Source organism: Pleurodeles waltl, chromosome 3_2 (genome assembly GCF_031143425.1).
Source record: "Pleurodeles waltl isolate 20211129_DDA chromosome 3_2, aPleWal1.hap1.20221129, whole genome shotgun sequence".
Classification (NCBI taxonomy): domain Eukaryota; kingdom Metazoa; phylum Chordata; class Amphibia; order Caudata; family Salamandridae; genus Pleurodeles; species Pleurodeles waltl.
In genome coordinates, this window is record NC_090441.1 from 172,677,262 (window position 1) to 172,821,440 (window position 144,179).

Genomic DNA, 144,179 nt, shown 5'->3' on the forward strand with positions numbered 1-144,179 from the left:
CCATTGTCTTCACCGGTTTGAATGACCTTGTACATTACATTAATCTACACTGTTTCAATTCATTTATAACATTTAGTTTTCAAGACGATGAGAAGCAGTGGGAAACGAATCTACATGGTTACATTAATCTTCTAAATTCGAAGGAAAAGAACAAACAGGGTCATGACCCCTTGTGAGTCAGCACACTGAAAAATAGAAAAATGCATTTAATACGAGAGCCAAGCAGCTAAACTTCGGCTCATGCTAACTTAAAGCCTATGAGGTTTTCAATACAGATTTAATAACGCAAATGTTAGTATAAGCTTAATTAAACGTAACATAAACATTTTGATCATCATTATTAGTTTGCATATACATTGGTGGCCACTCTTCGTGGTCACAATTCAAGCGTACGTCTAAGCAAAATTGCTATTATTATAGTTTCTATGCGGTAGTATCACATCTTAATTCATAAACATTTTATGTTAATATAGATTATATAAGCTACGCTCTCCCAGGGCCATGACCCACATAAAGGAGGGAAAGCCCTCTTGAGATGGCGCCAAGTGCTAAATGTGCCCCAGCGCTATCAGTACTACAGAAGGGGCCGCAAAAGCTTCTGCAACCCCTTAAATAATACCAAAGTGCCACAGCAGGACACACAAAGAAGGTGCACATGCCTGTTGCACCCCGGGGTCAATTTGTAATAAGGCCCCATGTTTGATATGTGGTATGAGTAACCACTTAACCAAACCCCAAAATGCGAGTCTTAGTCCCAGTGAGTGAGACTTGATATCTGTGCCAAGGCATGTTATGAATTGTGGCGCCAATAACCGCAAACCAAGAAATTGTTTGAAAGAGTATCAACCAGCACAGATATATAGTAATAGCAATGTGTTGAGTAGGACATGCTTTGTGAAAGAGAATATAAATCTAAGGGGAAAAATAGCTTCAAAATACCACACGTCACTTTAAAAGATTTCCATACGGAAAACCCGGGCACTTTTATGGTATAAAATCAAATTAAATCAGGTGGTATAAGGCCTTTTGGGAAGTCTGTCCACAACACGTTACAACGACAGACAGTCGCAGCACTTATCTTTGGTTTCATTAGAAGTTTGAAAGCTGATGTCACCGGAAGATCAGTTTTCAAAAACGCGTCATGGTGACGTCATAAAACGCCCTTGCGCGCTGCTTGGTAAACGCTCCGCGGTGCAGATCTCCAGTAGTAAATAGTCTTTCCCCTGTTTAAAGATGGCCGGCGATCGGTACGTGCCTGGCTCTGGAGCTGCTCGACTGTTGGTCCCTTTTCTATTTCTGCGCCGTTGGTGTCGGTGCCGCGACAGGCGCGTCACGCACTGGCTGCGACGTTGGCGGTTCCCATGGAAACGGGAAGACGCCGCTTTTCACTTCCAGCAAGATGGAAGAGCTGGAGCAGCCGGCCGGAGTGTCGCCGACAGGCAAGTGTGCGGGGCTGCGTGGGTGAGAAATAACCCTGCAGCGGGGGAGGAGGGAAGTAATATCATACCTCTGTACCTGGTAAAACCACAGTGCATCTGGTCAAAGATGTGAGGGTAGCGTGACATATTGTGACAACCAATTGACAGAAGTGACTTAGTTGACAGAAACACGCACAAAGAGGCCGAAAGGGGAATTAAATTAAACTTTTACACACACATGCATAATAATGTGTTTTAAACGCATTAGTTTCATAGTTGACAAGTTTTCCGGGATGTGTTACGCCAGTCCATGTTTTTTCTTTGAATTCTGGGACTTGTAGTCCTCTTTTATAATGTAATTAAATAAGACTACAAGTCCCAGAATTCAAAGAAAACACCTGGACTGGAGAGTCACATTACGCAATAACCTGGAAAACGTTGTAGGGCTGTGCTTTAAGCTACAGGCTGCTAACAATTTTGGCACAGGAGCACGTGAAAACCTGCCTCCTCCTTTCAGTCGACTATCTCAGAAAACCGGGACGTGATAGCTTCCCTTAAATTTGCTAGGCCAAATGGTTAAAAATCAAGACTGACGCTGCAAATCTGGGAAACATGGTCAATTTATATATGTGAGGGTTTCCTTCCATAAGATGACGAGTGGGGTGGCCAAAACTCATGCTTTCAGTGGGTTGGCCTGCGGTTGGGTGTTTTTTCCTGTTGCCCAAGGTAAGCTTGTGATGGACGCCATAATGTCCCACGTTTTGCAGCTAGCAGGATTATCAAGATTAAATCTTACAGGAAACTTTGTGCTCTCCTGCGGGATATCACAAGCTGCCTCAAGGAGGGGAGGAATGGGGGCCACCTTTTTTCTTTCAGCTCTACATGAGCTGTTAAGAGGTGCCTGTCAGCAGCAAGTATTTGTTTACTGCATGGCTGGGAGAGAGGAGCTGCAGCACAGGCAAGGTCATGCACACCCCTGCTTCAGCAACACTTTAGCCTTCAGAGATGCTAAAAGGGAAAGTTGGCACCTACAATTAAACAGTCCTGAAAGTGTGAATAAAAACCATGGGGACCTGTCTTGGAAATATGCCCTTGGAGCTTATCTCTTCCATTCAACAGAGAGCTTATGTATGGTCACATTTGGGCATGAGGAGTATGATTTGACAAGATCAACATTTTGGTACATTACGAGCCCCAAGGTTGCAGCCTAGTATTACTTGCTGGAAATAGATATACTTTTACCACTTGTAGCAAATGGGGTTACTTGTTGAGGGGGATACAACTTTACTCAGCAACCACAATTCTTGTTAGGGTGAAACACAAGTAAACCTCAATTTAACCAGTGCTTATCCCTCTAGCAGGGTGGCACAAAAGTAGTCAGGCTTAACTTAGAGGCACTGTGTAAAGTATTTATACAGCAGACAAACCGTATTAAGGTGAAAACAAAACACAAGGAAAACCCCACAGCAATTTCGAAAAATAGAATAAAATGTAATACATTTATTGACACAAAAACAGCAAAAATCCAATTAGTAGACCAGAGATAAACAATTTTCTATGTTTTATGAAAATCAAGCTCTAAGAAGCAACAAGCACCAACCGCAGTTATCTGGCTGCAGTAGACCGGGTCCAAGTTACACATTCAGGCCGACCACGATGGAACACAGGACAGATTCAGGACTGAGTTCAGTCCGCTTTAAAGTACCACATAGGCCTGGGCACGAGGATGCATTGTCCCTGCGTCGAGCTCTGTGAGCCGGCATCAAGGAACCGTTGACGGAGAGCTGCTATACGAAGACCAGTCTTGAAATGCATCACGCAGTGGAGAGTCGGTGACCGTCGATGAAGAGCTGCATTGCAAGGTCCTGCGTCATCGTCGAGGAAGACGGTAGGGCTTACGGAGACTTGCAGTGCGTTGGCATAGGGGACGATGCATCAGGCTGGGCCGGTGTCGGGCTGCATAGGCGTTGAAGAAGTGGCTGGGGCTTGTGAGTGCTTGTGCTGAGATGCCTCTGCATCGAGGAAGAGTTGCATTGCACTGGGCCGGACTCGATGGCAGGCTGCAGGGAGATGCATAGACGTCGAAGAAGCCAGTTATTTCTCTTTAGCTTGAATACTTGTCTAGCCAACTTACCCTTTGTGATTTTCTGGAGTTCTTGGTCCACATAGGCGGGCTGAATTCAGCAGGGCAGCCCACAGCAGTACTCCTTCCTGGGGCAGCAAAGCAGTCCTTGCTCAGCAAGCAGGTCAGCAGGGCAGACTTCACAGCTGGGCAGTCCATCTTCCTGGCAGAGTCCACAGATCTGTACCTGGTGCCCACTTTGAACTGGGAAAAGCTTCTAGAGTCCTCCCTCAACAGAAGAGTCTGGAATTTCCTGCCCTGGCCACCACTTGTCTATGGGCACAACAGACTAGTGTGAAACCCTTTGTGAGTGTGCTGAGGCAGAGTCTTTGTGATGTGCAAGTATGGTAGATGACAGCTCTGCGTCCCCTCCCTTCCCCCAAGCCAGAGATGGCCCATCCAGCCAACTCCTATTTCCACTTTGTCTCACTGTCTGCAATTATGGGAGTAATACACAAAGGCCAACTACCAGCTGCACCTAATCGTGACCAAGGATACAGGCCGCAGGCACCAAATGTGTTAGGACAACAAAATGGCAACTATATTAAAGTGACATTTTCAGAATTGTGACTTAAAATCCAACTTTACCATTAAAGAGGGTTTTAAAGGCACTTGAGTGAGACAGGTTTCTCATCAATCACAGGAATACAGAAGTAAATACAACTGAGAAATAAATGCACAGTCTTATTAGTAGTTTAGTCTTGAATTCAGCATGAATACAGTGGCATTGTTTTTAATAAGGAACTGACATGCCCACTGATTGGAGCCAGAACACTGTTTGAATAGGAGAGCCCCTGGATACAGTGGTGGTCGTAGCAAAGGGAGCAGCAAGACATTTCAGAGTGAGAACATCCATATTGCAGCATAAAAGGAACTGGCGTCTGCAGGAGACAAAACAAAATAGCAGACAAAGTCCCTAGCTAAATCACAGTCAACCAGAGGGACCAAGAAGAAGGGAAAACAACAAAAGTGCTCAGGACCCAAAAGTGGTGATGAAACTGTCAGCGAGATTGCCACACAACATGAGCATTGCCAGGCACCAAATGCGCGCTTCAAAGGACCGCAAATATTTTCCTGCCCTTTTCAACCTAGAAGGCCCTTCCCTAAACCAAGGCGAGATCCCATTCTCCCAACCCTAGCCCACGCCCCAACCTCCAACCTTATGTAGGTGTGGTGGGTATAGAGCCATAGTCATACTCATAGTCAGTTTCGCACCCCAGAAGACATCTTCTGGTAGCACATGCAAATCATGCTGAAAAGTGTTAATGGAAAGTTGGCATCCTATAGTCAAGAGGATTAGTGATGGGTGGCACCTACAATTGTTTTTGGTTTTGTAGGTAAGGGTATGTTCTATTCTAGGATGTCTAGTTTCGTTTTTGATTCCTTCAAGTTTTGCTCCACTTTGTTATCAAGATTAGGTTACTAAAGCTGACATCATAATTTTTGCTTAGTTGTTGTTAAATCTATTTGGCCATAATGTACGAGAGAAATAGCTTCTCCCTAACATGACTAGGATAGATTAGCTTGAGTAGCATGTCTCCCTTCTTCAACAATTCTCTCTTGTCTCCTTGCTCCACCTTCACTATCCAGAAGGGGCTTCCTACGTCCTCAATGTGCCATTTTCCTTCTGCACAAATACAAGTATTGATTCAGTGGTACTGTTCTGTCATCCACTCAGTCTGCATCTGAAGTTAAACATATCAGCTCTTACTGTCACACAACATTCCTAGTGGAATCCGAGCCTTTACTGGAATATATAGTGAGACACTTTGAACTATCCAACAAGCTTACATATTATAGCACTTGAGGAAAGAGATATTATATCTAATGGATATTCAGTTGCATTAGTACAGATATCCCAGAAAGATGCTTCATCCACTCCTCTTTGGCCAGCTTACCTAATATTCTCTGCTGTTCCCTGTATATACATGCCAGTAAATATTTTTTTAAATGTGTTTAATGGTTTGGAATATCATGTTATGCCTTCATGGCAAGGAGGCCCTCTCCAATCAGTCCTCTCATGCCCGTGTCTGTCTACTTTAACATTGCAAGACAAGAAGAAAAAAGAAACCTACTTAACATTCTCTGAAAACCTGAATCCCTCTGTACCTGTTCAAACCTCTACAAGATATGGGCTGTCCTTCCTTGTCTTATGTCCTAACAGTGCTGACCGGGCCACCTCCCACTCGTACTACACTTCAGTGTCTTCTCTGTCTACCAGATCTCAAAGACAATGGAGTCACAGGGGGCGTACACACTACTAGTAAGGAAACTCCATAAGGGGTGCCTGATCCACGACATGGGGGAGTTTAACATTTGAATAGAGGATCTGGCCCTTATAGTGGTCTCTCATCTGTCTTCTTGGCCAAGGACAGCAGATTGTCTCTCATGTGTTGAATTCTACTCTACCTCTCTTTACCCTTTAAGGGGTGTGAGTGTGTCTTTCTTGGCAGCAGCCCATTCCTCAGGTTTTTAAGCCAAAACCTGAAGGATGGCGCTGATGATGCTTTCCAGTTCATGACGGTCTTTCCCTTTGCTAGGGCAGTGTGAGCGCGATTAATTTGTTTGGCTTTCTGTGTATCTTCGCCTGGGAGACTGAGAACCAGATCACAAGTGAGACTTCTTTCTGACACTGAGGTCACTGCTCCCACTTCTTCCAGTAGTCTCTAACCTCGGGGAATTCCCACAACATATGATATAAGTCTGCAGATGATAATTAGCATCCTGAGCTGAGATCAGTTGTTCAGCATTACTTTTTACAAATCCTTTTGATAGAGAGAATTAAACGGAGTGAGTTTAAACCTGGGTTTCTGGATATCGTATTTGTGTTTTCTAGTGTTTTAAACCATTCCATATCAGACAAATCCCCACCCAGTTCTGCGTCCCACAGTTCTTTCAGTGCAGCGATACCTGCGGAGTGATTGACCAGCAAAGTGGTTTAAATCAGGGACATGCCGTGTTTCAAAATGAGTTGCAATAGGGCTGACATAGGTTCAGTCACCACTTCTCCTGCAGTTAATGAGGCAACCATCACAAGGGTCTGTAGGTCATTAATTGGCTTGCAAACTTGTCATAACTGACATTTCCAGACCAACGGATGATTCTGGCCCCATAAAGATCACACACATTCCTGTTCTGTGCAGCAGGCCATGGGTGTCCACCGTGCATTTGGCCACCTTGTGGAACCCTGGTAGGCAGCACACTGAAGTAGAGTTCTGGCATTTCAGCAGTGCCTCGTAGTAGCTAGCAGTCTCTAGAAAGAGGATGTCTGCTTACTGTCTCCGAGCAGAATTTCATATCGATTACAAAGCTGTCCCTGTCTCCAGCTCTCTTTCCCTCTGGGTTTCTATCCTACTGAAGCAATCTCATAGGTTGCTGTAACAGGGCTGCCAGGCAGTGCACTTCAAAGTTGAGACCTCCTAGTCCACACATGTTGAGCGGGCGATGTGCCTTCTCTAATGCCTTATCTAATGCAATCTTCTTTCATGTTGTACCCCAGATCTGATCACAAATTATTGCACGTAGGTCAGTGAAAAACCTATCACAAATGGGAGAGCAGTTGAGAAGTTCGGCAACCTAGTTAACACTATCATTTTGGAAATGCCAGTCCTCCTCATAGGCGAGAGGAGACGCATACTCCAAAAAGGAGACCAAAGCACTTATTGCTGTCACTGATGTGCCAAAGTTACTGGCCAACAGCTGATCATTTTCTTGGTGGATGGTACCAAGAATAAGACAGGTACCCCCTTAGAGCTGCCACAGGGAGACTTATCTGGCCCTCTTCCCTTACCGCTCACAGTGGGCGTAAGTAGGATTTTTCCCAGTTCATCCTTACACCTTGGTTAGCACCAAATTCTCCTTGGACACCCCTGACACCCAACTAGGATGAATCCGTTCTGTGCAGGGTGTAACAACTCCAGAAGCAACAGCAGCAATCTGTTAGCTAGTGTTTTCACTATAATCTTATACTCCAATTTAACCTTTGACAATGGGTGATATCACCGGACATCCAGGGGATCCCGGCCCAGTTATGGTCCCATGATCATGGTTACCTCTCGACTAAAGCATGCATGCAGTTTTGTCTCGCAAATTCTTACTTGGACAAGAGACGGGCATGAGCTGTGTATGGTATGTGGAATACAATTCAATAGGAAATCCATCCAAGCCAAGTTTCTTACCTCTAGCTAATTGATGTATCGCCAGCCTGTCCTTAAACAATGTCAAGCTCTCCTCAAGGGAGCCACAAAGGTGAGATGAGATGGTGGGAACTGTAAAACACTGCAAGTACGCCTGCACTTAGGTCGACTCTCGTGGAGAAGGCGGAATAAAGATGTGAGTAATAATCTGGGAGCACATTCTACTTCTAAGTTTAAGACTGTGGTATTGTGTATAGTGCAGACTACATATACTGCAGATGAGCTGTCTAGAGATAACAGATGAGAACAGCAATAACTTTCCTACCTTACATCCTTCTGGATGTTATTTAGCTAAGTATTCCTCATAGTCAAGGCAACTGACTCTCTCCATTAAGGTTACATATTCTTTTCTGGCCCCTAGGAGGCATTGAAAGACCTGCTTATCACTTTTCAATTCAACCTCTAGGTTGTGTATTGTCTGTTCTGGAGCAAGAACATTCTATTTAAGGGCCTCCTTGACACTGTGCTATTCCTTAATACATATCCCAAGTACCGGGTTAAGGGCAACCCGTTAAAATCCCATGTCTTAGAGAGATCCCCCATTTTCTACAACGAAATGGTGTATGCCCTCTCAGACCATTTTCCTAAACGCTCGCGGCCATTCAGAAAAAGTGGCTACAAATCATTCACTAACTTTATGTGAATGGACAATAAATTTGAGAACCAACCTATGTACTAATAGGTTGTTTAACAAAATCCTAAATTTCAGTGGGTTGCAATCTGATCTACCTCATCAATATTCATAAGGTAGGTCACAAGTTGCAACTCAGTGGGATTGAATGCCATCACAGGGTGGTGGCCTGCTGGTATCAGCAGACCATGGCCCCCATTATTACTAGAGTAGAAGTGGCTCCAGGGGAAAGGGGAAATGAGAGGAGACTCGTCAGTCAATGGGTAGTATTTGGGTGCAAATTATATTCTGAAAGAATGACAAAAATAAAATTCAGTTACTAATTAGTTGGTCCCAATTGTTTGTAACACATTTCATATCTTAATGTCTACTAACCCTTATTATTATCTTATATCTCTTGACTGTGTGCTCTCTCATTTCTGAAGAGATTGTTTGCAAACTAAAGAGAAATAAGATTTGCTACAAGCACAATAAATGAATGTTTCAAATGTCTTAAGAGAAGGTACACAAAGTTAATACATTTCAGGATCTGTACCTCTGTCTCTACAGTTGCTCTCCCTAAATCCACATTTCGGCAGTAGTTTCTGATAAAAGTTCACTTTATGATTTATACAGTTCAGCAATAGCCACCTGCAGCAGTTCAGCTTATAATCAACACAAATAATCAACAGTCTGTAATCAGAAACTTGGATTACAATAGACATTAAAAAGTAACTGACATTCACCAGTCAATTTAGATGCTGGTTCATTCACTAAATCAGAAATTTCAATAACCATTTGCAACTGTACCTGTAAATCCATAAAAATAGCTCAAGAGGAAAAAAAAAAAAAAAAATCAAAGGAATTGTTCATGAATTCCAGCAAACGGACTGGAAAATATAGTATCTGTGCATCATACTGAAACACAATCAAGATTGCACAGCTTGCCTCGAAGTCGCCAACACAGATACCAACGACAGGATTCGCACAGAAGGCAGGGAAGATCCTGGTGTCCTCCCACAGAAAATTGGGAAGCGCCATAAGTGCCCTCCTGGAACTTTAAATAGAGTCCACGTAAAATCAATTAGACCACAAATCCTTTAGGATCGCATCGATTCCTATGCACAAGCTACTACCCAACTTTTCTGAAAGTTGTGACTTGAGCCCAAAACACTTTGTTCTTTGTAATAACTAGAATGAGGATTAGTACAGAAACACAAATGTCTCATTAACGAATTTACTGCAAGGGGGTGTACTTCAAAGCAAATTATAGTTAAAATAGTTCACAAGTTCCCAGTAATTCTTCAGTGCAGACCTTGTCTACAATGTGGCCTGTAACATCCTCTTGAACTTATCTGGGTGTGCATCAGTTGTGCCTTCTCTGCCATTTGATGGGGCCTTATGTGCACATAGAGTCCAGCTGGAGCACCTAGTTAGCTTTGGTTTCACCATAATCAGCCCCTCCTTTATCTCCTGAGCCCAGCTTTGTCCAACCGAACAATGGTTTATTTGTTAATGTAGTTCATGCTGTTTTTATTCCCCAGCACTCTGCCTCAAGTGGAGATGAAGATCCCACAGTCGTAGGCTGACCTAGCCTGGCCCCTAGCCTCCCATGTGGTGTCTCTCCGCAGGATCAATGACCTCCACAGGATTGTCCTCCTTTCAGCGGTGACCCTCACTTCCCAGGATACTGAGTCGCAGCAGCCCACCTGTGCGGCCTGAGCTCCTCGGGCTGCAAGGAAACTAGCATCAATCTCAGAGGGCCTTGTCTATGCCCTCAGCTGGGGTGGGTCATGTTCTTCACTAGTAGGGGCCCCTACTGCTCTCTCTCTTAGTTATGGTACCTTCCTCACCTCCAAAGCAGAGCCACAGAGCTTAGCGGTGCCCAGCTTCTTCGCATCAGTCCTCTGTTGGGGCCACTACTGCACTTTAAATGCCAGCCACCACCAGGATAGCTTTTGACTCGGGACCCCTCAAATCCCTTTTCCTCCTGAGAGAGGACTATACATCCATCAGACCGAGTCCTCCTGCTTTGTCTCCAAGCCAAGCACAGATTTATCTTTCTCCCATCTGTTGTTCCCTGAGGTCCACTGCGTTGCAGTTCATCTACTTTCTTTGGTCCTGGCAGCACCTTCCCTGCTCCACGTCTTCTACAGGTTTGTGGTGCAGGGCAAGAGTTCTCATACTGGAGTGTGTTTGTGCTGGGAGCTATTCCACTTTTATTGAGCTTTAATTGTTCGGCTCACTGCTCTGCTCTGACTGATTGACTCCATCTTGCTTCTCTTTCTCCAGCTCATAGTTGGGCCCTTTCTGTGCAATGACTGCTATTCCATTTGCAGCTGTGCCATCAGTTCTCAGTCATTGTAGCAGCTTTCAGTGACTCAAGTTATGGTGTATTTGCCGCTGGGTGCAGTGATCTCTGTAGGATGAGATCTTTTGCAGGATGACATCTGATGAGCTTGTCTGTCACGCTTCTGGCTCCATGTTCTACCTTACTCCAAAGCCTGCTAAATATTTAACTAGTATCACTCCTAGAGCCACCCAGTAGTGTTTTTCCATCCTTTGCTGGTATTTTACCCAGTAGATTTTTTCAGAGCATCCAGTTGAACCCACAGTATGTCAATAACATAAGTGATCACTTGCCAACAGAGTTCATACACCGGTGCACAGTCCAGATTATGTGTTTGAAGCAGGCCATAGGATGGATTCATCTGGGCGTTATCAATACCATTGGAGCAGATCTTTGTGCAGCCAGATATGCAAGTTATAAGCAGGTGTAGAGAATCACTTTCAGGCAAGAATTTCTGAATATTTCTTTTAATTTGTTGGGACAGAAGGGCCTTGCATACAAAATTATACTTTGCCTGTACTTCATTCCAAAGTTTTCAGGATAAGCCTGTGATTCTGTGGCACACCGGGGGTCTAGTCAAGATTTACATATTACTGCCAGCCTCTCCCCCTTGTTAAAGAGGATGCCAAAGGGAATTGCCTGGCCAGTTTTAAGCAAGTCTTCAAATACCCTAAGCTTTTAAATATCCTGCTGGATTTCTCAACGAAATCCCACCTGCCACTGAAATCCAGCGCACCAGTAATGATCAATTCACCCACAACAAAATAACAGTAGGTTTTGCTTGAACCCAGGATTATGGCTATAGCTTTCAGTCTGGGTTTAGGAAAAATATACCAAACTCAGAGCCATTCCTAAAACATTAAGGAGTTTCATTGGGAATACATATTTGTGTACCATTCTAGGAGGCAGATTTCAGTCATTTTCACTCCAGTAAGACCTAGGGCCTGTTTTAGACCTTGGCGGATGGAATACTCCGTCACAAACGTGACAGATATCCTGTCCGCTGTATTACTATCTCCATAGGATATAATGGGAATGTAACACAGCGGACTCTACATCCGTCACGTTTGTAACAGAGTATTCCCCTCTGCCAAGTTCTAAATCAGGCCCAGAATGCTTAGTCGCTGCAGATGTTGAGGTGGCACGACTGGGACACATTTTTCCCACCTCCTTGACGGGGATAAGTTTAGGAGAAACTAAGCAGTGATGGGAGATGCGCCATTCTATGGCTGCATGGAAGATCTACTTTCAGGTATGTAAGTTCCAAGGGTAGAACCCCAAAGCGAGCGTCTCTTCGAAAATAACATAATCACTGTGTACAGTGATGAACATTTAAGAAGTTTTTCTTTCAGTGACTGCCATGATTCACCTGGCAGTCCTGGACATGAAAAATGCTGGTGAACATTCAGAAGCTCTCCTGGCCAACCTTCAGGTCTGGGCGATGGTTTTCCACATAAGGGAGTCCGCAGCAGCTGTGCCACCAGAAAAACAAGATTTCCCAAACCTCTGAATGAGAAACGGAGAGGTGAGTAGAGCGTAGCTGTCCCATTACTGCTGCCCAAATCAATCCCTCTGTGTTGAGTTACACACTGGACTGTACAGAAAACATTAGAGGGGGGTGGGAGGAGGTACTTGCCAATGTCAGGAACCTTTCAAGTAGGTGGAAAATGGTATTCACTCTGTGCTTTTTCTTCAAGCTGGGGATCCCTAGACTCTTGCGCTTCAATCCACCAGGGGCTTTCTTTCAGTTGTTCCCCTGCAAGATATCAGATGCCTTTTAAATGTAGGGCAGGGTTTACCTTACAAGGAGATGTTTTGTCTGGAAGAGAGTTCTCTGTCATCTTAGTTTGAACAGGCTATGGCATGTGAGATTCCCTAGATTCCCAACTCAAATCTCACATCATTTAGTTTACTTCATTACCCAGTAAAAATAGGGAGTAGGACACACTAGGATAGCTAGGCATTGGTGCTGGAGCACTGACCTTCAAGTTACACCTGGAGAAGAGAGAAGATGAATGATGGCTCCTTCACCTGCCCTGGAAGAGCAGGTAGGGCTGCCCTGATCTTTGGCTGATGTTGCCAGGACTACTGGAAAGAGTTGCCTAGCTGGCAAGCACAGAGTCACATGTAGCCTGGTGTGTGAGTCCTGACCTCATGGGATTCTGCGATCTGCTGGGGGAAATCCCTGTTGCCTAATGTACTGTAGGGCTAGAAGGACTTCTGCACCTATGCTGCAGCAATGCCACCAATGATGCAGGTAAGTGGACTAGATCTGTTGAAACCTGTCCTCAGGAACTGCTAAGTACAATATTGCTGTCTAGGAAAAACTATTTCTGGAACTTCCATTGGAGTAGCGGTGGGATTCTGTGACACCTGTCCGAAGAAGGTCTGATCTAGTGAGAAGCGTGAAGCTTCATGTGCCCCTCGTAGGAAACATCACCTCTGCAGCAGCAAACCAGTGGTAGCTTTAAAAACATAAGCTGTGGCCCTGGAGGTCTGTTTGGTAACATGTCTCTATCATTGCTGGCTGAGCAGATGTGAGAGCAGCGAAAATCTTAAAAGAAAAACCTACAAGGAAAGGAGAAACCGCTGTAGAAGACCTTGTGCACAGCACTGGACATTGGAAGGGCTTTTTCCCAGTTGGGTCTGTTCAGCCTCAAGTTCACCGAGACTCTTTCTCTGTGTGCCTGACACTGTGGGATGCTTGCGTCATGCAGTTTTCAGCTTCGCCCCAGCAGACTGTTTTTTTCCGCAGTTAGTTCTGAGTTTTAAGGTTAAAATTTGGATGTACCCAAGCTCCCACTTCAGTCGTACAGTGTTCACTTGTGTACCAGCCTCACCTGAGCTCCGAGTCCCACTGAAATCATACAACTAGACCTCGGGTCTCATCATTACAGGCTTGTAGACAGCTCACTAAATTCTCTGAGTCAAGAAGGCCCCAACCCCCAGCTCCACACAACCAGACGATAGACCCCGGCCCATATTTTGATTCATTGGACCTCCAGCCCATAGTTACATCCATGCCAGCGGGAATCTCCCTTATAAAAGTGTATGTTGTTGCAGCCCACTCAAACCCCAAAACTGTGTTATTTCTGATGGATAGAACTATCTGTGGATTCCTCACCTAATGAATACTCCCATGGCGCCAGCATTCGATGGAAATCTTCTTCCCAGCTTCTGCGCGTCGACGAGGACGTCACATTTGCCCACGCGACGCGGTCTGACGTCATGCTGGCAATAAGAGGTCCTCGCCGACGTCAGTTCCCTTTTTTCCGTGCGTTCGAAACTGTTATCTTCGAGGGAGCTACTGTTGCTTTCGAAGTTACAGTGTTTTTTTCTTCTGCGTGATTTTTCTCTGAGGTTACTATGTCTCAGAGGAAGTCTGGTTTAAAGCCCTGTCGGGAGTGTGGGGGCAAGATGTCCGTTACTGACCCACACTCGGACTGTTTATGGTGCTTAAGCTCCGACCACGACGTCGCAACATGTGATTCATGTCAACACATGAATCCCAAGGCCCTAAAAGAGCGAGAGGCTAAACTCTTCATGGCGAAGTTGAAAAGGAAGAAGAAGCATCATAGGAAGTCCTCCTCGCCGAAGACTCATCGGCGTCATCGAGACTCCCGGCGCCGTAGGGATTCACGGCGCCATTCCAGCAAAGAGAGGTCTCGATCGAGGTCGCCTTCGGCTCGGCGTCGTAAGACTTGGGAGGACAGTCCCACAGTCACTCCACATCCATCGACGCCGTTGCCTTCTCTGGCTTTGCCGACTTCGCCTGGGCAGACATCTTCAGTGATTGAAGTGACGCAGCCTCAGGTGTTCTCTCCGGCGTCGCAGACGTCGAGGCTGGCGTCGGGGTCGCCTTCGATCCAGGCACCCCAGTATCCGGCTTTTCCTGCCCCTGGAGATGATAATACCGCATTTTTGAATGCGATGTATACCATCTTCCAGCAGATGGCTCCAGAAGGTGCTCCAACTGGTCCTTCGGGGCCGTTGGCTTTCACCTTGGGTGCTCCGGCGCCGCTCCGGCCAGCACCCTTCATGCCCTTTCTCCCCCTAGGGAATGTGGGCTCGGCGCCGGTGTCGGCTCCGGTGTCTGCTCCGGTGGCCCCAGAGGTTTTGGCCCCGGAGGTTTCCATCCCGTCGACTTCGGGGTTTCGACCAGTGACTCCGACAGGACCATCGGAGACTCCGAGACGCGCCTCTCTGCATCCGGCTCCTACCTCGGCGTCGAAGCTGCCTGTGGCACCGGACATGACGTCGGATGGATCCGGCGATCGGCGTCGTTCCTCGAATTCGGCGGATGCCATGTCGACGCCGCGTATTGAAGAGAGGCTACATTCTAGGAGGCGTGCTCTCCGTCTCTTGGAGGAGCAGGAATACCAACGGGTCTTGGAGGAAGGAGAGATTGAGGATTCTGGCAAGGGTCTTCATGGAGTGGATACAGCTAGTGGGCTGGATACTTCCCCTGAGTGGGACTTGTCATCTCCAGGGGAGTATACTGAGGAGGCAGCCACTTTTCACGCTGTGGTAAGAAAGGCAGCTAACTTTCTTGAATTGCCTTTGCCGGTAGCGGAGGCGAAACAGAATTTGTTGACTGAGGTCCTACATCCGGCCTCTACTGCAGCGGAGCCTCTTTTACCATTCAACGAGGCTTTGCTTGATCCGGTGTTGGAGGTGTGGAAGAAGCCGGTATCTTCTTCGGCTGTTCATAGGGCTGTGGCCAGGAGGTATCGGGCTGCACCATCTGACCCTGGCTTTCTGTCCAGACACCCTACGCCGGAGAGCTTGGTGGTCCAGGCCTCCTGTTCTTCTAGATCTGCGCCTGGATCTTTTCCGACGGTGCCGGGGGATAGAGACTCCAAGAAGTTGGACTCACAATCCAAGAAAATATTCTCGTCCTGCAGCATGGCGTTGAAGTCCACCAACGCGACATGTATCTTGGGGAGGTACATCTATGCTCTTATGGACGAGATAACATCTTCACATACGGAGCTTCCCCAAGGACTTTTGAATATCGTCTCGGATGCCCAGGCTGCTGCCACCCAGGTTATCCAATCTGGGTTGGATACGACTGACTGGGGCGATGGGCACGGCTGTGGTTGCGAGGAGACAGGCTTGGCTTCGCAACTCAGGGTTCTCTGCGGACGTGCAGTCGACCCTGTTGGACCTCCCGTTTGATGGGGACAAACTTTTTGGAGCCAAAGCGGATTTGGCCTTGGAAAGGTTTAAAGAAAGCAGGGCCACAGCCAAGTCATTAGGACTGAAAGCCGCTTCTTCTGCCTCCTCCAGGTTTTTTAGGAGGTTTCGTGGATTTGGACGTGGCTCTTCCTCCTCTTCCTTTCGGGGGAGATTCCAGCAACCTGCCTCTTCTCTCACCTTTAGATCATTTAGAGGGAGGGGTAGGGCCCGCACCAGGGGAGCCTCTCAGCAGCACTCTGCCTCTTCCTCGTCCTCTGGAGGGGTGCAGCAGGGGAAGCAGCCTTAGGCTTCCACCAATTCCCAGTCACTCCTCTCCTGTAGGGGGAAGGTTACTGCATTTTCTTCACAAGTGGGAGGTTATTACATCAGACACTTGGGTTATCAGCATTGTGGGAAAAGGCTACACCCTTTCCTTTCGGAAGTTACCACCCCCCATCCCTCCCCGCCCATCTTATTGTTCAAAAGAACACCTCCTGTTGTTAGAACAGGAGGTTCAAGTCCTCCTTTTAATGGGCGCGGTGGAGTTGGTTCCAGAGCAGGAAAGGGGTCGAGGTTGTTACTCGAGGTACTTCCTAATTCCCAAGAAGGATGGTCGGTTGAGACCAATCCTGGACCTGAGGATCTTGAATTGGTTCCTCAAGCAGGAAAAGTTCAAGATGCTGACCCTAGCTCAGGTGCTTTTGGCGTTGAACAATGGAGATTGGATGGTGTCTGTCGACTTGCAGGATGCTTATTTTCATATCCCGATACTCAAGTCGCACACGAAGTATCTCCGGTTTGTGGTGGGGTCGCAGCACTATCAGTTTGCGGTCCTCCCGTTCGGTCTTACTTCAGCACCCCGAGTCTTCACGAAGGTGATGTCGGTGGTTGCGGCAGAGCTCAGAAGGAAGGGGATAGCAGTATTCCCTTACCTAGACGACTGGTTGATCAAAGCCAAGTCCCCGGAGCTTGTGTTGCATCATCTGCAGTCAACAACCCAGTTGTTGTTCGACCTGGGCTTTTCGGTGAACGTTCCCAAATCTCACCTAGAGCCCTCTCAACGCCTCCTGTTCATAGGGGCAGTACTGGATACAACATTGGATCGAGCCTTTCCTCCGCCTCAGCGGATTCAAGATATTCAGGAGTTGGTTCCAATGTTTCGAAATGGAGCGGTCGTTCCAGTCCTCAAGGTCCTTCGTCTGCTCGGTTTGTTTGCCTCCTGCATACTGTTGGTCACGCATGCTCGCTGGCACATGAGGGCTCTTCAGTGGTGCCTCCGAAGGCAGTGGTCTCAACACAGAGGAGATCTCGAAGGTTCTGTCAAGATCTCCAGAGATGCTGCTGCGGACTTGAAGTGGTGGATTGCGGACGACAATCTTTCCCAAGGAAGGCCGTTCACGCAGTCACCACCAGTGACCACGGTCATAACAGATGCTTCCACTCTAGGGTGGGTAGCTCATCTGGGGGATCTGGAGATCAAAGGGCTTTGGTCTCCAGAGGAACAGATTTTTCATATCTATCTGTTGGAGTAGCGGGCTGTACGTCTGGCTCTCAAGGCCTTCCTCTCTTCCCTTCGCGGTCATTCGGTTCAGGTCCTGACTGACAATACTACCGCAATGTGGTATATAAACAAACAGGGAGGAGTGGGGTCGTACCTTCTCTGCAGAGAAGCTCTTCGACTATGGCCCTGGGCAAAGGACCATCAGATTTGCTTGGTAGCAAATCATCTTGCCGGAGTCTTGAATGTACGTGCGGACAATCTCAGTCGCCATTTCTCGGCCGACCACGAGTGGCGTCTCCATCCAGATCAAGTCCGTCTAATCTTCCAGATGTGGGGGGTTCCTCGGATAGATCTGTTTGCCACCCGGGAGAACACGCACTGTCCGTTATACTGCAGTCTCCAGTATCCGGTGCAGGGGGCTTTGGGGGACGCGTTTCAGAGAACCTGGTGCGACCAGTTGCTTTACGCGTTTCCCCCCATACCCTTGATTCCTCGAGTATTGAGGAAAATTTGCCAAGACCGGGCCCAAGTAATCTTAATAGCTCTGGATTGGCCAAGGAGGGTGTGGTATTCCGACCTTCTCCAACTCTCACTGTGCCCTCCGCTCCGTCTCCCTCTCAGGGCAGACCTCCTCTCGCAGTCGCAGGGGCAGGTTTTATACCCCAACCTCCAGAGCCTGCACCTTCATGCCTGGAGATTGAACGGGGCAACCTGAGTTCCTTCTCTCTCCCACCTGATGTAGTGGATGTTATCTTAGCGGCCAGGCGACACTCCACTAAAACTATCTACGCTAATAGGTGGTCCAAATTTGTGGTATGGTGTGGAGAGAGACCGATTGATCCCTTACGTGCTCATTTGTCAGATGTTTTATCTTTTGCTTTGTCTCTAGCGCAGAAAGGTTGTGCAGTGGCTACTATTAAAGGTTACTTGTCTGCCTTGTCAGCCTTTATTTGTCTTCCAGACCAACCATCGTTATTTAAATCCCTTATAGTTCTTAGATTCTTGAAGGGCCTTATGAATAAATACCCTCCAAAACCTTTCGTTATGCCTCAATGGGATTTGTCCTTGGTCCTGACTTTCCTCATGGGGTCCCCTTTTGAGCCTATGCATTCTTGCCCCTTAAGGTTCTTAGTTATTAAAACAGTTTTCCTGGTGGCCATAACATCTGTAAGGAGAGTGAGTGAGTTGCAGGCTTTATCGGTAAAACCCCCTTATACAACTTTTTATGGGGATAAGGTGGTGTTGAGGACAAGGCTGCTTTCCTTCCGAAGGTTGTTTCACCCTTCCATTTGGCCCAGACAATTACTCTGTCCACGTTCTATCCTCCGCCTCATCCTTCAAAAGAAGAGGAGAGACTTCATCGCTTGGACCCAAAGAGGGCGCTAAGCTTCTTCATTGACAGAACGAAGGATTTCAGGCTGGATGATCAGCTTTTCATCGGATACGTGGGCAAGAGGAGAGGAAAGGCAGTCCACAAGAGAACACTCTCCAGGTGGGTTGTTCTTTGCATTAAAATTTGTTACTCTTTAGCAAAGAAGGATCCTCCTGATAGTATTAGAGCTCATTCCACCAGGGCTAAGTCGGCCACTTCGGCCTTGGCTAGGGGTGTTCCTGTGGTCGACATCTGCAAGGCCGCAACTTGGTCGTCCCTTCACACTTTTGCGAAGCATTACTGCTTGGACTCTGAGGTCAGAAGGGACGGCCATTTTGCACGGTCAGTGCTACAGGATTTCTTGGTTTGACCATACAGGCACCCACCACCGGGTGTGGTACTGCTTTGGGACTCTATTCATTAGGTGAGAAATCCACAGGTAGTTGTATCCATCAGAAGAACAAGTTACTTACCTTCGGTAACGACTTTTCTGGTGGATACATTAGCTACCTGTGGATTCCTCACGGTCCCACCCGCCTCCCCGTTGCCTTTTTGGTCTCACCAAGTAATCCTTGAGTGTGCTCCTCTTGGTCTTGAGGACTGCAATAGATTATGTATATATGGATATTTGTATATATATATATTTATTTGTCTATATACATGTTTAGTGTATATATGTATTGATTTTTTGAAGAAGAAAAAAAAAAGAGGTTTTATTAAATCTATAGCCATTTTCTTGCAATGATGTGTAGTTTACAATGTTATGAGATGTTGCCTTTATCTTTCATTGCATTGGATTATTGTTCTCAGGCACGTAAAAAAGTGTTGGTACTGACGTCGGCACGTCGGCGAGGACCTCTTATTGCCAGCATGACGTCAGACGGCGTCGCATGGGCAAATGTGACGTCCTCGTCGATGTGCAGAAGCTGGGAAGAAGATTTCCGTTGAATGCTGGCGCCATGGGAGTATTCATTAGGTGAGGAATCCACAGGTAGCTAATGTATCCACCAGAAAAGTCGTTACCGAAGGTAAGTAACTCGTTCTTCTGAACAATAAATGGACACCATTATTGACTGTAAGGAAAATCTGCATCAAGAGGCCAATTCCAGTACTCTGAAGGCGGAGGCCTGTCTGTACGGGCTGCTGCCTTTGATTTTGTGGCTTCAGCTCCTCCACCTGTGCACAATCAGTGGTTTCTCCACCAAGATATGGTTTAAAGAATGGGCAAAGTGGGAAGCTGCCCAGGCCCCCCCACCTTCAAGGGCCCCCATGGGGAAACTGAACGTTCTCTCAATTTGATCTATTTCATTTTTCTAGCTAAACCGCTCTCCCTCTCTGCTACAGCTATCACCGACTCGGTCTTTCTACCCTTTGTCATCTTGAGGGTTTTTGGGGTCCACGCCAAGATATAGTTCAACTGTTTTGTGTGTCCCGGTTAAGGTTCAATATATACTTTAGTTTCATTTGTCATCATGCACCTTTTCATTAGCTGGACATGGTAATGAAATTAAAATGTGTTCTGGACAGGGCTCCCATAATCCTTACATTGACACTGTCTCCACCTCTAAATGGAGAACCGTTAGTTTGGCAGAGCGAGCGCTGGCAGAGGTCCTGCCCCACCAAACTATCAAGGACTCTTTTGCCATTTTTAATGGTTTTTTTCCTTCACCATTGACATGCATTGAATGAGTTTTACTATTTTCCCTTATAGAAAAGTTGTTTTTGCTTGAATAACTTTAAAACCTTTTATTCAATGATTTCTTCATTTTTTTGCATTGAATAATTTACTGTTGTTTTTGATACAACTAGGTCTGGACCTTTACCGCTTTATTTCATTAAGTTTATTCATGTTGTTGTGTTGAATCTATCTGAGGTAAACCTTGCCACTCAAGCTGCCAGAGAGAAAACTGACCAACCATTCTGAGCCCCCTGATGAAGGGGTGTGGGAACTCAGCTGCAGCTCAAACCAGGGCTGTAGCATCTCTGTCCCCTAAACTGCCACCCAGGTTAGCCTCGATCTGTTTGTGGTTTGATGCTTTACCAGTATTAGATATGTATATATGGGGTTTAACCTATATGGCATGAAGCTAGGGCGGAACACTAGATTTAAGGTAATGTACTTAATTTGGAAGGAATGTGGGATGAAGACATATTCCCATAATGGCTTGGCCCAGGTTCTGCTACAGGTGAGAGGTTCCTAGTTGATGGTGGATGTGGATGAACTAACTAGAAGGTTGTGTCGATTACACTTTCTCTTTTCTTTTGAAGATGGAGTGGAGACTGAGTTGCTTCCAGAGTCTGAGCATGAAGCGTTTCCAAGCTATCCTAGGAAGTCACTGGAGCTCAAGCTTCCCCTAGGTTAGCGCAGTCGATTTTAGACCCCACCCTCAAGGCACAGGCAGCTAGCACTGTGGAAGAAGCTGTTTATTGTTGATAGTATGTTTTTTCTTTTTTTCTTTGAGTCGTATTGAGTGTTGTTGATAGTATTTGTTTGCACTACTGTCGAAACCGGTGACGTAAACCAAACCTTTGAAGTTATCCAGCTACTAACTGTGATGTCCATTTGCTTGATGCTGTAACATGTATAAATGCTTTCTAGGCGTTTGACACTTGCACTTTCCTATATTTCTGTTTAAGATGCAGCGGAGACACAACCACCTCCAGGGGCTGAATCCGCCATCTCACCCCGATCTAGCGTGCAGGCTTTGGAGGTCAAATCTTCCCCAGGTTAGTGTTGTCACTTTTGATTCTGGATGCTCCTTCCAAGTGATGCATGCCGTCCTCTAGGTTGTTAAGATGTGGTAAGAGCACAAGCCACAAGACATTTTTGTGAATTTTATATCCCTTGCTAATTAAAGGAGAGTGCACGCCACAAAATTAAGGATGGATCAAGAGGCTACAAAGAAGTATCCCAGTGGTACTCTCCTAACGTAAGGCCATGACACCAAACTCCAGTAATCTTTTGTGTCCCCTGAAAGAGAGAACCCATGTCCAATCCTGAAAAATAGAAACACCCCTGATAGCTCTTAGTAGAGCTGTAAGGTCTACAGTAGTCTTCGTCTCCCATCCTTCTTGTTTTCATCAGCTCCCAGGTGATGGTGAACTCTCACCAACTCTAGCATAATGTGTTCAACAACCACTTTAACATACACTCTGTTACAATACCACCCAACATTGTTCTAAAGAGTTCCCTCATTCTGTACAGCTGCCTCTTCTTACCTCACTTTTTCAGATGAGCTACATTTTCCTCTTTCTTGCCTACATTATTTTTCCTTGTCTCCAGCACCCACTCTGGAATGTTTTTTGCAGGTCCTAGTTAGATGGTTTAGTTTTTCTGCCCACTGACACAGCCCATTCTCTTCAAATGCAAAATAACCCTATCCTCCAGCAGCCTTTTCTTCATCGTGCACTGCAGTGTCCTTGACCTTCAGTTCAGTATCTGTCCTCCTTTTGTGTCCTTCTGGTCTGCTTATGACTTACCCAATAAGGGCAACAAAGGTTCACCCAAATGTTGTCTTCTTTACGCATTCCATACTCTTTCATGCTTCCTCATCTCCTCAGTGTTTTCTCCTGGTGCTCTTAATTAAGGACATGGTCACAGTGTATTTAAGGCAGTTTCTCAACACCTATGATGGAGAGGATCATTGACCCAGCAGCAGTTTTGAAGAGTTGTGCTGTGACTCCCAGGCTCCCATTGCACCTGTGGTTATTGCTCTCAATGCAAGTGTCAATCCGTTCCTTGCTCCTTCTGCTTCCTAATAATATTGCTGGTTGGTTTGTGCAAACGTAGGGCCTGATTTAGATCTTGGTGGAGGGGTTAGTTACTCTGTCACAAAGGCGGCTGATATCCCACCCACTGTATTACAATCGTCGTAGGCTATAATGGGATCGTAATACGGCAGACGGGATATCCGTCACATTTGTGGCAGAGTATTCCCCTTCACGAAGATCTGAATCAGGCCCTTAATGATTCCAAAGGTAGTTTAGAACCACCAACGCGGCCTGAAACTGGTTGCATAATTGTTAACAATCTTTTGACTGTTCACAGTTGCATAGGTTTCCTATTTTGGGGATGTCTAAAATAGTTTTTCAATATTTCTATACAATTCCATTACTTTTTCCCCTGTTTTATTCCAGATGAAAATGTAATTCATTGTGAATATCTTACTGAAATTCCTGCTGCTTCTTACCAATTAGAATCCATACATTTTAAAAGTTATGTGCTTAGGTCATGCTTTTTTATGCTAGAAGAGACCCTTACTTAAGTAACTTGTAAAAAAGTTAAAAACACATTGGTTACAGGCACTAGAACACAAATGTGGCAGTCAGTAAGATAGCTTTTAATAACTCTTTGTTCCTAAATCAGATTAGTACTAATCCTTACTGTAACATTTTACTCCAGTTGAGAAAAGTAATCTTACAAATAACATCTTACTGGTTGATGCACAGCTTTTCTCATGTCTGGTCTTTTTCTACCATCACGTTTTTAAAGAAATATATTAATGAAGATTACAACTAATGGAGAGCTGGTATAATATTAACAAAACAACTTCACACGAGCAATAAACTTACAGCAGCAAAGACAAATCTGTCTTAAAATTCCTTTGAAACCAACCACAAAAGGAGAGAGAAACAAGCTGTTTTTACCCAGTGCAAGTGCAATATTCCAGATGTTAACAGAGCAAAACCCTGAGACCGGGATTCTATTCAATGCATCGGTAGGCATGGAATAAACAAGACACATATAAATGTTTATATAGTACAACTACACAACAAATAGCACCAGAAGCAGACAAAAAAGAGAGAGCAACATTGGAAAGACAATCTAGTCATATGGTTGATTAAATTGGTGCCATATCACATCAGAATTATCCATCAAATCTAAATTTGTGAGAGAATATGTTTGATTCTGCACTCCATTCCTAGGACATCTCGATGGAGACTGTCAAGGGATGTGCGGACTGACAGTGCAGTGCGAGGCTGGTCGTTGAATGAACTGGACAGACATGGTGAGACCACAAACACATTCCACACAGTCCACTGATAGTCATCGTTTGGTAATGGCATTGGTGCTGCACACCAGGTCCGTTCTGCAACCAGTGACCCCTGGCAACAAAGGGCCAGATGCATATTGGTTTGGCTTTGTGATTACCAAACAGCAAAGGGTCACAAATAGACCTACCTCATTAATATTCATGAGGTAGGTCTCACTTTGTGACCCATTGGGAAACGCTAAAATCACAGACATGGTGGCGTGCTGGGGTCAGCAGACCACCATGTCTGTGATTGCTTTTTCAATAAAGCAATTGTTTTTAAAAAATGCAGCCTGTTTTCCTTAAAGGACAATGGGATGCGTTTCAAACATAGAAATTAAAAGTCTTCTTTTCATTTTTTAAGAGTTGGGAGTGGTCCGAGGGGCCACTGCCTGCTCTTCAAGGAGTCAGTAAGATGTTAATGCTTTGAGACCGAATTTCGGTTGCAAAACACTTGCACATGCCCGTGTGATTTGGTATTAGGAAGGGATGCCCTTAACACGCCCTTCCTAATACTGAATCACAAACCCTATTTGCGATTTGGTAATAGGTTACTGATTCACAAATAGGGCCTTGTACATACAGAAATGCTTTTAAGCTGTTGAAAGTGGCCCGTTTCCGACTGCTAAAAAGCTTTGTAAATCTGGCTTCAAGTGTCTTATTGTTATATTCCTGTCGTTCATTTGTATGTTCTTCCTACGTAATGAGTGAGCACCAGATTTTGTCATAATTAATACTTATTTTGCTCTTTCTAAGATGATGTGGAGACAGCACCCCTTGCTGTAGGTGACCCCGCCGTGCCGCAAAGCTCTAGCAAAGAGGGAGTGGCGTTCTCATCACCCCATGGTTAGTGCAACCTCATTCAGCTATGGATCTGCATTTTACCTAGTGGTGTTAGTCTAAGTATTTACTTTATACAGGGTTTTTTGTTCTTGATGGAAATAAATGCATCAACTGCAGACTCAACATAGTATGCTGACCAGAAACCGAGATGGCAGCGCAGGGCGTTGGTGGGGAGGCCGGGAGAGATGTAGTCATAGGAGCCCAGCATGTGATAGGTAAGGGTAGGGAGGGAGGAGTGTTAACTGTGGATAAGGGGGTGCTGTCCCTCTGGTACAAAGAGTAACCACGGGAGGTTGGAGGTATCTGCGACACGGAGAAGTGTTGCGTGAAGCTAGAATTTGAATTGGGTTGTCTAATTCCTAATAACACTTCCCTCAATCATCAGCATCTCGTGGTAATTGGGCTCCTGGAGGTATTTACTGTCAGAGATATAAGGATGTCATTGGACAATGCTGTGTGTTCTAAGTCAGACTGGAGGACTCTAGGCAGGACTGGGGATAACAACAGAAAGTTGTCCAGGCTCCATAAGTACGATGTCTTCTGCACTGTGAGGTAGATTTGTTAGTGTTGAGGTGTTGTGTGCACCACAAAACCTTCATGCTTACACCACTATAGGCCTTTCCCTCCTCTCTCACAACAAGCCTCTTTGGCCTATTCTCTGGGCAGATCCTTTTCTAACACCATCCATCACTATGTGAAAATCACCTCTAAGATCACCTCTGCTTCTGTCAACTGCAGTATGTCTGAGGTAGTATTCCTGGGAAAAGGTTCTTGACCTGATTCCAGATGTATAATTAGGTAAAATGAGTCCGCACTTCATGAGTGTCAGGGACCTTCTCACTGTGTCTACCACCATCTCGCCTTGGGCGATCTGGGAAATGAGAATCTCATCCCCCACCTAACCTTAATTTGGCCAGAAGAGAAGAACTGCAAAGGGACACATTTAGATTTTAAGTGAGATCATTTTTCTATTTAAGGGCATCTTCTGGACCAAGTATATGCCCCACGCCACCAACACCAGCACCTGCTCTTTGAACCTCAAGAGGGCAGACTGTTTTCTGTCAGACAAGAAAGGGAGACATCCCTTCTAGCAAACCCTTTGTGGCTGTGGTGGCAGAACCCCTGAAGTTTTGCACCTGCTTGCCACTTCCCATCTGCTAATGGACAGATGTCTGATTTTGGCCAGACTATCCATCCTTGACAGCTGTGTTCTTTACCTTGTGTTTATTGTTCTGGTCAGATATCTGCTTTACCTCTGTCCTGCCCGTCGCCAGACTGTGTTGATGTGCATGGTGTAGAGCACCGATGGTTCCATCTTCCCCTCTGGAGAAAAGCTATTGTCGGGATTGGCCCAGGTCCAAGTCCGACAGTTAAAATGAGCCCTAATGCCAATGCAGGTTTGCTGATTCGCCAACACTAATCAGTGCCCTCTCATCTCAGTGCCATCCTCCCTGGGTGTGAAACCTAGTGCCAGTGCAGCTCTTTCTTTGCTTGAAAAATGGAGGGGACTTCCGTCCGCTCATGGATTTCAGATTGAGGTTTACTGCATGCAACCAGTGCTTTAAGTGGCATGAAAAATTGGGGGACCTAATGAGGGTTCTTGGTTAAATAAGCCTAAGTAGGAATCCTTTCCTAGAGGCGTGGCCTAAAACATTTGTATTACAAACCTATGCCTCATACAGCGTGCCACATGGCCAGTATTTGGGTGCCTCCAGGTGAGTTTTCTTCTATTGCACCCAGACATCTCACACAACAAGGAGCATACTTCTAAAACAAAGGCAACACTATTGGCTTTACCAGTGCTTGTTAGCAGTGTTAGATAAAGGAGCAACAACAATGCTAATATTTCCAATAGTTAGAATTGAAAATGTTTAAATAATGAGACTGAATTAAACTACTGGCATCTGTGGATGTGATATTGGTCTTTAGAGTGTCTCAATCACTCCTGTTCTCTCCTTCACACCACTTTTTTTTTGCAGTCTCCACTGCTTTAAATTGTGCCGGTGTTTGCCTTTGCTGGGTATTGGCACTTGGTTCTTGACCATCATACACACACTACACCTCACTTTTCACCTGCAAACACAGAATATCCCTTTCCTGTGGTGCTTTCATGTACAATGGTACAATAGGCACATATGTGACCGTTGCTCTGTGCTCTCTGCAGAGACGCTATAGATTGGATGATCATGTAGACTGAACACATTAATGGCCCACTGTGTGTGCTCTGAGAAACTCACACTGCCCTCATCCTCAACTCCAAGGCCTCTCATTCGTGGTCCGGTATGACCCCGAGCCTGGAGGGAACTCAGTTCACAACATACACTATACACGATACTCAGGTGATGTTGTATGAAAAACATACAGAAACACATTATCTGGAAACAGCAAATACTCTTAAGGGGTGCAAGATGGAGTAAAACAGGCAAACTATAAACAGGGACTGTGTAGGAGACTGGCTCTCTATATAGTGAACAAAAATGACGTACACTGTGCAGAGAGCCCAGGCAACCCCACCTTGGTGTCAAGAGGCAAAAATAGACAACCCAATGCTCTATTTTTGTGGTAGTGTGTGCGAACAGTCAGGCTTATCTAGGAGTCGTGCTAAACATTTGTTGTACTCACAGTATCAATAAATGAAGACACACACTCAAAAGAATAACTAGAGCCCAATTTACAAAGTTAACTTGGTTTTTTATATAATTTTTAAGACCAAGAAGTTTGTTACAAGATAAACAGTTTAAAAATGTCAGCATACCGTTGGGCGTCCTGCGTTAATTAATGGAGCTGTGGGTAACCAAAGATGGGCTGCTCCCAGGTGAGGAGAGATGGGTCAGGGGTCAATCTCCTGGAGTTGAGGTAAGTACATGGGGGGCCACAAGGCAGCACCAAACTTACTTACACTCTGGGGCGGCCGGGTGCAGAGTGCCAACACAGTGGTGGGCGCCCAATGTTATCCTATTGAAGAGATCGGTTTCAGAAACAGGCTGCAAGCTCTCGCCAGGAGGCTGGGTGAAGACAACCCACAGTTACCCAGGTAAGTAGGGATGCCAGGGGTTGTAGGGACACCAACGGTCCAGCTCCTTAAGGCCCAGGAGCTCCGGGTGCAGGGGTGTCTTTTTGGTATCGGAAACAGCTTACCGGGCATGTCGTGGTCAGGGTGAGTCTTCCGGTTGAGGTTGCAGGAATCGCTGTGGAGTCTGGCAGGGATCAGCCCACGGTGGACTCTTGCTCAGAAGCGCTGGGGAACCTTCACAGGACCAGTGGGCCACTTGGACTGTGGGCGTTGGTGCAGAGGTGGTTCCAGAGGCGGTTTCGTGGTTCCTCAGGCAGACTTCATCTTCTTTGAAGTTGGTTTCTTTTGGACAGGTCCGCTGTCCACGGGAGATCTTGGTCTTTATCGAAGGCAGGCAATCTTCCCAAGGCTTTGGAGGTCGCTTGGCTGCAGCACAAGTCATCTTTTAGTGCAGGTTCCTCGAGGGCTGCAGACAGGCTGGTAGGGCTAGGACCAAGTCAATTGGTGTCTGCAGTCTTTTCTGCTGGTGTGATTTTTGTGGTGTCTGGCTCTTCTTAGGTCATCAGGAATCTAAAGTTCTGGTCGGGGGATACCACCTAAATACTGTACTTATGGGAGGTTTTAGGGGGGTAGCTAGTAGTAGCCAATGGGCTACCTTACTTAGGGTGGCCACATCCACTATGTAACTACCTACTTTGGGAGAGGGTCACAACCCTGACCCTAATTGTCTATTTTTTCCTCCATCCAAGATGGAGGAAAATGAAATGGAGGGATCACCTCGCCTACTACACCTGAGAGGTGGTGGTGGCTGAGGGTTGCCACTCCTCCTATTCTTTCTAGTCTTCCTACCGGTTTTCCACTAAACTGGGAGCTGAACCAGGGGGTTGCCTTCTGCTGGTAGCAGCAAAGGCTGAGGTAGCATTTCAAAGGTGGTATAGACTTTGAGGCTTCCTGTCTGGGCAGGGGCCTACCAGGGGGAGGAGGCGAGCCACCTCCACCTAGGAAAGGCTTTGTCTTCTGGCCCCAGAGAGCATAGGCTCTCACCCCAGGGGTCCAAAATCATGTTTGGTGGTGGCAGGCTGACTAAGGCCAGTCAGCAACCATGCCAGGGCTGTTAGGTATGCAGGGGCACCTCTAAGGTACATTTTATAAAAAATCTAACACTGGCACTTGTGAGGATTTAATATGCTAAGTTGTTTGATATCAAACAACCCACGTTCAGAGAGGCCATCATGTAACTGGGGAACTCGTAGTGACCAGTGTCCAGCACATGCATTTAAAATGGCTTCCCTGTACACTTACTACGTTTGAGAATTGACAAAGATAGCAGGGGCATATCCGTTCATGCAGATATGTGCTCCCATGTGATATAATGCACCCTGCCTTAGGGCTGTAAGGCCTCCTAGAGGAGTGACTTACATATATTGCATAATTTTGGGGACACAGTGTCATTCAGCCTGCAGTGGCAGTGCATAAGGTGGGTGTGGGGCCTCTCAGCGTGGCACAATTGATGCTGCAGCTCTTGGGGGGAGGGGAGGGGGCCTCTTCAGTACCCATGCCCTAGGTACTATTTACTAGGGGCTTACAAGGGTGGCTGAAGTTGACAATCACAGTACAGTTTTGGGGAAAGAGATCTGGCCCTGGCAGCCTTTTTTAGCAGGGGCCAAAGCAGTATAGTTCAAAACCACATCATGTTCCAGGCAAAACGTGGGGGGCTAACCATGTCAAAAGAGGCACTGTCTCACAGATTGCATCACTGGCCTGGATTAATTTAAGGATTTTTATACAGTTATTGTTGAGAAATATATATCAACAATGAATAGATGAATCAATTATAACATGAATATAGGGCCCTGTTCAGGTGCAGGTTAGATAAAGGGTTCTAGAACTCGGCTCATTCTAAACCCCCACGTGGGGGTAATGATGTTACCAGCTCAGCTGCAGGGCCTTCTCTCACAATTCCAACAGATACTGGTGGAGCCTGGAGAAGAAACATTCTGCTCACTGATGACAAACCATGCAGGATGCACCAGCACCTCCATGGAACATTCTACTGAATGACAATACATCATGCACTGGCACCTGTTTTGCTTCACTAATGACCGAGTGTAGGAGGCTGGCCTGGCTTGTAGTGGGTACCAGAGGTACTTACACCTTGCGCCAGGTCCAGTTATCCCTTATTAGTGTAGAAGAGGTGTTTCTAGCAGCTTAGGCTGATATCGGGTAGCTATGGCAAAGCAGCTTAGGCTGAACTAGGAGACATGTAAAGCTCCTACTATACCACTGGTGTCATTTGCACAATATCATAAGAAAACACAATACACAGAAGTACTAAAAATAAAGGTACTTTATTTTAATGACAATATGCCAAAAGTATCTCAGTGAGTACCCTCAGTATGAGGATGAGGAATATACACAAGATATATGTACACCAACCAAAATTATGCAGGTAATAGCAAGAAAAGTAATGCAAGCAGTGTAAAGTTACGGTAGATTGCAATAGGAGCACATAGGTATAGGGGCAACACAAACCATATACTCCACAAGTGGAATGCGAACCACGAATGGACCCCAAACCTATGTGAGCTTGTAGAGGTTCGCTGGGACTGTAAGAAAACAGTGAGGGTTAGAAAAATAGCCCACCCCAAGACCCTTGAAAGGTAGGTGTAAAGTGCACCTACAACCCCCAGAGAGCACAGAAGTCGTGATAGGGGGATTCTGCAAGGAAAACAAACACCAGCAATGCAACAACAGTGGATTTCCGGACCTGAGTACCTGTAAGACAAGGGGACCAAGTCCAAGAGTTGCGACAGTGTAGAGAGTGGGCAGGAGCCCAGGAAATGCCAGCTGAGGGTGCAAGGAAGCTGCCACTGGGTGGAAGAAGCTTGTTGTTCTGCAAGAACGAAGAGGACTAGAAACTTCCCCTTTGGAGGATGGATGTCCCACGTCGTGAAGAAGCTTGCAGAGGTGTTCCCACACAGAAAGACCGCAAACAAACCTTGCTAGCTGCAAGGGTTGTGATTAGGGTTTTTGGATGCTGCTGTGGCCCAGGAGGGACCATGATGTCTCCACTTGGATGAGGAGACAGAGGGGGCACCCAGCAAGTCAGGGAGCCCTCACAGAAGCAGGCAACACCCGCAGAAGTACCTGGACAGGCACTTAGAAGAAAAGTGAACCGGAGTCCACCTGAAGTCACAAAAGGGAGTCCCACGACGCCGGAGGACAACTCAGAAGGTTGTGCACTGCAGGTTAGAGTGTCTGAGACCCAGGCTTGGCTGTGCACGAAGGAAATCCTGGAAGAGTGCACAGGAGCCGGAGCAGCTGCAAATCACGCGGTACCCAGCAATGCAGTCTAGCGTGGGGAGGCAAGGACTTATCTCCACCAAACTTGGACTGAAGAGTCACTGGACTGTGGGAGTCACTTGGACAAAGTTGCTGAGTTCCAGGGACCACGCTCGTCGTGCTGAGAGGGGACCCAGAGGACCGGTGATGCAGTCTTTTGTTGCCTGCGGTTGCAGGGGGAAGATTCAGTCGACCCACAGGAGATTTCTTCAGAGCTCCTGGTGCAGAAAGGAGGCAGGCTACCCCCAGAGCATGCACCACCTGGAAACAGTCAAGAAAGCCGGCAGGATGAAGCGATACAAGGTTGCTAGTAGTCGTCTTGCTACTTTGTTGCGGTTTTGCCGTTGTCCTGAGCAGTCAGCGGTCGATCCTTTGGCAGAAGGTGAAGAGGGAGATGCAGAGGAACTCTGGTGAGCTCTTGCATTCGTTATCTGGTGAGATCCCCAAAGCAGAGACCCTAAATAGCCAGAAAAGGAGCTTTGGCTACCTAGGAAGGAGGATTGGCTACCAAGAGAGGTAAGAGCCTATCAGAAGGAGCCTCTGACGTCACCTGCTGGCACTGGCCACTCAGAGCAGTCCAGTGTGCCACAGACACCTCTGTTTCCAAGATGGAAGAGGTCTGGGACACACTGGAGGATCTCTGGGCACCTCCCCTGGGAGGTGTAGGTCAGGAGAGTGGTCACTCCTCTTTCCTTTGTCCAGTTTCGCGCCAGAGCAGGGCTGGGGGATCCCTGAACCGGTGTAGACTGGCTTATGCAGAGATGGGCACCATCTGTGCCCATCAAAGCATTTCCAGAGGCTGGGGGAGGCTACTCCTCCCCAGCCTTCACACCTATTTCCAAAGGGAGAGGGTGTTACACCCTCTCTCAGAGGAAGTCCTTTGTTCTGCCTTCCTGGGCCAGGGCTGCCAGGAGGACAGAAACCTGTCTGAGGGGTTGGCAGCAGCTGCAGCTGCAGTGGAGACCCCGGAAAGGCAGTTTGGCAGTACCCGGGTTCTGTGCTAGAGACCCGGGGGATCATGGAATTGTCCCCCCAATGCCAGAATGGCATTGGGGTGACAATTCCATGATCTTAGACATGTTACATGGCCATGTTCGGAGCTACCATTGTGACGCTGTACATAGGTAGTGACCTATGTACAGTGCACGCGTGTAATGGTGTCCCCGCACTCACAAAGTCCGGGGAATTTGCCCTGAACGATGTGGGGGCACCTTGGCTAGTGCCAGGGTGCCCTCACACTAAGTAACTTTGCACCCAACCTTCACCAGGTGAAGGTTAGACATATAGGTGACTTATAAGTTACTTAAGTGCAGTGGTAAATGGCTGTGAAATAACGTGGACGTTATTTCACTCAGGCTGCACTGGCAGGATTGTGTAAGAATTGTCAGAGCTCCCTATGGGTGGCAAAAGAAATGCTGCAGCCCACAGGGATCTCCTGGAACCCCAATACCCTGGGTACCTCAGTACCATATACTAGGGAATTATATGGGTGTACCAGTATGCCAATGTGAATTGGTGAAATTGGTCACTAGCCTGTTAGTGACAAATTTGGAAAGCAGAGAGAGCATAACCACTGAGGTTCTGGTTAGCAGAGCCTCAGTGAGAGAGGTAGGCATCACACAGGGAACACATACAGGGCACATACTTATGAGCACTGGGGCCTTGCTTGGCAGGGTCCCAGTGACACATAGACTAAAACAACATATATGCAGTGAAATATGGGGGTAACATGCCAGGCAAGATGGTACTTTCCTACACCGAGCTGAAACACTCATGCACTGACAAAAATCTCTGGAATGCGCTTCTTAGTCCAAAGAAGACATTTATTGTTTCACTACGCACGGTTCCTAAAAGTAGATTTGTATGCTGAAAGCACACGTTCAAAAATGGTCACAGCAATGAAATGAAAGAATGTACAAATGATTCTCCACTGCAATATACACAGCAAATATATGTATCTATATTATAATGCAAAGCAAATAATGAATTAAAAAATATGCATCGCCATGAAAAAAAGGGCATCACTGCTTCATCTCCCTCCTATTCAGCATCAGATCGCCAGATCCCAGAATCGATCGAGGAGAGCGAGATCAATTATCCTCACGGGAAGGAATGGGACACTCCAGCGTCCTGGATGTGCCTGAGATCTGCAAACACTCTCTGTGCCCAGTCCATCTGGTCTTGGCCTCTTGTACTTTGAACAAACAAGAGAGAACATTTTAGAACCTCCCTCTCCCTGCAGAATTTAATTTTTTCAAAAAATGCTGATTGCTTTAGGCCTGCTTTTGAAAATAACAAATCGTGACTTGGCCACAATCCCAAGGTGCCAGTTCAAAACAAGACCGTCCCTGCTGTCTGAGTACATTCTTATCAGCCTAAGCCCTTGGTGGGAAAAAACACGAAGAATAAAAACATGTGCACATTGTACAACGTGGAAAACTACTTGCAGCTTTTAACATGGCAGTGGCTAATGCTAAAATAAAGTCAATAGGCAAAACTCACATATCACATTCCACCCTTTTGACCAATGACTCATACTCTATAGTCCTAAAATCAACTTCTTGTTTTTCTTTAAAAAAACAACAACATTACAAGCAAACTAGGTATGCATTGTACACATCAACATAATGAAATGACAAGAGCAATCACTATAAAGCAATGGAAGTGGGATTGATATTATAAACAGTTAAACCAGGAACACCTACAATGAAAAGACTGAAGCTTATATATTCTGATTGGGATAATAACTGATTGAATAGTGTCTCTAGGATAACGAGTTGGTATAGTGTTAGATGGAAACATCATGAGTCCTAGTGAGTTCCGATACGAGAATAGTCAGCCAACTGGCAACTTAAACATGCTTAATGCGACAGGCAGCAGTCATCAGGTGGTAACAAGCCATGTTGTTGGAATTGCAATCAAACAGGTTGATAGAACATCCATGGTACTCTGCATTATTCCCATGCAGAACATTGATCTGTGAAGCACAATTAGCACCAAATGGATCCATAGGTTTTGCCCTTCAAAAGCAGCAGGGGTGTTGCGCAACATAATTGATCAATCAGGTTCAGGTTGAGGGTGCTGTTCCATCCGACCGCACACACTCGAAGGGGGACCACACGGCATACTCAGGGTCAGAGGCAAGTTGTAGTATGATCTGTAAAAGAAACAAGTATGATCTTTTTTGCAAATAACATTTGTCAGCTGAAATGTGCTCCCCTTTTCCTTTCCTTGTTTTATGATCAGCAGGACATTGTTAGGGCCCTTGGCTATAATTTCTGCAGGTTCTGGAGGGCCATTTGGGGATTCTACCCACACCTTAGCATCAAGATTTTAGTCAGTTGAACCAAAACCTCCTTTTCCTTGTACTGTCAGAAGGGCTGTGGCAGTCCCCTTCCTCACCAATCCTCCGTACACTGGACTTATGACAAGTTGGGCAATTTTGTAAGCATGTAGGTCAAGATCTGCAGATTCTGGTGTGGCTCTATAAGGAGCTGAAGCTCTAGGTTTTATTTCCCAGTACACAATGGTGTTGGTGGCCACCTGTGGTTGTATCAGGGTTAACATTTGCATCAGGGCAGTTTCAGCATTATGTAATGGTCTGTTATTTAGAATCTGGAGGGCTTCTGTTAAATGCTCACTCCAGTTTTTCAAAGTCCAATCAGATAATTTTTCTGTCCAAAACTTCAGGGGCACTCCTGTTCTTCTCTGCTTTTGCCACCTGCTCCAATCTACATATTGTCACTCGATAGTTACATGCAACACAATGTCTCCCTCCTGCACTATCCACAAGTCTAAAGCCTGTTGAATTATTTCTTTTACCAAATTCAAAGCACACTGCTGCACTTCACCCCATTCAAACTCATGTTTTTTTCTTGTCACCTTGTACCAAAGGGTTAATATTTTACTCAGACGAGGGTCATGCTGTTTCCAAAAATCAAACAATCCCATTAATCGCTGTGTCTCTTGCTTAGTGCGAGAAGTAGCAAACTCCAAAATCTTTTGTTTTACCTGTAGCAACATCTCTCGATGTCCTGACCACATTTTACTCTGCAAAAGCTCCGTGAATATATTGTTAACATCCTTAGCTTCTTGCTGGGTGTAATCTTTTTAAGACTGCATTTCAACTCCTGTCAAAAACTGTGGGCTACTCTGTATTTTTTGTCTAAATATTGGTTGTGCACGGACTACGTTCTACTCATGCAGCTCACACTGGCCTCCACCTTTTTTAACCTCATTACTGGAATGTGAAAAATCAGATTTCCCTGTGACAGCTTGGTGGATATCAGCCTTATCTTGCAATAACTTATTCTGACAAGACGGTATAGTTATAGTATTTTTTGTTTTAAGTTGTTCCCTCAATTCCTGATTTTTATATTCTAAGTGTTTACATCTCTCATGCATTTTTCTGTAAGCAGACAAAAGTATCCAAACCCTCCTGTCAAGAACAAAAGGGACATCATTCTGTTCGAAAAGCACCTTCTTTAAACATATAAGTACAGTTATTAATTCTGTTTTATCCAAGCACCCATCCCAAAACTTAGAAAGTCCTGATAAACAAGAAAACACATTTGCCAAGACATCATAAGGCATTTTAATTTTACATGCATTTTCAGAAACGGTTTGCGGTGCTTCCTTTAACTCTGAATAAAAACATATTTTCACTTTTAAATCGTACACTTTCAATTTCCAACCTCCCTTTAGACTTCAGACTGCTCCAAAATGTTTTGCTTCACTAATGACCGAGCTGAAACACTCATGCACTGACAAAAATCTCTGGAATGCACTTCTTAGTCCAAAGAAGACATTTATTATTTCACTACGCAAGGTTCCTAAAGGGAGATTAGCATGCTGAAAGCACACGTTCAAAAATGGTCACAGCAATGAAATGGAAGAATGTAAAATGATTCTCCACTGCCATATTCACAGCAAATATCTGTATCTATATTATAATGCAAAGCAAATAATGAATTAAAAAATATGCATCACCATGAGAAAAGGGCATTACTGCTTCATCTCCCTCCTATTCAGCATCAGATCGCTAGATCCCAGAATCGATCGAGGAGAGAGAGATCAACTATCCTCACGGGAAGGATGGCACACTCCAGCTTCCTGGATGTGCCTGAGATCTGCAAACACTCTAGGTCCCCAGTCCATCTGGTCTCAGCCTCTTATACATTGAACAAACAAGAGAGGAACATTTTAGAACCTCCCTCTCCCTGCAGAAGTTTATTTATTCAAAAAATGCTGATTGCTTTAGGCCTGCTTTGAAAATAACACGTCGGGACTTGGCCACAATCCCAAGGTGCCAATTCAAAACAAGTCCGTTCCCTGCCCTCTGAGTACATTCTTATCAGCCTAAGCCCTTGGTGGGAAAAAACACAATGAATAAAAACATGCACATTGTACAACGTGGAAAACTACTTACAGCTTTTAACGTGGCCGTGGCTAATGCTAAAATAAAGTCAATAGGCAAAATTAATCTGGTGGTCACTAATGTGACGGTGTAGTGCTAGGCTAAGTGCAACGTGGAGTCAGTGGTCAAAACTCACATATCATTACAGCACCTTCATTGAATATTCTAGGAACTGAGAGCACACCATGCACCAGCACATCCATGGAACATTCTACTAACTAACAACACTGGGCACCAGCACCTTCTTAGAACATTCTACACACTGACAGCACACCATGCACTGGCACCTTCATGGAACATTCTGCTAACAGACAACACAACATGCACCAGCAAATCCATAGAACATTCTACTCACTGACAACACACCGGGCATCAGCACACCCATGTAACATTCTACTCACTGGTAACACACCATGCACAGCACCAGCACATCCATGGAACATTCTACTCACTGACAGCACATCATGCACCAGCACCCAATGGAACATGCTACACATTGGCAACACACCAGGTACCTGCACCTTCTTGGAACATTCTTGCATTCTATGCACTCCATGCACTGTCACCTTCATGGAACATTCTACTAACTGACAGCACACCATGCACCTCCACCTTCATGGAACAATCTACACACTGAAGGCACACCATGCTCCAGCACCTTCATGGAACATTCTTCTCACTGATAACATATCATGCACCAGCACCTTCATGGAACATTCTGCTCAATGACAACAATCCTGTCGCTCATTAATCATTTAGCTCACTAGGACATACTCTGTGTCAGTACACTCATGAATCACTTTGTTCACTGAAAAGAAACTGTGCATTGGCACACTCATGAAACATTCTACTCGCTGACAACACAATATGCACCACCACACTGATAAAGCATTCTGAGCACTGATGCTACACCATGTATCAGCACACTCATGAAACTTTTTGTTAATGGCAACACCCTGTGCATGAGCACACTCATGAAGCATTCTACTCAGTGATGACCCACCGTGCACAACCATACTCGGGGAACATACTACTAACTGACATCACACCATGCACCATCACACACAAGAAATATTCTGCTCACTGACAACACACCATGCACAAGCATACTCGGACAACATACTACTAACTGACAGCACACCGTGCACCAGCACACTGATGGAACATTCTTTTAAACACAACACCCTGTGCACGAGCACACTCAAGAAGCATTCTACTCGGTGACAATCCACCATGCACAAGCTCACTCATGGACCATTCTACTAACTTACAACACATCAAACACATCATGCACCATCATACAGATGAAATATTCTGCTCACTGACAGCACACCATGCGCCATCACACGCATGGAATATTCTGCTCACTGATAAATCTCTGTTTGCCAGCATACCATTGGAACATTCTTCTTATTAACAACACTGGAGCATTCAGCTAACAGCAGTCCATTCACCAACACACTCATGGAACATTCTCCTCACTGACAACACACCAGGCACCAGCACCTCTGTGGAACATTGTACACACTGACAGCACACCAGGCACCAGCACCTTCATGGAACATTCTATACACTGATAACACACCATGCATCAGCACATTCATGGAACATTCCACTCCCTGACAGCACTCTGTGCGCTAGCATACTCATGAAGCAGGCTACTTGCTTGTGAAGGATTCTGCTCGCTGACAACACACCATGCATCAGCACACTCATGGAGCATTCTGTTAACGGCAACACCCTGTGCATCAGCACACTCATGAAGTTTTCTGTTAACAGCAACACCTTGTGCATCAGCACACTCATGGAGCATTCTGTTAACGGCAACACCCTGTGCATCAGCACACTCATGAAGCTTTCTGTTAACGGCAACACCTTGTGCATCAGCACACTCATGGAGCATTCTGTTAACGGCAACACCCTGTGCAGCAGCACACTCATGGAGCATTCTGTTAACGGCAACACCTTGTGCATCAGCACACTCCAGGAGCATTCTGTTAACTGCAACACCCTGTGCATCAACACACTCATGGAGCATTCTGTTAACAGCAACACCCTGCGCATCAGCACACTCATGAAGCTTTCTGTTAAAGGCAACACCTTGTGCATCAGCACACTCCAGGAGCATTCTGTTAACTGCAACACCCTGTGCATCAGCACACTCATGAAGCTTTCTGTTAACAGCAACACCCTGTGCATCAGCACACTCATGGAGCATTCTGTTAACAGCAACACCCTGTGCATCAGCACACTCTTGAAGCATTCTACTCAGTGGTAACCCGCTGTGCACGAGCATACTCTTGGAACATACTACTAACTGACAGCATCCCATGCACCAGCACACTCATGGAGCCTTCTACTAACTGACAGCACACTGATGGAACATTCTGGTTCCTGACAGCACTCTGGGCGCCAGCATACTCATGATGCAGTTTACTTGCTTTTGAAGCATTCTTTTTTTTTTTTTAACATATTTTATTGAGTTTGAGGTTTGACCAAACAGCATGGCAAACACGGCCAATACAAATTAATATCATTACATGCAATTAAGCAGCATCAAAAGAATATACCTGCCCATGAGATCCCCTCCCCCCATCTCCCCAGCATCTACTGTCCTACATAAACATTTTCTGGAGGCCACATTGGCCATCACACCCCAGTCCCAACTACCCCCCCCCCTGGAAAAGCCCAGGCTTCATTCTGAAACATGTGGGGAAAGGGACAACATGGTGCCAGGTCTACACCCCTGTATGCCGCCCATCTCTTCCATGTTTTGGGGTGTTTTTGAAGACAACTTCTTGCCTCGTAAACTGCTATCTCTAAACCCATGCAGTGGTCCATACCCCTCTTACACACTGCCAGCAATGGGGGCGCATCCGCCTTCCACTCTTTGGCTATATGTCATTTGGAAAGGGTCAACCTCAGGTACAGGAGGGACAACTTATATCTATTCCCATCCAAGTCATCCGTGAGGTATAGGAGGGCGATCGTCGGGTCTCTCAAGACCTGCCATAATAAAACCTCACTCAGGCATACCAACAACCCCCGGCAGGATCTGTCCAGTGTGGGGCAGCTCCACATCATGTGGAAGGATGTGCATTCTTCTGTACCACACCGGAAACAGGTCGGGAAGGCAATCCCCTCATGCCCCAAAGCCGATGGCAAGTAAAATATACTTTTTTGTAGATATTTAAATTGGATCAACTGGTGCTTGGCCTCAACGGCTGCCTCCTTTGGTGAGCCCAGGACCTCTGTCCTTCTTCGTTTTCCAACCCCCTGACGTCCGCCTCTCACGCCGCAGAAAGGGCAACAAATGGGACTGGTTGATGGGAAATTAGTCTTTGATAAATATTTGTGACTTATGAAGCATTTTGCTCACTGAAAACACACCATGCACCAGCACATTCACAGAGCATTCTACTCGCTGACAGCATTCTGTGCACCAGTGCAGCCATGAAGCATTCTACTCGCTGACAGCATTCTGTGCACCAGTGCAGCCATGAAGCATTCTGCTCGCTGACAACATTCTGTGCACCAGTGCAGCCATGAAGCATTCTGCTCGCTGACAACATTCTGTGCACCAGTGCAGCCATGAAGCATTCTGCTCGCTGACAACATTCTGTGCACCAGTGCAGCCATGAAGCATTCTACTCGCTGACAACATTCTGTGCACCAGTACACTCATGAAGCATTCTGCTCGCTGACAACATTCTGTGCACCAGTGCAGTCATGAAGCATTCTACTCGCTGACAACATTCTGTGCACCAGTGCAGCCATGAAGCATTCTGCTCGCTGACCACATTCTGTGCACCAGTGCAGCCATGAAGCATTCTGCTCGCTGACAACATTCTGTGCACCAGTGCAGCCATGAAGCATTCTGCTCACTGACAACATTCTGTGCACCAGTGCAGCCATGAAGCATTCTACTCGCTGACAACATTCTGTGCATCAGTACACTCATGAAGCATTCTGCTCGCTGATAACATTCTGTGCACCAGTGCAGTCATGAAGCATTCTACTCGCTGACAACATTCTGTGCACCAGTACACTCATGAAGCATTCTGTTAAAGTCATGAAACATTTAACTCAGTGACAACTTACCATGCCCAGCACGCTCATTCTTTTTTTTTCTATTGATTTTTATTAATTGCAGCGCAAAGAAAAACAGAGATCTGAAAACATTGAAAACGAAGAACAGGAACTCCCCCGTCCCTTCTGTACATCTCCTTGTCAGAGCAGTTTTGCACCTATGGGGATCCAGCGCTATAGACGTTGTCTGTAAGCCTGTGCCTTCGTAGGCTCTTCAGTGTCCTTTGGGTGCCCTGAGGGCCATTATCTCTCCTTCCGTATCTAAGGTCTTCCACCTAATCCCCGGTAGACTTCTCTTTCCAAGCTTCAGCACCAGTCCTTTCCTTCCCACCATTTGTTGTATCCTGGTGGTATCCCCGAACACCATTTTCTGGCTTTGTCTCTTTTAGCCACGATGAGACCATGATTGATCAATAGCTTCTGATACCTGGTATGATCAGTTTGTCCCCATATTCCCAGAAGTGCGGTTTCTAGTTTCAGCTCCAGAGTGTTCCTTGTGGCATCCTCCAAGGCCTGTCTCACCTCCCTCCAAAACCCTACAATCTTAGGGCAGCTCCATAGGGTGTGATAGAATGTGCCAATGCCCTCCCATCCCCCGCAAGCAATCTACAGTCACTGCCCTCTCTATTTTGTGCAGCAAGGATCGCGTGTAGTACACATGGTGCAGTAGTTTGAATTGAAATAATTTGAGTGATGCAGGTATGTCTACCTCCCCTGGAAACATAAGCGCCTCCACCCAGTCTGCTTCCTCCAGCCCCTCACAGTCCCTTCTCCACCTCTCCCATAAGGTGTTTAGTGAGGGTCGTGTATTTCTCATTATAGTGTCGTGTGTGAGAGAGATTAGTTTTCCTGGTATCACGCCCTCAAAGAGTCTCAGCTCTAGGGGAGCATCCTCCTGTGATTCTGACTTTGCAGGGATGCTGAGGCGTAAAGCCGCTCTCAGCCTGGCATACTGCAGCTATTGTGTATCTGACATTTGGTATTCTTTTTTCAGATATGAGAATGGCACCACCTCGTTTGCATCCCACACCTCAGCCAGAGATGATATCCCTATGGCATCCCAGCTCCGAAACCCATGTAAAGCAGTCACCTTGGGCAGTCGTGTGCCCTCCCAGATAGGTGTTTTCGGGGTCAGGCGATTAGCCCATCCCATTTCTCTGGTGACGTCCACGATGTCTGGATGACATCCTCTGTTGCGAGGCAGTGAGTCCCAGTTTTCCCCTGCAGAGCCAGTGTATGTAGCTATTGTTATGCATGGATTCCCTGTCCACCTGAAACGTCTGGTCCTCCCATGGGCAAAGGCCCAGTGGTTGACTCTACTCACTTGAGCTGCTTCATAGTATTTATTAATATTTGGGAGGGCGATACCCCCATCATATTTTGACCTCTGCAGTGTATAAAGGGCAACTATAGCCATCTGACTAAATAAGTGTGCGAACTAGGACGTCGACTCTGGTGAAGAACCAGTCTGGAATAGGGTAAGGGGAGTTCTGGAGGACATAAAGGGAGTGGGGAGATCCACCATCTTAAATGACGTGGCCCTTCCCATCAAAGAGCCCAGGAGAGACCGCCAGTGTTTAACAACCTTTTCAACCCATTTTAGAAGGAGGGGGCAGGTTGGCATCATAGTAATGTCTGGGCTTGCTAGTAATCCAAAATCCTAAATATTTGAACGTGTCTAGCTCCTCCTCAAAGGTAATTTCAGTGCAGCACGCTCATTATTACTCATAGCACAGCAGGTAGTAGCACACTCGTAAAGCATCCCACTAGTTGTCAGCATTCTAGTTGCTGACAACATTCCAAGCGCTCTCACAAAACATTTTACTCCCTGGCAACGCCCCACACGCCTGCACACTGAAAGCATTCTACTCACTGACAGTGTTCCACACACTCATGAAATATTCTACTTGTTGATAACAACCAAGCACCAACAGACGCATGAAGCTTTCCATTTACTAAAAACATACAGTGTACCAGCACACTGATGGAGCGTAATACTCATTGACAACACATGATGCACCAGCACATTCATGGAGCCATTCTGCTTGCTGATAAAACTGTGTGCCGGCATACTCATGAATCATTCTCATCAATGATCAAAACAAGGGAGTAACCCCTCATATCCAAAGGGGACAGGGGTTTTAGAATCAAAGGCAAACAAAATATTTCCCCTTTTTAACTCTCTACTTTCAATTAGTTGGGTCTATTGCCCAGTAACTATAATTTCCAAGTCTTGTTTGCCACTAACCCATGTAACACGCCCAAAATATATCTGCATTATTTCATTTATTTTAAACAATCAATTATAAAAATCATCACACATCCTTTAATTATATGGAATATTCATCACATACCTTCAATTACTCTGTTCTATTGCCTAACAAAGGTTTTATATAGGAGTTAGGCCATCCTTTCCCTTATCTTCATGTTTTCTCTTCTCTTCATGTAGGGTTAGCTCGCTTACCACTCCTTTTTGCTGCTACTGAAAGTTTGACCTATTCTAAGTGTATAAAATAAACATATTTGAAACTAAGCTGTCTATCTCATTAGGATTTGTTTAAAACCTTCTGGAAAAGAAAAAACGCTTAACTGGAGGTATGTTGTTTTTCAATATGGGATCCTGTTCTGCATTGTCCCACTTGTTCAATCACTACCCAAGTTTATATCATAAATAAAAAAAACTAATTTATAAAAGATACCAAACTGTCCCATTTGTCCTTTATTTTATTTAGTGATATTCATTTGTTTTCACATTTATATTTCAGTATTTCATACGATTTCTAGTGTCTTATATTTCTGAAAATGGTTTCTTTAGTGTGATTTCCCATTTAATAATATTGGACTCTGGCCTATTTTAATATTCTTTCCAATTCCCATTCCTCTCTATTGTTCAAACCATATTTATATGTTCCAAATATATACATTGGTTAAATTGCGGAGAATCACCTATAAGGTTTACATCATCGATGGACAGAGACCAGTGTGAATTTCTAGATATAAGTAATAAATAAGTGTAAGGACATTTGAAAGTAGAGTTGTTGATGTAATTGGGCCTGGAAATGTATTTAGCCTTTGTTGTGCTTTCTGTGGCTCCTGACTATAAACGTACCTTGCTATTGTCAGTTAGGCAATAGCATGTGAGAATACAGGCCATAAGAAAAAAAGAATCAGAAATTAAGATCATTAAAAAAAAAAAAAGGCTACAAAAATTTCCATCAGCATATAGTCCTACCATCAAGTACTTACTCCAGTGTTCTGTGATATTCGTAAAACAGTAATTGAACTCAGTGCTGCAATGGGAAAGAAGTGAGTTGGCTTGAATTGGAGAGACTTCAACAGGTCAACTCCTTTGTAGATGTACATTGTGTGGTATTTACATCTACAGCGAAGCTTGCTCTGCATCTCTCAAGACCTGGAATGTGCAAGTGAGGAGATTCTAGATTTCTGTGAGTGGGGACTGGAGAGGTTGGAGAAGGAGAGGAAGGGAGCAGAGCTGCTGAGGGAACCTCTGTGGATGAGATATTAACTTTGGACTCCAATAAAGATCTTCTTGATGACCCATTATCTGCGGATCTCATTTCTACACATATGTGCATGTTATTTGTTGCTACAGTCTATATGTATGAGCTTGTATGTTTGTAGTCTATATTTTTAAAGTTACATTTCTACATTGAACTAAGTACGACTTCACTACTCCTCAGGTTTGATAGGTTTGCTAATTGCATGTTTCTCTGGTATGTTGAGGAATCCTTGTCAAGTCCTCTGGATTCTTGCCACAAGCCCTCTAAAATCTTTAAAGAAATAACTGAACAATTCTGATACACTGATCTGCACACAATTGACCTAATTTTTCAGTCTACGTATTATTTCCTCCAACAGCCAATTAGCATTTTAGGTGATTGAGAAATATAAGATTTCTTTTCGAGGAAATTGGGAAAGGAAACTGACAAGGTATATGATACCTATCCTGGTTTGACAGCCTGCAGGGTTTGCAGCGTCAGAAGCAGTCAAGTAGCACTTTTCATAAGGGACATACAAGTGTCTATTGAATGCTGCATCGAAGAATGCCCCTGCCTGAATACACATACAGGTTCCGCTGTGCGAATGATAACAGCCTGCCTTCAAGACAACAAGTCTCCAGTATATTTCCTGCACACTACCTCTTTGTTACTTCCTTTCCCTTTTAGTTCACTTGAAATCAGTGTTGCTACTGTGAGCCACAAAGGCATTTAAGACTCTGTGCCAGTGGCATTCATTGTGAGTTGGCTGTTCACCCGCGCAAAACCTGCCACATTCACCTTCATGTCTTTTGATTACCTCTTTTACACATACCAAACTTAATAACAATGTATTTGTTTTTGAGTACATTTTGACTTTAAAAGATGTAGCACTTCTCTTTTTTAACTCCAAAATGAAGACACTAGTGTTCTTATGGTATGTATACTCTTTGCTTACTGTTAAATGTTTGATTTATGCCTTGCAGAGGTAGAGTTAAATGAATGTTGTACATTTCTGATCAATTCAGTGACAAAGAAATCAATCTGATGTTGCTTTTTATACATTTTTGTGTTATAGATGGAACGGTGGAGATGGTACCTACCTCCACTGATGATGCCGCCATTCCATTGAGATCAAGCAAGGAGGCCATTGAGTTTCTGTCTTCTATAGGTCAGTACCTTTGTGATTTTCCCAGATGGATTTTTTACTCTTTTTGTATGACAATGCGGGATTAACATTTGTATTGGTAGACTTGGAAAGAAATGAAAGACAAATTCTTTATATTACATCCTGCGAGAAGATGTCATCGACCTAAGCTAACATAATAGGACAGGATAAGGCATTCAGTATCGAGTTGGTACCAGTACCTGCCTCGCTGAGGTAAAGTAAGGAGAAGAGGTTGTGCAGAGGATCCATGTCCAGGGAGGGTCAGTGAGCAGCAAATGATCGGTGTCCAGGAGCAGTAGGAGGTTACGTGTGTCTGCTTCAAAGGGAGCATTTGGGTGACTATTAGTGCTCCATTAGATAAAAGGCACTACATAATTGTTACATAAAAAATATACATTTTCCCTGAAACGATTTCTTCATTTTTAGCAATGTGGAGCATATCTATCTTTTTATGCCAAACGTTTTCGTAACACTAAAAAAGTTCACTAAGATGTGTATTAGAATACTGTAATATTTATTTATGTATTAGATTACAAAAGATTATTCACCCTGTGCGAGATTACAGGAGATTGATTACTATATCCAATTTCCATTTACAGTAAGAGACTGTGTTTGATGCGTACGGTTACTGGAGCAGGTTCTTCCAAATATGTTTTTCTACATTAGTCTAGAAAATACGATTCTAATTATTTTTACCCCAAAGTAGATCACAGAGGTTATTCTAATTACATTTTCTTATAATAGATCACAAAATTTGATTGCTCACATTACTTTGCCATCCATTCGGTTACAGGAGTAGATTGCTTTGCCCTCCATTATACCTGACAATTAGGCTAGTTTATTTATCTGCTTATTGACTTATAAAGTGCATCCTACAAACTTAATTTGTCCACTTTTTACATGAAGAACAGGAAAAATAGAACCCTGAAAGCAATCTTGAGGCTGTAGGAAAATACACAAGTTAGGTTAGTTTTTAAAAAGGAATTTCTTTAGATTCTTTCTTGAAGGCCAACTAAGTGTCCCCTTTCTAAAATCTGTGGAGAATGAGTTTCAGATCCTTGGGATTATCCTGCATTAGATTACATATTGAGATTACTTTGATTACAGAAGATGATGTTTTTTAAATGTATTTACTGTACTGGGTTGAAGGGCAGAATATTTTACTTAGAGGGTAGTTCCTGGGATTTCTTAGCAATGGATTTGGTTACAAGGAATTGTCCTAATTTTCTTTAATTTGCTTTTAATTGCAGAAGATTACTCTAATTACTTTATTGTTCAGTGGATTAAATTAGTTTTATCTTGCATTACATAACCTTACATTAGATTACAGGAGGGGGTTATTGTGGCTACTTTCCTCTTTGCTAGAATGAAGATTATTACTTAAACTACTTTGTTCTGCATTAGATTACTGAAGGCAATTATTAGGATTACTTTATCCTAGATGAAATAGCTTTATCACATTACATTACAGAGGGAGATTGCTCTGATGAGGTTTCTTTTTACTGAATGCGAGACGACTGCTTGTACTGATTTACTCTGTACTGCCCTGGACTGGATTGATTACTGTTGACTACTTACAGTATGGTATTCTGAATTAGTTTAAAGAGGATTATGCCAATTAGTTATAGGATTTCCAATGCATCTGAGTCTATCTAAGTACGCTTTAGATGACTTCATACTTGAGCAACAAGGTGTAGGATATGTGTGTGTGTGTGTGCTTCATTACATACCATTATTTTGTCTTTTGAATTTATTCTTCAATTTATTCTTGAAGTGGCTTGGTTTGCGGTAGTTTTTTTCAAATTTACTCCAATTCTCTTGCTTCTTTACTTTTGTCCACTGCCACCTGGTTCCCTCCTGTTCTTTGCAGTCCGCAGCCACCATGTTGTTGATGTCTGATGTTTTGAATCTTTGACCACTTCCACCACCCCTCGCATTTGGCCAGAACCACCTTGCCACTCTGTGCCCTCCACATAGTCTGTATCTGCCCATTCCTTCACTTCAAAATGTTGTGACAGCCATGATAGTTTTTGCCGCTTCTACCTCTCCTCGTATGTCCGCCTCCATCACACACTTCTGATTAGGCTACCACTGCACACTTCAGCCTGCAGTTTGACCGTTGTTGCTTTTACCATAGAGGGGGTGCCGCTGTGCCCCGTATTTCCTCCATCACCACTCTACACTTTCCACAGTGTCCTTATCTGCTTTTGTGAGGCTAGAAAGAAGGGTATTTGAGGCTACTCTTGTATACTATGAGGCTGCAGTAGGCAATATAGTTTATATCTGAGTAGAGTGGGGCTGCAGTGGGCATATAGAGCTGTATACGGTCATGTAGTACTTTTGTAGGGGCATATGACTGTTGTTTCACTGCATTTTAAACTGTACCCAGATGTATGTTTAATATGCTTGGGGCCTTTGATGCTTTGCCTGGGACTTTGATGCTTTGATACCATTAATACTTGTACCTTTTGATGCTTTGTCCGGACATATGATGTTTCGTGCCTGGGTGATGAGGGAGTATCCAAGCACATAAGGCTACAGTTGTGCATTTCAGGTTATACTTGTGCATTTAAGGCTGTAATTCCATAGTACGAGCTACGTCTGATAGCTGTGCTTGGGAACCTGAGGCTGTGCCTTAGCATTTGAGGATTTACATATGTATGTAAATACTGTACCTATGTGTGTGATATATAGAAGGCGGAACCAACAGTCTGAGCATGAATGGGGAGATTGAAAATCCAAAGGCAAGTACTCTAAAAACAGGAAGTAAAAATGAACAACAAAAACCTCCATCTAGGATTTGGAAAAAAATCCTGGAGCTTCATAGGAAGGTGACCATCTTCAATTGGGCAAAAGGATATTCCTTCCCATCACACAATGCTGAGAGTTCCTGGGAAGTAGAATCCAACCTGTGCTTGAACATTGCATGGGCTACCTGCCTCACAGGAAAGAGTGACGACTGGTAGACTTCACCAGCAGGTCGACTGCCCCCAGATATGTGGAGAGAAGGGACGCGGCAACCCACTGGAGCAATAGTGATCCAGCCAGCACAGTTTGGAAACAGTGAAATATCCTGCATGCCCGAAGCTGCAACATCAGGCAGTGGTGGGTGGGATGCTGGTCCCTGCAGCGGCAGGACACTCTGCCCCCTTCCAGAAGTTCTGGGTTTATCCAGTTAAGGAAACAGGCTTTTTACAGCCCCCCCCCCCCAATTTTTGCACCCAATTGGACTATTAACTGCTGTTTTTTTAACTCTGAGTGCACTGAGGCTTGCTAACCAGACTGCAGTGGCAGTGTTTTAACCCTATACAAATTGCATGTCAAATTAAATACACCTAATTTGTAAGGTCTGACTTACATAAAAGTCCTTATTAAGATACAGGCCTTCATTATGACTTTGGCGGTCAATTCCATTGACTGCCAAAGCCTAACCCGCCATTCGACCGCCACTGCTGGAGATCAGCAGACCGCCATATTATGAGTTGTGGCTGCTCACCACCATTTTTGAGGCGGAGAGCAGCCATCATTCATTCTGGCAGTCGGCGGTGCAGAGGCTGTTCCCAGCATGACTCCGCCCTCCGTGTTACGAGCTGTAATAAGGCTCGGCGGTGTCTTTCTGGTGTGCTGGTGGCAGAGGGGGAAGACCGCCAGGACCCATCCCCTGCTGGATGTCCTCCTTGATGGAATAGGTAAGTGGGCGTTCGAAGGGGTTGTGGGGGTCTGTGGTGTGTTTGGGTGCATGTGTGTGTTTGCGGGGAGAGGGTGCTGAATGCGTGCGTGTCTGTATGTATGTGTGCGTGTGTATGAGTGTATTGGGGTGTCTGTATGGATGAATGCAAGTGAGTGGGTGTGTCTGAGTGCATGTATACATATGCTGAATTGGTGTGTATGTGAATGCATGAGTGCCTGAAGGGAATGGGGGGGTGCCTGTGAGTGTATGGACAGGTGGGGGGGTGGATGTGCATGTGTGGTGACGTGCGTGTGTGTGTGCGCCAGCGACAGGAATGAAGATTCCTGTTGCCGGGTGCGTGACCACCAGGCTTTTCGTGGTGGGGTGACTGCCACGGAAAGCCTGGCGGTGTGCAACCTCGTAATCCGGACAGCAGCATGAGGCCTGCCGTTGGATTGGAGGACGTCACCGCCGGCGCAGCGGTGAAACCACACCAGCGGGCCAGGTGGAGTTGTGGAGGTTTGCCGAAAAGTTGATTCCCAGTCCGAAGGAGAGATTCCAAGGATCAGTTGGCTGCCCCCAATCCCCCCCCCCTCCCCAGGACAGCACTAAGGACATCGAAGCTGAAAGAGTACAAGTCATATCTCTGGTAGCCACCACAGAAAATTTGACGCTACCGTATGCCAGGAACCCCAAAAGATAATTCAGAGATAGCCAAAAGGTGCACCCGTGTCTGCTGGACTCGTGAGTGTTTATGACCAGATTTGTCACCCAAGGTAGACAACAGCCTCCTCCAAAGGTTTGCACTGTGACCGCTGTGTTGCAAAAGCACAAGATTTGCATCGCAAGTCCTTTGAACCCTGTAAAGAGGACTTCGTGGGACCCCGAGATCCATGGACAGAGTTGTTTCCATTCACCTGTGGACCGAGGACTCGACTGGACTTCACCCCTCTGGACCACACAACATCAGGAGCATCCTTGATCATTTTAAGCCTACATCCCTCAGCATCCGGACCGCTCCAATGTAGTCTATTGCAGTCATCCTGTAAAGTTTGGATCTTGCTTTAAAAATGCTCTGCTGCCAGGTACCTGTCCAGAATATCATTTCTGGCTCCCCCAGACCTCTGTTCCGTCAGATTTGGTCGCCCAACTTGGGCTGGAGTTGTCGAACTAGCTGTTTCAAAAGTTTCCAAACTTTTAGTTGGCTAATGCTTGTTTGCTGTTGACTTAAAAGTTATGTATTAGTTACAAAATCTGTATCTCTGGAACCCTTCAGTGGATTTTGATCTTGAAATTAAATTCATAAAAATAAGGTCTATTTTTTTAAATAAATTGGTGTCTTGTTTTTTTCGTGTTGTCTGACTTTCTTATTTCATTGTTTGGTGCAGTCAAATGCTTTACACATTGTTCCTTTGGTAAGCCTTACTGCTCGCAGCCACAGCTACGCAGGGTTGAGCATAAGATTGAGTAAACGTTCCTGACTGGACCCAAGATGGTATTTGCAGGTGTTCTGCACAATTGGGCGGTCAAGCCATATCATATAGTACCCCCAGATCCTCACATTACTTCAGGCAGTTGCGGATGGGACGCCGGTCGACGCAGCGACACAACACTGTGGGCCCGCTCCAGAAATTCTTGGTTTATCAGAGAACTGCCTAAAAAAAGCCTTTCATCAGAGTTGGAGCATGAACAGAGGCCACATCTTCCCAGGATGTTTTGCTCGCCGGGTAACCCTTAAAATGAATTAGAAATTGCAGTTTCCTTTTAAAGATCTGTGAATTGCAGGCTTCCTGTACTTTGAGTTCTGGCACCTCATTTACCAAAATTGGTGGAGGCCGAAAGGCATCAAAAAGGATTCACATTAAAAGGCTTTAATTAATTTTAATTGTATCACCACTCTTATAGGAAGGAGATGGGTTATCATGGGCATTGGCATAAAGCTTTACCCTCTTAAAGGATAGGCAGAATCGTGTGTCTAATGGTTAGTAACTGTCTAACAAAACTGGCAGGTGCTGGCACCATACTTAAACTTTGAACACCAGAAGGAACACCTTGCAGACTGGTGAGGACTGAGTAGCACTATAAACAGAGTTATCATAGGAGAATTCAGCCAGTGCTAGAAATGAAGACCATAAGCATCAAAGATATCGCTCTTAGCTTTGGTTAAGTCATTCAGTCCGCCCGTTGGTCTGAAGATGATAACTGGAAGCCAAATTAATCTGAAGATTCTTGAAGAAATAATTCCAAAAGCAAGAGATACACTGAGGTTCTCGATCAGAAATGATGGTTTGGGGCATCCCATGTAAATGGAAGATTTCTTTCAAAATAATTTGTCTCAAAGTCTTGGTGGAAGGTAGTTTCTTTAAAGCAGTAAAATGAGCCCCCTGAGAAAAAGACTTAAATTTTACCTTGATGACCCGGTTTCTTTCCGATGGAGGTAAGGCCTTGATGAAATCAGTAGAGATAGTATGCCAAGTCTCTACTTGAATGGGCACCAGATTTGTGAGGCCCAATTGGTTGGGAGGGAGTAGTGTTTCCCTGGGCACAAACAGGGTGTAAACCATTCCACTCCTTATAGGACATTTTGGAATGTCCAGCCTATAGTTGCTCAAGCAAAGAAAATGCAACTTCAAATATTCTTTATGGAGCAAGAGCATTTTGGCCATAGGCAAATGGAGATTCTGGATACCTGCGAGAAAGTGTCTGCTAGAGAATTCTTAGAGCCAGGGATGCAAAGGTCCTACTGATTTATAAAAAATATATGCCCACCTGGCTTGACAACTGTTATACTGCAGATTTCTGAGACACTGAGGATTTTGTAGTCTGTTCAGATTGTGAATGGCTTCCAGTTTCCCATCAAGAAATGTTTCCATTCAGAATAGGATATCTTCATAGCCAGGATTTCCTTTTCAAGGACAGAATAAGTTCTTTCAGAATCTGATCGAATGTGAGACAGATAGAAAATGGGGAGTTGAAATCAGACACTCGCTTGGAGCTGCAGGAGATCTGCGCGGATGGTGTAATCTGAGGCATCAGTTTCAACAACAAATTCCTGAGTTTGATTAGGATGCCGTAAAACTGGGGCTTGAGTAAAGGCTTTTTCAAGCTTTTGAAAGCATCTTCAGCAAAGGAGTCCTGTCGGAAATCTTGGCTACTCATTTCCTTTTTTAGGATTTGGGAGATGTTGCTGTTTAGATGGGCAAATTAACAATAAACTTCTGATCAAAAATTGGAAAACCCAGGGACACATCAGGTTTCTTCAACATTGGAAGAGGTCAGCCAATCCAGGATAGCTGAATCATTTTGTGAAGCCATAGAAATGTCCTGGCTGTTTAAGCAAAATTTTAAATATTCCACCTCAGACTAATAGAACTCACACTTTTCAGGCTTTCAAAAGAGCTGATTCTGATGAAGGTCATTTAGAACTTGACTGCCATGTTGATGGTGTAGCTCAAGATGTTTAGAATAGATCAAAATATAATCTAGGTAGATGCCAATGAATTGGTTCAACATGTCTGCAAAGATTTGGTTGATACACTTTTGAAAGATGGCGGTTGCATAATTCAAGCCAAAGGGCATTGCTTGTTATTCGAAATGCCCAGGGGAGTTCTACAGGCAGTTTTTCACTCTTCCCCTTTCTTGATGTGGAGAAGATGGCATGCCCCTCACAGTTCAAGTTTGATAAAGATCTTTCACCCTCTCACAGACCCTACGATATTCTTGACTAAAGAAAAGGGATATGGTATTTTTGTTGTGACCTTATTGAAACCGCTAAAGGCAATATGAGGCCTCAGTTCATTAGATTTTTTGACACAAAAAACATGTGATGGAGATCGGGTGATCAAGCCGTTGCTTAGGTTATCTTACAAATATTTCCTTAAGGCCTCTTTTTCTGACTCTGAAAGTGAGTACATCCTCACGAAGGGTACAGTTGCTCCGTATTCAATGGAGATAACACAATCTAATTGCCCATGTGGGAGATAACAGCAACTCCTTGGGTTTCTCAAATGTATCCAGAAAATGGTATTAGTGAGTTGGGATTCCTTGAAGAAGGTTCATCATTCTAGGATCTGTTGTATTATTTAATTTAATTTCTTTGTTAGTCAATCCTTTGTATGGATAGCAATATTTGTAACAAAATTATGAGAATAGGGGAAATTGTCCAGGTCACCCAATTGATGTATGGCTCATGAGTCTGACGTACCAGCTATGGTCTCTTGATGTGTGCCAAATGTTAGCTTCGATGGAACTGCCATTTGATTGACAATGGCCTGGTCTAAGGATTCATTAAGTATAGAACATTTGTTTCCATTGCCCAGTTTTCATCTACGTACAAACCACTGATGCCACAACCTAAAAGGGCAGCGACTTTCATAGTTTCCCCATCAGGGAGCCTGACTAGGATCGGTAAAAGATAAAGTAAGAAGTGGGGATCACCAGAGGCTACAACAAAAAGGATTGGTGGTCCTCCTGTCCTTACTTCTTTCAAAAGGGACAGGATTTGGCATTTCCTTAACAGCTTTGTTGGCGAATTGGAGAAGAACAAATCAATTGTTCTGACGAACCACAATACATGCAGTCTGTGCTTGCAACAGTGTTTCCTCTCGGTCTCAGACAGAGATCCTTGGACCATGCCAAATTTGCATAGACTCTTTATTAGGCAATACTGAAGTCTCTTCAGGAGAAGGTCAAGCTTACAAGAAGCAAATCGAGAGCCTCCAGTGGCTGGAGAGACCCGAGTCTTCTGTCTCTCCATTCTGCATTCTCGCAGGTGGCGCTCAATTAACAAGGTTTGATCAATGAGTTCAAGTTAAGAGGCTGGCTGGATAGAGTGGGCCAACTGAGTCTTTGTTTCATCTGTAAGTGGCCTGTGGAATAGGATTATAAAGGTCCATTGTACTCATGTGGTCACAGCTGCAGGTTGTTGGAATCTGATTATGTAAGTTTGGACACCTTGTCCATCCTGTTGGATGTCTCAGAGCCTCTTCTCTGCTGAAAATTCTAGGTCTCGCCTTTCGAAAATCAACTTGAATGCTGTCACGAAAGTGGAATAGTTTGACAGGCTGGGATTGTCAGCATCGACCAGAGGGGCTTGCCCAGGTTAGTGCTGGATCACACAAGGCACTAATAAAATACCCTACCTTAGATCAGTCTTGGGAAAATTTATTTGGGCGAAAGGCAAAAAGCACGGTGTAGGAGTTCAATAATTTCTTCAATTTGTTTGGTTCACCAGGGAAGTGAGGTTGCAAAATAAACCAGTGGACATGAGTACTTCTGACAGCAAGAGAGTGATGCAGATCCATGTTTGTATCTTGCAGCTGTTGCAACTCCTGGGTTTATTGCTGGACTGTCTGGGATGAGGCTTGAGCCTTATACATTTCTGCTTCCTCCAGACTGGAAGATAAGTGCCACAAAATGTCAAGGGTTTGACACTTGGGAGATTTTCTGGAGGTGCTTCTGTGCCTAGGCGACCAGCTCTTTACAGGCTTGATCTGCCAGAGGTAGGGGTGACCTCTTCCAGTAGCTATGCTGCAGCTGACACAGACAGAACATCTACCAGTTTTCCCTTTCAGAAGGAGCCGCAAGGAGAAAAAAAGACAATGGGCAAAAAAAATCTCCTGATGACTGGAGATGGGGGCTCTGGAGCTAGATGGAAAACGTGTCGACAGAAGATGTCTGCTAGAGCCAATGCAGGATGAAGGTTGTGGACCTTTAACTTTCAGGACTTTAAGGAGGGCCTGGCAGGTTTAGCAGGAAAGGAGGACCTGAAATTCAAAGTTTAAGGCAGATTTAAGAATGGAAAAAGAGGGAAGACTGGCATAGGAGTAAGAGAAAACACTAGGACTGAGCCAGGAACAAGAAACATGACAAAAACCACTACTCGAAGTTCTGTGACATAGGGAGTAGAGCTATTGGCTTCCTTTTTTAGTCCAAAAACAGAAAGTAGAGCTGAACGACACAAGCCTCCATCCTAGACTGGGAAACAAGCCTGGAGTGTAATACTAAGTTGGCCATCTTGGATTGGGCTGTAGCTGTCATTCCCAGAAGTCAATGTTGAGGGATCCTAGGAAGGAGGTGCGACCTGGGATGGAACACGGTCTGTGCCACTAGCCCCAGAGGAAAGAGCGGTGACTCGTAGGACTGCTCTGGTGAGTTGGCTTGCCATCAAGTACGTGGAGAGGTGGGATGCAGCTACCCACCAGAGTTCCTGGTATTATCGGGATTCCTGTTTCCCCTTCGTTTGTGTTCCTCCCTCATCGTTCCTTGATTCTACTGGAGTCTGATCCTCCCCTCCCTCACATTTAGTTAAGTAGGCTTCCCAAACTTGCAAGTCCTCCGTCACCCTGCCATCCCGTCTGAGACAGACCTGTTCCTCCAGCCTCCACTCTGTCACATCATTCTTCCATTTTTTTACGCACTGGCCTAATGGTCCAATCCAGGTGATTGCCACCCTTTGTTTTGCTAGTAGGAGCATTAGCTGAGTATATTTATACTCTACTTTCCTCCCCAATAGGTTAACCGTAGGGTCCTGTTGGATATTGATGCCACATGCTGTTTCTAAGTGTTGCACTACAGCCTCCCAGAAAGTCCTAACTGGAGGGCAGTGCCATGCTAGGTGGAGAAAAGACAGTGTGTGTTCAGAGCATTGATGGCACCCCCCCCCCTCCTCCTCAGTGGATCTACTTTGTGCAGGAGCTCTGGGATGATGTAAGTGCAATGGAGATAGTTAAAATGTACACGTTTAAATTGTGCATTACAGGAAACTGTGTGAACTAGTGAGCATATCCTTTGCCTTCGCATCTCCTCTATCTGAGTCCCCAGATCCTGCTTCCTTGCAGTTCTGGCAGGGAACTGGGATTTTAGTCTGTGTCAGCATAGCTGTATATAAATGTGAGATCAGCTCCAGGGAGCCCCCCAGCTCCAGGAGCGTGTGAAGCATGCGCGAAGATGGAGGAGTAGCCGGGTGTGTAGGCCAGAGTTCCCTGGCTATATTGGCTATACTGGCATGCAATAAGAACTGCCCATCCCCCGCTGGGAAGGTTTCCTGGCATGCCTCAAAATAAATAAATTCCTCGTTGGGATAGAGGTCTCCTAGTGTTCCACACCACCCCTCCCTCCATCCCGCAATGCCCACCTCATCGGCCAGAGTTTGAGAGGCGGATAAATCCCAGAGATTGAACCCCTGGGTGAAAGTGCTTTCCCCAGTCCCACTCGCACTGATCGCTCCCATAGGGATACTGTATGTTAAATGAGGTTTGGAACCCGGATCGAGTCTTGGCCGCCAGAGTGTAGTAGACACAGAAGTGTAGTGGTTCGAGCCTCGTCCGCCAATAGTGTATTCTCCCAGTTAACCACGTCTGCAAGCCAATGGGCCGCGTGATGAAGTTGGGGACAAGATAATAGATTTCCATATTTGTACCGCAAGATCGCCCTCTAATGTGGAGAGGTGTAAATGTTCTCGGGCTACCTTGCACCTCCCCCACCCCAAATAAGTCTTGTAAGCAAGGAATGCAGTGGTCTGTAAATCCACGGGCGAGTGTATCAAAGGAATGCTGCATAATATAGAGGTGGCGTAGCAGGAAGACCATCTTTACTAACCGCCACCACCCCCACCAGTGATAATAAGATAGTGTTCTAAGATTGTATTGATACTTTCAGGCTCTTCACTACTCTATCTATATTATGTTGTTTGCGTTTCTGATGAGTAGATGTCGCCATAACTCCCAGGTATCAAAATCGATCAGTCTACCATCACAGCGGAAGAAGGGGGAGGGAAGCAGGGTCCACCAACGCCATCCTCTCCAATGGGAACACCAGTGACTTATGCTGATTGATTCATAGCCCATTAAGATCTCCATGGTTGTCACGATGATACTTCAATAGTAGGGGCAACGAATCCCCAGGAGATGCAAGGTAAAAAAGGATGTCATCCGCGTAGAGTGACACTAAATTAGTTGTATCCCCCACTCCATCATCTCCTGCCTAATTTGAATTGCAAAGGGTTGTAGCGCTATTGCGAAGAGTAATTGCAACAACGGACAGCCTTGTCGCGTCCCTCTGCTCACCCTCCAAGGAGTTGAACCTACTTTGACCCTAGCAGTGGGTTCAGTGTATAATAAACAGATCTTTGATTGAAACTGTGGTCCGAATCCCATGGCTTCCATCACACTCCTCAGATAGTGCCAGTCTACCGGGTCAAATGCCTTAGCTATGTCAATGAACACTACCACCATGTCTTCCCTAGCGTGTTCAACCTCATGCATTACATGCATTAATCTTCTCAGATTCATGGTTGTGTTTCTCCCTGGTATGAACCCACTCTGATCTACATGTATTAAGTGAGGAATCACCGGCCGTAGTCGAAGAGCACAAGTACCTTGCAGATGATTTTCGTATCTGTATTATCATTGTGAGCAGGGGTAAGAGGATGGGTCTGAGGGTGTTACGCCTGGATTTCATGTCATAGTGATACATCCTTCCCTCATGGATGGGAAAGTACCCCTTTTGTTCTTGGCTCTAGGTACATCTCGAGCAGGCGCTGCTTAATGTCTGCGTGTAGGTTTGATAAAATTCTATGGGGAAGCCATCGCTCCCCGGTGATTTCCCCCCGGGTGGCATGTCAGCGCCATTCTGACTTCCTCCAAGGGCGGCATCTAACTCTTGTTCTGCCAGTTCCCCCACTTGTGGAAGAGGGAGGCGTGAACCATTCCAGATCCCAACCATGTGGTTTGGAATATACACGTTCCAGATTATCCCTGAGTATAAACAGTATGGCGTGTTGTGTATATGCATCACTCCCTCTAGGGGTCTTGAGATGCATTGGGATTTCACAGCGTAGAATCCATGCAAGAAGGCGCCCTGAGCTGTTCCCCTCTCTATGCAGTCATTGCTGGTATGACTTCAAATTATATTGCTCAAGTCTGCCCCCTTACTGACGTCACCTGTCGTTGTAAGGTGGCCTCCTTCAGTCATCCCCGTTTGTTTTCCAGTGACAGCGTTTGCCCCTCCACCAAGAGATTCTTCTTGCTGATTAGCTCAATCTAAAGGGCCCTTCAGATCTCGCATGAAAGGCCCACACACCGGCCCCTCAGAACTGCCTTCATCGCCTCCCACTCTGTGGCGCGACTTTGTGTGACCCGCAATTATCCTTAAAATAATCTTTCAGCGCCTCCACCAGTGTTTCCAGGCTGTGTGTGTCTTGCAGTATGTCCGTAGGAAATCACCACTTGCAGGGCGTCCTGAACCAGTACCCCATTCAAATATACATGTCACAGGTGCATGGTCAGATACATGGTGGGGTAAGTGAGCCACTTCAAGTATCAAAGGGGCCAAGTCTTGTGACCTCAGTATCGCATCCAGTCTACTGTATGTGTTGTGTGTCGGTGTACTCCTGCTTCGTAGGATGTACCTCTCTACAGATATCACTCAACCCTAGTTGTGCCATAACCTCTCGTAGTTGTGTTGTCATTCTCGGTTTAGTGTTCTGTCTCAGGGGATGTTGGTCGATGTCACCAATATGCAATTAAAGTCTCCTGCCCAGAACTGATCAATATCAGCCACGGCGGTACTGTATCCCTTAAAGTACCGTAGAATAATCCATCATCTATATTTGGTCTGTAGGAATTCACGAAAGCCACATCTACCCCATCCAATCTACCTTGTAGAATCAGGTATCAACCCTCCACGTCTGCCTCCACATAGGTTATTGCAAACGGTACCCCTGCAACAAAGCATATCAACACTCCACCGGAGTATGACGAATAATTAACGTAATACACTTGACCGCTCCATTTGTTGGCCATTTGATGGCCTTCTCATCAGTGAGGTGTGTTTCCTGTAAGCAAACAGTTCCTATCCCATGTTGTTTGAAAAGGGATAACACTCTATATTTTTTGGTAGGACCCCAACCCCCGTTATCACTGATCCATTCTGGTAATTCCTAACATGTCAATCTGGCAGAGACTCCAAAACAATAACCAAGAGAATAACCCAACATTAACCACCCCCTCTACCCCCCCAACCCAGGACAAGAAACAGCTTACAAGACAAGCAAGTTTGTCCACAATACTGGATGTGTCAGGACTTGCACCATCATCCCTTTGAATTCTCCTGTGAACGTCCCCTTCTAGGCAACCTTCCGGAGCCTCCCTCCACTCACTCAACCACTCTTGTAAAACATGTAATATAAAAGTAAGCATCACTTTAGTTTCTGAAATGCAACTTATATGATCAATGTCGTTATTGCAAAGTAAGCCAGTGCCTTTATTCATTTCTTGAACTATCAAACTCCCCAATACATCATGAGGATACCAGGAGACATGGGTCCTACAACATCTTCACAGCTGAACACCTCTTTCAACACAGGGCTATCGAATCGCCAATCAGTGTTGCGACAGCAAACAGCAACACACCAGTCCCTGTGTCTGCAGGCGGCCCATCTTTGCCAGGCATGCCATAGCACAACCATGCGGGTTCCCGAAGCACAATACTCATCTCTCTCAGTCAACCACCCGTACAGTCTCTCTTATGCATCAATCACTCCACTTCTCTCAGCTTCCACTCACACTGTGCATCAATGTGTTATGCCAACTGTCCTGAAACAGAGGCGTGTTCCATTGCCAAACTATTGTTTGCCCATTCCTCTCCCACATATGACACCAGAGTTCACTGAGGGCACCAGCTTCAGTCTCTGGGACGGCGTCCCCTGTGTCCAGCTGGGAAGGCAGAGTCACTCCCAGGATAGTGGTGCACTCTGTGGTGGTGCTCGGCCGGGGAGGGTGCCCGCTGGAACAGGATGATGCAGGATTCGGCAGTTGGTGGACAGAACTCCTTAGGAGCGCATCCAGTCGGCCATCTTGCTGGCCACGTACTCTACCTTTAATTCTTATTTGATTAGTCTTGCTTGTTCTATTGATTTTTTATAATTTCATCAGTATTCCTTTCTGTCGCATCAAAGGATGCATGATTTTCTTTTGCTGCCTTTGGTATTTTTGGTTTATCGAAGATACAGAAAATTGATTCAGCCCATTTAGTCTACCAGGATTTTTCACAAAGGACTAACCATTTTTTTTATTTTTACTGTAAGTCTCACTCACAGTAAATTCACAGTAATTGGAACAAGCGTGTTATGCACCAGTGTCCACCTTTTAAGATAAGGTCCCTGATGCGCAGCTAGGGTTAGGGCACTGGCTGGTTACATGTGTACACATTTGCACGCTTGTGCGATCTGCTTTTGTAATACTGCAATCCTATGCAGCCGGGTATTTGTGATGAGGTCACCTGGTGCAGAAGGGACTCTGCAAGGATAATATGATACTGATCTAATTATATGAGTGGGCATTCATGGAGTAGATCTGTAGTGCTTACTGAAAATCTGTGGTGTTTCCACTGTATTACACACATAGGCAAAATCTTCCCTAAAGTACAGTTTCACTTTACTTGGGCCTACCAGGTCAAGCAAGGTAACAAACTGGGGTAAAGCATTGAATTTAAATTCCACAGTACATATACATGTTACAGGACTACAGAATGTGTCATATTTCTCTGGTTCAGATCATAATCAGATTCCATGCCTTTGTCCCTCCTCTGCTAGGCCAAGGTAAGAGCTCTGCTTCTGAGCAGAGAGACCAAAGCCTTCCCACACAAAAGGAACCATTATCAGTGATTGACTCAGTTACTTGAAAAGGCTGTGGTGTGGGGGAAATCTGCGTCTGGTAATTACCTTGCCACTCTGCAATGTCCCAGCACAGGCCTACTAGAACAAAGGAGGGAGCTGAGGCACCTAGAGCCAACACTGGAAGGGCTCGCCCTTGATGTTTTGGTGGAAAGGTTTTAAACAGTGATGTTAGCTGGGGGCAGAGCTGAGGCCCTCAGAGGAGCTCTTTCCAGAGAAAACTTGAAGTCTGCATTTTGGATTGCCCCAGAATGCAGTGCAGGAAGGTTGAGACAGGGGTGGTGGCATGATGTTGCATCTCAGGATTGTCCAGTGGCGCCTGGTCAATGTTCTACCGCCACTTAAAAACTCATGCACAATGGAAAGACAATTGGGAAGACGATGGACCTGGGAGGTGATGGTGGCAGAAAGGGTGGCCATCTGGAAGGAGAAGCCGCCTGATACCCTGCAAGTGTGGACTAAGGACTTAGACTCCAGCTGAGCCCTAAGATTAGAATGGGTCTTGGAGCAGGTAGCACTGACCTTTTTATGCCACCTCAGGACCTGTTGGGAGAAAAGCCCTGGATTTCACAGCCTCCACGGGTTCCTTGCAAGTTTGCTAGGAGGCCATGATGCCTGGGAAGTGTAGGTAGGAGGGGTGCTGCACAAGATGTGCCAGGAGCCAGTCAGAGGAGATGGCTGGTGTAGGGAACTATAAAATCCAGTTCCCTGTGAAATTAGCCAAAAATTTATAGAATGGACCCAGTGGGGCCTGAAATGCATCTTTAAATATTTGCTCGTTTAAAAAGGGACATCTGATAGTGAGCGAGTGGTGCTCTGCTCAATGTTCTTAAGGTTACCCCCTTGGTGGCCAGGGGCCCGAGGTCAGCGCAGCTTTCATTATATGTTTCCTTAGACAGGAGGCATGGATGCAGTCCCCTTCTCATCCCTATTTTCTGTCCTCGGGGGCCCCATCTCCCGGGGGGCTATCGCAACTATTCTGCTTTAGGAACCCCATCATGCTTGGTGACTTGCACTTGTCTAGGGAGGCGATTGCGCTCAGCGCCTAAATGCCCACTCCCGCTGCCATGGGTGTACAGCACAGAGCTGCTACTACCGTGGAAGCACAAGAAGAGTTACTCCCACTACGATGGGAGCAGAGAACAAGATGGCAGCTCCTGCGCGCTGGAGTACAGTGTGCACTGGGAGCCTGGGGTATCAGTAGGGCGTTGGAACTATTCCCTCAGCCCCCAATTATTTGTGCCACTGTGGGTGCCCCGGGTGGGACTGGTGCATCCATTAAAAAAGGGATGAAATAAAGAAACCTCTTTGGCTCGAGGCCGCAGTAAAAAAAACAGCAAGCCAACCCACAATGAAAATGTTCACTCCTCACTGTGAGTGGGCCTAAATTGCATGTTTATTGGCTTGTGGTGCCCTTGGAATGTGCGGGGCACCATCAACGTTCGTAAGAAGTGATGGGGGGCTGCATTAGGTGCAGCAGTCACTCCTGTAGCATTTTTTTGAAGAACTAACCCTAAGAAGGACTCACATGCTCAGAAAATGAATGGCAGCAAGTGGCACTTACCCATGATATAAGGCCTACAGATGCTGTTCATCAGCAGGGGCCATCTGCAGCCCTTTATAGCACGGGTCAGCACCACTGGCTGCCGTTCATTTTCTGAAAAATTACTTGTGATTTATATAAACTAAAAATAATATTAACCCTTGCACTTCACTATAGGTTACACACCGTGAGAACTTCTTTATTTTTATTCTTGCACTCTGGGGTTTCACTATCACTGATCTTAGGAAGGTAGAGTTGTGCAGATCATACGTACAACGCTTCTTCCCCTGGTAAGTTGTGCCCTGAGCACCAAGCTTACACTTAACATGAGTACTGTCTTTGTCTGTCCCTAATAGCATGTGCTCCCCACACAGGCATCTTGTGGCCATCCCCAACGTAACCACGGCAGCGGCCTTGATCCCCATCCAGTACGCAGGCCTTTCACCTATTCTCAACCAGTGTGCATTTCTCCTTATTCCTTGTTTAATATTCCAATTCAACTTCGAGTTATTAACTTCACACAATTCTTCAGCTCCCCAGATCATTCTCAGTCCTTATAAAACCCTTATATCCTACACACCATCTAAAGACAGACCTCAGGCCTTATAAAACCACAGATACCTCCCATGGTGCTCCCATCTGTATGCAATACCGTTGGGTGTCTTTTGTCTTATACCAATATACCATTTTATTTACACATTTGTCAATTCTTTTACCTTGTTCGAGTATGATTCTTCTCTCTTGGTGCTCGGTTGAGTTATTATCTCACCAGTCACTTGACTATGTGGTGTTCATCTGTTTTGTATATTTCTACTTAACTCTTGGAAATAAATTCAATTCAGACGAATTGAATATGAAAAATACTTGTTGACTCTTTAAGTTATTTGTTTGTGGAAATTTATTAATGACAAACTGTTTCTGACTTACTAAGGAGTCTTTTACCTTGATTAATTCAATGCAGAATTCCCCTGTTGTATTATATTATTCTTCTAATAAGTTCCATGTGAACACCCGTTCCAAGTGTAAACTTGATGCCCAGGTTCACATGGACATTTGAGTTGCTCTTCTCCCTTTAAACTCTTATACATACTGACGCTCCCTATAATGTGTTACCTTGACAAAGTATAACATGTGGTTACTAATATTAGTGGGGTGACCCCCGGGCAAATCCAGTAGGCCTGTCTTATTTAAAATTACACACCCTTATATTGTGAAACCATATCTGCTATAGGTGGGGGTATTAAAAGTGTGGAGTTCAGGACCCACTATGGGTGTAATGTCATATTAGGGTGTCTTCAAAGTATCTACCTGTCGTCTATCTTTGTAATTTAATGTACAGTATTTAGCAGTGTGTGTAACAAATCCAAGCTTCCTTTTTAAAAGGAAAAGCACTGACTGGGCACTCATTCATTGAATTTGTAGTTATATGCCAGCAAATTGGTATTGCTAACCCACCCCACCTCTCCTCAGTTGGCCTTGGACTGCTCTGAGTCGTTATCCTGAGAGAGTCAAGTGCTACAATGAGGTGTTTGGTTACCAGTATTAAGGCAGTTGCGGACCTATTACTTCCTTCCTTTGCAACTAATAATCCAATTTCTTATGGGAGCATTGAATGCTTGCCTTAGAGCAGATGGTCAGTTTTTCAAGCTATAGTCAGAAACACTTTTAAACAGACGGTCGGACTTCCATGCTACAAATACCTCTGCTTTCAATTTCCTTTTTCTGAATTGGATGGCAATTTGCAACTTAGTCTGGAGGAAAGGGACCTGGCATGTATTTGAAAATACAAGTTTTTTTTGTGGTGGTTTCTCTTGTACTCATATTCCTACTGCTTCCCTACCTCTGGACGCTGCACATACCATGCACCTTTACCTATGCCGAGGAGGGTGAAATATACTCTGAAGCTACTGGAAGATGGCTAATCCTGATGCAAAGTTTGGTCCCACATTTGCTTTTCTTCTTAATCCCTAATATGCTTTGTGCTTTGAAAAATTTCTCTTTTTGTCCCATATATTAAGAGATTCAACATTTGTTTGAGAGAGGAACAGTGGGCAGTTAAGACAGATTTATTTTATAATTTACTATGGTGATTAACCACTAATTGTTATTTTCTTGTCCATCTCAAGTCTGGGGAAGGCAGTTCAGTTGGTTGTGATCCTTGACTGTCTTCTTTTGAAGTGCAACTGAACAGTTTTTATGTTAAGTGTTTCATCATTTCATTGGGAACCGGAGACCTTAGAATTAGGAATGTCAGTCACCTGTCAAAAAACATATGAGTGACTTCTGCCTCTCTTTTCTCAGCCCCCGAGGAGCTGCAGTTATGTGTGTTTTCAGATTCTCTGGTGACCATCTCAGACAGTGGACAGGAAGTGGGCGAGTTCACAGTGTCGGTGCAGCGTGCCTTTTACGAAGAGGATGGGAACGAGGAGGTGGAATGTTTCCTGGTCCATGCCACCAGCCAAGGATCCATAGACGATATTCCCTGTGGGACCTCAATTCTAGGTGGGGGAGCTAATCACTTTTTATTTTATTTTAATCTGGTTGAGCTGTTGTTTGTCTTGACCTTTCATTATCTTTCCTAAGTGGATCTCTTCTGGAGCTTTTTTGGTGGAAAAAGAGTAGTGTGAGACATGGTGGCTTATAATGGCAAAAATGTCATTGCTGTGGGCAGCGATCTGCATTATGGCATACAAGACGGATTCTTAAATTGTTGTCGTTAAGGTGCTAACTTCAGAAGCTAGAGTCCTTGTTTTCTAAGTGATTCAATGAAAATCACTTCACCGCACTTTACTTCATTTCTAGGCCTGGGCGGAGTCCTGCTATGTGGAACTCTGCGAAGTGCTGAAAAAACGCAGCCGCACTACACGGAGTTCCGAGAGCAGCGGAATTTGGGTAAATCGCACAGTTCGCCCTGATTTTCAGCACAGGTGTTTCTCCTGTGCTCCAAAATCAGCACGAACGGCATCACGAGGGGTGCCAGAGGGCACTAACTTCTTTTTGCCCCTCATAGATTTTCTACTTGAGCGGCAGCTTTCTTATCGCGGGCAGTCATGGCCTACCACGACTGCTCGCGTTTAGAAATCTTGCTTTCCAACTTAGCGATTTCTCTTCCTTGCGCTCACCAACTTAATGTGTGTGAGTGAGAGAAAAATCTCTACTCTGCGTCACTTTGTGAAGTTTTTTGGAATTCTGCACTCCGCGCAGAGTGGGGAAAATTGCGAACTCCGCTGCCAAAGCGGAATTCTTCGCCCACCCCTATTCATTTCACTTGATTGTAGAGGGATGAGTACAGGTGAATCCGTTTGCAGCCTGAGCTGTATATGAACATTTATGAAGCTAGGAAGAATGAAACAACGTGACACAAAATTAATTTATACCGTGATCTGACAGACGAAGAATACAATTTGGACAGTAACACACAACTGAAAAAAACTATACAAAGAAATATGATATTTTATTTTTGTTATTATAGATATTTAACAAACAATCATGTCCAGCACTACCAATCAAATTCCAAATTGGGATTTAAGATTCAGATCGAATTGAAGAATAATTGTAAACCGCGTCCCCTCATTACGAAGGTAACAGGTTTGGGATATGCAACCAGCAATCCTGATTGTGTCGATTATGAACTGTAGTTTTTCTTGAATTTGTAAGAAGTAGATATCTCATCTGAGTGACTCTTCGTTTAGCAGAAAAAATAATCTCTTGAAAAGAGTGCACAATGTTATAGTTTGCCCAGTGAAGATTTGCGGAAATGACAAACTTCAGTAAGTCACAAAGTTCACAATTTTGCAAAGCTTTGCCTTCCTGTGGAATAACTCACAAATAATTGATGGAAATTTTAGGTCAGAATTAAAGTAGGTTTGGTAGCTGTTTTCCCTCAAAACAATTTATTTTCAAGAATTTACTTTTGTTGTTTTGTTTAAAAGTTTATGAAGTTGGCAAAGTGAACTTCACTCACCCATTTTACCATACCTCAGGAACCAGAGCCTCAGGGCAGATGGCTTCTGCTGAAGTCTCTCTTGGAAGACATAAGGCAGCGTTGTGTTTTCCTTTATGTGGAGGGCGCCCTTTAATCAAGCCCTGTTTTTTTAGGATTACACCAGCCCCTTGATTGCCACAATTAGCCTTCCTAACCAAAATGGTGCATCAGGCTGCACTCTTTATCAGAACTTAGGGGAGGGTAGAAGCATTACCTGAGGTGGAGAGCTCACCCAGAATCTACACACCAGTGCCGGCTCAGTATCACCACTTAGATCCAGATGTGATGTGGAATGATCCAGCTGGTAGTACAGTGATGAACTAGAAGTGGTGATGGCTGATTGCTTGGCAACTTTTGATGCACCAATAATAATTACTGCTACTAAGAGAAAGAAGGTAAGTGTGTGAATGGGCCTCCCTTCCTACATTTCTGGCTTTGTCTTGGCGGGAGAACATCCTATAAGGTGCCCTTCTTGAAACCGGCTGATGCCATCTTTAAGAACTCTTCTAGTTAGCTGATGAATTCCAAAGGAGGCAGAAAAGGCTGTCATTTATCAGACCTCCTGTCGTATTATTTTTTAAACTTATTGTCATTAGATGCATCTTCTTTTCATTGCACACCTTCATGCTCACAATTGCTTCCTTATTCAAAGCTCTTCTTGTCTTCTCTCTATTTTTCAGCCTACGTCTCGAAGGAACTTGAAACTCTGGAGCAGCACAGCCATGAGTACCTGAGGGTAATGGGAAGTTGATGGTCATCAAGGGCAGCATCATATAGAAGGGTATAGATTCTGTACAGCTAAAAGGAAGAGCAGACAGGGTAGATCACGGTATCCTTTGTACCAATGCACCTGACAAAGGGCTGGACAAACTAGGTTTCCACCTGGCAAGTATTTTATGTGATGTACGTCTACCACCAAGATGGACCCAGTGCACAGGGACTAATAGTTTAGCACACAGAGGCTCCTCCGTTAGACCTGTTGCTACTGGTTTTAAACCCTAATTCACCTTTTGTAGCATCCAGTGTGGTTTCATAGTGAAGATAACACATCACAAAATGTCAGCCATACCGCCAAAAAAGCAGCAAGAAATTGTTTCAGTTCAAAGCTGTAGAAACTCAACAAAAGCAGGCAATAAACTAACTGGTAACCTGAGACTGTCCAAATACACACTAGCGACTCAGGTGCACAATTCCTAGAGAGACAATAGACACTTAGCAGACATGGATACAGACACAGTCCTGTATGAATTACACTAGATCACAATATCTAATCAGAGTACACAGCCTGGAACCACTTATGACTAGATATAAGATTGCTTTTCATAGACCAGAGATTAGAAAAAGGAAGAACAAACAGAGGCATGCTCAATAAGTCAACATTGTGACCAACTCCTCGTTGAAAAAGTTAGAGGGCCTGGTTTAGATATTGACAGACGGGTTACTCCATCAGAAACGTGACAGATGTCCTGGCAGCCATAATATAGGTGTATTCTAGTCAGTGGCTCTTATAATACGACGGAGGGAACATCCATCACATTTGTGATAGAGTCCCTATCCACTTAATCTTTAAATAATGCCCAGAATCCTTCAGGCACTGTCCCGTGCATGAGGAAACATAGCACGTTTAACACGATTTTAAAAGGATGGTAAAATCTCCCAAGCGGCAGAACAGGCAGCTGAGATTTGCCTTGCGACAAGATCAGAGACAAGAAAACTGTTGAAAGATAGTGCAACATCTATGAACCAGTAAACGTCTTTTACGATTTGTACCTTGCCAACAAACCATAATACTGAATAGTTTTGACTTATTAAAAAAAAACACACTGGCACTCAGGTTCTAATTGAGGCGTTTCTATTCTATTGTGAACCTCTAAGGCTCTCAGGTCACTGTGCCACCTCAGTCAGAAAACTTCCTAGAAATAATTTCTCTATATTTCCCATCCTGTCTGCCGTATTACAAGTGCATTATATCCTATAACACTTGCAGCACTTAAGGCAGACAGGATATCTCACATTTTTGACAGAGTATCCCAATCACCAAACTCTAAATGAGGCCCTCAGGTAGTAGCGGCTGCTGCCAGAAAGGGGGCAGGGTGCAGGGTCGGGGGGAGGGCAAGTCATTTAAAAAAAACTTACCTGCAGCCTCGGTGTTCCGCCGCTCCCGCTGCCTCGGCTGTTCTCATCTTCTTCCTCCCCTCCCCACCCAATCTCGACACTTCTCTCATGCTGTTGCCCAGTATGAGATAAGCACCAGGATTGGCCTAGGCAGGTAGAAATGCCACTCAGGGAGGGAGTGAGCGACTGCGTTTGGTCTCCACCTGGCATGCAACACAGTCCTTCTGCAAATATCAATACATATCTGCAACATAAATCTAATGCTCCACTTTCTGTTCTCATTTGCAGATAAAAGGCAAAAATCTGGACAAGAAAACACACCTGGTGAAGAGAGGAGACACACTGGTCCTAGACAAGGTCATCACTGAAGGGCAGGTAGGAACCATGGAGCGGCGGCTCTCTCCTGCCTATCCTTTCATCACGTAGAACCGAGGGTCCCAGAGAAGCAGTGGGGAGCTTTGTAGGCTAGACCATGTGGTTTTAGGTGCAGGTAACCCAGTGTGGAACTCTGGATGTAAATCTGTCTTCAGTGTAAACAGAGCAGGATTTTGGGATGGGGAAGTATTGTTGGAGCTTTATGCGGTCTTAAAGATACCCAGAGTTGACATCTGCTCGGGGCTTTACTCACTCTGCTTAGCCAAGGCTGATCTTTGTCAGACAGAGGGAACACATAACTCCAGGCATCATGTGTTTCTATGCTGCATTTCAACAAATCTTCTTTTTCTTCATTTTTTTAAATTAGGTTTTCATTGAGTTTGAAAAAGCAGAGCAACACAACAAAACACACCCGTCACAATTCTGATCTCATAATTAGTACCCTGCAGACCAACACCCCTCACGCACACCTTATTAATATTAAATTCTTAGTAGTCTAACATCACTGGTCACAGGCTTCCAAACAGTACTTCAGTACTTGTCTGATTCAGCAACCCACATCAGGCGATAGGTGTGGGGGGGCCATTTATCTCCAGAGCTGGACCATTCAAGGATCAGTTTGTTGTACAGTTAAAGTTGATCATTGTGATATGTGAACTTCAACAGTCGTTGTCTGACTGTCTGGAAATGGCCACATCCTCAATGCTTTGCTACCAGTCATTTGGCTAGCAGTAGACTGAGGGAGATAATTTCACAATGAGCACAGGGGATCTTCTGCACCCAGCCCAGCAATCAAACCAATGGAGAAGTCTGAAGAAGAACCTCTGTAATTTGTTGGATAATGTCAAACATTCTGCTCCAAAACGTGAGGGCCTGCAAACAGTTCCCAGCTAAGCAGGAAAAACGGGCATCCTCCACGGCACAGCGCGCACATCTAGAGTTCTCCCTCAGTACCCACTTGTGCAAAATTGCTGCCATAATATATGCCCTGTTAATATCACCATAGTGGATTGATTGAAGTCGTCTGCTAGGCAGGAACGCTTCTGTTTATGCACAGCAGTATTCCCATACCTTAGCGTTTAGAGGGGTACCTAAGTCTGACTCCCATCACGTTCTAGCAGGATTGTGTCGGCCAGGTATTTCAGCTTGCACTGTGCAGTATAGCCTTGTAATAAGTTTTTGATAGTCACATTACCCAGGGCGGTCTCCAAAGGCCTGAACCTGTTGTACTCCTAAGCGTAACTTGATGTCCGCATTTTACTTGAAGATTTTAGCCTGTAGTAGAGGAGAGTACCTAGAGGAATGACCTATTAGGGTGTCTGAAGGTCGTCTATTGTAATAAGTTTATCCAGTATATGTACATCGTCCCAAGTTGTGATGTGAAGTCTCTTGAGTCTCAAGGGCGCTTTCTGTTCATGTGCCATAGGAAACAGTGGATGTGCCTGCAAGGAGGCGTGCGGAGTATATAATAGTTTGAGGCATGCCCTTCTCCTCAAATCTTCCCATGCCATTGTCATGCATGCCACCATCTTTATGTCCGTGCTCGCCGTGTTCTGTCGCAACCCTAGTACAGTTGTAAGGGGGGGTGGGGTCTGTGATATTTTTTGTACGGCATTGTGAGCCCAGTACTGCGGGGGCTGAAACCAAACGTGCACATATTAGGTGCAAAGGTTGTATAGCTCCATATTAGGAATGGTGAATCCACCTCTATAATAGGGCTGTGTCATGGTGCCCCAGGCCATTCTAGTTTTTTTTTTCTGCCTTAGCGGGTCTGATAATGAAGCCTAGGGTTTTCCAAAAAACTTGCCTTCAGCTGGATAGGAATATTTACAAATTAACCCAGAATTTTCTGGAGGATCACCATTTTTATGATGCTGATCCGACCAGCCGTTGTCAGCGGGAGCATCAGCCATCATATTTGTTCGTCCAATGGGGTAATCGCCCTACCATAGTTCAGGGATAGGATTTTCTAAGTATTCAGGTTTATGCATATTCCACAGTACTTAATCGGAGCACCACACCACTCCGGAGGATATTCAGTCACAAATCTAGACGTTTCACATGTTTGAGGGATAATAGCTGATTTAGGTCAGTCCAGATGACACCCGAATTTAGTAAACTTGCGCAAGATAGGACTGAGGTTCATCTACAGGTCCCTGATATATAGCGTTATGTCGTCTGCATTCATCAATAGGGGCCTTTAACCTAAACCTCAATGCATGCTGTGCATAATGCTGTTGGTGCTTAGCCCCTTAGTGCTTCAAGGCAAGCACAAATAGTGCGGGGGCAGGGTGTAGCCCTGCCTATTACTCTGTACAGGAGTAAATGATGGTGCCCCTCATCCTTGTATAGCTTAGCCATCAGTAGCATGTAAAGCAGTTTGACCAGGGCTTAAAACATGGGGGCTGGGGGCATTTCCATGCAGCCTAGGATGCCCATGAGGTAGCTCCACTCAAGAGGATCAAATATTTTGGTAGCATACAATAGGATAGCCGTGGCCTGAGTGTTGGGATTAATTTGGTGTAGGTCCGCAAACATAGACTGAAGGTTATACATGGTGGACCTCCCTGGGACAAAGCTGGTTTGCTCAGAAAGGACCAGTTTGGGGAGCAGCAGTAACAATCTGTTTTTTTGATGGCCTTAACAAGAATTGTAACATCACAGTTTATAATTGATAGAGGTGTATATAGCTTGCAGTGGTCGGCAGGTTTGGAGGGTGGCAGGTGTCCAGTCCCCAATGCCTCTTCACAAACCTCCAGAAGTGGTGGTGCTAACATGTATATGTAAGTTTTGTATATTTCAGCCAGTAAGACTTTCGCCATTGCCATTGGATAGCCCGCAGATGACATATGTTATTTTGTCAGTTGTGAGTGGGCTAGCTGAGAATTCACATTGAGCCATGCTTAGCAATGCAAGAACTTCTTTTCAAAGTAGTTGTGCACTTGCACAGGGTGCCCCCACATTTAGTGGCATAAAGGCTGGTATAACAGGTGTGAAACACATTTTTGCAGCTTTGTATTGCAATTAAAAGTGATCATGCATGATTTTGGGCACACCATTTGCAGCCTACGGTTTCCTAATAATAGCGAGCTGTGCTTTCCCGGGTCTCTTGCCTTCCCCGTGCTCTTGAGCACGAGCATACTTGCCTAGGTAATAGACCTCACGCCCAGAGTTTGTTATAGTCGATGATTTTGCATTTTACTTCTTACATGCGTTGGTCACACTCTCTCCTTGGTAGATGATCTCTCTATCTGTTACATCTCCTTTTCCAAGGTCTCCAAATGCTGCTGTAATGTCTTAAGTACTCTGTGTTGCATAGCCAGACAGTGGCCTCTTGACATCACTTTAAAAGCTTCCCAAAACATAACTACTGTTCTGACTGACCCTCGGTTTCCTGTAAAATAGTTCTGGATGTCAGTATGCATTTCATCCCGAAAACAGCTGTCTTGGAGCAATCTCTGTGACAGGTGCTCCATTCTTGTGACTGGAGACACATTTGGCAGTGTGAGTTCAAGTACTGGGGAGTGGTCAGGGAGTGTGTGGGCTTGATGTGTCCCTTTCCTCACCCGGGTATTAACATCTTCGGTTGTTAACCAGGAATCTCATCTAGACCACGTATTGTGAACAGCTGAACAAAATGTTCCCTCCCTGTACCATGTCTGTTACGCCGTGCCCCTCCCACACCAGCATCTCCAACCAACTGGCAAATAACTCCCCACCCCCAATTCCCACTGCAGTGCATACTGCTATTGGGAATTCAGTGTTTGTCTCAGAAACAGCAGTTTATCAAAGTCCATCACAGAGTTTACCATAGAGGGGGTGGGCAGCGTTCAGGAGATAAGCTGACTCCTGCACCAGCCTGGGAAGTTACATAGGATTCAGCTACTAATTCATTAGATGCAAAATTTATGGTGCTTTTAGTGCGCAGCTCTGCCAAGTGCCACGCATCACAGGTCAGACTAACGCAATTGCAACTTCTTCCCGCATTCCCGCACTGGAACACTCTGCCACTCAATTTTGAGGATGACTTTGAACTCAGCAGCAGGCCTTCTTTGTTTGCCATCCAGGGGAAAAGGTAATTTATCAGTGGAGCTGCTACAAAGTCCACAGCCCGGATAGATTATAAGGGATCAAAGAAAGGTTAGCTGTTGGCCGATGCCTCCAAACATTGCACCAATGGGATACTTTCTGAAGTGTATCTTATTAAATGGATTTTTCTGTTTGTTTTTAATCACAACAAAGTTTCACTTAAAGTGTCACACAAAAGTCATGGAATGTCACTCATAAACACACTTAGATTATGATAATACCACTCATATGCAATCTGAAAACTTGGCAGCTATGAGTGCGTTCCCTGTTTATTGACCATAGTACTGCCATATTAAGCTCGGTGCAAGACGCAGTACTGTCAACGACCGACTGGATCTTCAGTCACATAATTCCCCACCAAGAGAGCGGTTGTTTCTCAGTTCTTCCCAGAATCGGTGGCCTTGCGGGTGATCACCATCTCTGAAGTGCTGGCATGGGTATCCTTTTGTAAAATTGTTGCCTGTTGTGGGCCAGAAAAGATCTTTTGCTTGCAATGGTAAGTAATCTTTAAGCGGGCGGCGGGTACATCATACCTATGGGATGTTCAGTTGTTGAAGTTTTTTCTTCGCTGGCAGAAATGTCTGTTGAGTCTCCCATACGGTCACAGTGAAGTCAGAGTAACATGTGACATGACATAATTTGTACTGAAGGTCATTTTTAGTTCTTGGCTAGACAGCACATGTGCGGTCTTGAAAAGACATGTTGTATTCAGTATGTGGGCTTCAGCCCGCCCATAAACTTACCATTTGTTTGCTCCCTCGTCGCTGTCCTATCCTTCATTCCCCTTGGTCCATGGCATGCATGGGTCATGCCTCTCCTTGTATTCATCCCTCCCCTGGACCATGAACTAAGTACTTTCATTGTACTTGTATCGGTCTACTGCTCCCATGTTAGAAGCTACTGTGTTCTTTGTTTTTCAACACTAGACACTAGCGCTCTTGTTTTCACTCTGCGCTCAGGCTTACACTCTCCTTTTTCTGTTGCCTCTTTTTGTTACTGCAACCCGTCATCAGATGTCCCTCCTTCACCCCATGGTTCAGCACTTGTGTTCTCTGTTTGCTTTTTTATTAAATTCGTAGTCCCCCATTGTTAGTTGCACCCGCCGCATCCCTCCCATATTCCCTTGTTGTTTTTTTATTTTATTTTTCTATAGCACTCCACAAGTGCATATGTTTTTACAGTTCTCTCCCTCCTGTGCTTCCCGCAATATACCTCTTACCCAATGCTCCGTGTTGCTGTCCTTTACGTTTTCCACCAAGTTGTGTCCTTTCTCTCTCGTCTGCTTTCCCATGTAACCTACCACCCTCCTGAGCTTTTTTCTGTCGGCTCATGTGCTTCCCCCTCCCTGGAATTCTCCAGATGCCCCCTCTTGCTTTGTGTTGCACTTAGTATCCCATTTTCCTTTGACGTTTGTTTTTCCAAGCTCACACATTTTTTTCCTGGGCGCTCCGTGGCAGGCTTAGTCGAGGGACAACAGTCTTTCCTTGAGCCACACAATGCTTGAACCAAGACAAATATGTGGCTGAATATTATGCTCCCATCTAAAGCCCAACATTGTTAAAAATGAGCAATTTTACTAAATGCCAGCACATATATCACATTAATTGTGTCTGATGCTCTCTTTTGAGATTCGATGGAGCGGGGCATAATTGATATTACCTTAATAGCTATAGACTATTTTAAAATAGTGCCTGAGGAGATTGCTGGTAAATGCGTTGAGTTTCGCTTAATGGTGGATTCTTGTAGGGCCAGCAGACTGGTGGAGCTTTGTCGCCTGCAGTAGATACATTGCTTCGGTTGTGTGCCCAGGCCTTGCTTTACTGTTTGACAATAACAACTGTCCTAGTGACAGTCCAGATGCGTTATCGTGTGTAATCTGACACTGATATGAGAGAGTGAGGGATTAAAATGTGAAAAGAAAGACGGGCGACTTTGGTCCTGTTGACTTCTGTATTCCGTGCAGGACCCGCTGTAGAACTGGGGGCACTGGGTGCACCCCCAAGACTCCCCATGAACTCCTCCAGTGGTTCACTGACCAAAGGATTTGTGTGATAAAAGCAGCAGTGCACTGACCCACTACTCCTACTAGAACTGCTCCTACTACCCAGTTTTCATAGAGCCAATGGCTCCCACTCAAGTGTCCCAGTGCTAACTCCATCAAACCCATACAGAGCGGCACAGGCAGTAGATCTAGGACAGAAGTGTTCTTAGCAGCTTCCTGAATCTTGTTTCTGACTGCTGAAATCTCAGTTCCGTAGGGAGGGCGGTCCATAATTTCAGTACGATATGCAAACGATCTGCCACCGCATCTTGCTTTTTTAATTTCTGGGATCGACAGGAGTCCGTATGATTGAGAACGTGGTCTATGATTGGGGGCATGGGGGTAAGAAAAGATTTCTGATTATTGGGGCGCCTTTGCTGTGGATAATCTTGTGGACTATACGTGAGGCTTTAAAGTTTATCTTTTTATCTATCGGCAGCCAACGCAAGGCCACCAATGCCAGGACTGCTGATTGAAATTTAGGGATTTTAAATAGGGTCCTTGCGGCAGCATTTTGGACTACCTGTAGCCTCTTGATAACATACTTTGGACTGCCAGTGTCTAAAGAGTTGCCAAAATCTAATCTTGAGCAAATCAGGCTCTGAATCACCTCTCTTCTAGTGAGTGGCGAGAGCCATTGGAGACATTTCCTGAGTGTTCTGAGAGTGCTGAAACATAGACCCGCTACTGTACAAGCCTGAGCTAGCTACACCTATAGCAAGCTGAGGCAGCTACCTATAGCTGACCTAGCTAAAGTACTTATCTGTGATTCAGCAGGTACATTGACCCTCTCTTCTACTTTATTTACAGCAATGCTCAGACTGCCACAAAGCATCCCCGATTGTATTGTTTGATTTACACTGTGTCAACTCTTACTTAAAGTGCTGTCGTTGAAAGGAGTCACTTGAGCTCCGTTGTGATTTCGAGGGGCACTTTGCATGAATACCAGTTTGCTGTGCACGCGTCTCACAAGCAAGGCACACTTGGTGCCCACCTATAGGGATTATTTTTATAAATTTGTGTTGTTTGTTACCTGGGGCTTACTGTTGCTGGTTGGATGCTGTAGTTTTCTCTACTTTAAAAGATTTGGTTTCTATGGCCAAGGTTGCCTTGGCAGACCATGACCTTATACATCACCCAAGCTGCTAGAGCATCAACTTTCTATTGATCTCTTTACGTGTTTCCATATTTAATTTATAATTTGTGATTTGTTAGCTGTTCTCATTGTGATTTTAATGTTTATTTTATATTTGTAAAACCCTCCCAATGATTCTTGCTTATTGTTCGTTCCTTTGATCTAGAACAGTGGTTCCCAACCTGTGGTCCAGGGACCCCTGGGGGTCAGCGAAGTCTCTTCAGGTAGTCCGCGACTGCTTAGAAAATTAAATAATATTTACATATTAGGTCCCCAGCTTTCACTAATGACTCAGTGGGGGGTCCTAGGATTCCAATAATGATTCAGTGGGGGTCCCCAGGTTCCAGTTATGAAAAAGTGAGGGTCCACAGAAGACAAAAGGTTGGGAACCACTGCTCTAGAAGGTAAAGGTTGCCTGACTTCAGAGGCTTGTACATGTCTGTCATTGAAATTGTTTGGGACGCTTACACATTTTTGTTCACAAAAAGGTGCAAGGTCTAAAGCAGATAGTTTATCTTTTATATCTTCAATAGATTATTTTAGGGTGGCATGCTACCATGCAGCAATATTTTATCGTCTTACATAATAGTTTCAAATTTTATTATGGACACTGAACTTTTCGGGACCAGAAAGTATGTTTGCCTTTCAGTGCAGCTCTGCTGTTAATGACTGCCCCTGGAAGCTCCCATTCTGTCTTGCCTCCTCTCACTCTAACAAGACTTGGCAATGCCAATCTGACTCATTTGTCTGTAAAGGGAAGAAGTTGTTTGGTGTGTATATCATAATATAACATACACAAGTATTAATAACAATTGTAAAAAAATAAAAAATTTAGGTTGTTCTGAAGCCATTCTTTTCCTTTGCAATCAAACAAGACGTTCGACATCGCCAATAACATTTTGTCACCTTAGCTGCGCTTAAAGCCACCCATTGATTGGCATTGGCTGCCATTATTGTCACTCTCATTTGGTTGCATCTTATTCATCAGCTCGTGTGGGCTTTACTTCCTCATCTTGTATATTTCCCTCCCCTGGGTATGGACCCATTACATATATCCTACCACTGCTCACTTTTCAGGTGCTATTTTTCTCTTTTTGTTTAACCACTCATCAAGAGTGGATGTGTTTTACTGCTCCCTGTAGCACTTATCCCCCTCTTCTGCGCTCATGTTGGCCTGTCCTCCCCTTTCTGTGATGTGCACTCCCTTATTGCATTCTTACGTGATTCTGAACTCCTAGTTGCTTCCCCCACCTGTGTTCTTTACCCCACCCAAGTTGATTCCTCAACTCAAGTTGTTTATCCCTGCCACTACTTTTTTGTTTGTTTACCAATCCAACTCGGATTGGTAAACAAAAATAAATAAAAAAGAGTCTTGCGTCATTTTGCAGCCATGCATGTGCTTGGTATGTGCATCTACAAAATGATGCAGCCAGTAATGTAGGCTTTATGGTTTCTGTTTTTAGCCATGATGCATAGCATCATGGATGTTTTGCAGAATGGCTGAAACGGTGACAAACCCAATGGGTCTCAAATGTGCGATCAGTTGGCTTTGCCAATGCTTGTTTTCTCTCTGGCTAATTGCAATGCTGTGTCTCGGTCACTGAAGTTCAACAGCGGGGCTTTGATGTGTCAGGCGGCTGCCCCCAGGGGTGGATGGGACACGAGCAAGCAGTGCGCTCTCTCCAAAATTAATGATTTGGAAAAGCTTCCACACCAAATAGTGACACTAGCATTTCCTCCGCAGATAGTTCAATTTTTTCAGTTTCTGTGGATTATGTAACTCCCATTATGTGCAGATTATTCCTTTGGGAGCGTAGTTCAAGGTGCTCATCATTTTTGGCTTTATGAGGGACAGTACCTTTTCTATCTGCAGGAGTTTTTCTGATCTGTTGATCATCCTCCATGATGGATATTCTTTGTTCAGCTTCCGAGATGCAGCCTTCATGCTTTTGTATTTTGTGGGTTCTGGTGTCATTGTGCATAGTCAGGGAATTGATATGTTGGTCAATGGATGTCAGGCTTAGTTGTGCCCTACTAAGCAGTGCTTTCATATCAACCTCCTCGGCATCTGGATGTTCACTCGTGGCTGACATCTCCTGGGTGTATGCTGACTTGGCCTGCCTGCCACTGGCCTGCTTTCAAAACCACTGTTTTACTCATTTTTGAGAACAACAGTATCAGTCTTATCCCCTGGTCGGTCATGCTCAGGCACAGTAGGGAAGTGCATCGCTGTGACCCCGTAGGCCACAGCACCTCAGCAGCCAGTCAGGGCCCCAACAATCAGCAGATGGTGCCCAGGCCAAAGACACTTCTTACGACATAATTGGGTCCCCTGCCCACTCTCCTCGTACTGATGTCCCAGTTTGGTGATTCAAGCAATGATATGGTGCATTGTATGCAGTTCATGACTGGGCGTGGTCTCCATATTCCATATGGTCTCAGATTATAGGTCCACAGACAGGCTCCCCCTGCCCCCCCAAAGTTATCACAGGGAACCACCTCTGTCAGGAGCAAGTCATGCAGTCAAGCATGTCCATACTGGGGGAGCCAGCAAGGGAGTGTAGTCTGTGCCACCCATGGGGTCCACTGCCCTCACACCACCAAAAGCAAGATCTGCCACTCTTCATTAGTTGTGCCTCGCACAGGAGGAGAGGGGCCACATCCGCAATCCACCAGCTGTCGTTTCAGATTACACCATGTGGGGGATAGGGTTGGGAGGTCTCTAAGGCCACCACGCTCGATTACCGGCACCAAGGGCTAATCTTCCCTTCCTTCTGGGCCCAGAAGATCTGACTCAGCAGCCGCGGTCCCAGCCCAGCCTCCATGATGCATGTCACGCGCCCACTGAGGTGGGGCAGGGGGAATACTGTACTCCCAGATGACCACCACTGTGATTAGTAGGCCTAGGCCAATCTCTCCCCTCCAGTCGGTGTCCTTAGGGAGTTTGGCTGTCTTGGCTCACAGCAGCGCTACATTCTACAGCCACTGAGGTTTCCAGGCTGCTGGAGCTTGGTAGACAGCTTGATCCAGTCCATGCCACACCCCTTGCATTTGGGCAAATCTTTAATGGGCTTGGAGAGAACGCCAGCCACTTTGGATTTAAAGTATATTCAGGTCTGGAGAAACCCTTGTTTGGTTGAATGCAAGATGGCAACCTAAGTTGCTTAATAGTGACTAGGGAACTCATGGAGAAGCGGGATCTCTTGTCATGGAATACTGGCACTGAGGTGGACTGATGGAGCTTTGTAAGGCCCTTAGCCATGGAATGGAATGGAAGGATATGGGATGTATCAGAGCTGAGATATCCTAACACCTGCCAAAAGTCCTTTTATATTAAGGTTTGCGGCATTATACGTCTTAGCTGTGCGATTTGATCTCCACTAGTGCTGTTACCCAAAATGTAAGGTACTGTTCATGTTAGTCATGAAGTGCGGTGGAGGAAGGGTTGTGGATGCAAACTTCTATCTAACTTTGTGATCTCGCTTGTTTTCTTTTCAGGATGTGAGGAAGCAGGCCCTCTCATTTGCCTGGGAATCCATGAAAGGCTTTGTGTCTGAAGCATCTAACCTGCTTATCATGAGGATTCTGGCAAAGCGGAGGGTGATCCCAGAAAACCTGCTCTTCCTTGCATTCGACATGGAGTCTAATCTCAGCACCTGCACATTTGTAAGTGAGAGTACACCTGGCTTGTCAGCCCTAGCTGAGTCAGCATAGTGTAATGCCAGTGCACAAACATTCCTAATAATGCTACTATTCAGTCTCTTAACTTTCAGTAAAGTATAACAAATTTCTATGAGATTTTCTCACTTGGATGTTCTACATTGAAAGTACAGAAAAGTTATTTACAATAATTTGTTTTTCCTAGAGATGCTTTGCTTTATCGATTTCTGTAAGTAGAGGTCACATTTCAAGCCTTTTTTCTTCAACTTTCTAATTAGAAAGATCTCTATGTATCACAGTGAACAACATACCCTATAAATACCGTCACATAACTAATTTTCCAAGCAGCAAAACAGAGAACTAACCAAACAACAAATGATAAGGTGGCATTGAATGTCTAGAAAAAAAAATCAACAATACAGAAAAAAAACAAAAAAGGCAAAAAGAAAAATGCACAAACTGAGAAAGAGAAGAGGAATGTCTTATAGTGAATCATCAATAGTACGATTTTGATTAGGTTCAAATTCTTAGCCAGATAATTTTGTAATTAAAATCACCTCTTTTTTTCATTGATGTATTGTATGACTAGATACATTGTGGTCTGAAATAACCTTTTGTTTTTATTTAAAATGTTTTTTTCAAATCTCCAACCAAATGTTGTTGGATCTAGTGCATCTTCTGAACTCCTTCCAAGTTAGTTGTTATCTTTGAACTGGAAATTGAAGTTTGTGATCTCACATGATGCCTTTCCAATAAGATGGTGCTAGTAAATCTTCATGAAACGTATATTTTGCAATATTTTACCTTCTTGCCTTTGCTGGTTCCTGGAGTATATGTAGGCTGGTAAGGTGTGTTACACAATCTAGCGTTAAAACTGGAAAGTTTAAGAGTTGAACAATGTATGTCCCTTTCTTGGCTCTGAAGGAACTCTCCTTCTTGAGCAGGTATGTGGTGACACCATAGGATCAAGGTGTATGTGGCAGTTTTGAGGAATGATAACAACCAGATCTGCTCAGGTAGTTAAGAGCTGAGAAACATTGCTGTATTATCTACTCATACCTGACAGGGGGCAACTTTTGAGTGCTTTGATAGACACACCATATCTTGTTGGGAAAATCCCTTACATTCCTCACATACAGTTTTGTGACCTAAATGCCTGAAAGCTCCTAGAAGATTAAAGTGTTCCCCCTTAGCAAACTAATAAATGGACCAGTGAACACCTACATATCATAATGTACATGAAAGTATTGAATTGTGTTCCTACATTTGATTTCTTCCTGCCAGACCGAGCTCGGCATTCAAAAACAGACAATTGGGAAGGAAACTGTAGAAATATATGGGATTGAGAGGAGCATTTGGTCAGAAGAAGATCTCCCCTTCACCTGGCAGTGCTTCTTCCTCTCAGATGGGTAAGATATTTTTAAAAGCCCTTTTCGTAGAAAAGACTATACTGTGCTCATGTATTATTCTGTTAACATAACGCTCAGCTATGCTTCTCCAGTGGTATTCATGTATGCACTGAGCGCTGCCATGATACCACTGCCATGGATAAAGGTGTGAGTAACCTGCAATGTATAGATACAGGAGTTCTCCCGAATAAGCATCTTTTATAGAGGTTTCCTAGTTCGTGAATGATGGTGGAATAAGCATAGCTTGCGAATCTGTAAAGAAAACCATGCTGGCCTCTTGCTACATCTATGTTACATGTATGTAGCTTTCATATTCTCTTGTTACTAAGAGCCAAACTCTTGTGGTCTTCAGATGCAAGGAGGATGTAAAGTAACCTCAGAATTAGAATAATATTGATGAATGTTTCCTAATCCATCTATAGTCTTGATACTCCCCTGCGGCATCACTTCTATTAAGTTCTGTATTATCCACAAAAAGCCATGCCTTACTTACATAAGTTACATCTCTGCCAGAGGTAATGAAGTGCTATACTGCGCCAAGGAGAAAAAAATAATAATACAATTATAAGTTGTTTCTCTGGAGGAGGGGACTGGTAACTTTAGAGGGTTAAAAAGACAACCTATGGAATTGAGATATATTGTTCTTTGCATGACTGTGTCTTCAGCTGTTTTCAGACTTGAAGGAGGATTGGGATAGTCAGTTTAGGAAACAAATGTCGTTCCAGATTCTGGGAGCGTATGGAGGATCGATGTTTTAAGTTTTTTCTTTCATGTCTACGTTTCCAGTCTGGTAGTGGTCTGGCTGTGGCTGTGTTAAGAGCCAATGGAAATGTTGAGTTTGTAGGGGGTGCTGGTTGTGATGTCTTTGTAGATAATGCAGCTGAACTTGATTATGGTATGGGTCATTAAGGGGAGCTGGTTTTTTCGGACATCCCCGTGCTTCATAGACCGGCCTCTCTTGCAGTGCACACCAGTCCATTGCTCGGCGCTATTGAGCTAATGTAAGAGATTCACGTCTCTTCCAGTGGGATGCTATACCCCTCTTCGCCACCATGCACGCTGTGCTTAATAATTGACGGTCTGCATGCGTGCCACCTGCACCCTCAAGCACACCCCAGAGAAGCATAACTGGGGAAAGATCTACCGTCCAGCCCAGGACCGAAGACAGTTTGGCAGTCACTGCCTCCCAATATGTTCATATAATTAGGCATGACCAAACCACATAAAAGAAGTCCACTGGTTTGTGCGCATAGCTGTAGTATGCTGGAGCGGCGAGAAGGCCAGCTTTAAATATCCAGAGTGGAGTGAGGTAGGCACAATGCAAGTAATATGTCTGCATTAACTTGAGCTTGGAAGAGATGATGATAACCCTGGGTGCCATTAGGGTGTCCTTCCAATCATCATTCTCATCGGACCTAGCCAGCTCTCTCATGTAAACCGGAGATGATGCATAGTGTCTGGGACATTGATAATAAGAGTGTGATAAATCTGAGAAACTCCTCCTTTGCCGAGCACACCCAACAAAAACTTCACCTCTAGCGGACTGGGAGAGATGTGTCCTGTGGCACATGCCCACCCAGTGCGTGTCACAGCTGCAAGTACTTATAAAATTAGGATGTTGCTAACTCATACCGGAGTACTACGTTCCTGGAAAGAATACACGAGAGCCACCCGATATGTCACCCAGCTAGGTAATGCCAATAGTATCCAACTTGCCAAATCCCTCCCTGCCAGAGAAACCACCTCTCGCAACCACCAACCGTGCCATAATGGAGTTTGCTGGGTCAACTTCCTATCCCATCCAGTATAACGCAAGGCCATTCTCTAAGCCAAAAGGACCGTACTCATCACCTCCAGCATGACCATTGGATTTGTCCCCTATACAGCATGTCCAGTAGTTTGGGAAATCCCATCCTGGTTAATTCAAGCCAGATTGGACAAGCACCCATTAAACCAATAATTTGAGACAAGAACCTGGGCTGCCACAATGTATAAGTATAGATTGCTCATGCCAAGAACTCCGTCATAAGGAGCGCATTGACACTTGGTATATGCCAGACGTGGCCTGGAATTGTACCACAAAAAGGCAGCTGCCATCGAGTCCAGCTCTCTGAAGAGATGGTGGGCTGCATCAGAGGGATTTTCTGGAAAAGATCCAGGAATCGCAGCAGCACCATCATCTTGTAAAGAGCTATCCGCCCAATCACGTTGAGCAATAGGGACTGCCACCTTTTGAGGTCCAGCTTGACTAGAAGAATTAGAGGATTAATGATGAGAGACAAGTCCCCACATATAACTGCACATAGTAGTCCGCAAAGGCCAGAGCATTTTCGGGAGCAATGTGAAGTAGGGTACCCAATGGGTCTGGAGTATCCAGTATAAGCCTCCCTGCCAATGGGTGAGGTGTTGCTCTAAATTTATCAAGCTAGGCAAGGTCACACTTGGTGGCTTTGTCTGGCTTGATAAATCTGCCCTAAGAGTTGCATCACTCTTGCATCACGTTGCAATTCCTAACCACATAATGAGGATGCATTCCGTAATATACTCTCAAGGGTTTATATCCCCGCCGACGCATCTGTGCGGAAGGAGTGTGAAATTAGAGCACATGCATAGAGGAGCTGATCTGTGAGTCTTTCATTGTAAGTGCAAACCTCCTGGAAAGTAGCGTATGCCTAAATAATGCTAGGAAAGGCAGGTGTTTATGTACCTTGTCGTATAGCTCAATATACTATGCAGGGGCCACATATATGTAGGTACTAGTAGATGCCGCACCATTGCCAGCCTAGACAGATTGAGAGATGGTCCTAAGGGATGACGTATGTGGTAACTCAGCATATTTTCACCTCCCGAACGGAAGCTATGATACCTGCTACCCTACATTAGTGTTGTCACAAATGACTCACCTCACCATCATAGCTCAGATAAAAGATTTGGCCCACCATTGAGCTCGCAGGAAGAGGGCTGCCTCCTGGATAGATGGAATGTTGACAGTTATAGTTGTTATGGTGCCCGGGATTGGGATGATAGACTCAGCAGCTGCAATACATCAACTGGCAGGGCTAATAGAGAAGCTGACAGACTCAGACAGCGGAGGCCCTGGGGAATATAACAGAAGAATTGACTGCTATGAGAGCCATAGTAATTCAAAACTGTATGCTCCAGACATCACTCTGGCTAAGGAGGGTGGGGTCTGTCACATGATCCATCAAAGCTGCTGTGCATACATCCCAGATAATAGTGACAAAATAAACAAAGCCATTGGAAAAATAAAGAAGGTCAAGAGGAAACTAAGAATGTGCGTACCTCTACAGATTTTGGTGGAATATGGGGAACATTGATGTGTGGTTTTGTAACTGGGCATCATGGTTGATAGAGGCACTGGTAATAGGAATAGTGGTCCTGATAACATTGTGTGTACTGATACGAGTCTGTCCCATCTGCATAAAAATATTAATGGAAGGGTGCAATCACCCCTTATCACACCTCAAGGTAAGGTGCTCCCCAGTCAGGGGATACCGAGGAAGTGGTTCCACTAGAGGAATAGATGTAGGTTATCATTGAGTATCAGAGGGCAGAATGTAGAACTGCAATTGCATCACCAGGAATGGAATCCGAGTTGGATTTCCTGGTCCTGTGATACTCAAGATAAACGAGGCCTGTTGCTTAAAAGTTCATAACTCTGATGAACCATGTTTACTTTTTCCTCTCTGTATGTTCTGAATGCAGTTATGATGCAAGGCTTGCCAAGAAGACAGCACTGTGATGTACTCTTACATGCTAGCTTCAGCAATATATTAAGACACGTGTGCGCACAAATTGTTTATCAGAGTGGAAAGGCCCTCCTGGTCATCATGTGGCGCATGTAGACCGTTGTTTTGTAACTGTTGTAACTGTTTTTGTCTATTTGACCTTATGTACGATTGTTATGAAATACTCACTGGAATTTTTGTTGTAATATTAGAGAAATTGATCAAGTGGTGAAAAATAATTGGACAATACATGTAACGCCTGGTTACGCCTTTGTGGTTTTCATGCATAAAAGATTGTATTGAAGTTCTGCAATTTGAACTCTTGAACTTGGCTCTGCCAGTCACAGTCCTCGTGTCATGTTAAAATAAACTTTGCTTTTATCTTTCCTGATGAGATCCTGCCTTTGATTTTTCATGAGTTTTGAAGCTTCTACAGTTGATGTAATATGCTCCTGCATATTTAATGGTCCAACCCACTTCTGAGACATTGTACTGTACACAAAAATGCTTTTGTCTTTTATTCCCTCTAGGCATTTATCCAGCCGTGTCCAAGTTGGATCTCCAGTAACCATGAAACTCCAGACCATGCCCATTTTAGTTGAAAAAGGTAAATTAGTTGTATTAATCTTGTCAGTCGTAGCAAACAAAGTCTTACATTTCCAATATATTTTGCAGAGAAATGTGGCCATCTTGATTGCACACAGTCTGACCTTCAGTTTGTAAGAAAATGCAACAATTTCCAAGATGCTAACCAATAACACATTCAAAGTAGTTTTCTTCCACTACAAAGCATTGAAAATAGCCACAAAAGCTGGTAACTGTGCTACAATGTGTCATACTGTGCTGTTGTACAACTGACATTGCTACCTGTGTGTGATCTGCTAGGTGCACTGACTCTAAACTCTAACAATAACCCAGCGGTGTCTGGAATTAGGCCTGGAGTCTATATGTGACTCTCTTCCTAACATTTCAGACCATTTTTGTAGCTTAAGAATCTCTTTATATCCCCCCTATGTAAATACTTATATCTCTGTCTCTCACTGCTCTGAGGCAGCAGTTTCTCTCGTCTCATTCGGTTAAACAATGAGCCAGGAGGAGGGCTGCCAAGTTGCTGCCATTTCGTCTGCAAGTTGGTAGAATGTAAAAAGGAAGTGAGCCCGGGCTTCACCTCACACCTTGCCCTGCATCAGCCTCTGCTTCACTTCTCTTTCACTGGTACCAGGGTTTAAGATTTGTCTGTATCAATGGTCTCATCTATTCTCTTGAGGCCTGAGGAAACCCAAAATGAGCCATTCACAATGCAGCGATTATCGTCAACCCTTTGCCGCAGTAGAGGCATGGGTCCACAGAGTGCTGTATTTGGCTCTAGATGAACACGCCTAATGGTTCCAGCTATAGGGGGGCTCATGCCCACTGCATCACAGCTCAAAATATCATGGTCTGCAGGGTCACTCCTACAGCAACACTTCTAATCGACCTATAGCAGACAGAGTCAGAGCACACCAGCAGGAAGAAGATGGAGGTTCCGGGAGGCACATTGGGAGTGGGGGATCACTGTGTTTACCTATACTATACCTAAGCCCTCAGCTTGGGTTGTCTTCTAAGCCTTTCAGTGGTGGAGTCAGGTGTTTCTGCTGGGATGAGGGGGCAAAATGCTCCCCAAAGGGGCACCATGGTCAGCCACTGCACTTTCTATGCGGGAGTGGGAGGCGACCTAAAGGGAAGCCATGAACAATGGCTGCTGACGAGGTCTAAACGTAGGGCTTTAATGCGCTGTACAAACTGTACAGAGGAAGTGCATGGAGTAAGCAAGCTGTCGTTGCCCCAGGGAGCGTTCAGTTGGAGTGAAAGCACTGCCCCCAGGCCACAGAAAAAATGTTGGAAGTATGGCATCAAACAGTGGCCTTTGGCGCATACGTTATGCCTGAATAAGCTGCTTATGCTTCCTACAGCCTAAAATTGTGAGTTGTGTGTAACTTTTACTTTTTCCACAAAGCCCCTCGTGAGTAAATTTTCTATCTATGTGGAAGGGGCAGAATGGAAAAATAGAAGGAAATAAAGGTGCTAAAGGGCAGGTCATGTCTTACTTGCCAGCACTGCATGATGCCGTGGGGTTGGACCCATACAGCCCAGGATACAGTACAGCCCAACACACTGCAGCACTGAGAGGGACGTAGGTTAACCGCGTTGTATGCTCGATGGTGGAGTCTTGGGAGAAGGTCCAGAACAGTTCCTTAGAGACCAGGTACAGCACTGTGCAGGTGCATATTGCTCTTCCGACCCAAGGCTGCCTCCTACACAGATGTACACAGAGATTTGCTGCACAGTCTGGAGGAAGGGGCATAGGGGAATCACTCTGATTGGGAGATGTCTTCTTCCTAGATTTGGTGTCGTCTTCTGCATAGATTAAAGAGATGTTCTGTATAGACTAGAAGTCTCCTGAAATAAATGGGGGAATTCTTCTGAACAGATGGGGGGAGCTGTTGCACAAAATGAGAGGGTTTCTACACCTCTCACTTTGGGATGGACTCCTGCATGTACTAGCCATAGGCATCCCTGTAGCCTGTGGAGGTCTCCAACTCAAGGACACATTTTCTGGACAGAAAAGATGAAGCTTCCTGCATACATAGTGGGTTACTTGTGCACAGATGTCAGTATGTTTCCTACACAGACTCCAATGCATCTACATAGACTGGATGTTTTCCCTGCACAAACCGGAAGATAACTAGTGCAAAGATGAGGAAATATATCTTGTTCAGACTAAAATAGGTCACCTTCTTATGCCTGAAGAAATCACCTGCACAAATGGGGAGAGGTCTGTTGCAGCGATTGATAGAGATTTCTCCTATAGACTTTATGTCGAAGCCAAGTTATCGAAGCCCAGTCAGAGTATTCCAGATCCAGACAATTCAGGAAACAAACCGAGACCAGCCGCTCTTCTTTAGATTACTTTTAATAAGAACTAATAAGACACAATAAGAAATACGTGTACACGGAGACTTGAGCGAGCAAAATCCAGCTCGAACAGTCTGCCCAAAGAAGTAATGCATGATCTTTTATAGCATTAAACCGCAGACATTTGAATACATTTTCATTGGTTCTTGATAATGTCGTATGATTAAATGTTTCTATATAGCACACGTGATGTTCCATATAAGGGTTAGAATCATGGACAGGAAGCTTGCACAATGTCCTCTGAATCAAATGTCTTGTGATACATCTATATGTGGAGAAAGAGGAACCATAAGTGCATACGTTAGTACTTTTAGCAGTGAGGATTTCGCAAGCTAGCATGCAGTGGTGTCTCATGATGGCCATCAGTTTAGCAAGCCTTGCAACATAATGCGTTTCAAGTACAATAGACATTTCTTCAAGGCCTAGTTAATTCAACATTTTAATGTGTTCAACAGAAACAGGCCTGTATTTTCATTGTGTATCACAGGGTCTACTAGGTCCAAATGGATCCAGGAGAACGTGATTCCACATTCCGCCCTCTGATACCCAATGAAAAGACCGTTTAATCATCCTGATGGACAGGTGTCCTTTCAATCTCATCATTTTCCCTGGTCTCATCCTTATGCCTTCTCTTATGATGGTGCTCAGGGTCCTTATGACACATTTTCTTCATTAACATGTTCAAACAGGAAGGACACACCCTTATCAACACACATAATGTTATAAATCCTACTATTCCCACCACCAGTACTTCTATCAGCCAGGATCCCCAACCACGGAACCATGCTGCGATGTCCTTTAGTATTCCTCCTATTTCCGTCACATCTGTCACATCCGCCACTTTCCTTGCTCCTTCTTCTACCACCTCTATTTTCCCTATTGCCATCCTCACATTCCCACTGTTGTCTGGTATTAAAACACAGCATTCCTGATGGATCACGTTACATACACCACCGGCTCTTGCTAAAATGATGTCTAATGCAAGTCTGTTCTGTATTACAACAGCTCTTAGGTCTGTAAGTTCTTCAGTAATGTTACCTAAAGCTGCTGCAGTAGAACTTGCTAATGTTTCTACCAATACTGCCAATCTGTGTATTTGATATTCTGAATGCGCTATTCCTAATGGCATCACAACTATTCCTTCCACTGCTATGAACCTATCCAACCAAGTAGGTGCCCTTCTTCTTCGTACCCTACCCGGTGCCTTTTGTGTTGCATTGGTCAAATTTGTTATATGCAACATTCGGGGTAGTACGAACGCCAGGTAGCAGGAGCCCTGCCACCCTGCAGGCAGTCTAAAATATGCAGATGTCCCGCATACTATGTATATTCCCCTTGGAGCTGAGAGACCTATAGACAAACCTTCTGGGCCCTTCCGTATGTTATCCAAATCAGAGTATTTGGAGCAGGTGCTTTCTCCTACTTTTATGCTGCTCTTATTATGGTTGGGGAGGTGTATGTTAGGGCATTTCATTACTGGTGTAACCATTCGACACACCTTATCATAAAATGTATTTGGTCTTGGGATGCTGCCTTTGAGGTATCGAAAACACCATGACCCCTTCTTCTCCTTATGTATAGAAAGGGATATTTGTGATATATCTATGTTCTTCTCCCCCTGTACATAACCCTCATCTCTTCCTATGTTAAATGCTTCCAGTAGCTCTGCTTCACCTTTTTCCGGTACAAGTTGTCCACACACAGCCATCCTACCTCCTCCTTTACTTTCTCTTCCTTCCCCACTGTTTCCCTCTTTTAATCTCCCTTTTCCAACCTTCCTCTTCCTTTTAGGTGGCCTTCTCTTTATAGTCCCATTTACTTCCTTTGCAAACATGCTGTTTAGTATGTGACATGAAGCATACTGAGGAAGAGGAATCTGGGCGTAATCTGTCCTTCCCTGGGCAGAGGTGGGTATATGTGTACAAATATAGCAATCAGACACATTTGCCAATTCCTTATAAAATTTCACCATTTGCACAAATGCATTATCCCTGTAATTTTTCCCATCTTCCTCCCATTTGGATTATTTTATCCACTGTGTCCTGTTCCCCTCCCTTTCTACCACACTAGAGTTATCCCTGTAATTTTTCCCATCTTCCTCCCATTTGGAATATTTTATCCACTGTGTCCTGTTCCCCTCCCTTTCTACCACACTAGAGTTCTCCCCTTCTTCTTGTTCTACTGCATTGGTAATCCCTATTTTGTTTACACTGTTATTTATATAATGTTCTTGGTCCAGATATGGGATTTGTATTTCTTCATGATATATAATAAGTATTATAGTGATAATTATTGCTGGAACAGGGGTACATATGGCAGTTAGTACCATAGGCCACTTTTTCTCTTTTCTTCTTCTTCTAGGCATTATTCTATTTCAAGTGTCACAGCTTGCACTTGTTTAGTTCTTGTCTGTTAATCTCTTATTCTCTGTATCTTCTTGTTGGCATGTCACAGAGTGGTGTCAGAGGTTACTAGCACTTGAACCCACTTGTATGATATACGTAGATATTCAGGTGAGACCCGATTGCCCCCATCCCTCTCCTGAGGTGTACAGCACGAGCAGTTTATTAAGAATTCTTTGATGGACCCGCTTGCGTCTCCTGACTCCTGTAGGAGAGCAGCACGAGCAGCCCTGTAGTCTCTCCGCAGGACCCGCTTGCACCTCCTGACTCCTGTAGGAGTGCAGCACGAGCAGCCCTGTAGTCTCTCCGCAGGACCCGCTTGCACCTCCTGACTCCTGTAGGAGTGCAGCACGAGCAGCCCTGTAGTCTCTCCGCAGGACCCGCTTGCACCTCCTGACTCCTGTAGGAGTGCAGCACGAGCAGCCCTGTCAGTGTTGTTTGGTGTTTTGTTTGGTGTTTTTCGTTGATCGAAGGTTGTACCCCTGCGGTGCAGGTGTGACCTTTATGGGTACCGCAGGTTGTGGCTGGATGACCTCCGGTTCAATTGCTCTCTTGGTGTGTGAGCTGTGGATCCAGTATTTGAGACCCTCACACTTGACCGCTGTGGCTGTTGTCAGTAGGACTTGGTAAGGCCCTTTCCATCGTGGTTGAAGGCAATGACGCCTAGTGTGGGCCTTGACCCAAACCCAGTTGCCAGGCAGTAGTCCGTGTTCAGGTGGCGTTCCTCCTTCTGGCAGGGCCTGCAGTACCTGGCGGTGAAGACAGCGTAACGTCTCTGTTATCTTCCTGCAATATTGTAACAAAAGATCATCTGTTATTGCCAATGGGGCAACTGACATGTGGCCTGGAATATTCATGGGGCGCCCAAATAGCACCTCATGGGGACTTAGTTTTGTGACTCTATCAGGGGTACTTCTCATAGCAAGGAGCGCTAATGGTAATGCATCAATCCAAGATAGTTCAGTCACTGCGCATATCTTCCCTATTCTGTTTTTCAACACCCCATTTTTTCTCTCTACTGCCCCTGCTGCAGGTGGATGGTATGCGCAATGCAACTTTTGTGTTATTCCCAGCCCTTTGCAAAGGCCCTGAATAACATGTGAAATTAATCCTGGTCCATTGTCTGAACTTAAGAGTCGGCACCCCAAAACGTGGTATTAACTCTTTTAAAAGGCACTTAGCCACAGTTTGTGCATCACAGTTCCTGGTGGGGTATGCCTCAGTCCATTTGCTGAACATACAAACGATTACCAAAACATATTTTAGCTTGTATACCGGGGGCATCTCAATGAAATACATTTGGAGGCTCTCAAAGGGTCCATGTGGCGGTGGGAAATGGCCCGAAGCGGTTGGTGTACCTTTTCCCGTGTTGTACTGTGCACAAACTGTGCATCTCTTACATAAATGTTCTGCATGTTGCCGAAATTTGGTATTAAACCAACATTGTGAAAACAGTCGTATCATTCCATCCCTACCCACATGTGAGGGGCCATGGAAAAGGCGTGCCATAGAGGGCAGTAATGTGGATGGTAGGCATATTTTACCGTTGGGTCCCACCCACACACCCTCCCCGTCTGTCTTGCAACCACCCTTTTCCCAATCTGTTAGTTCTGACCCGTCAGCCTGCTGTTGAACACATTTTGGATCAAAATATGTACTTTCCTCTTTAGCTATTGTGGTGGGTTTAACCTGGACCATTACATACTCACACCCACTGAGGGCTATTCTTCGTGCCTCTTTGTCAACAAAAGCATTTCCCACAGAAACATAGTCCTTAGCAGAAGTGTGGGCTGCACATTTTACAATTGCAATTTTTCTGGGCAATAGTAGAACCTGCCCTTCCTGCTGGGGTGGACAATCACCACCCCCTCTGGCCAAAGTATCCCTCCCCAGCCCCTCCGGCTGGGAAATGCTGCCCCAACCCTTTCCGGTTGGGAGCTGTGGCCACACAGCGCCGTCCACTGTGTACCGAGACCATACCACTAACAGCCTCACACATGTAGCGTCGCTGGGTAATCAGAAACCCTTTTATAATATTTACAGCAACTACCGAACCATGAATTCCTTAGCAGTGAGAACAAAAGAGGGAAGGAAATGGCGCAATAAGGCAGAAACGATAATATCAACACAAAACTCCAGCACGCGGCCATCTGAAGGCCATCATCTGAATGTCTGAACGAGGTACTATAGAAGAGTCTGGAATAATGGGGACAGGAACATCCGCATGCCACCGTAAACAAAGAACAAACATAACAAGAAAGAACAGCAGGCTAATAGGAATAGCATATAGTACAATTATCCACAACTCCATGTAGAAGTGCAAACATAAATCCCCCCGCCACCTCCCCCCTATACAACACCCTCTGCGAACAGAGGGAGAGAAAGAGAAGAAGAGGGAAACAAAACTTAAAATATAAACAGACGGGACCGAGGAAATGACAGATACTCACGACAGCACCAACACCCTGCCCCGGAGGGGACCCGACCAGCCCAAGACGCCGTTGCCCCCCCTCCGCAGAGAGGCAGGAGCTGAGCCTGTGAGATAGTAGATCCGATCGCAATTCTCCACCAGATGTCGAAGCCAAGTTATCGAAGCCCAGTCAGAGTATTCCAGATCCAGACAATTCAGGAAACAAACCGAGACCAGCCGCTCTTCTTTAGATTACTTTTAATAAGAACTAATAAGACACAATAAGAAATACGTGTACACGGAGACTTGAGCGAGCAAAATCCAGCTCGAACAGTCTGCCCAAAGAAGTAATGCATGATCTTTTATAGCATTAAACCGCAGACATTTGAATACATTTTCATTGGTTCTTGATAATGTCGTATGATTAAATGTTTCTATATAGCACACGTGATGTTCCATATAAGGGTTAGAATCATGGACAGGAAGCTTGCACAATGTCCTCTGAATCAAATGTCTTGTGATACATCTATATGTGGAGAAAGAGGAACCATAAGTGCATACGTTAGTACTTTTAGCAGTGAGGATTTCGCAAGCTAGCATGCGGTGGTGTCTCATGATGGCCATCAGTTTAGCAAGCCTTGCAACATAATGCGTTTCAAGTACAATAGACATTTCTTCAAGGCCTAGTTAATTCAACATTTTAATGTGTTCAACAGAAACAGGCCTGTATTTTCATTGTGTATCACAGGGTCTACTAGGTCCAAATGGATCCAGGAGAACGTGATTCCACATTTATATTATGCCCTGCATAAACTAGGAGAGCACGCCACTCCTGGATATGCTATGAGAAGTACTCTACACACAAAGGAATGCATCTTCACAGACAGACTGGAAAATTCCCCCTGCATGGACTGGCAGCAAGCTCAAGCACAGGCTAGGAAGGAAGGATCCCCTATACAAAGTGGGAATGGTCGCTTTCGAAGAGTGAAAGGAGGCTAGTACAACTACTGGGAGGGGACTCCTGTGAGGAATAGGAAAGGTCTTCTGCACAAACTGGAATGGATCCTTTTTATAGACTGTATGAAGAATCCTGTGAAGATAGGGAGAGACCTCATGGACAGAGAGGTGAAAGTGTGCTGTAGACAGTGGAAGTTGGCTCCTGCACAATCTCTGAAGGGACACCAGAGAAGAAGAGAGGCCCTGAACAGACTGAGAGAACACTTGTTCACAGACTGGGATGGGCCTCTTGCATAGGGAGGGAAGTCACTTTCCCCAACAAAAAACTATTCTTGCTCAGACCAAGAGTTCCCTTGCACAGACCAATAGATGACACCTGCACAGATTCCCTTGCACAGACTGAGAGGTAGGCAAGGTGTCTGGCCTCCCTCCTGCACAGAATGAGTGCTGACTTCTGTAGAAGGTGAGAGGTCCTCTACTCATACTAGCCTATGCCACCTGCACAGATTTCCTTGCACAGCCTGAGAGGTAGGCAAGGTGCCTGGCCTCCTGCACAGAATGAGTGAGGACTCCTTAGGAAGTGAGTGGTCCTCTGCTCATACTGTCATATGTCATGTACACAGATTACTGAGGACACAGACTGGGACAGGCCTCTCACAAAGAAAAGGATGGACCTTCAACATAGACTTGGTGTTCTCTTGCTCCCTCTTGATGCACCTACAGTTCTGTGGTTATATCGTGGACAAAATGTAATGTGTCTGTGTGTTTATGAAGTCCTATGGTGCTGTTTACATTGGAGTATATGTGTTCAGCGTCCCCTTCATCCTTGAGGCACCAATCCTTGTGTAGGGCAGATGACCTTCCACACAGCAGCTTCCGGCACATGTCATGCAGTCTTCAGAGCCTATAAGCATCCCATTGTACACCTGTTTACGATCCGAGCCTCGCCTACCACGGGTGGGGCTATCAGTGATGCTCCAGATACAGCAGCACTGGGCTCCTGGGTGTGAGAGGCTCACAGCACCCTAATTATATCACTCTTAATATCCAGTTAGGGACTAGGGTCCCATTTTTCTTGGCTGTGTTAGGGTCTATGCTATGCTCCTCTAGTATTCAGTTGCCACCTACTCCTTTCCTGGGTACTCAGGGCAGACACACAGCCTTTCACTTTTGTAGGAATGCTGATCCTGCTCCAGGAGATCTTCATCATAAGTCATAGGCACTGAACAGTCCCACGTACGCACAGGATCCAGGAGCACCTTTTGTCTATAAAGTACATATTAACTAAAAAAATACGTTTATTTTAGAAAAAAGGCAAAAACAATTCTATTGAAAAATAAAAGTTTTAGAACAGCTTGTACAAGCTATACTGGCCAATTTTTGATTGGTGCTGGTGAAAAGGAATGAATCTGGCCTGTTTTAGTGCATTTAACGTGGGACCCGCTTTGTGTGTGTCTGTGAATAGTATATGGATGCAGGGACAGTTTCTTATCTGACATCCTAGTCTTCTTCCAGGGAAAACCTAATTAGATCTATAAACCTGGACCCCACCCACGCGAAGGATCCCACATCCCTCTCTTTTTGTAAAGCTTTTATTAATTATGAACTATACAATTTCATTTTTGAAAAAAAGCTAATTTTTGCAATAAAGTCATTTAAATCTGCTAGTAGTTTGTATGGACATCCTGAAAGAGGCCTGACTTCGTTTCACTAGAACATCATATTCATTCGAATGAGGAGGTTTTGCCTTTGGTGTCTGCAGAAGAATAACTCCAAGAAGCAGCTGTGCTCCCTTAACTTCTTGATTTAGCAAAGTTGGGAAACAGTATTCCCGTATAGAAGTACATCTTGCAGCCATAACAGCCTACAGGAAAACCCTTCATAAACTTCTTATTTCAATTTCTGGTTGTCAAGGATTATCTGGAAAGGATTACGAAGGTTAACTCCCCTTTAAAAGACCTTCTCCTGGCTGTAAGTTGAATGTGGTCCTATACAAAGTAATGTGCCCTCTCCCCACACCCAGCCCCTGCCCCCGTTAGAGCCTTGTCATGCAGCTTCCCCCCAGCATATCTCCTGGAAGACAGCTTTTCTGGTGGCCGTTACTTCTTCCTATAGGGTAGTGAAATCCCAGCCCTATGCCTGAAGGTACCTTCCACGTTATTTCACAGAGACAATGTGGGTATGAAAACCTTCTCTAGTTTTCTTCTCAAGTTCTCTTCTAGTTTCCACTTCATCTCCTTTGCATTCTCTTGATTTAAAAAGGCTTCTAAAGTTTTATCCTGGTGAAAATAAAGATAATAGGCGATCCCACCACATATTTATTAATTATGATTGTACACGAACTGGTGTGGCTACTTGTAAACGGCCCATTTCGCATTGGATTTTATAATGTGTTTTAATGTGTTACTGTAGTACCTACAAGACTTTTCTTGGTAGGCCCAAAGTTCATTTCATAGAGGTGGGGCCACTACTGTATCTGTATTACAAAACCTTTCCATTGCAAATATTTGTAAAGCGGCCACTTGGCGGTCCACATATACTTTCACAAGGCATTTTCGCCTCAACACAGGTTCCAGAAGATGCCCAAGTGGAGCAAGCCTCTCTTTGAAATTTGCTTGGATGGTGTATCCTAAGTCTTTTTCCTTTGTCTCTTCTTCTTTGCCTTTTATAGGGATGAGCTTGCTATTCTCTTCAGTGCTTATGACTTATAATGAAGATCCCTCCAAAGAAGAATAGTTTCTTGCGTGAAATCCTAGATCTCCTCTTGGAGAATCTTCATTATAGTCATAAGCAACCGTCCCGCCTCTCTGAAGAAGCAGCAAAGGTAATTCCTCTCAGTTGTTATATGATTCATGATCTCTGTAAAAATACTGGCTCAACTGCTACCAATAGTACATGAGTTCATGTTGGGATACTGGAGGCTTCATGTCCTAAAAGGAGCATTATAGTTTTCTACCAGTCTTGGCTTAAGCCTATTTGTCTCCATTGTTCCTATTTTCTAATCCTTCCTTTAAAAAAGTCTTGCGAAAGTGCTTTTTATGTTCCATGTTTTAGTGACTTGGGTATATTTTAAAAAATAATTAACTTTTAAAGTTAATACTTGTAAATTGGCCAATATAGCATATTATAAGCTGTTCTAACACTTTTATTTTTAACCAAACGTCCTCTCCTTACACACACACACACACACACACAAAACATGACATACCTATATTTATGAGGACTGGCCGTTGACCTTAATGAACTATGTTTTTACTATTCTAACTCCACACGCACTTTGATAGTAGGGAAGGTTATAAAGCGAACAGAGGCAAATAGAACTGTACTTTTACTTTTTTGATGCACTCACTTGAAACTTTCTAAACACACTACAGGGACCAGTCCTCACAAGAATAGTGTTTGTCTGGGCCCGACAGGGTTTGCCGACGTTATGAGGACGGACACACACACCATGACATACATATAAATATGAGACCGGCCATTGACCGTAATGAAGTGTGCATTTACTATTCTAACTCCATGCGCGATTTGATAGTAGGGAAGGTTTTAAAGCGGACCGAGGCAAATATGACTGCACTTTTTTTGATGCACTCGCTTGAAACTATGTAAACACAATACGGGGACCAGTCCTCCCAACGCACCGGCCCTCACAAGGATAGTGTTTGTCTGTGCCCAGCAGAGTACCCACGCTCTGAGGACACACACACACACACACACCACACCACACCACCAATGGTAGGGTCATCTCACTACACGAGTCTAAAGCTCCTCTTGAGATGGGAAGTGAGGCCACGCTTCCACGTGGAACTGGATACAGCAACACTGAGTGTAAAGTAAGTTAAGCACAATGTGTGTAGTTAACCTGTGCCTGGTTCTTGGCATGGTGCACTCTTAGATGGAACACTGGAGAGCAGGCGGTATAATGGAACAGGGATGAGAGCACGGTTTTGAAGGGAGGACTAGAGTTCAGAGTGCAGGGGACAGAACAGGCAGGGAGCTGTAAATGCACATTTCCACAGGGAGAGAAAACACAGATGATCTGGGATTGCACACTTTCACAGTGAGGACGGGGGCAGATGAAAGGGCAAGGAGTGCACACTTTCTCTAGAGTCACTGAGAAGCAGTGGACTAGGGTGCCGGAAAGAGTAGCATAGAGAAAAGGGGCATAGAGGGCATATTTCTGAAAGGGGCAACAGAAGGCAGGGATTCAGGTGAGGCTGTCAAGGAGGGCATCAGAGCCAGAGGGTGTAAAGGCACACATTACTGGCAGGAGGAGAGAGAATTAACGGCAATGGAGAGGGTTTGAATATTGTCCAGTGGAGACCATATTACCCAGGGGTCGCATTAGTTTACCTCTGACCCTCAAACCCTGGCCTGCACACCTGACTCTTCAATTAGAGCTTTGTTCACTAAGCGGTGCCTTACATCTGGAGTAAGTAACACCTACGCACATACACATTTTGAAAATCAGTCCCTAAAAGAGTCTCAGAGAAGAATAGACAGCCAACCCTTCGAGAGGCAGCCTTCTGCTCAGAGCCAAGAGACAGCCTTCCGGTCAGCAGCCCCAGCACCACAGCAGGCTTCCGCCAGCCAAATTAACTGCAAACAAAGTGCCAGAAAGCTTTGTGTGGAGGTTGTGGTACAGGGTACTCTGCCACAAACTTGGTGGAGTACCCTGTCTCTCAAACTGATGATCCACCTCTTTGGAGGTACATTCGTTTTTTTAAAATAATTTCCTCTTTATCTCCTGTGCTCATTTTTGGGGAGGGCACCCTTACATGGAGTGCAGGAGGCAGAAGGGGCTTGGACCTGGATGCTTGTATAGTCTTTTGAAGGGAGCACTGCAGGAGGCAGAAGAGGCATGGAGGTGGGGCTGCAGTGTGCCACCTTTGTAGGGGAAAGAAGGGTCAGGGAGCTGGAAATGCAGACTTCCACAACGTGAACTGCGGGCAAGGACACAAAAGGCAAGGGACCTGGTGAAGCACACCTTTACATGCAGGGAAAGGACACATGAATGGGCAGGGAGCACACAATTCCAGAGGGGAGTGTTCAGTCGGACCGGGAACAAGGATCAGTGAGTGCACACTTTTAGAGGGAGGGCAGGGAAGCAGCTGAAGGGGCAGTGGTCACACATGTCCTTCAGAAGACCTAGGAAGCTCTGATTATAGGATGCTGGGGAGAGAAAGACTGAGAAAAGGGGTGGAGGTTGTACACTGTTTCTAGAAGGACTGGAGGGCAGCAGAAGGCAGGGTGCCTGGAATGGCTGTTGAGAAAAAGCCACAAGGGGCAGAGAGCTAGGGGAATGCATTGGTTGTCGGTGCAGCAAGGAGCATTGTGATCTTGCAGTTGCACCCTGGGCAGGCTGCACGCGCAACAGAGGCCCAACAACGAATTCACACCTTCATTGTCACTGATGGAGCCAGGTCAGATTTATGGCAAGACCTGTCTAACCGTCACTGTTTAATCACACTATGTGGACCACCTACCTCAGTAGTGTCTCTGAGACTTACTTTTAAAACTAGAGTGAAAGAACATCACAGACATGGGTGGGCAGTGGAGGAAAGTCCTGGCATGAGCGGGCAGTGGAGGAAGGTGAAGGGGTACGACCATAGGTAAAGGAAACCAGATGGGGCGAATGCCTCCTGTGGCCCCACCACTAGAGCCTCTAGTTCCACCAGGAGCAGTGATAGCAGCCATCCTATATCTGCATATAGGGCCTCATTACGACCTTGGTGGAGGGGATTACTCGATCCCAAACGTGACGGATATCCTTCCCGGCGTATTACAAGTTCCATTCTATTCTATGGAACTTGTAAAACGGTAGACAGGATGTCGGTCACTTTTGGGACAGAGTAATCCCCTTCGCCAAGGTCGTAATGAGGTCCATAGTGTCTTTTAGGGAGGTGACATTACTGGCAAGGGCTTTGCCTTGGGTGACATTTGGGCATGTGTGCTTTATCTGTGGGTGTAAATTCAGTGCTGAGTTATATACTGTATCCAACGGAATAATGCTTTTCTGAACTCATCCTTTTCCTAACCAAATGTTCTTTAATATTTCCAGTTAAAATCATCAGACAATCTGAATTCCCACCATTTTGCCTGAATCCTACTGAGGATGCTGAGTGGAACTTTCATGCCTCTATGTTTTGTCCAGATTGAATTTGGTCACTCAAGTCTTCAGGCAGACTCTTTGCTAAATATGATGGCCCTAACCTCAGCAAACAGGCCTTCAAACTTTCTATTGCACTTTGTTTCTGCTACTGGAGTTTCAAACATAACATCAACAGGTCTGCCTGTCAAACTGCATATTCATACTCATTCATTCAGGACTAATGCAACATATATTGTCTCTCAGCTTGTCATTTTGCTGGAGCAATCTCTGAAGCAGCCATCCTGGCAACACTTCACTCCTTCACTCTTTTTGCAAATGTTATGCTTTGCACATTCATTCAGGAACTGATGCTTTGTTCCATCAGGCCACAGCTATGAACTCTGTCTGGAGAGACTTCTGAATGTGATAATTAACTCCTTCCCCCACGAGGAGGCATATATGCTTAAAAACCCTAGAGTAAGGGGACTGGGATGTAGGAGTCAGTACAAGTTAATCAACATAGTGACTTATCAACCTCTGGTTGATAAGTCACTATTTTGATAACAGACCTGCTATCAACAGATTGTCGGTGACTTCAGCATGGACACAAAGAAAGGGAGCTGCCATACACTGAAGTCAGCAGTGTTTAAGGGAAATAACCTTAACAGAATATGGGCCATTCCTGTATCCCAAGCATCCTAAATGTGTTTTGCTATGTACCATCCACATGTCCTTTGATTCCTTCTCCGTACCAAGGAGGAATTCACCATTAATATAGAGTATTGGGGAGAGGATGTGTAGTCTGTACTTGCTGGAGGGCTTTGTAAATCCCCAACCCACCCTCAGTGTTTTACCACTTGGTTACATCTTGTATAGTGTACAAACCTTTAATCATGGACCTAAAGAAACGTGTATATGATCAGTTTGCTATGTTTGCTCCTACAGCTTGTGCTGTGGGATTACTTTTCCTGGAAGAAATGGGCAGATCTGACACAGTTTTTTCTCACCCACACAGATGAGCCTGACCCCAAACCGGTATTTGGAAAGCAGATTCTGGAGTGGGAAGAGGATGTGCAGCTGTATTCACGCTTTCTGGACAGAAAGGTAACCATGGGAAGCAGTGGTCTTGCAGCTCTTCTTGACAAGTGGGATTCTCCATTGAGCATCTCACTGCAGCCTAACCCTACTCCAAACAGTCAATCAGGAAGGAAGAAAAACACAATCTTTAACTCTCTGGAGGCTTCCCATGAGCTTAGGTCAGCACCTTTATTCATTTCCAGCTCTTTCATGTCCACTCTTTGTCTCCCACAGTTGGTCTCCCACAGTTAATATTTTTTATTGGGCTGAGCAAGAACTGTAGGATGCTGTAAGGAAATAATTTGAAGAAAATGACCTCTCTGTATATTTATTTTTCAAGAAATGTCTGCTGAATGGATGTTAAGGGCCTCATAACAAGGCCCCTGGTAATCTGGATTTGTCCAGTAATCAGAGTTACGGGCTGAATCAGGATTACAAGATGAGCAGTAGCTCCAGGCATTAATGGTGCTTCACCTGAAGACACCACCTGATGAACGCAGGTCAATTCTGCAGGTGAAGAACTGGGGGAAATGAGAATACTGGAGAGTCAGGACCAGGATGAGCAGGTCAGTCCATAATTCTGCCTTCCCAGAGTTTCCCATCCCGTGCAATTGGTAACTTTGGGGTGTGGAGTTATCAGCTGAGCTCATAGTTAAACTCCTTAATGGTACACCGCATGGAGAAGAGGGATTTGAAAACTCTACATCAGGGGTGTCCAACCTTTTCTGTAGTAAGATCTACTTCTGTTTGATTGAAATGATCTCTAGATACTCGTATTATTAGTGATGTAACAGTATCCCCACTACAACACGATGCTTCACTCGCATTTCAAATCGAAATACATTTTGGAAGTTGAACCATTTTTCTCTAAAGATCAGTTCATGAGTTATGAAAATATACACTTATTTGCCTCAAATGCACAGTTTTCAATTTTGCATGCATGTATTGATTGACCCAAGCAAAACTCTTAATTTAGTAGGCTGGTAGAGCTACATGCAAGAGAGCTGCCAATACCCCATGAGCTACTCACCTGCTCTAATTCATTTTCGTCAGAGATTTTATTATTATTATTATTTTTTTTTTATCTGTTTATTAAAGTTTTCGATTATTTTGCAGTGATCACAATATTTTGTCAAACTGTGTTACAGGTTACTTCACCTGCAAATTACATTTCTTCTGCTTTTCAATTTAATATTTTATACATTTGGTGTGTACCTTAATTAACATCACTTATCGTAGTTTAGTATAGAAGAGGAAGAAAAGTGAAGTAGAAATGGGGAGAGTAAGGAGGGAGGTTCCATGAGGGGATGACAGAGGATGGGTGTTTTAGCTGGGGGGGATGCTCTGTGGAAACTCTTGGAGTCACGCTTTTGATGGTTAGGGAAGTAAGAGGGCGTGTAGGGGCACGGGTGGCACGGTGAAGGAGTCACATGTTCTAATCTTGGAGGGGGTGGTGTGTGAGGAGGGAGGGGTATTCCAGATGAGGTGTCTTATATCTTTATCTTTTTGTGTGAATGTTATGTTGATGGTGTAAGGTGGACGTGTCATCTTTTTCCTGTAGCTGGTCTAGGAAAGTGTCCCATATGTCTGCGTTCTTGACCTCGAGCCCAATGTCCCGAAGTGTGCATAGCACTTGTATCTCTGCCTTGGCCCAGTGAGTCAGGTCTTTGGTCCGTCTGTGTATGTTTGGGGCGCCAGGTGACTTCCATTGTGTTGCAATGAGTCGATTGAGCGTGAAAAACGCTAAATCTGCGCATCAATGTTTTTGTTTGTCTTTATTGCGCCTGCGGCATATTCCTAATATGCAGGATTCGGGTGTGGGAACCAGAGGCAAACCTGACCACCTGGCAATCTGTTGTGTGGCGACGTGCCACATTCGGAGTAACGGGGGGCAGTTCCAGGTCATGTGGTAAAAGTCCGCCTCCGTACTTCTGCATCTTGGGCATTCAGGGGCAGCTTGTGGGAACATGCGTTTTATGTGAATCGGAGTTAAGTATGTCTGGTGTAGATAATTGAGTTGGGTATATCTGAAGCGGGCATTAAGTGATATTTCACGTGTGGTTGAGAGGGCCATGGACCATTCTTCTGCTGTGAGGGGTGTTTGTAGGGATTTGTCCCATCTGGTCTTAGCTTGCGTTTGTGCTTCTTCCGGATAGGCCTGTAGTGTGTGGTATATCCAGGAGATGCTTGTTTGTGTGCCGGCGCCTGTCAATAATTAGTGTAGAGTAGATGATGTTGGTGGCTCTGATTCGCCGCATCCCCATGTTTTGCGTCTTAGATGCTTAAGTGCCCTGTGTATAATGAACCCGCGCGGTCCTAACGTGTATATTTCTGCTAACTTCATATAGGAGATAAAATGGTCGTCTGCGAACAGGTCGCCGACCAGTTGTATACCTTTTGCAGTCCATGGAATAAGGCCTGATCTACCTTGTAATTTATCTATTCCTGGTATGGCTAGTAATGGAATCTTGGGTGAATATAGTGGTGTGTGGACACCTCTTGATACATAGTGGTTCCATATTCAATCAGCTACTGTTATCAGAGCGTTGCTATTAAGTGAAGGGGGCTCTCGTCCATTGAGCCAGCCCAATACGTCAGTGCGCCCCAGGTGTGACCTCACTTTGCGACCCTCTGGACTTAAGGGGTCCTGTAGCGCTGCCATGATCCAGTGTAGTTGTGCTGCTGCATAGTAGAGTTTGAGTTGCCCATACCCCCTTTTTCTACTGGAAGGCGGATCTTAGTCATGGCTGCTCTTCTGCGTCCGTTGGCCCATATCAGCTAAGTCAGTAGCTTAGTTAATTGTGCGAAGAGTGTTTTTGGCAATATGAGTGGTAGTGCAGCGAAGTGGTACAGTAATTGAGGGAGCACAATCATTTTAATCAAGGCCACTCTACCCGTGGGTGAGAGGAGCAAGGAACACCAGAAGGGTATGGATCCTTTTATTGATCTGATTGCTCTGTTTAAGTTACCTTCTTTTAAATCGGAGGCACTGTGGTATATGTGGACACCCAGATATTTAAAAGTTGTGTGTTCCCATTTTAGGTCATTATCGACTACTGTGTTATTGCGCGGTTCTGGGAGTAGCTGCATGGGGAATATACAATATTTAGCCCAGTTGACACGTAAGCCAGATAGGGCCCCATAGTTAATAAGCAGATGTAATATATGCGGTAGAGATTTGGTGTTGTTGCGTAGGAATATTAATGCATCGTCAGCGTATAAAGAGATGATGCGGAATTCCTCTCCGTCTGGGATACCCCATCTTGTTGCTTTGTTGCGTAATCTCGCTGCTAGAGGTTCTATTGCTAATGCGAACAATAGTGGTGACAGTGGGCAGCCCTGACGCGTGCCTCTGCTTATGTAAACATTTTCTGAGATGATGGCACCAGCTTTGACCCTTGCTTGGGGACTAGTATATAGTATGGATATCCAGCGCTTGAACCCTGCACTGAATCCCATTTTTTGTAAGGTTGCCATCAGAAAGGGCCAACCCAGCGTATCAAAGGCTTTCTCGACGTCTAGCGAGACCGCCGCACGGGAGTGATCCGCTTCGGGGGTCTCGCCCATTATGCGTAGTAAGTTCCTGATATTGATAAAAGTATTACGCCCAGGTATAAAACTGGATTGATCTGTATGTATCAAGGTGGTCATCAGTGGTAGGAGGCGGTTCGCTAGTATTTCCCTAGTATTTTGTAGTCTGAGTTTAATAACGATAAGGGTCGGTAAGAGCGGATGTCCAAGGGGTCACGGCCTTTTTTATGAAGGACTACGATTGTCGCTTCGCGTTGTGATTCTGTGAGTTGTCCAGTTTCATATGTTTCTTGTAACATTGTTTGGAATGGTGTGATTGTCTGTGACGTGAAAGTCTGGTAGTATTCAATGGGTAGTCGGTCTGTCCCTGGGGTTTTATTGTAGGCTAGCTGCTGTAGTGCCTCCTTTTCTATGGGCTTGTCTAGCTCTGCTATTTGTTCTGCGTGTAGCCGCGTCAGTGAGGCGTTACTGAAAAAATCTGATAGTTGTGATGGGTGTGGGGGGAGTTCAGCTTTGTATAGTGTGCTGTAATATTGTTTAAAGGCGTCATTAATCTCTAGTTGCGTGTTTACTATCGTGCCCGTGTCTAGTTTAATGGCGTTTATGGGGGTGGCCCTTTGTGTTCCTCTCGCTAGCCATGCCAGTATTCTGCTGGAACGGTCGCCTTCAGCATGCAGGCACGCTGTATAGTGTTGATAATCGAATTTTCGCAGACGGGTCTCAGTTGCGCTCCATTGTTTTTTAAGATTGTTTAATTTGTTGCTGTTAACCTTACCCAAGGCCAGGTCGCGTTCCTTATTCCGTATTTTCCCTTCTATGTTGTTAACTCCCGTCGAACCCCGCCTGACATTGTCATGCACATGCCCCTTATGACTACTTTGTGTCCATCCCATTCCGTCGCTCGTGATGCCGTCTTTGTGTTTATTGTGAAGTAGGACTTTATTTCTTCTGCTACTTTATCTCGGAAGGGGGGATTGCGTAATAGGGTAGGTTGTAGGTGCCATGTGGGGATGCGTGTTGGCTGTTTGCCCCATTTTAGTGTTGCGATTAAGGGGTTATGGTCCTATAGGGTTTTTGCCATATATGATGCGCTGTGTGTCATATGTGTTAACCTGGTTGAGCATAGCAGCAGGTCTATCCTTGTGTGGAGCTGGTGTACCGGTGAGTAAAAGGAGTATTCTTTATCTATGCGGTGTAAACATCGCCACACATCTTGTAGTTCCCTCTCCCGCATCCAGGAACCCAGCACACGAGACAGGTTCCTACACTAGGCACCCTTTATTGGTGGATGGGATCTGTCCATTGACACTTTTACTACACTGTTGAAATCTCCCTGCCAAATAGTAAGTATGGTCAGATCATGCGGGATTTATGTAGTTGTGGTCCGAAAGAACTCTCCTTGTCCCGTATTTGGCGCGTATATCCCGATTATTGTTAGCTGTCTGCCGTCTAAATCTCTGACCAGACATACGGACCTGCTGTTGCTATCTATATGAACGTCTTGGGCTGCATAAGGGACACCAGGGGTGATCCAAATTAATACGCCTTTCGCGTATGTTGAGGTTTTAGTTCCATATACCATGCCCAACCAGTGTTTGCCGATTTCGCCCAATTCGTGTGGTGTTGCATGTGTCTCTTGTAATATAGCTATATGTATCTTATGGCATTTAAGGTAGGCATGTATTCTGCGCCTTTTAGTTGTATTGGCTAAGCCCCTAACATTCCAGGTTACTATGTTGTATGTCGTCATTATGTTTGGGATTCATGGTGTAGTGCGTTGCCCGCCCTAGGAGTAATCTCGTCGCGTCCCTGAATCCCAATTGTTTTACCTCGAGCCCCCTCACCACTCCCACGTATAAGAGTGTAGAGCATGTTGGGAAAAGAGGGTAAGAAGAAGATAAGATACAACTTACAGTTATTAATCTAACTGTGAACTACCAGGCACAACTGGTGCAACTGTATACATTGGTTCCTTCTAGGTCCATTCGGTAACCCAACTGGGTTAGGGGGGGTGTTAATGTAGAGTCTGAGATGGCCCGTAGGGATATGGCCATTTCCCGTCTTGGACTCTGTGTTGCGCCTTTTAGAGTCTTTACTCTCATTTTGCAGTGGGTTGTATATTAATGTGTCCTCTGTTTGTGTTCCTTAGGGGACTGTGGTTGAATTTGTCTTATCGCCATTGACTTTTAGAAAAACTGGTCTTGTGCAATACTTGTTGTACTTCTGCATTAGTGTAGACACATGGATTTATGCGGTTGTAGTCCTCACGTGTTATTTTAGAGATCGTCTGCCGAATATGGGGTGAACACTGGGCCGGAGGTTAGCGGTGATGTGGCTGGGCCGTGATGACTGCTCGCTGAGTCAGAGTCCGAATTGATGGTGTTTTGGTTGGATTGTGGTCATATGCACGAGAATCTGTTTACTACTTTTAAGGCTTGAGCTTGTTCGTCCGTTGCTTGTGACTTAGTTGGGCATGACTCATTTCTGGGCTTTGGCCTTTTCTTCCGGCATGGCTGTTGGGTCAACCATTCTTTTTGTTCTTGAGTTTCTGTTGTAGGGTCTGCCAGTCCCTTTGCGTGTATCCAGGTCCATGCGTCTTCCGAGGTTCACCATCCACCACTTGTAAACTGGCTGGGTACTTTAGGGATCATGAGTAGTTTTTATCACGTAGTACTTGTTTTGCTGAGTGGAAGGTGGCACGTTTATGCTGTACATCGGCTGTGTAGTCTGGATAAGCCGTGATTTTTGCATTTTCAATGTTTATTGGGCCAGATGTGCGGAAGCCCTTCAGTACCTGATCTCTGTCCCTGTAGTTTTAAAATCTCGCTATTAGTGGACGTAGGGGGGCCCCTGGCCGGGGGGGCCTCCCGGTACTCGATGTGCGCGTTCCACTGCTAGGAATGGCGAGGTCTGTTGTGTTAATATGGTTTCTTTGAGCCATCGTTCTAGGAATGACTCTGCGTTTGGCAGTTCGATCTTCTCAGGGAACCCTAGGAATCTCACATTATTACAGCGTGATAGGCCTTCTGCTTCGTCTGCTCGCTTGTGCAGTCGTTGTAGTTCAGATTCTTGGCGTTGGAGACGGAGTTCCATTTCTTCGATGTCTGGTTGTGTCGTTTCGTTTTTTTTTTCAGCTGTAGTGTCCCTGTCTGCTAGTTTCCGGTGTTCCATTCGAAGGATGTTGACTTCTGCCACCACTGTATCTATTTTGCCCTCTAGTGATATTCTGGTGTCGAGTACAACTTGCAGCACTTTTTCAATTTGTGTGGAGTGGGCGGCCAATGTCTCCGTCACTTTGCGTAAGGCGTTTGAGTTGAGTTCTGTGTCTGTTTCTAATGATGGGACTGTGGGTCTGGCTTCAAGTTGGCCCCTTGGGGGTTTCGGTTTCACCTTAGTTGTATCTGTTGTAGGCGTGTTGTGCATTAATTATGAGATTAAGTTTGTGCCTTGTTTTGTATTTTGTGCTCCCCACGTTTTTATTGCGGATCGTTGAGTGATCAGTCCTAGGCCACGTGGGCTTCTCAGTTTATATTAGCCCTGGGTGTGCCAGCTCCCGTATGCCCTTGTCTTTGCCTAGATGTCTTCAAAAAGCTCTCCGGGGGAGGGCCCGCCCAGGAACATCAGCCGCGCGCTATGGTGCGGGTAGAAAGAGCACTCCAGTGGCACCACAACGCCAGACCGGGTCAGGTTACTGCCTCTGCTCGGGCTTCTGCCATGCGCCCTCCAAAAGAGCCACTCCAGTGCTCCTGGGCTGAGCCCACGTCCGCGGCTCTACGCGGCGCGTGCTCCCCCGTCTCGTGCTCCGCGGCAAGGTGCACCGCGTCCCACGACTCACTTGGGCCAGGTCGCGCAGCAGGCGAGTCCTTATGTAATTATCTTATTTATTTTTTATATTTTCCTTGCACCCGTGTCCCGACCTTATGTCCCGGTTGCTCCTGGAGGTGCTCGCCGTCGTGTTTGCGCGGCTCAGGGTCCTTCAGCTCCACTGGTTTTGGCTGGCCTCCATTTTGTCTCTGCCAATGTCCGCGCCGCCGGGTCGTTTCCCGGCTCAGTGTCCGCGTCGTCTGCAGTTCTTCAGTGATCTCCCTAGGCCCGAAGGCCTGTCCCGGCACCCCGCAGGGCGTATGTGGGGTCAGCCCGAAGCGGGAGCCGGATACCCAGGCCATCTCCTCTCCTCCAGTGTCCTCCGTCCGCCGTTGCTGCTGGCTCCGGTTCCGGCAGTCGGGTTGCGTTAGTCCTCAGTGGGGCTCAGCCACGGTCAACGCTTTACAGCCGGCACAGGCCCAGTCCGGATCGCGTCTATAGTGACGCGCCTCGCCGTTGGTGGGTCCGTGGAGTGCAACAGTACACAGCGCTACTGACTTTCCTTGGTTTGAGTCAGGGAGTTCGGGATGCAGGCATTTTCAGGATCTTTTTTGTGGGCCGTGAGTGGATCTCTCTGCTGAGCGTCCTCTCACGTCGCAATCTTCGTCAGATAAAGTTATATACCTGGATAGGACCATATTTTTTCACCAGTAGAAAAAAGGTCCTGCAATTTTTGTAGAGCCAACGAAAGGACGGATGACATACACACAGGAGTACCGTGCTGTGCCCCTGAAAAGAAGTGTGGTTCAGGAGATCCTCCACATGGAAAGGAACACAGCTTCCATCCTCCAGGCAGAGCAGGAAGATGTGATGAATCTGCTGTGGCTGTGATCTGATGATCTTAGTGATGCTGACTATATTAGAACGTGTAACAGCTCTAGCTTTAAAACAAGGAAAGGGAGCACGATAAGAGTATCTCTGCATACGCCAATGGAGCTTCATAGTCAACCATCTTCCCTTCGAATGGTGATGTTGAATACAAGGCCACTCAGCAATTGCAAATGGGTCACCTGTACAATGTTCATGTTTACCAATATGGAGCCTGAGCTGATATAGAAATGTTGTACATCAGACCCATAATTATGGCTATATTGGCTGCATTATGAAAATTTAAATCACCAATTGAAAAGGCTTCATAGTGCTGTGAAACCCAATAGGCAAGACCTTTAGCATAGTAACTATTTGTATCTTTGTGCAAGAGTCAAGGTTTCACTGTTTTATGCTGTCATCCTTGGAAGAGAATTAAGAAAAGAAGCAGGCCAATGCTGGGTTCTGCGGAGCGTCCTTTTTTTTTTTTTTTTAAAGAAAAGAATGATAGCGCATTTAACATACTTTTAAAATTTGTATGTTGTGGTCTCTCAGTTGCCTTTAGAGTGAGGTCTTTATATGATATTGGGTCTTCCACATTGATAGACTCTGCAAGCACACTGCGTGTTTGTCTAGCAAATTCAAGTAATTTAAACAGCTTTTGAAAATGCATATGTTATAGCCCTGGAGGTAGTTCCTTACCCGTTTTAAAATGGCGGGCAGGTATTGTAAAGATCCTGTTAAGCAGCTCAAACGTGGTTTGAGTTCTTGCTTATGTGAAAGTGTTTTGATTTCTTAAATGCATAATGCAAAGTTAGAGCATTTCAATATGGAGCAGTTTGAAGGCAGAAACTTAAGCATCACGTTTATCATTTTCAGTTACAAACTTATAAAATGCAAAGTTTGTTTCAGTTGTGTGATCACTGTGTGTTATCTTACATATGAAATAAGCATTGGCAAAGCCAATAGGTCTCGCCTTTGCAAGTGCTACTGGCTTTGCCATTGTGTTTTAGCCATGTTATACACCAGTGTGGCTGCTGTTCAGCATGGCTAAAAGCTAGTGTTTTAGAGGAGAGTGGTGTGGAGGGGAGTGGCATTGAATGGATTAGAGTGTGGTAGAGTGGAGTATCATGGAGTGGCGTAGAATGGAGGGCTGTGGAGTGGCCTAAAGTGGAGAGGGGTGTTGTACGCTGGAGGGTCATGGAGTAGATTGGAGTGTTGTGGAGTAGAGTGAAATAGAGTGGCGTAGATTGGAGGGGTGTTGAGTGGAGGGGTATAGAGTGGGATAGTGGGCTAGTGTGTTGTAGAGTGGAGTGGCATAGAGAGTCATAGAGTGGAGTAGTGTGTCGGAGTGGAGTAAAGTGGGATAGGGGGAGTTGCATAGACTGGAATAGAGTGTCATTGAGTAGAGTAGCATAGAGTGGAGTAGGGTGTCATGGAGGGGAGTAGAGTATCATAGAGTGGACTGGCATAGAGTGCTGTGGAGTAGCGTAGAGTGGCGTAGGGTAGAGTGGAGTAAAGTCTTGAAACATGGAGTAAAGTGTTGTGGAGTGAAGTAGAGTGTTGTGGCATAGAGTGGAGTAGAGTAAAGTGGTGTAGAGTGGAGTGGCATAGAGTGGTTTGAACTGTCTGAGTGTGAAGGGGCGTAGAGTAGAGTGTCATAGAGTGGAGGAACATAGAGTAGAATAGAGTGTCGTAGAATGGAGGGCCATGCAGTATCGTAGAGCACAGGGGCATAGAGCAGAAAGGTGTAGAGTTGACAAAAGTGTCATACAGTGGAGTGGAGTGGCATACTGTGGAGTGAAGCGACATAGTCAAGTGGTATAGAGTGGCATGAAGTAGTGTGGACTAGTGTTAAGTGACAGAGTGGTGTAAAGTAGTGTGGAGTGATGTAGAGTGTTGTGAAGTAGAGTGAAGTGGACACTACACGCTATGCCACTCCATTCTATGACACTTTACTCCACTCTGTGCCACTCCACTCTACTCCATGACACTGTCACTCCACGCGTAGAGTGGTGCAGAGTAGAGTGGTGTAGAGTTTCAAAGTGTAGGGGCATAGAGTGGTAGAGTGGAGTATTCACGGTGTGGTAGTGCACTGCCAGTACAGACAACACATTTTCAATTGAAAGGACCATTACATTTGCACAGTCATATAGTTTTACCGAAAAAGCTATACAGCGCACAAATGATAATGTGTGGAAATTGCATCACGTAGTGTATTGATTAGTTTTGATTGCATGATATTTATTTCCAGCACACTTCAGAATTCTGAAATATTTGCACAGTTCCTTTAAAGGCATTTGAATTATGTCGCGTGCTAGATAAAAGCCTTTCCTTTCAAACCCCCAGATTGTCAGATAAAGTCTCTGACTTTGAAGCCAGAGAAAGAAAAGTAAACAATAAATTCCTTCGGAAGACAGAGCATGACATTTGATCTCTATCTTTAAATGCAAAGCAAATGCCACAAGTTAAGAACAAAATTTAAAGGCCTGTTTACAGAAAGCGAGCACTTGTGGAAAAATACATTAAACGGGCTATGCTCCACAGAAGGGAGTAAGACATGCCGGCCTCCTAAAAACAAATAAAGCCAGCAAATAGAAAGCAAGCAAATATGAGGTACAAACCACAAAGCCAATGGTAAGCAATGGGCGAAATTCCTTCTTAGGCCAGCTTTCAGAATGCCCCTAAGAAGTCTTTAGCAACCAGACTACTGCACTGTCTGGTGGGCTTCGACCTAAAAAGGACTTATTGAGTAATTCAAGTAAAAAAAAAAAAAAAAACACTAATTGTGATTGTATTTTGTGTATGGGTGCGAAGAGCACAGTTTAGATAACTGAAGGATGTTTATAGCTAGTTTCATTGAACTGCAGATTGTGAAATTATGAACCTAACATGCAGGACCGTAGCTATGAAAGAGCATATTTAAATAACATTGAAGGAGAAGATAATGCAGACTAGAGTAATTAAAGTAAAAAAAAATAACTAATTGTATTTTGTATAAAGTCAAAAGTAGTGATGGAAAAACAAACAAAACATGGGACTTGGGCCCATATTTATACTTTTTTAGCGCCGCATTTGCGTCATGTTTTGACGCAAAAGTGGCGTAAACTTACAAAATACTATTGTATTTTGTACGTTTGCGCTGCTTTTGCATCAAAAAGCAGTGCAACGCTAAAAAAAGTATAAATATGGGCCTTAAAGTTTAACTAAAGACTCAGAAAATATAAGAAGGCTGTGGGAGTGCTGACTTCTTGTATTGTAAGTTACTTCTCCTTTGCGATGTGGACTGACCATGGTTTTCTGCTGCAGGAGGAGCTTCGTGCTGACCACGCTACTTACATCCGACGACACCCCGACGTACGCATCATCCTGGCTGACTTCCTTCAGTTTCTACTTCTGCGCAAACCAGATGACATAGTGGCATTTGCAGCAGAGTTCTTTGCCCCATTTGCGGCACAGCGTTCCCCGACCGACACTTTTCATACATCCTATGAACCAAGTCCCTTCCGCAGTTCCTGCCAGTAACAGACTACTTAGTCTCCTGGACAATACACTTTGGGTTGGATCTCCCAAATGTGGCTGCCCAAGGTTGTGTGTTTCAGGGTCAGACTGGGGATAATTCTGCCTTCCAGAGGCACACCTGTCACGGTAATTAATTTGGGTCCACTCCTGTATTTGCTTGTTTAAAATATTGGAAAAAGGAAATTATTTTTTATTCATTTACTAGTGGACATTTGTGTATAACAAACGCATTAAACAAAAAAGGTTCTGAGTCTACAGAGTTCCTGAAAATACAATAATAGAAGTAGGAACTACTGCTCTTCCACAACTGTTCCTAAAAGCACAGTTCTTCACATCTCTAGCAGAGCTTTATCTGAATTAGAATTGAATGTAGGGAAGTTATGTCTAGGGTGTTACTGTCTTAGTTCTTGGGCATCTCCCACTATTAACCATAAGGAACCTGCACCATTTCTCGGAAGGCCAAGAAACTGGTGCTTTAAAGGCTCTTAAAACAAATCATCCGGGGTTGGTGACTGAGTTGCACCACGTCCAGAGACCAAATCTAGCTTTGTGCAGGCATGAACATCTGATATTTTATTGTACATTCCTTAAAAAATCAGGAATTGAATAAGCAGTCAGGAAAAGAGAGAGGAATGCCCAAAAGAGGTGGCTCATAGTACGGAAATGTAAGTAAATAATTTCTTGACCTCTATGTTCCCCAAGACACACTTTATGACTGCACACTCCACAAGGGGGAATTCATACAGTCAGCTCGCAATAGGGGACAGTGACCAAACTTTGTGCAGTGCGGTCATAAATATTGGAAGTTTGGTTTGAATACTACATTTTTCAGCCCTCCTATAGGTGTCAGATTGCCCAGAAGCCTCTCCAGTCCCTCAGTCTGGCAGTTTGATTGAAAGTCTCTGGCCTTTGAGGGCCCACAAATATGTAGCTCTGTGTCAACACATTATTCATGGCTCTGTACTTCAGCCTCAGTATGCAGGGATGTGCTCTACAGGGAATACCCAAGGGCTCTCCCTACATCTCCAGTATGAAAGACTCATGTGTTGGCACTAACAAATGGTGTTCTGTAGTGTTATCCGAAAGTTTGATTGAGTCTACATACCTGACCCAATCTGCAATCAAGCCTTTAATTCGCCTCCAAAAATATCCTGCGTGGCAACTGCCCCATTTCTTGCCTATGTTGTCCCTTCTGCAGTCCACATTGCTTTGCTATCAAATGTACATGGAGAAATACGTTTTCCTCTATTGTTTTGAGGAGGTCAAAGAAGCATTTGATTATGCTAATAACTTCCAGTTGGGCCTTCAACAATACCTTAGGGGTTGGCTGTGTCTTTGGATGCATTCAAGAGCCTGGAGCACTCAGAGCTAGAGAGACCAGTTTATCTAGCTCCGCTTCTTCTGCTTAGGAGTGAACCTGTTGTTGTGGACTTTTACAGGACCTCCTGACACAGATAGATTCCTTGGTCTTACCCACAGTAAACCTGACTCTTATTACCTCGTCAATGGCACGATTGACAATGCAGATCCTCTCTTCATCCAGGGAGGATGCATGCTGCTGGGCTATGTCCAACTATGCATGCATCATCCAGTGGGGTCAGGCGAGCCCAAGAGCCAGAGCAGCTATCTATCTCAGTTGTTGATGTTCTATAAAGAGGAAGGCATGGATGACTTCCTCTCTCCCTCTGTTTAATTATGTGGCCCATTGGTACATCCTCAGTGGGGAGCGGAGAGCAGGATTTTGAAGTCCGATACTGTGCCACTGGCAGCCATTAGAGAGCACAGGGCAGTATGAAGAAGGCCCTCCTTTTCAACACCAGACTTTGGAACGCAGCAGAGTTTTGAGGTCATTAATTAGATATTGAGACAAACACCAGTAATCCAAATGGAAGCAGCACCAAGAAGACCACTATTCAGTGTGTGAAGCTTGAAATGACAACTGAAATTGAACGCAGTGCATCCTGTGACCTGCAGTAATAGTAGACCGCCTTTGATTAAACAATATCCCCAAACAAAACTCTGGGACACCAGTGAGGAAGGCTCCATAGTCTAATCTAAACAGCACCAAAGAATGATTTGATTAAAGGTGGATTTCAGGCATACTTGGTTCTCTTCTGTACAGGAGTCTAAGTTGGACCTTGGTGTCCTCGGCTATGTTATTTACATGGGTGTGGAGTTTAAGGCTCTTGTCAAGCGTGATGCCTAATGGCTGGTTGGGTTGGTGCACGGAATTCTCAAATGGTTGGCTCAAAATCACATAGGGGGTCATTCTGACCCTGGCGGTCACCGACCGCCAGGGCCAACGACCGCGGAAGCACCGCCAACAGGCTGGCGGTGCTTCCTGGGCCATTCTGACCGCGGCGGTAAAGCCGCGGTCAGAAAAGGGGAACCGGCGGTTTCCCGCCGGTTTTCCCCTGGCCCAGGGAATCCGCCATGGCGGCGCTGCTTGCAGCGCCGCCATGGGGATTCCGACCCCCTTCCCGCGCTACCGCCAGGAACAGGATGGCGGGAACGGGTGTCGTGGGGCCCCTGGGGGCCCCTGCACTGCCCATGCCACTGGCCCCAACAGGGCCCCATAATGATTTTCAGTGTCTGCTTTGCAGACACTGAAAATCGCGACGGGTGCCACTGCACCCGTCGCACCCCAGCAACTCCGCCGGCTCCGTTCGGAGCCGGCTTCATCGTTGCTGGGTCTTTCCCGCTGGGCCGGCGGGCGGCCTTTTGGCGGTCGCCCGCCTGCCCAGCGGGAAAGTCGGAATGACCCCCATAATTCTTAACCCTCCAAAAACAATTTCTACTTATCACTTCCCTCCCCTTTGTGAATCTCCCAGTCCAATCAAGGCTGCACTCCTCCAAAAGCGGTGAGTGCCTGGACAGTGAGATAGGTTCACAAGGGGCTTTGGGGTCATGGATGATGAGCAGAAACTGTTTATTATCATCTACGTTTCATAGGTTGATGAGTTACTTATGCATGAATTTTTGGCACAGTCTGGGAGGGAGATGAGATGTAAGTCAGTGCGGAGACCAGATGCTGGTGAGAAACATCACCATGTAGGCGGTGGAATATGCCTGGGCCACGGTATAGGTCGCCAAGATTTTGAATGTATGTGATCACTGGCTGGTAAATGTAAAGCATGTGACCCAATAACGTACCCGCAGGTTGATTGACTTCAGTGCTTCCATGCTACACTTCAACCAATTACTGCCCACCAAGGAACATTGGTACATTATAGTTACTCATGTGTAAAAGTACTCTTGCGTCCTACACTTTTTGCTATTCACCGTTTCTGAGGGTAGATTCACACCTCAGAGTAGACTTTTATGTCTCTATCCCCTGAAACCAGGGGGTGGGTACATCTAAGACTCAATATACTAGTGTAAAGTTACTGTTACTAATTCTTGACTCTTGGGGGAGAGCTCCATTGCTGGGGCGGCTATCTCCCCGCAGTAAAGTGTAGTTAAAAACAATATTAACCAAGAACTAATACAATAAAAAGTTACACTCAACAACTCATTAATTTAAATGTTTAATAAATAACTTCTTCAATAAAATATATTAATTTAATGCATACATCTTATTTTCTAATAAACTTTTATGAAATATGTGCGAATAAGACTACTTTTTTAAATGCTAATTGTTTTCTAAAATGTTTATATTTTATAAATTTAAATGTAATATAACATTTAAACACAATTTTATGTAACACACACGTTTATATTTATATACAAATATATATATCACACACACGTACGAACACATTTGTATATAAATATATATATATATATATATGTATGTAAAAAATTTATTTTAACATTATTTCCTATGTGGTGTTATGTTAAGCTTCCGCCTCCATAATTTTCAATGGAAGTGTTTTTGAATATCTGTGTAGTAATGGGTAACGCTACAGTTACTCCAAGGCTTGGCTGGAGTATATTTTCAACTGTTTTTTGCTCTTTGTCATATAGCAGCTTTAGAAGTGTAGTTTGTTAATAGCAATGGCTTTACGTGTTTGTGGGTGGGTGTTTTTATGAGCATGTTCCACCCTGAGACCCTCCTTAACCTTCTCTGAATCAATCCTCTTTTGTAGTAAGCATTCCCCATTGTCCCTCCACCATGGTCCCTCCCAGATTTGCTACCAAGAAGTAAACTTACATGTGTGGAGATCGCCCCATAGAAAAGATAGGAGAGGCGGCGATTTCCAGTCATAGGTTTGTGAAATGCATTTTGTAGTAAGTGGTACTACTGTAGTACTACACAATGCAGTTTGTAACTCTGGCCCAATGTGTCTAGGTACGGTAACTCCCCTTCATCATTCTCACCACGGTGCACCTCTCATAGATGAGCTGCTCCACCCAGCTTCAGGAGCTCTGCTGGATGGTGGCTCATTGAGGCTGAGTGCTTGCTGTTTAGCTTCTGCGTCCCCTGGGTGAGGCCTCCCTTACTATCACGCTGCGGGCCCTGAACTTTCATGGTTCTTCTTTTCAAGAACGACAGGTCCTTCCCACCCATGCCAGGCCTGACAGTGCAGGGGCCCACAATCTTTCCCCATGGGCAGGGCCCACTCTACACTCCCCAAGAGCTGTTCTCAACACCTACTGTATCAACACAAATTCCTTGTGGCAATTTCTGCAGTAATGCACTTGCCTTTCAACACATAGTAAACCGACCAGTTAACCGGTCTCCCCAGTCACTTAAAAGCCCATTACCTCAGCAGCTCTTGCTTCATCTTTTCCACCTGCTACAGTGTGCAAGGTGGCAAATGCCCTCTTGCACATTTCTGATTTAAAGGTGGGCCTATATTTTGCCTTGTGGAATGAAGGACAGCCCCCCCAGGACTGGTCACAGAGTTGGTACTCATGTAGGAAGCTGGCTATCTATGCAGTGACCCAATGTAGGGGGGCACTATGCAGATAGTCCAAGGCGACCCTTATTGGTTTACAGGGTACACACTCAAGAAGCAACTCAAGACCAATTGGTTAGAAAATAGATACCTTGTTGTATTATTTATAAATACCAGAAGATGAACTACTGTAACAGTTCTTAGAACGATTTGCTAGTAAGTAACACTTTTTGGGATGAATGTGTTTTTATGCAGCACGAGTTCCAAAGTACTATGGCTGCATGGAAATTCATACACTCAGTTCTCAGGGGTCCCCTGAAGGTAGTGAGGTGCTTTGAGTGCAAATTTATTGACAAGACTAGCAGTTCAGGTTTGCCTGCCCAGGAGCGTCTGGGTGCAGTAGTTTTGGTCGTGTTGAGGGGGGCCACCTGGAAAACAAGAGCAAGGGGAGTCTTGGGGACAAGTCTGGGAGCTCCCAACAGAGGGGCTCGGTCAGTGGGCATCCAGAGAGCAAGGGGACACCGTTTGAAGTCATGGACCTGGGTCAGGGTGCTCGGTGCAGTGGATCCTTAGCGGTGGTGCTCCTGCGTCAAGGTGCACACGGTTCTTTGGAGGACCTGCAGAAGGAGAGACCAAACAAGGCAACTGGATGACTGAGAAGGCTGTCCTCTGCGATGCTGATGTCCCTTGCTGGCAGGTCCTCGGTCCTGCTGTTGGAGTCCGGGATGGGCTTCAACAAGCCTTGGTTGGTGCAAGGGGTCCAGTACCACAGGTGTTGGTGCACCTCGGCTCCAGTGAATCCTTGGATCTTGTCACTTGGTGGGGAGACAGAATTAACTTCTTGGAGCATGGGGACCTCCTCCTGGATGGTTGCTGTGATGGTGGACCCAGGGGTCAGCAGGCTGGTGAACTGGACGTTGTTGTTTGTGCCTGCAAGACGCAGGAAAGTGACTGCGCCACTCTAAGGGAGATGCTAACGGGCTGGTGAAGTGCTGGAGAACCTCTGACCTTTTAGAGTCCCCACAGCTGCAGGATTGATGTCAGCAGCCAGGGTTTTGTGCCAAAAGATTACCAGGCGTCCACAGTTCTTGCTCTTCTGTGTCTTCTTCTTCTTGTCAGACAAATCTGCCTTCGGGTGTTAGGGAGCCACCTAAATACTGAAATTAGGGGCATCATAGGGGAGTATAGGGTAGTAGCCAAAGGGCTACTTATTCTTGTGGGTGCATACACCCTGTTATGACCACTTTCTGGGGGAAATGGACATATCCCTATCAGAGAAGGCCTAGTTCTGACCAAAACTAAGATGGTGGAACCCTTCTTCGACTGTCACCCACCTTAGGGGTGTGGTTAGCCCAAAGGTGGTACATGCCTACTGACTAGCTAATTTTCTTGTCCTCGTGCCAAATTGGCCTCAGGGCAGGGGGTGGCTACACCCAGGACTTGGGAAGCCAGGGGTGAGCATACCAAAGGTGGCAGGGTCTTTGACTATCCCGGCTCTCGTATGCAGATCTGCTAGCCATCCTGCTGGAGTGGGTGGCAATGCCCCTCTCTGGAGTAGGCATTGTTTCTGACCTCTGAGAGCACGGGCTGTCATCTCCAAAGGGTCAAAAATGTGTCTGATGGGGGTAGACTGGACTAAACTAGTCAGACAGCACACCAAGAGACTGGTAGGGTCCAGGGGCCCCTTTAGGGTGCCCTCTGGGTGGACGTCTGCACAAATCCAAGGCTGGCATCAACCTGGATTTGTTAAGATGAGGTCATTGATACCAAACACCATAGGGTTCACTGAAGCCATTATGCGCCTGGGTCACTCGTGTTGGCGAGTGTCCAGCACATACCTTAAGATAGTTTCCTGGTTCACTTGCATTGCTCAGCAAAGGGGCTGAGCATCATAAGGCCAAATCCACTCGTGCAGATATGGCACGCACTGAGTGTACTGCACTCTGCCTTATGCCTCTGCGGCCTGACTTAGCGTGGACTTTCATACACTTAACTGTATTGATGAGGGCATGGCACATCAAGGGCGTGCCATGTCGTGTTTTCTTCTGGCTTTCACCAGGACACAAAACTGCATAGGCACCTGGGTGCTTCTTACTTTTACGGGGGTCCCTGAGGGTGGCACAATCTGTGCTGCAGCCCTTAGGGACCCTCTTCTGTGCCCAAGCCCTAGGTACCCGGGTACCACTTATTAGGGACTTACATGGGTGGAGGTGTGTGCCAATTGTACACCATGTTACCTGTTTTTGGAAAAGAGCACTGGCACTGGGGGCCTGTTTAGCAGGAACCAGTGCAAGTCAGCTGAAAAACCTCAGTACCAGTGGTAAAACGTGGGGGGGCCACGTCTATGTCAAAAAGGTCACTTTCCTATAACACGCACATGTGGAAACCAGCATACTTGATACACACCTATATATACACTTGTTGTGAGAGCCCCGAGTTACTAGGTCATTAATTTAACTGGCTTCATGTCTTCATGTTCACACTCTCAACCTGTACTGCCTCAGGCTACCTATACACAGTCATTAATGTATTACCAAGGAAAACACGTCATAACGTGGACAGACCTCTGCAGCAGGAACAGAGCCCTTCACTGCAGTGTATACAGATTTACCTTCTATATCGTCTCCTCTTGATTGTTGGGTTCCTTCTGCATAGGTTCTTCACCTGCTCGAACTCTACAGGTGCAACTTCTGTTTCAGTGCAGGTGGTTGGGCAGCAGATGGGTTTTCAATTGGTGTTTCATGCTCCAGTGTGTCTGCGTATGTCGTGTTCTCTGTCTCCCTCTCACTTTGCTGGTATATGGATCATGCCAGCTCGTGTCCTCAAGGCCCCATTAGAGTTACGTGTCATTAGGTAGTCTCTATTGTATGAGGTGCCAAACAGGCCAACATTCACTTACCTCATATGTGATACATATTGGTGTATATCAATCATAGTGGTTCACATAACAACTGTTTTGACCATGCCGGCTCGAGAGTCATCAAAGTCCCTCTCAGGTTCCTTCTTGCACCTTCTCCACCTTGTGTCTGCGTGCAATCTTTGATCTGGTGTAACAGCAGATGTCGCATTCTGACAGGACATTTTCACTACTTTGTCCTTGTATCAGGAATGTTTGATTTTGGAGCATGAGGCTGTGTGTGTTCTGTTGGTTATGAGAACTACAGGTAGAGCTTGATGCTTTTAGGAATGAACCAATTCAGTTGAGCAGGCGGGTGAGTAAGTCTGTTCTTCTATGAGGCTGGCAGAGGGCTGAGAGGGCGACAACTTGACTGAGAAGGAGCTCATGCTTATTTATTGAGGTACTAGTCTGTGAAAGTACAATCCTGGCTCAAGAGCATAAGGGACAAAACAGAACTGTACAAGGATGTTCTGCTCTACTCAATTCCATTTTGCCACAGTGGCAATCCCTGTCCAGTAAGGAAATTGTAATTTTGCTGGCCTTTGCTTTTTCTTTAGTAGTGCCTAGTGGTGGCTTCCTAAACCTCACCCTCTCAACATACTGTCCCAGTTCGGATGGCATTTGCCCCATGAAGCCCTATTTCACCTAGATAAAATCCTATCACATTCTAACGTGGGCAATAACTTCCCTCAGTCATTCTTGTCTTGAGAGCTAAAGATCGTCTGGCAGGTGCAAAACGGTTACACAAACCCTCTAGAGAGGTGGACACTATACATTGAGGTAGGAGGTATGTTCCCTGCTTTGGGCAGTTAGCAAACCACTAAATTACTGAAGCTTCACCATAACATCCTAATCAGTTGAGTGTGGGCACAGTGGAGCATTTCTGAACTGGTTCTTCTGCTCGCAGAGGACAGTAGAAGGACGACATACCACCTTTTACAACAATAAAATAAATGACTATACATAAAGCAATCATGCCACAACAGAGACTGAACAGTGAAAAATCAAAGGTGGGGAGCGAAAGTCATTTGACCCAGCTGGATCCTTTCTGGTTCTGTTACTAATTCCAGGTTTGGCATCCGAAGGGTAAACAGATCTAGAGGTCTCAACAGAAACTGGCCCGCCAAGGAAATCTCTCTCTTTTTAAGTTACCATTCATTGCAATTGATTCATCCTTAGACACTTTGCTTAGTTTCAACCATTTACCACCAGTCTTAGCATTGTTATTCCTAATTTCCTAAATTACCCTGGGAGGTTCGAACTTCGACATACCACCCCCCAGGTGTAGCTCTAACTTTGTCACCAATCCTACATTTATGAGCAAGCATGGATTTTGTGATCTACGTCAATATGGCTCTACAGGGACTATCTTTAATGTTTATTGGATACGTTTGTCACATTCAAATCTGCCAGTCTTTGTGTTCATCCAGTCTCTTCTCTGGATAAGAAACATGTCTATGTTGGCACACTGACCACTCAGCAAAAGAAAGGAATTCCCAACAAGTGAATGGAAGGGAGGGGTGAACACCTATAAGTCCCTAAGTGGTATCTGTCAAAGGAAGTAGTAGGGTTTTATAGGTGACCACCCACTGAATATATTAAACCGGTCTACCAGGCCTTCAGACTGGGGGTGATGGAGGGACATTTTCTCATGGCTGGATTCCACACGCTTTTCAAAGCATGGTTATTTTCAATGAGGTGAACTGAATTCCAAGATCATGAACAATATCTACAGGAAACACATTCACAAATATATCAGTCAAAAACAACTGATGACTTTTTAGGTATTGGATTCATCCACAAACTTTACTTCACCCATTTTGTGAAGTAATCCATAAGAATGAAAAGGCAGGGCAGGTGTTTAAGGAGGACATAGTACGGTCCTAAAAAGACTATACCAAGGTTGACATCAGTATCTGAAATGTCCACACAAATCGAAAGTGAGACTCTGGTTCTGTAATGTCTATCACTGTTACTGCCTTCAGTACATCTCTTGAACTTGAAGTCAATATCTTCACACATGTCAGGCCTCCACTAAATGTCATGAACTCTGCGCTTTATAAGAGTGGCACTGAAATGTCCTTTGTGATCAATGTCTGGTTTAGTTACCGACTGCAAGCAGGTTGGTCTTCTCTAAGGATGGCTACCTTATTTACAAGCAGCTCTTGGACCGCTTGCCATAAGGGTTACAAGAATTTAGTTTTTTCTCACTGGACCAGCTACTGGTAATAGCTTTAGAAACATATTTTATTGACACATCATCTTCATGAAGAAGACTATTTTTACGGTCAGAAATACCTTCGAATATATGTACAGGTCATTCATTGTCTGAGCCTTAGGGACACTTGCTAACGATACCTCCATTATGATCAAGCAGGCTGACAAGGGAGGGGCAATAGTCATAATGAACGCTGAGGATTACAGACAAGAATGTTTGCGCCTGCTGAGTGACAAGACCTACTATGCTATGATTACGCGTGACCCTACACCGAGATTACAATCTCAGATTAGGGTTATGATCGCAGAAGCATTGAATAACGCTTGGATTTCCCCCAAAGAGGTGTCTTTCTTGGACACAATTAATCCAAAAGTCCCATATTTTTATTGCCTTCCCAAAATTCATAAAGGCAAATCAGCACCTCCGGGGCGTCCGATTGTATCTGGGATTGGTTCTATTTTAGAACCACTGTCTATTTTTTGCGATCATTTCTTGCAGCCACTTGTAAGGGGATCTTCCACCTTTTTACAAGATACCAAAGATGTTCTGAACTTGATTGAGACCATCAATGACACAGTAGACGTCCACGGTTTGATCACCCTGGACGTTGAGGCTCTCAATATAAATATACCCCAGGATGCAACATTACAGGCAGTGGAGTCAGCACTACAGGATAACTCTGACAGCCTGTCTTCCCCTGTCTCATTTATTATGCAGTGTGCAACCTAAGCAATGACAGAAAACTTCTTCTTTAATTTTGAAGATCAGTTTTACCACCAGATTAGAGGTACTTGTATGGGGGGTACGTTTGCACCGAGCTTGGCTTGTCTCTACATGTACAATTTTGAAAAAAAATGTATCCTGTCAACTACCAACCCTTTTTCTAATAACATCATGTTATGGCGTCGTTACATCAACATCATCTTGGTAGTGTGGCACGTCCCCTGGCCACTACTGACTCCTTTACGGATTGGGTTAACTCACTCAACCCGTACCTGAAGTTCACTTCCACAGTGTCTACTAAGGAAGTCAATTTCTTAGACTTACTGATTACGAGAAATTAACCACTAGTACATATCATAAACCTACAGATCGTAACAGTTTACTCACATATGATAGTCATCACCCAAAATCCTTATGTGACAACTTACCGTTTGGCCAATTCCTACGGTTACGACATAATTTCAGTTCAGCACAGGTGTATAATGCTCAAGCTGATGACTTACAAACGAAACTACTTGCACAACACTATCCGATGCGTATTGTCAACCAAGCTCGCAAGAGAGCTAGAAACAATAACCGTGAAGCTTTACTTTAATCAAACATTAAGGATCCCAACAGGCGGTTAACTTGCGTGTCCACGTTTACCCCTCTATCTAATGAGATCAAGAAACTGATTAATAAGAGATGGCCGATTCTTACAAGTGGGGGCAATACTATCCCCAGACGTCTCTTTGCTTTTAAGCGATCCCAAAACATTAAGGATATGGTGATACATACCCGTCCCAGAGGCACATCCCAGATTAATATACGAACAACACTTTGGAATCTTCCCCCTGTGGTGGGACACTATCTGTGTGGACATTGCAATGTCTGTCCACTGACCAGCCAAGTTAAGACCCTTGACTTGGACCCTATAGGCCATTGGCGTCTCACCAAGCACACCAATTGCAATACTAAGAACTGCGTCTATATGGTGACATGTCCCTGTGGCCTGCGATATGTTGGGATGATGACAAGACCTGTCAAAATATGGATTAATGAACCCAGGAGCAACATCAGGTGTGGACGTGTCACCACAAAATTATGCGCACATTTTTTGGTCGCACCCCACAGTCCTGACGATGCTCAGGATGCTCTCAAATTTATGAATGACTCTTCACACTCTCTGTTCAGACTTGAACAACCTTGGGTGTTTAAACTCCATACTAACATTGATGGATTGAATGATGAAATTCCATGGGTTACACTGTCCCATTAACTTTATCCAGATGAACTAGGTTGGATTTGTGACCAACTATTTGTTAATCTATTCCCTTCCTTTGAGTCCCTTAACCAACATGGTCCTTTGTGACCTTATTCATTACACCATGACTTGATTCCTTTGTGCCTAATAGTATCTAGGGGTGCATGATATCACCATACCACATGAGACACGATATGAATTTTATTAGAATCATGTGTGCAAAAGGACGATATTTATGTTTTTTTAAACTTTTAATTACTCCACGATGTTGTTTTTTGATCTCTTTGCAAATTTGTCCTAACATTCAAAGACATTAAACACTTATCGGTTACCAATTAGATACTCTCTCCAACATGGCCTCCATCGATTCCTAATGGAGTGTCCCATTTTTATTTCTATGTTTTTGACTGCTTTAGGCATAGGCTAGTCCTTCTTTAATTTCTACCGTTGTTTTTCCCATGTGACGCAGAAAAATGTTGTATCCGCGTCTCTTCGGTTTAAAAGGATTCCCTGGCGCTCGGTTCCCGCATATACGGGAGAGCGCGCCAGGGTAGGTGTGACAGGCCACGACCGGTACAAAACAAGTAAGTGTCTTCCCTCGGCGGCCGCACCTTACGAGCGCTACATACAGTGAATCCTTAGCTGTTTACGGCTCGTTTTTTTTTTGGTTGACACGGTCCCATCAATTTTAAATATTTCATGCCGATGCAGCCTGCTAAATAGTTCTAGTTGCTTTGAAGGGATCAAGAGGATAGTTCCTGCTTATATTGTTTTTTTCTTGAGACACATCACTGATTATGGTTTTCCTTGACTGCTGCACATTTATTTGCATTGCAGGGAATGCCATGAAGTGGGTGATTCCGTATTTTGTTTGCAGTTTTCTTTCATCCCACTGACGTTAACTAAACTATAGGAGATAGGACTACTCAGTAATAGATTAGCCATCATTGGTGACCAGACTTGGAGTGTACCTTTAGCCATTGAATCACTGTTGGCATGGTTGTCCCCATGCATTGCTGAATTTTTATGATCCTAATAGGATTGAGTTTTCATTAATTTTGTTCTTCCCAATTATTCTACCTAGTATTGACCGCTTAAGGCATGCTTCTTCCCAAGGGGCCCTTCCTAGGATTAGGGATGGTAAGCATATGATTTTGCTCTTATCTGTGCACTATGGGATACCACCCTTGTTTTCACTGGTTTGTCACGGGTGATCTGGGCATTAACCATGTGTATTGATATTACGATTTATTTTCTAGGGTGACCTCTTTTGGTTCCTTTTTTTTGACTGACAGTTTACTCGAATGTAAGTGACTGTTACTAATACATATACAAAGCAGCCCCCTATTATGAGTCAGGAGAAGTCCTGTTTACTTGTTGGTCCTGAAGAAGCGTCATAGGATCTGAATAGACTGTCGTACGTGAAACATGTTGACCATTTTTTAGGGGAGAGGTGATAATTTCCCATAACCCCATTTATCGTTAGAAAGTGGTTGAGCATGAATCCTCATTTTCCACTTTCCTTGTGTTTTTAATCTTGGTCTAAGCCCTGTCTTTCTGACACATTAAATAATGCTGATTTCTGTGGGGCGTAGAACCAATTTTAACTTATTACTCTCCTGCCAGAAATAGTGCCTGACCTCAAAATTTTTCTAGTGAGTTTTATCATCACAGCAGTCACTTTAAAAAGATCTCCAGCAAAGAACCCCCTAAAGGGGAGCCCGTCAGACATTGCAGTGCCAGTATGACGAGGAGCAACCCGATGATGAAGCATGACATCCATTAGGATGTGTGAGGGCTCTTGCTCCTGAACTATGAAGTTCCCCTAGATTTACTTCTTTTTTTTGGAACAGTGTACTATTTTATTGTGTGATCATTTATTATCTGAACCAGCGAATGAGACAAGAGGAAATCATTGCTTATGTGGTTATTATCTGTGGTATATTCAGTTCCGAAGTGGTATTTTAACAGTGTTGTGCAAAGCCTTCCTGTTGTTGCACATTTTTTTTGTATTTACTATTCTAAATATTAACTATCGAACGATGGTCAATGTAAAGGAAGAACTGTGTTCCCTACGCAAAGAAACTAAGGGCCTGATTTAAGGAAAGTGGCTGTGCCCTTAGCGTCCCCCTAACGCCATCATGTGTGTGCCATATCAAGGATACAGTGCACCGTGGCTGTAGTTAGGGAACCAGCGTCAACATTTTTTATGCTAGTTCGGAGCTTTGCAGGATTAGCGTAAAAAATGTCAACGGTAAACCTGCAAAGCCCATTGAGGCCCATTGTAAACAATGGTGTGCCTCCTTTTAACGCCTGCTCAGAGCAGGCGTTAAAAATGCTGAAAGAAATGACGCAAAGAAATCTCTTAGATTTCTTTTCACAATTTGTTCGCCCCCCCCCTAATGGGGGAACACCCCCTTTGCATACATTATGCGTGGCGCAGGCATAATGTAGCGCAAAGGGTTACAAAGTGGTGCAATGCATGCATTGCACCACTTTGTAAATTTGGTGCTGCGATTTCGACCTCGTTGGGCCACAATAGCACACAAAAAAAACAATGACGCTAATGTGGCGCAAGGAGATGCTAGGGGCTGTTAAATCTGCCCTTAAGAGCCATATTTTTGACATGTGGCGCAGGGCAGTGCAGCAAGTCAACTTGCTGCACTGCACTGCGTCGCAGGGAAAGGGCAGGAATGTGCCATATTAATGCAATACGGTGCATTCCTGTCCTTTCCCACTGTGCTGGTGCCGTTTCAGCAGCCTAACACCAACGCAGGCACCCTTGCACCATGGTTCAATGGTGCCTGAATTACATGCAGGATTGTTTTTGTGTAGGAAAGGAAACCTTCCTGCACAAAAACAATCTCCTGGGGCTTTTTCTCTTTTATGTGTGCTGCAGAATGTAGCACAAATAGAAAGAGGAAAAAAAGAGAAGAAATGAAGATATTTCTTCTTGTTACGCCTTTCCTGGGAAGGCAAATCATTTTGGTGCATTCCCAGGTGTACCAGGTTTGGAAAATCTGGAAATGCATAAAAAAAACGTGGAAGCTGCTTGGGAACATCCATGCAATGTCCATGGAATGCCTCCCTTGCGCAGAGTAATGCAACACAGCGATTTGTGCTGCTTTGCATTACTCCAGATATTTTAAGCCATTCATAGCCACGCAAGGTGGCCTTCCGTGGCTTAAAAAATCCGATTTATGGTTTGCGGCAGTGTTGCACCACGTTGCGTGGTGCAAGAGCAACACAAGCCGGGTCATAAATGTGGCCCTTTAATTTATTATTATTCCAGGTTGGTAATTCTTTATTAGTATCTGAGCACGTGTTTTCTGCAATACTCAAAACCAAGAAAGAATTCTTTCTCGACTTCCAGTGGAGCCAGCGAGCCAGAGTCGCCTGGTACAGGTATCCATGGTGAAATAGAATTCTAGATCTCCTTTGAAGATCTGCCAGGCAGAGGCTTGAAGAACAGAATCCTTCATCCTCCCTTGAAGCATCTCTCACCATTTAAGGTAACCTGCTTTTTCATGAGATCCCTGAGGCAAACTACTTGGCTAACTAATCCTTCCATGCATTTGGGGTAGAATCCACAAAACCCTAGGAATGGTCCGAGTTCATCCTTATTTTCTGCTGGCCTGGCTTGTGGGATTGCTCCCACTAGAGAGGTTGGATCCCCTTACCTGACACATGCCTCAAGTACTCAACACTCATGTGGCCCTACCGATGTCTTGGCTAGGCATTGCAATACCGTCCAATGTTTCATCATCAGTTTTCGTCTCTTTCAAAAAGGAAGATGTTGTTTTGAAGGCACCTTACACCTTTGACTTCTTTACAGAGAATGATGTAGGTGTTTAAAGACTGATGCCACAGAGGCAAACTCAAGCAGGCGTGCTGCAGAACTGAAGGAGACAGTGGTGGTGAAGCTGTGAGATCATGGGATCTGTGGTTGATTTCAAGTTGGTGGTAGGCTGAGGATGTCGGGTTTGGTAAAAACATGAGCATCTGTCAATTTAAGCCTTCATTAAAAGGAAAGGGGTTATTGCCCACCCACGTCACAATATTAACACCCCCAAGATCGACGCACAACTAGTGGTGAAACCTGAAGCGCTGATTCTGTGGGGTGTATTTATGACTAAGGTTGAGTCGCTCTTGCACCACGCAGCATGATGCATGCGTGACGCAAGCCAAAAATGTGATTTATCAAGCCACGCAAGGCCACCTTGCATGGCCCTGAGGGCCTTGATAAATCTGGGTAATGCAACGCAGCGCAAATGGCTTCCCTGGGTGTTGTGTGTGTTTCCATGCAACACCCCTGGATTTTGATGCATTCCCAGATTTCCCAGAAGTGGTAAGCCTGGGAGTGTGCCAAAGCGGTACGCCTTCTCCTTGTTACTTCCTTTTTCAGTGAGCTGCACACATAGAAAGAGGAAAATGCCTCAGGAGATTATTTTTGTGCAGAAAAGTGCATACAACGCAGTCGCCCTTGTACCATGCTGCCTGCGTTGGCGGTAGGTTTCCAGGACGGCGCCAGCGCAGGGGACAAAGGCACAAATGCACCGTATTCTTTTCACATTCCTGCCCTTTCCCTGTCACACAGCGCAGCAGGGTACCTCGCTGCGCTACCTGACGTGGCCATAAATGTGGCCTCGAGAGTTTAAATACCCGCTTCAGACTTGCAGCATCTTGTACTGAGTGCAGGTTTCTAAACTGGTGTTTTACAAGGATGTTGTTTACTTCCTTCTTGGTAAACCATTTCTCAAAACCTGTGTCCTAGTTATTAAGCTAATTAGTGATCTCATCAGCACCATCCCTGTTGTGTACACATTCAGATTCATCATTAATGCCCGTTGTTTCATGACTTGTAGAAGAACCAACTTGCAAATGCTTTTCTGGACTTCTCCTGGTTACGTGGACTTTACCGACAGTTTTCTTTTGCTGATACCGAATATATCAGTGACCGCACACCCCAGCATCTTCGTGCAGCGCCCCGCGTACATTTTGGGGTGTATGTCACTGGGTGCTGTCGTTCTTCGTTGGACCGTGAGCCTACAAGGCGGTCCAGGGAGACCACGTCTTTAAGATAATGCAGGGGTCACTGCTTCCAATATAACTAGTCTCCATTTCATGAAGAGACTCATTTCTCACAGACAAAAAACAAACACAATTTCTTCACGGTCCTCTCGCCCCACATTAACGGTATTTCGTCTACAGCTCTTGTACATGCATGTGTTCATACGTGCAGGGGTGTAGGAGACAATACATTTCTGGGGGGGACAGAGACAGCCTTGGGGACTTTCAATCAACCCCATACAAATCGCTCGTTGTTTATGAACTGCAGGCTCCGATAAATATACACAATCATATATATTGGAAGTGAAATAGGGAGAAAGGAAGGCATGTTTACACAGTCTGAAAGTATCTTTTATTGTTATTTATATTCACAAAGTAATTAGCTCAAATGTGAAAATAACATGTTGATTAACCTTGCATCTTCATGCACCAAGCAAATCAAGGAAGGAGAGTAAAAGGGAAGAACATACCCTTTGCGCCCCACACCCATCATGCCCTTCGCCTCATGCCAATTGGAACCGCACTGGAGAGATCACAAGCGATTAGGTACAATAGTTGTAAACTGTGCTTGGAAACCATAGTTCTAATAACACTTCTACTCCTGTGTGTGATCTTGGGAAGCTCAGCTCCACATCAGTCATGACTAGAAGCATTTCAACTGAAAAAACTCTTGGAGTTACAGTCAATATAAACATGGATTCTCTAATCTCTGTATAAACTGCAGTCACTCATTTCTTTAGAAACGGCTGTTTGTGATGCACCAAGTCACAGCGTGTAAAGAAAAGACATTCACTGATTATAAAGAAAATACATCAGAAAATGACTATGATAGGGTTATTACAGTCGAGTTCTGACATTACAATGCCTTCTGCCAGAGCTAGCAGCCAAGGTAAAAGGCAGATCAGGTCAAGGAGCATAATTAATAAAGCTGTTTAAAGCAAAAAATTGAATGTTGCTTTTCTTTCTTCTGCTCTACTTTAATAGCTTGGAATGACAGAACCTATGCACTAAGGTTTTAAGTGGTTTGTGGGAAAGTTGGTGGTGTGACCATGTATTATATGGGGTAAAATACCCCCTGTGTACATAAGGATATTGCAAGTCACCTTAAAGTTCATACCTTATAAACAAGTAGTGGCAAAGCCAATAGGTCTTGCCTATGTAAGTTCTATTACCTTTGCCAATGTGTTTTAGCCATGCTGTACACTAGTGAGACTACTATTCAGCATGGCTCAAAGTTAATGGCATAAAGGAGAATGATGTGTCATCGACTGGTGTGGCATAGTATCATGGAGTAAGTAGAGTGTCCTAGAATGGAGCAGTAGACTTAACTTTGAAGGAACAGGGGTCCCTGGAAAAAAATGCAACACCACTCCCATAAACAATGATATTAAAGTAGTATGCAAATGGAATGTTTTATGCATTTATTCAATCAAAATATAAAAGATCAAATGTAGTGGGAAAACATCAACAGGGGAAATCGAGAAAGACTGGTATTCGGGCATTACACAAGTTATCTGGATGACCCAATGTCGCCAATTACAAGAATTTTTTTCAAGTAACCTATATAGTACAGTGGTTTGGAGGAGGCTGGTCTGGTTTGTAGTGGGTACCTATGGTACTTACACCTTATACCACATCCAGTTATCCCTTATTAGTGAAATGTAGGCAGTGCCTAGATGCCAGGCTCTCTAGGGGTGGCTGTAGCCAAGGCTTATCTAGGAGACATGCAAAGCTCATGCAATACCACTGTAGTCACACAGTACTCACACACATGAAAGAAAATACTCAGTGTTACAAACATAAAGGTACTTTATTTTAGTGACACAAATGCCGAAAATACCATAGAGACTATACTCCCTTAGGAGGTAAGTAATTCACCAATTATATACTCTAGTATGCAGCAATAGCAATAAAAACAGAAAACAGTGCAATTAGTGAAAATCACAATGGTTAGAAATGGGCCTGGGGGAAACACAAACTATGTACTAAGAAAGTGGAATGCGAATGTCGGTTTCCCACCTAGGCAAGTGTGGTGTGTAGAGGGGCGCCGGGAGTATTAGAAAACACCAAAGGTAAGTAATAGAACCCACCTCAGAGCCCAGGAAAGCAGGAGTAAATCACAGGAACTTTCCCAGAACACACAGGAACACGAGAAAGAAGATAATGCAAGAACCAGAAGATACTTCAAGACACAAAGGGTGGATTCCTGGACCTAAAGACTTGTGGAAGAATGGGACTAAGTCCAAGAAGCACAGAAGAGTCCAGGGAGGACAGGAGCCCCTGCAAACCCGAATCAAGGTGCAAAAGAAGAACCACTGGTGAAGAACAACAGTCAGTACTGCACCCAAGAAGAGGGATGCGGGTTGGTGCAGGTGATATCCCACACCAGATGGATGATTGCAGTCTGGTTTGCATCGCTGGATTCCACCAACAAGCCTTGGCACAGGCAAAGCTCATGGTTAGTGGAAAATGGCACTGCCCGGGACCAGGAGGGACCTGGTGGACTCTACCCAGGAGGAGGAGTCAGAGGGGGCTCTCAGCAACTCAGAGAGCCCACAGAATACCAGCCAGCACACAGGAGTCCCCCAGCACGGGGACAAAGGAGTTGCAAAAGGAGGCCCACGCAGCACAAAAACAAAGGATCCCACGCCGCCAGAGTACCACTCAGGAAGCTGTGCATCTCAGGAAGGAGTGCTGGGGGCCGGAGCTACATTGTGCACAAAGAATTTCATACAAGGATGCCAACAAGCCTAGGCAACTGAAAAACACGTGGTGCACAGGGGTACTGTCTTGCGTGAGAAGGCAAGCTCTTACCTCCACCAAAGTTGGACAGTAGGACGTCAGGATCATCGGGACCACTTCAGTCTACCACCTGTGATGCAGGATCCATGCAACTCGTCAGGAGAGGGGACCCATGCAGATGGTCATCATTGCAGAGAGGTGCCTGCTGAAGCAGGGGAGTGACTCCTTCACTCCAAGGGAGATTCGTTCATTCTTCTGGTGCAGACTGAAGACAGGCTGTCCTCTGAGGATGCACGACCGGGAAACAGCTGCAGTTGCTGGCAGGAGCTGAAGTTACAATGTTGCAGAAGTCGTCTTTGCTTCGTTGTTGCAGTTTGTGGAGTTCCTGGAGGGTCCAGATGCAGTTTCTTCGGTGAGAAGGTGTAGTAAAGGATGCAGAGGATTCCTGCTGGAGTCTTGCAATCTGAATTTGAAGATCCTCCCAAAGGAGAGACCCTAAATAGCCCTGAAAGGGGGATTGGTCAGCTAAACAGGTAAGCACCTATCAGGGGACGGCTCTGACACCACCTGCTGGCACTGGCCACTCAGGTGCTCCCAGAGTTCGCTGCCAACTTGGAATCCAAGATGGCAAAACCCAGGGACCCTCTGGAGGAGCTCTGAGCACCACACCTGGGGTGGTGACACCCTTTCCTTTGTCCAGTTTCGTGCCAGAGCAGGGACTGGGGGTACCTGAACTGGTGTAGACTGGATTATGTAAAGAGGGCACCAAATGTGCCCGTCAAAGCATTTCTAGTGGCCTGGGGAAGGAAGCTACCCCTTCCAAACCTATTTCCAAAGGGAGAGGGTGTAACACCCCTCCCCCAAAGGAAATCCTTTGTTCTACCTTCCTGGGCTTGAGCTTCTCAAGCAACAGGAGGGCAGAAACCTGTCTGAGAGGTGGCAGCAGCTGGGGCTGCCTGGAAAACCTCAGAAGGCTGGAATGGCAATACTGGGGGTCCTCTAAGGAGCCACCAGAGTGCATGAAATCATACAACCAATGCTTGCAAAAGCCTTGGGGTATGATTCCAACATGTTTGATACCAAACATACCTATGTTCGGAGTTACCATTATGTAGCTGGGAATAGGGAGTGACCTATTTCCAGTACACGTGTAAAATGGCATCCCCGCACTCCTGAAGTCTGGGAAAATGGTCCTGGAGGTCGTGGGGGCACCTCTGCTAGTGCAGGGGTGCCCTCACACACAGGTGCTCTGCACCCTGCCCTCAGGGCTGGAGGGCCTGCTATAGGGGTGACTTATAAGTGACCTGGTGCAGTGTAACTGGCAGTGAAAGGGTGCATGCACCTTTTCACGCAGGCTGCAATGGCAGTCCTGCAGAAGCCTTTGCATGGGCACCCTATGGGTGGCAAAAGAAATGCTGCAGCTCATAGGGATCTCCTGGAACCCCAATGCTCTGGGTACCCAAGTACCATATAATAGGGACTTATAAGGGGGCACCAGTATGCCAATCTTGGGTGAAATACTGAGTTACCAGTATGCAACAACCATAATTTAAGGGAGAGAGCATAACTGTTGGGGTCCTGATTAGCAGGATCCCAGTAGACACACTCAAACACACTGGCAAACAGGCCAAATGTGGGGGTAACCAAGCTAGAAATAAGCTACTTTCCTACAAGGTAAGCATCCACAATAATGATTTACAAGCTTTTATAAACCCACTTTTACATGAATGACTCAAATAGTGAATCAAGAAGTCATTAGCTCATAGTACCTATGCTTATGCCAACTTATGTACAATATCACAAATTCAAGTCAAGGTACTTTGGCCGACGATATTTCGATCCCCTAGACAAGTCGCAGGATCATCCTAAGCCTTTGTTAAGCTTGAGTTAAAAGGGTTACAGAGTGCTTGTAACCAAAACGGCGAAGATAAATCTGACTCACATCTCATATGAGTGAGAAGGCAATCAACGGAGATCTGAATCTCTAATCAAGCGCCAATGCCATAAAGTAGTAGTAGAGTGGAGTAGTGTCACAGTGTAATAGATTGTCATAGAGTGGAGTGGCAGAGTGTCGTAGAGTGGAAAGGCATAAATATGAGTGAACTGGAGTAGAGTGAAGTAAAGTAACGTGAACTTGCATAGAGAAAGTTGGGTAGAGTGCTGTTGAGCATAGTACATTGTTGTATAGTGGAGTGGCATAGAGGGTTGTGCAGTGGCGTTGAGTAGAGTATCGTAGATTGAAGTAGCATAGAGTGGTGTGGAGTGGCATAGAGTGGAGTAAAGTGGAATGGAGTGGCGTATAGGGAGTTGTGTAGGGAGTTACAGAGTGGAGAAAGTGTTAGAGTTTAATGGAATAGAGTGTCAGAGTCTAGTATCATGGAGTGTAATGTCAGAGTGAAGTGTCATAGAGTGGAGTTGGGTGGTCTAGAGTGAAGTGGCATAGAGTACAGTGGTGCAAAGTAGATTGGTGTAGAGTGTGGTGGTATAGAGTGCGTTGGTTTTGAGTAAAGTGGTGTAGAGTGCATTGACAAAGACTGCACTGGTTTAGCGTACAGTGCAGTAGCGTAGAGTGGTGAAGAGTAGAGGGGAGCAGAGTGGAGTGGCACAGCATAGATTGCAGTGGTTCAGAGTGATGTGTCATAGAGTGATGCGGTGCATGGTGGAGTGGAGTGGTGCAAGGTAGAGTAGACTGGTGTAGAGTGCAGTGATGCAGAGTAGAGTGGCATAGAGTGTAGTGGCATATAGTACATTGGTGTAGAGTGCAGTAGAGTGGCATATAGTTGAGTGGTGCAGAGTAGAGTGCCGTGGTGCAGAGTAGAGAGGAGCATAGTTCAGTGGCAGAGTGCAGTGTTGCAGAGCAGAGTGTCATAAAGGGCAGTGGTGTAGAGTAGAGTGGCATAAAATGCATTGGTGTAGAGTGCAGTGATGTAGAGTAATGCAGAGTAGAGAAGAGTGGCTTAGAGTACAATGGTGCAGAGTAGAATAGAGTAGATTGCTGCAGAGTACATTATAGTGGTGAAGAGTAGATTGTTGCAGAGTGGAGCATAGTGATGTAGAGTGCAGTAGCATAGAGCAGTGCAGAGCAGATTGGAGTGGCGCAGGGTACATTGGAGTGGTGCAGGGTAGATTAGACTGGCATAGCAAAGAGTGGAATTGCGTAGATTGCAGTGGCATAGAGAAGATGATTTCAAAGTAGAGTGAAGTGCCTACAGTGGAGTGGTGTAGAGTAGAGTAGATTAGAGTGCTGTGGTGCAGAAAAGAGTGCATTGGGACAGAGTACAGTGGCATTGAATGCAGTGGTGCAGAGTAGAGTGGCGTGGAGTTCAGTATCAGAGTGTAATGTTGCAGATTAGAGGGTTGCAGAGTACAGTGGTGTATTGTAGAGTGGCATAGAGTGCAGTCACCTAGAGTGCTGTGGCGCAGAGTACAGTGGCATTGAAAGCAGTGGAATAGAGTGCTGTGGTGCAGAGTAGATTGGAATAGAGTGCAGTGGCATAGAGTGCATTGGTTTTGAGTAAAGTGGTGAAGAGTGTAGGGGTGTATTGTGCAATGGTTAGAGTAGAATAGCATAGATTGCAGTGGCGTAGTGTAGAGTGCTGCAGAGTAGAGTGGTGTAGAGTAGAGTGGTACAGCATAGATTGCAGTGGCGTAGAGTAGCACAGAGTGGAGAAAAGTGGTGTAGGGTGCAGTGGCATAGGGTAGATTGTTTCAGAGTACAGTGAAGAAAAGATAAAGAACAGATAATATTCTTCAATATGCTTAAGTATGTAACGATAACAACAACATAAATAATAATGCTAGGCATAACGGCCCAAAATGAAATATGGCTTCTCCCTGTTAGCCACGCTATAATCAGGCCCTTCATTACCTACATAAAAAAGCATTACGCATAAATCTTAGAAAAATATACCCTTCTAATACCTAAATTGTTGTGGGAAAGGGTAAAATCTGGGCCCAATTTCGACTTCACTGTTTCAATAACTGGTGTGATCTTAGGCAAATACAAATACTGTGTTTCATAGTCTCCTTTCTAGCCTGCAGGCACCAGGCTGAGTGGGACTCTGTTACCTCCTTAGATCTTCCTCATTGTTCTGCAGCTCCACTTGAAGGCCTCCTGCAGTGCTCCTCTTTTTGGCAGCAGCAGGTGATGCAGACAGTAATCATCCAAAACTCTTCTCCTCCTCGTGCCCTTTGTTCTTATGAGCACCCTTAATGCCCACAGCTGTGAACAGGACAAACAAAACGGCAGAGGGCCTCCTGACTCACCTTCATTCTGTTACCATCAGATTGGAGGATGGTCCCTACAGGGCTATTAAAAGTAGCGCTTTTGTGCGCTAATGGCCCTCTGAATAATAGATGTAAAAGGGGAAATTATTTTGTCCCCTTGTCCCCCCCACCTTCGTCCCCCGTGTCCCCCACTCTCCAAAATCTGGGGGTGATACGTCCCTGCGTCCCCCACACTTCCTACGCCCATGCATACGTGTACACACAGACGAGACTGGCTACAGGACTTGTAATCCTACCTCCGTGCTGTGTAGTATGGCATAGCTCGCTCTCTGGTCCTCTGAAATGATTTCACCCAGCTGTGGAGAGCAAGTCTCGAGGGATAACAGCTGGCAGGATGGCCGGGTAAATTAAACGCTCGCCTCTGATACCTGCAGTGGTTTCAAGTCAAGGTAAAATCAGAGCAAGATCACCTCATCGGCCCCGAAGTCGGTAAACTGGAAGTCGCAAAACTGGTTACCTTATATATAATGCTACTGGGTTATAAGGCGTTGTAAAAATAACAGTTATTCTCACAAGTATAACCATTGCACCGACCTTAGAATTCTGCTCTCGGGAAATCTGAAATTCAGACGCGCACTTATAGCATGTGACCACTTGATGGCGACGGAACTCCAAATATAAGAATGCTGCTATTTGGAAGGAAAAATGAATTAAAATCACAGATTGTGATTATTCACTACTTATCCCAGTAACCACAAACCCCTGAAACACGGGGTCGGTTCTGCTGGACCATTCAGAGCACCGCATGACCTCGTGCAACGATGGTTCCTCACAGCCTGATCGGTGAGAAGCTCAAAAACTCGGCAAAAAAAGAGAGAGAGAGAAAACCAAGACTCAGACACAGGGAGTGAAAAAAATCCAATGGAGACAGAGTGAACACAAGAAACAGAGAGCTAATACAAATCCAGAGAGAGTCGAGCAAAACTCGGAGAGGTCTTGGACCAAGATCCATGGAGAGAAAATGAGCCATGATCCAGAGAGTGCACCAACACTCAGAAAAAGAGAGGAATGGACCAAGACCAAGAGAGAAAGAGTGCAGCATGACTCAGGGAGACAGTGAGCCACGATGAAGGGAAGCAGAGGAGAAGTTCAGGAGAGACAGAGTGGACCACAACCCAGAGAAACAGAGAGGACCAAGAGAGACAGAGTGGACCCCAACCCAGAGAAACAGAGGAGAGGACCAAGAGAGACAGAGTGGACCACAACCGAGAGAAACAGAGGAGAACTCCAAGAGAGATAGAGTGGACCACAACCCAGAGAAACAGAGGAGAAGCCCAAGAGAGAGACAGTGCGCCATGACACAGGGAGACAGAGGAATGGACCAAGAGAGACAGAGTGGACCACAACCCAGAGAAACAGAGGAGAGGACCAAGAGAGACAGAGTGGACCACAACCGAGAGAAACAGAGGAGAACTCCAAGAGAGATAGAGTGGACCACAACCCAGAGAAACAGAGGAGAAGCCCAAGAGAGAGACAGTGCGCCATGACACAGGGAGACAGAGGAATGGACCAAGAGAGAAAGAGTGGCCCACAACCCAGAGAAACAGAGGAGAGGTCCAAGAGACACAGAGTGGACCACAACCCGGAGAAACAGAGGAGAGGACCAAGAGAGACACGGTGTGCCATGACACAGGGAGACAGAGGAATGGACCAAGAGAGAAAGAGAGCAGCATGACTCAGGGAGGCAGTGAGCCATGATGAAGGGAAGCAGAGGAGAAGGTCAGGAGAGTCAGAGTGGACCACAACCCAGAGAAACAGAGAGGACCAAGAGAGACAGAATGGACCACAACCCAGAGAAGCAGAGGAGAGGACCAAGAGAGACAGTGGCCACAACCCAGAGAAACAGAGGAGAGGACCAAGAAAGACAGAGTGGACCACAACCGAGAGAAACAGAGGAGAAGTCCAAGAGAGATAGAGTGGACCACAACCGAGAGAAACAGAGGAGAAGTCCAAGAGAGATAGAGTGGCCACAAACCAGAGAAACAGAGGAGAAGCCCAAGAGAGAGACAGTGCGCCATGACACAGGGAGACAGAGGAACGGACCAAGAGAGAAAGAGTGGCCCACAACCCAGAGAAACAGAGGAGAGGTCCAAGAGACACAGAGTGGACCACAACCCGGAGAAACAGAGGAGAGGACCAAGAGAGAGACAGTGCGCCATGACACAGGGAGACAGAGGAATGGACCAAGAGAGAAAGAGTGCAGCATGACTCAGGGAGACAGTGAGCCATGATGAAGGGAAGCAGAGGAGAAGTTCTGGAGAGACAGAGTGGACCACAACCCAGAGAAACAGAGAGGACCAAGAGAGACAGAGTGGACCACAACCCAGAGAAACAGAGGAAAGGACCAAGAGAGACAGAGTGGCCACAACCCAGAGAAACAGAGGAGAGGACCAAGAGAGACAGAGTGGACCACAACCCAGAGAAACAGAGGAAAGAACCAAGAGAGACAGAGTGGCCACAACCCAGAGAAACAGAGGAGAGGACCAAGAGAGACAGAGTGGACCACAACCGAGAGAAACAGAGGAGAAGTCCAAGAGAGAGAGTGGACCACAACCGAGAGAAACAGAGGAGAAGTCCAAGAGAGAGACTGTGCGCCATGACACAGGGAGACAGAGGAATGGACCAAGAGAGAAAGAGTGGACCACAACCCAGAGAAACAGAGGAGAGGACCAAGAGAGACACAGTGTGCCATGACACAGGGAGACAGAGGAATGGACCAAGAGAGAAAGAGTGCAGCATGACTCGGGGAGACAGTGAGCCATAATGAAGGGAAGCAGAGGAGAAGTTCAGGAGAGACAGAGTGGACCACAACCCAGAGAAACAGAGAGGACCAAGAGGGACAGAGTGGACCACAACCCAGAGAAACAGAGGAGAGGAGCAAGAAAGACAGAGTGGAGCACAACCCAGAGAAACAGAGGAGTGGAGCAAGAGAGACAGAATGGAGCACAACCCAGAGAAACAGAGGAGAGGAGCAAGAGAGACAGAATGGAGCACAACCCAGAGAAACAGAGGAGAGGAGCAAGAGAGACAGAATGGAGCACAACCCAGAGAAACAGAGGAGAGGAGCAAGAGAGACAGAGTGGACCATAACCCAGAGACACAGAGGAGAGGACCGAGAGAGACAGAGTGGACCACAACCCAGAGAAACAGAGGAGAGGACCAAGAGAGACAGAGAGGCCCACAACCCAGAGAAACAGAGAAGAGGACCAAGAGAGACAGAGTGGCCACAACCCAGAGAAACAGAGGAGAGGAGCAAGAGGGACAGAGTGGACCACAACCCAGAGAAACAGAGGAGAGGACCAAGAGAGACAGAGTGGACCACAACCCAGAGACACAGAGGAGAGGACCAAGAGAGACAGAGTGGCCACAACCCAGAGAAACAGAGGAGAGGAGTAAGAGAGACAGAGTGCGCCATGACGCAGGGAGACAGAGGAGTGGACCACTACCAGGAGTGACAGAGAGCATCAGAACTCACAGAAACAGAGGACTCGGCCAAGCACAAGAGTGAAATGAGTGGACGATGACCCAGAGAAACAGAGGAGTGGAACAAGACCAAGACTGATAGAGTGGACCAAGATCTAAAGAGACAGAGTGAACCAAGACACAGAGAGATGGAATGAACCAAGAGAGTGAACCAGAACCCAAAAGAAATAGGCAATGAACTAATGCCCAGAAGAAGAAACAACAGGACAATGCCCAGAGACAGACACATGCAGAGAGTGGTCCAGGTCTAAGAAAGATAGACACCCCCTCAACAAAAACCCAAGAAAATGGAGAGAGAGAACCGCGAGCCGGGGGATCAGAGAGCAGGCGAACCAGGACCCATAGACAAAGTAAAGCAAAACCCTGAGAAACCAAGACCCAGAGAGACACAGTGAGTGGACAAGACTCGTAGTAGGAGACACTGAACATCAGAAGACCTGACACAGAGAACCTACGCACAGACAGAGAGAGAGAGACGGTAAGTGGACCCCGACCACCAGAGACAGCCAGCCAGTCACCAAAGACCATAAACATTGTCAGATACAGTTCATATTCTGTGGGCTCCTGTGGGCGTTTCCCCGACAGGCAGTGCCCAGGCAGAGGAGAGTGAAGTCCTATTATGTGGTTTTAAAGCGCACATAGCTACCCGACAGGGTTTCCAAGCACTAGGCGTGAATAGTAAGGCATCAAAGGACGGTATATTAGTAGTTACGTTAGAAGAGGCAGGTCTTTAAAAGTTTGCTAAACGCAGTGAGGGATTGACACATTCTCATTGGAACAGGTGGTGCATTCCACAGCCTAGGACCCAGGTGTGAGAAGGACCGGCCTCCCTGATGAGTTCTCCTGATTCTGAGAACTACTGAGATTAGAGTTGCTGGATCGGAGGGAACAGTTGGGACGGTAATGTGTCAATAGCGATCTTAAGTGCTGTGGACTTGAATTGGTCATCGGCATGGCTTTGTTATAGTACAATACTTTGAACTGGTTATGTTTTCCCCCCGGGAGCCAATATAGGTCTCGGAGAAGATTGGATGTAGAACAATACTTTGGGAGATGGAAAAGCATTTGAGTGGCAGCATTCTGGACCACCTGCAAACGTCTGATTGGGGCCTTGGCGGCCCCACGATAAAGGGGGGCAGATTTAAGAGCTCCTAGAGCCTCCTTGTGCCACATTAGCATCATTTGTTTGACATGGGCGTTTGACGTTTTTAATGTGGGCCAACAAGGACAAAATCATTGCGCCACTTTGTAACCCTTTGCGATACATTAGACCTGTGCCAGGCATAATGTATGCAAAAGGTTTGTTCCCAAATTAGGGGGGGCCAAAAAAATGTTGCAAAGAAATCGAAGAGATTTCTTTGCGTCATTTTTTTTGGCACTTATAACGCCTGCTTCGAGCAGGCATTAAAAGGAGGCACACTGTTGTTTACAATGGGCCTCAATGGGCTTTGCAGGATTAGCGTCAACATTTTTAACGCTAATCCTGCAAAGCTCCAAACTGGCGTCAAAAATTCTGACACTAGTTCCCTAACTACAGCCATGGTGCGCCGTATCTTAGATATGGCGCACACATGTTGGCGTTAGGGGGGCGCTAAGGGTACAAGAAAAGTGGTACTGCACTCAGTGCAGCGCCACTTTTCTTAAATCTGGCCCATTGCCATGGTCCAGTCTGGACAGAATCATGGCCTAACTCGCACACCTGCCATGCACAGTTTTATCGTCGATAATTTTATTGAAAATATTGCAGTGATATTATCAATGATGTCATGAATGATTTTAAATGTGGGGTAATTAGCTGTGCATTGCGAGGGCACAAGGTATAGTCATCTCAGGGCACGAGTTATAGTTTCTGTGGTTTTGTACGAGAAAATTTAGAACCTGACTATAACGTCCCTGTAACCTTTGTTTATTTCAGTGAATTCATATGGTTTTTTAAACGGAGCAGTGGGGTTGGCTGCAGGGCCTGGTCTGCGGCCAACCCCCAGCATGCATCCAGCCCCACACCGTGCACGGCCGCAGGGCCTGGTCTGCAGCCAGACCATGTGTCCAATCCCCCCTTGGCACCCGTTGGGGGAGGGCAGGGGGTTGTTGAGATTTAATTTAACTTAAATGAGCATTGGTGCCAGAATGCATCCTGACCTGCTTATTTATCCAAGAAGAGGCCCCAGCTTTGTGTAAAATGTTTACCCAACTGGAGAACTTTCTACTGCCTAATTAGTAAGTACTACCTCATAGGGCAAATGTGCAGTGCATATTCCACACTACAGCTGTGTAAAGGACCACAGGGTATTGTCTCCAGTGAACTTGTGTGTCTGTAATTTTTGCAATATGATTGTTCCTTAAGTGTCATCATACAGAGATATGCAAAGACAACAAGACTAGAAGAGTTGAATTTCCACCAAACAAGGGTGCTTCCTCTTAATTATATGTAGTAAGTGCTTCTTTGTTTGGTGCAGATGTGCTTGTATTCCTCTGCATCGAGAATACATCGCCAAAATTGGCGGCAAGCACGCTCCAGGGGCTTTTTAGTAAGCTGTCCATCATCCTGGAAAAAGGCGGGTAGACATTGCATACCACTAAGATATATGTGGCGGGGCCAGACGGGTGGGGCTTCTGGGCCATTTTACGTACTCGCAGTGCTTAAAAGATAGAACAACGATCTCTGGTCTCAACAGCCGATTGCAAGAAAGAACCCGCTATTTACAGTCACAGAGCACCTAACGGACTGCGGGGAAAGCCTCAAGGCACCCACGGTACCTGTCGGTTCCCCGCTTCCAGCGCGAGCCGGCATTGCTCCTGCATGCAGGGAGCAGCTTAAAATGCTTCTCCCTTCATGCGGTAGCAATCCTTTCATCTGTTTTCCTGCCTGCTTCACATTAATTTAAAAAAAAAAAAAAAAAGGCCCTGGTGGTGGGGTCTCCACGGTCTAATGAGGCTTGGGGAGGAGGACCATGCAGCCCTTCTTTCCCTTAAAATAAATAAGGCCTAGGAGGATGGGGTCCCCAGGGCCTAGCAAAGCTCAAGGAGGGGAGGCCATGTTACCCTCTTCCACCTTAAAATAAAAAAGGTCTTGGGGGATGGGATCCCCAGGGCCTAAAGAGGCTTGGGAATGGGGGCCACGCGTCTCCCCGCCTCCTTAAAATAAAAAGGGCCCTGGGTGATGGGGTCCCCAGGGCCTAAGGTGGCTCGAGAGGGGGAGGCCACATGGCCCCTCCCCATTTGAAGAAAAAAAAAAAAAGCACTATGGGATGGGGACCCCAGGCTCCTGCCGCACACACCCAAAAGCAGTGTGGGGCTGGCATGATGTGGGGGGTTGGCCGCAGGGCCTCAGTGAAGGCCAGACCCTGCAGCCAACCCCCGCCATGCAAGGCAGAAAATCATGCATGGTGGGGGGGGGGGGGGGGTAGGGGTGATTTATGTATGGTCATTAAATATTACTTTACATCAAAAGAAACCCTAGATATTCACTGGAAAAAAACAGAGTAAAGTAACATTATAGTGAGTTTGTCAGTGACAACCTTAGCGCTTTGAGGTGAGACACACATACTCAGACACGCATTCAAAAACATGCAACAATATTCACATCCATAGACACACAGACCCTTGACACACACAGATCCACAGACACATACATGTGAGACACACACAGATCCACAGACACATACATGTGAGACACACACATACCCACATAAACCCACATAGACACACACACACACACAGAAACAATCATTCACATACTCAGACACACACAGTGGCACCTACAGACACACAAAAACTAACACACACACACACATATAGACATTCACACACACACACACATCCACCCACAAACATACCCACACAGACCGTGAGACACACACATACTCTCAGTGAAACACAGACACACACACTAAACCACACACATATACACAGACACATACAGAGTCCCACACACATACACACCCTCGCAAACACCCACACACATAGGGACACACACTGACTCACACACACCCTACCAGAAGCCCATATGTGTGCATGCACACAGACACCCCTCATACACAGACTGATAAATGCACACACACACACATAGGCATACAAGATCTATACATAAGCATACACATATATATGGACAGACAAACTTTAAAAGTGGCAGTGGTGTTTAATGGTAAATATGGCTTGTTTTGATTGTTTCTCACATGTAGTTTTAATGCATGGTTGGGAAACAATGACTTTAAAAAAAAAAAGATTTAAGTGGTAACTCGGTACTCTAGTGAAACTTGTTAAATAACTGTGAAACTAAATTATTTATCTGGGTTAGTACAGCAAAAATAGGCGGTACCACTAAAATAATTTAAAAGAAAGGAGTTTTTATTTTAATATTTATTAGGATTGGGATGTAGGAGCTCTGAGAAGAGCAGTCGTGTTATTAGTGTGTCGTGCACACTTATAGGCAGAACTGGATACAGTCTGTTATGTTTTTAAGGA

General features: G+C 45.3%; 1 protein-coding gene across 3 annotated transcripts; it reads left to right on the top strand.

Moving 5' to 3' along the window:
• The first annotated feature begins 1,308 nt into the window (after positions 1 to 1,308).
• Positions 1,309 to 115,807, top strand: CATIP (ciliogenesis associated TTC17 interacting protein). 3 transcript variants are annotated; one of them, XM_069227096.1, is made up of 12 exons: positions 1,309 to 1,439; positions 21,385 to 21,474; positions 24,537 to 24,626; positions 45,059 to 45,151; positions 64,337 to 64,537; positions 66,701 to 66,756; positions 68,424 to 68,510; positions 79,274 to 79,441; positions 80,720 to 80,844; positions 85,124 to 85,200; positions 100,424 to 100,512; positions 111,997 to 115,807. In XM_069227096.1, exons 1-12 carry the CDS (start codon positions 1,400 to 1,402, stop codon positions 112,210 to 112,212), a joined length of 1,332 nt encoding a protein of 443 aa, XP_069083197.1. In that variant the 5' UTR covers positions 1,309 to 1,399; the 3' UTR covers positions 112,213 to 115,807. The 3 variants fall into 3 exon arrangements, with proteins under 3 accessions (XP_069083197.1, XP_069083199.1, XP_069083200.1); XM_069227098.1 differs by lacking the exon at positions 1,309 to 1,439 and adding an exon at positions 21,020 to 21,105; XM_069227099.1 differs by lacking the exon at positions 1,309 to 1,439 and adding an exon at positions 21,020 to 21,105 and having other exon boundaries at positions 21,391 to 21,474.
• Positions 115,808 to 144,179: the final 28,372 nt, after the last annotated feature.

Coding starts and splice junctions, on each gene's coding strand:
- CATIP (XM_069227096.1), top strand. CDS start 1,400: ATGGAAGAGCTGGAGCAGCCGGCCGGAGTGTCGCCGACAG. Junction 66,757..68,423: donor ACAGCCATGAGTACCTGAGG/GTAATGGGAAGT, acceptor TCTCATTTGCAG/ATAAAAGGCAAAAATCTGGA. Junction 68,511..79,273: donor AGGTCATCACTGAAGGGCAG/GTAGGAACCATG, acceptor TTTTCTTTTCAG/GATGTGAGGAAGCAGGCCCT.